Genomic DNA, 144,179 nt, shown 5'->3' with positions numbered 1-144,179 from the left:
TGACTGCCAGCTCAGAGCCTGGAGGCTGTTTCAGTCTGTGACCCCCTCTCTCTCTGACCCTCCCCTGCTCACGCTGTCTCTCTCTCTCTCTCCTAGAAATAAATAAAACATTAAAAAAAAAAAAAAAAAGCATTAGTCCAGGTACAGCAACTGGTGTTGGCCTTAGCTCGGACATCTTGCTCAGCTAAAAGATAATCAAAGGCTATCCTTTGGCCAGAGAGTGTAGCGAATGTTGTTGGGCACCAACAGATTAGTAGCAGATTCGGCAGCATCTTCAAGGGAGAGGTTCTTGACCACAGCGTCATCGCAGTTACTCCTAGTCAGGAGAATAAAGGTCTGACGAAGGAAGTGACTTTGAATCATTGAATGTCTCTTGGTAATTTCTGCTTGGGTCTGTGGTCAGGACTAGAAAGGAGACAGCCATGCAGGCCAATAAAATGTGAGGATCTGTAGACCACACAAGCAGTTTTATTTTGGTTACTCTTGCCTTGTGTCCCTTTCTGTGTAAGAGCCTGGATGCAAGGTTCCCAGGTTTGGGGTTATGAACCAGAGGCAGGGAAATAGACACTCAGGGTGAGGAAGCCTAATATGATGGAGGGGAAGCTGAATCTGTTGTAGAGAAATTGAGGCATTGGAAATCAGGGAGAAGTTTGTGATGGGCAGAAACACAGAATCTTCAGAAGCACAACAAATCCAATGGACATTTGGAAGTTGGATTACCTCCCTTTGCAATGTCTGAAATATGTAAACAATGGCATTTTCTTTCCAGGCCAGAGCAAGCCAGAAAGGTGAACAAAAGAATCATAAAGAACTTTATGGTCTAAGAATTAGAAACAAGGATGGTTAGGGGCACCTGGGTGGCTCAAGTAGTTGAGCATCTGACTCTTGATTTCAGCTCAGGTCATGATCTCACAGTGTGTGGGTTCAAACCCTGAGTTGGGGTCTACGTTGACAGTGTGAAGCCTGCTTGGGATTCTCTCTCTCTGCCCCTCCCCCACTCACATGCATTGCTCTCTCCCTCTCTCTCAAAATGAAAAAAAAAAATAAACTTTAAAAGAAAGAGGAAAAGGATAATTAGATAGGGAAAAAGAAATGGAAAGAAATGGTCTTGATCTGATGATGTCTTGGAAAGAAGCAGTCTACCTCAAAGTCAGCTACTTCCCTTCCTAGGCAATTTAATTTTGAGGTCGCCAGCATTTGCACAGGACCAGATGTCAGGTGGAGCCTTCTTCAGTTGTGAAATATGCACCCAAGGTTCAACACCTTGTATTTTGGCATCAGTGTTGGTAGTAAATAGTACTTGGTATAGTCCTTTCCATGATGCTCACTTTTACGAAAGTGTTGAGATAAAACAATAATTGTCTATAAATGACAAAAGACTTTAAAATATCCATTGCTAAAGATCTGATGAGAGTTCACTACTGAGCAGAAAATTTGGTTATTTCTGTGACATAACATCTTAAGATAATTAGAATTTTTACTAATAACATACCAGGACGTATCAGATTTCTAGAAATTTCAAATAATTTCTGGAACACCTACATGAACAGAAGCATTGCTTCTTACTTAACAATACTTCCCATGTAATTTATTTGTTTTTAATGTTTATTTATTTTTGAGAGAGAGAAAGAGAGAGTACAAACAGGGGAGGGGCAGAGAGAGAGGGCAGAGGATCCAAAGGGGGCTATGTGCTGATAGCAGTGAACTCACAAACCACAAAATCATGACCTGAACCAAAGTCAGACGCTCACCCAACTGAGCCATCTAGGTGCCCCCTCCCCATGTAATTTAATATATCAAATAATCTTAATTAGTATCTCTTTTTTTATAAAAAGAGAGAGAACAAATATTTTTTTAATGTTTATTTATTTATTTTGAGAGAGAGAGCGTGAGTACGAGCAGGAAAAGAACAGAGAAAAGGAGAAAGAAAGAATCCCAAGCAGGTTTCACATCCAGCATAGAACCCAAAACCCAATGTGGGGCTTGATCTCACCTGAGCCAATATCAAGAGCCAGACACTTAACCAACTAAATCACCCAGGTGCCCCAAAAAAAACCTTTTGAGATATTCCTGGGACCCACTGAAAAATCCCAAAATTAGTTGGAGGTTGAAAAAAATATTTTATTTAGAATTTGATTTGGGGAAGTTATTTTAAAATATCAAAAGGTTTTGGGCACTTGACTAAAAAAGGTCACAGAGCATTATGAAACAATACTTATCTATTTAATCAGAGTGACGATAAAAAATTTCAAAGGCAAATACAGAAGGTTACATAGTTCTGAACAAAACAGCCCTTTTAATATTGAGAAGATCAGGTTTACTTAAATAATCAAAGACATGTTGATAAAGATAACATGAAACACAGGAAATTATTATTATTATTATTATCATTATTTTAGGGAGAGAGAGTGCACGCAGCATACAGGGGCAGAGGGAGAGATAAAGGGAGAATCTTAAGCAGACTCCATGCTCAAGGGGCTCAATCCCATGACCCTGGGTTCATGACCTGAGTCAAAATCAAGAATTGGATGCTCAACCAACTGAGCCACTCAAGAGCCCTAAAAATTTTTTTAAATTCTTTATGTTGTTTTTTTATTTATTTTTGAGAAAGAGAACACACAAGTGGGGGAGGGTCAGAGAGAGAGGGAGACACAGAATCCCAAGAGAGGCCTCGGGCTCTGAGCTAGCTGTCAGCACAGAGCCCGATGTGGGGCTTGAACCCACGAACCCTAAGATCATGACCTGAGCTGAAGTTGGATGCTTAACCGACTAAGCCACCCAGGTGCCCCTGAAATTGTTTTGATAAAACAAACTTTTGTCTTTCTAGGCAGATTACTTAAAAGGTAAAAAACAAAAACAAAAACCAAGCAAAAAACCCCAACAACTTTGTTTAAATTTCTTATTGAGAGCAGACCAATAATCTAAGAAAAATTTTGCCTTTTTAACAAAGAGATCCCAAATTCTAATTTTCTTCAGTGTATTTTTGATATTAAAATTAATTAAATTTTTAAAACTTTAATTAAACCCATTTCAATTAAACCCAAAGCCAGTTTGACCACACATAAAATTCCTTTTCCAAGATCCCTTTTCCACAAATCTTCTACAACTTTCCATGTCCATTTAGTTTGTCCTTTGTTCTCTTTCCCATTCTGAAACAACCAACTTCACGTTAGAACAAAATTACTTTCTTTTCCCTCAACAAAAATCCATCTCTATTCCTCATACTTTCCTCACTAAAAATACACTTTTATTTTTCTTGTATACAGAGATGTTTCCCTTATAATTTCTATTACTTTTAATTAACATATTAGAATTTTTAACCCCCAAAGACCTTAATTTCTACATAAGCTTATTTGTCTTTTAGTAAACCTAGATAAAATAAAAGTGTTATACTTAATGCTGATAATTCAAAGGACAAACCTATTTTTTTTGTTTTTTTTCTTTTATAGTTTATTATCAAGTTGGTTTCCATATAACACCCAGTGCTCATCCCAACAAGTGCCCTCCTTCATGCCCATTACCCCTCTTCCCCTCTCCCCCAGCCCCATCAATCCTCAGTTTGTTCTTAGTATAGGACAAATCTATTTTAATTAAACCAACAAACTATAACCAGTTTTTATTTACTAAAGATTTATCCTAGATCATATGAACCTGAAAACCATTGAGGTTAGTTTTACATTTCTGAGAATATACTTAATTTACATGGTGCTTGGTTTTTTTTTAATGTTTTATTTATTTTTGAGAGAGAGAGAGCATGAGCAGGGGAGGGGCAGAGAGAGGAGGGGACATAGGATCTGAAGTGGGCTTTATGCTGACAGCAGTGAGCCTGATGTGGGGATCAAACTCATGAACCATGAGATCATGACCTGAGCTGAAGTCAGACGCTCAACCAACTGAGCCACCCAGGTGTCCCAGTGGTTGTTTGTTTTTAAGTCAATTAAACAGAGCTCTTTACAAATTACCTTTTAGCAACACCATCTGGAGGTAGAAAAATATCATACATCTATAATATGCATACACGGACTGACATAAACATACAGACATCTGCAGAGATCTTATAGGTTTTGTTTTAACATTTCATTCATAAAATGGATACAGTGATGCAAAACTCACTGGTTTATAAAAGAACAGTTGAACCCAAATTATGTTTCTGCAAAAGGCTGGCAAAGATGTGGAAAAAGAGGAACCCTCTTGCACTGTTGGTGGGAATGCAAACTGGTGCCGTCACTCTGGAAGACAGTATAGAGCTTCCTCAAAAAGATAAAAAAATAGAACTGCCCTACAATCCAGCAATTACACTATAGATATTTACCCAAAAAATACAAAAATACTAATTCAAAGGGATACATGCACCCCAATGTATATAGCAGCATTATCTACAATAACCGAATTATGGAAACAGCCCAAGTGTCCATTGACTAATAGACGGAAAAAGAAGATGTGGTGTATATATACAATGGAAGATTACTCAGCCATAAAAGAGAATGAAATCTTGCCATTTGCAGGGACATGGATGGAGCTACAGAGTATTTTCTTTCTAACTTTTTTGAAAAGTCTTATCTTAATTGAGTAGGAAGTGGCTCATTCTATACAGACTAGACCTTCCACTACAGACAGGTATCTTGGCTATTCTTGGCTTTTTGCACTTTCATGTAAATTTAGAATCAGCTAGTCAAGATTTATTAAGAAACATGTTGAATTTAATAAGAATTATGTCTAATTTATAAATCAACTTGAGGAGAATTAACTTTTATAATATTGAGTTTTCTAATCCATGAACATGGTATGTTTCTTAATACTCATACATAGATTAATGACTGCAAAAGAAGATATCAAAAAGGTGAGATTGTGGTTTGCTGGACATCTATGGGAATGACTGGCTGGCACTATCTACCTTCTAGTTGCTGCACTTGCCCCTTCCTTTCTGCTTTCAGGCTGCCTAATTATTATGTGATCTGTCACCTGCCCACAGCTGATTAATTCAAGGTAAGGCCCCTGCCCCAAACTGATCTAATGAAAGAATTCTCATGGATTTTTGGACCAGAGACTGAAAGAGAGTTTAAATACATTTTCTTCTGTGTCTGAAGTTGTAAAAACATACAGATTAGGAGCTCTCAGCAACCATGTTTCAGATCATGTAGACTGGAGGATTGGAAACAGATGTATTGTTTAGAAAAAAGGGTGAAACTTAGAGATGCACAGAGACAAGACAGCTGGTGGTATTTAAGTCTCTGACTCCATATAGTTCTTGAGGCCCAACTGCATTCATGCTTATGGTTCTCAAGAGACCCATGATCCAAGAGATGATACATAGGTTCCACGAGTCCACTGTTTCTTATAATAAATCCATCTTGAGGCCTAAGCTAGTTTGAGTTGAGTTTCTATCACTTGCAACCAAAATCCAACTAACAGAGTTGAGTAGACTTAAAAGAGGTACTCTCAAATAGATTTCAGGTGAGCCAGACTGGGCACGTGACTTTAACAGGCTCACAGTTTGGATTTCACTTCATTCCTCTGATGCCCTTAGAGCCTTCTCTAACACAGGCCAGCATCTGGCAGACAATCTTTATTCCTTTGTTTCTCTGTGGCAATTTTACTGTCTCTTCTTGGAATAGATAATCAGAAGTGGTCTCCCCTATCCTCTTTTTTTTATGCAGGATTTATCTAATGTAAGCACTTGTCTTATTTTTATGTTTGATGCCAAGCTTTGGTTAGAATTTAATGACCATGTTTGTCATTAATATTACCCATATGATCATTTTAGGACTGTTAGAGTACTAACTGGCAAATGTTACATGTCAAGATGTTAAGATTTTCCCAAAATAAAACACAGGCACTGGATGGGACTTCAAGAGAAATACTAAAAATCTGCACCACTTTTGCCTCTCTCGATAATGACCTTATACACCATGAGGAAGAAGGCAAGGTTCTGAATTTTGAGGAACTTGATGTGGGGAAAGGATGTGTCCTATATATACAGATGGTTCTCAATCTTGCCTAAGTTCAATCTTGAAAAGTCTAAACTTTCATACATTTAATGCACTGTGTACAAACAGACCCAACGCACTTTTCAAAGGCCAAATTTGAACTTATATATGCCAGCCAACTCAGGATGATTTCAGGCTAACTCATGAGGGTTCTATGTAGCTGCCGAAATTCCCTCTTTAGCATCATCAATTGTCATCATTATGAGTATAGCAATTGATGTCATTATTTAAATATTTAATTGAATAGGTATTGATTGGTGTTAAAAAAAAAAGAAAGAAAGGTCTCATAAACTTAACATGATTGAGACAAAAGTGGGAATGATTAGGTGGGATAAAATTGGTGAAGCCTTAGCTTCAAGTCAGATGTCCGTCATACTGAAACTAGTTAATTTTGTGTTTATTTGTGAAGGAAAATTTTTGTAGGACAACAGAAGACCTTGTAGACGCTGGGAAAGTGCTTGCTTTTGGACAGGGCCTGAAATGTTCTATGGCCTGCTTCCATGGCCCTGAGAAGCAAAATGAAACCAGTCAAGTTTCCCAAGATTCTCCAAGGCAGCCCATTCTTGGCATTTCCTATGTTACCCTAACAACTCCAAGAAGGTTCTGACCACTAAACTTTAACAGGATTGTAAATGTTTTAGTGCATTCTAAACTTTCTAATTCAAGGTTATATAACTTTATAATAGAAATATTTCTATACTATCTATTTATCTATATCTAACTGATGATATCTATATCTGGGTACAGGTTGATAGATAGATAGATAGATAGATAGATAGATAGATAGATAGATGCTCTAGGGATTTATAGAACATGCTAGTCAGTGGTGTCTGTATATGTTCTCCAGGAGAAAAAAGATCCAGACCTCAAGAACTGAGGATAGGAACTCTAGAATTTCCGAACTGATGAGTTAAAATAGCTTAGGAATGTGCTGTCTGTTGGGGAATAACCACAAGAGGACACATTTTAATCATTAGTGCTGATGCAGGCCAGATTGCTTTCCAAGAAACCCTGCCCTGTCACTTTTTCCAGCCATTCTTGTCTGAGGACAGAGGAAGTTAAGCAAGCCCGGGTATTCTTGGAAGGAAGGCTATGCCTGAGCTTGATGGCCAAAGTTTCAGCAGGGGTGTGTGCGGTGCAGGGTGTGATGACAGAAAGTGCAGCTCCCTGGATCCTCAAGGCAGGAGAGGGGAATTCAGCAACTGAGCTCTTCCAGAGACCACACTCCTCTGGGTTTGGAGACCACAGAAAAAAAATCCACTTCCAGAATCCAAACATGACCCCATTTCCCCTGTGTTTCTGGAATATGGCCAAGGCACACTTCTTATCCAATTACTTTATCTCAAGAAATTTTACAGTTTGAAAAATTAATTTGGTATGATGCAGCTATGGACCCAGTACTGTTAGATTAGAGGGTCTTAACTGGGGACACATCACCTTGAGAGCGTTTCAAAATTCATAGACCCTGAATCCCCATTCTGAACCCATGAAATCAGAAAATCTGAGGTCTAACCCCATATAGTTTGAGAAAGGTCATGGAGATTCCAGTGCAAGGATCAAGTAAGAGCCAGTGCAAAAAACATAGTGCCAATAAGTCTAGGCTGTGGCCTTGATATTTTTTCTTTTTATGTTAAAATGTTTATTTCACCCAAGTCACCAAAGCACATTAGAGGCTACAGGGTGTGTAGGCCAGGCTTCTCATGTTAATGAACATACAAATTACATCTTGTTAAAATGCAGATTCTCATTCCTTGGGTCTAGAGTGGGGCTTGACAATTTGCCTTTCTAACAAGTTCCCGGATGATGCCTCTGGTGCTGGTCCATACTTTGAGTAGCAAGGGCCCAGGTCAGTTGTTTTTAATCTGGGGCAATTTTGTCACCACCAACCCTGGGAGACATGTGGCAGTGAGAAATGTCTACAGATATTTTTGGTTGTCAACTGGAGAAAGGGAAAGTGTCAACCATCTAACTGGTAGAGGTCAGGTGAATGGCTACACAATCCTACAGAGCACAGGAAAGCCCACACGACGAACATTATCCAGCCCAAAATGTCTCTGGCTCTAAGATTGAAAAATGCTGGACTAGACCAAATGCAAAATATATCAGGTTTCTGACAAGTCGTTATTTTAGTCTTAATTCTTTGCCCCAATGTTGGCAATTAGATTTAAAAGGATATATATTTTTTTTTTTGAAGAGAATTTCATAGAAGGAGATGTGCATTTGCCCTATATTCAGTGATTGAGTTCCTCGGAGAATTCCCCAAAGTACCCAAGCATCAAAGAGCTGGGTTTAAATGTTTAACAAATCTGAAGCCAGCTCACAGCAGTAGCATTCAAACAAGAATGTTCTTGCTACCCTTTCCTGTCTTTTTTACCCAAGTGTTCACAAGTTAGCCACCCACAACACGTTCCACGATTTCCCACCTGTGTTCCAGATCACAGTCTTCACCCTGTCTGAGAATCTTCTTACCTAATCTGCCTTCCCATTAGGTTTTAATGTTTATTTATTCTTGAGAGAGACAGAGACAGAGTGCAAACAGGGAAGGGGCAGAGAGAGAGGGAGACACAGAATCTGAAGCAGGCTTCAGGCTCTGAGCTGTCAGCCCTGCTTCCCATTAGGTTTTAAGGCCTCATTGAAACACTCCTCCCTTGATCATCCTTACCTGGAGTAGTCAGGCCCTTTTCCGCTTTCCCTTGATTTTGCTGTCACAGACTGTATGTATGCTCCTATTATCATAGCTCTCTTCTTTTTAAGAACATCTTTACTAAGATAAATTTCATATAGCATACAATTCACCCATACCACTCAGTGGTTTTTAGTATATTCAGGGAGATGGGCAACCATCACTGCAATGTTGTGATTTATAAGAAATTTATGTTTGGTCATTCAGATGACCAAAATATTCTTCTCATATATATTTGGTCATTATCCACAGTTCCTGGCTCACAGCTCCCAAAACCCTTGGAATTTCCTAAGTGCTGAAAGTCGTAAATGTGTCTTTTGTTATGTTAATGACATACCATTTTTGGACCCCACCCAAGGGTAGGTGCTGTTTGCCAGAGGACCAACCATGTGGTTAGAGGGGTAAAAGTTTCAGTCTCCTGCTATGTGTCTCTTCAACTGGCTGTTGATTTGTTTCCTTTATCATATCCTTTAATAAACTGGTAAATTACGTGTTTCCCTGAGTTGTGTGAACTGCTTTAGCAAATTAATTGACCTTGAGATTGTTGGAACCTTCAACCTGTAGTGAGTCAGAAGCACATGTAACAGCCTGGGGCTTGCAACTGGCATCTGTAATGGGGGCTGGGAGGCAACTGTATAGGACTGAGCCCTTAACCTGTTGGAACCTGATGCTATCCTCAGGTAGTGTTAGTCACCAGAGACACCTTGCTGGTGTCCAAGATTGTTAGGTGTTTCCCCCACACACATTGGGTCTGGGAACACTAAAAGAATCATCATATTAATTTTAGAACATTTTCATCCTCTAGAAAAGAAACCTTGAACCTTTTACTCATCACCCCTCATTCCCCATCCCTTCCCAGTCGTAAACAAACACTAATCTATCTCTATAGATTTCTCTATTAGAGACATTTCAAATGAATGAAATAATATAATATATGGTCTTCTGTGACTAGCTTCTCTCAGCACAGTTTTCAAGGTTCACCCACAGGGCAGCATGAATTAGTGCTTTATTCCTTTTTATGACCAAATAATATTTCATCGTATAAATATACTACATTTTGTTTATCCACTTGTCAGCTGACAGACATTGGGTTCTAATGTTGGTTTCCATCTATTGGCCATTGTGAATAATGCTGCTGTGAACAGTTGTGTACAAGTTTTTGTGTGAATATATGTTTTCATTTCTCTTGGGTGTGTACCTAGGGGCGGAATTGCTGGATCATGTGGTGACTCTATGTTTAGGCATGTCAGGACCTGCCAGACTTTTCTAAGTGACTGCCAACTGCAACATCAGGAGATCCCATTGCCCTTTCTCCCACCCCATCCTGCTGCACAGCGAAGAAGTCTCCCATGAGCACAGTTCTTCTCCCGCCTCAGAGCAGAGTGGAATAGACCATCCAAAGTGTTGGGGGAAGCCAAAGCCCCGACACATAGAGGCTTAGAGCACAAGTCTTGTCAAGTGGACACTGAAGACAAGAATTGGACTAGATGCTATATGTGGCTCTCTGCAGATCTAACAACCCAGGAGGGAGGGGGGAAGAAGAGAGAGAGACACCACTCAGATTTTAGTGCATGTCCCAGCTTCACTCTTTGGAAAAATTCAGTCCCTGGAAAGCAACCAGCCTTCCAGCTGTAAATCAGTTTCAGGAGTTCTTCCTTCCTTCCCTCTCTCAATTCTTCTTCCTCTTTCTCTTCTTTCTTCTTTCCTTCTTTCTTTTCCTTCCTTCCTTCCTTCCTTCCTTCCTTCCTCCCTCCCTCCCTCCCTCCCTCTCTTTCCTTCTTTCCTTCCTTCTTTCTTTCCTTCTTTCTTTCTTTCTTTCTTTCTTTTCTTTCTTTCTACTTTTTTCCAATGATAAAAAATACATACTGTTACAAACACTTTAGAACATGCCACAAAATATTAAAATGTAAAGAAAAATACCACTCAGAGATGATCACTGTTAACATTTTGATAGTTCTTTTTGGCTTTATTAATATACAGGGTTTTTTTTAAGTTTTAAAAAATGTTTAACTTTTTAATTTTTTTTTTTTTAATTTATTTCTAGGAGAGAGAGAGAGAGACAGCGTGAGCAGGGGAGGGTCAGAGAGAGAGGGAGTCACAGACTGAAACAGGCTCCAGGCTCTGAGCTGGCAGTCAGCACAGAGCCCGACGCGGGGCTCGAACCCACAAACCGCGAGATCATGACCTAAGGGAAAGTCGGACGCTTAACCGACTAAGCCACCCAGGCGCCCCACTTTTTAAATTTATTTTTGAGAGAGCATGAGTGGGGAAGGGTCAGAGAGAGAGGGAGACACAGAATCCAAAGTAGGTTCCAGGCTCTGAGATGTCAGCACAGAGCCCACGTGAGATCATGACCTGAGCCGAAGTTGGACACTTAACGGACTGAGCCACCCAGGCGCCCCAATATACGGTTTTTAAAAATCACAGATGAGACCTTGTACTACTTGTAGTAGATTCTTACAGTAAAGACCTCCAGCTAGCTCACCTCCTCCCCACCACCCAGCCATGGTGCTTCTGTGCTTGGGAGTCCTGACTTCCTTTGGCCAATGGGACATTAGCAAACGTGAGGCAATCAGAGGCTTGAAAAGTGCTCACACCTTAACGCTTGTTCTTTTGCTGCTCTTTGGGTCCACGAAAGTGCTGGGAGAAGAAGACTGGGCTAGCTTTTTGGAGGATGAGAGATCACATGGAATAAAGATAAACCATTCCACATGAGGCCCCTTTAGACCAATCAGCCTGCCTGCCACCCAATGTGAGAATGAGGCCACCCCAGAGTATCCCGACCCAGCTGCAAAATACCCAGACACACAAAACAAGGCAAATAAAAATGCTTAAGTGACTTAAGTGACTAAATTTGGAGCGGTTTGTTATGTGGCAAGAGCTAACTGGTATACTGATTTATAGAAAATCCTGTGACCTATTTTTTTGCTATTTCCACACAAGCACTTTGTCATATGATTATAAGTCTTCATGAACATCTGTTTTTAATGGCCACATACTGGTCCGTTGAGGGACATACCTAGTTGATAAAATTGTGGCCCTGTTGTTTGACATTTAGGTTGTTGTAATTTTGGCACTCATGATGCTAGTGGGATCGATATTCTTATGGGTAAAGATTTTTCCTATATGTTACATTATTTTCTGAGAATGGGTCATCTGGAGTAGAAGGTCAAGGTGGAAGATCTTTTACTTTCTTTACCTCCTTACTGTGGAAATTTAAGCAAATGAAACAGCAAAGAGTATAATGCATCCCATGGACAGTACCCAGCTTTAATAATTATTAATATTTTGCCATCCTTCTTTTATGTATCTATTCCTCATCCCAGAGTTTTTTTCCCTGAAGTATTTAATCTCTCCTTTAACATAAACAATTTTAGTATGTATTTCTAACTGATAAGGATTTAAAAAATATATAAGCACAATTTTATCATAATTAACAGCATGAATAATAATAATAATAATACATTAATATTGTCCAACAATCAGTCCATGTTAATCTCCCCTGATTGTCTGAAATTATATTGATTTATTGATTTATTCAAATCAATATCCAAAGGAGGTCTTGGTTGACGTATGTGTTACCTTATCGCTCTTGTAAATTCCCCACAAACTGGATTTTTATAACTGCATACTTATGATGACATTTAACACATTTCTCTCGCCTCCATATTTTCGGTTATTCTAGAGACATTTGATTAAGTGAAAAAATTTTTTGGCATGAATACTTCATTGGGAATGGTATGCTTCCTATTATATCACATCAAAAGCTCAGAACATGAGGTTTTCCCTTTGTATGATCTAAAGATTAATCAATGGGTCCAGAGGCTGTCAGTCTGGTCATTTTGTCAAATGTTTTCAAGAGCCATTGATAATCGCTGCCTAAATTTATTACTTCAATAGGGATTGTAAATAGTGATTTTCTAGTCCTATAATTCCTTTTGCTGTAATTCTGTGAAAAGAACTTTCTTTCATCAGATATTTGGGTATCCTAAAATAGAGTTGATAAGGAAAAGCAGAATAAATGCAATTCTTTTCTTCCTTTACCAACTTGCAGAATGAATTGGTATCCTAGAACTTCAAAAAATAATCTTTTACTTTTGTGTTTTAGTAGCAGGAATGTTTAGATTACTATATTCTTGATATGTTTCAATCCATTGCAGGCATTGTTCTTTTGAATACCCAGAATTCTTTTGAATATTTTGCTGTTTTGTTCCAAATAGGGTTATTACATGTAAGTAATGTGTGAAAATATCCATCTATTCCTTCTTTCATTAAGACGATATTCTTATTGAGAAAGAGAGAACAAACAAAAACATATCATATATTTATATATAAATATATATTACATGTAAATCAAATGCTGTCATGGAGAATGGAAATGGAAATCAATATTGTTTCAAATGGCCCCTCAGTGATTTTAAAGTACAGCCAGGGTTGGGAATCACTACACTAATGCTTCTCAATCTACGTTTACAAATCCCCTAGGCATCTTGTTAAAAGGTAAATCAGATTTGGCAGGACTGCAGTAGAGCTGAAAATATATAATATATAATATATATTATATATATATTTATATATATATTTATTATATCCACTTATCATAAATATATATAAATATTTGCTATCAATATATCATAAATATATATATTTGCTATCAATAGTTTACATTTGATCTTACCCCAAAGGCTGAGAAGCAATGCTATCAATATTTTAATGTTTATTTATTTTGAGATAGAAAAAGAGAGGTGAGGAGGGCCAGAGCAAGGAGAGACAGCATCCCAAGCAGGCCCCACACTGTCAGCAGGGAGCCCAATGTGGGGCTCAAGCTCACGAACTGTGAGATCATGATCTGAGCTGAAATTAAGAGTCAGAAGCTTAACCACTGACCCACCCAGACACCCCTGATATCAATAGAATTTTCAAAAAATTATATCTGTGTGCTGATTTGCCTTTTTATTTTCATTCCCAGTGAGGCTGAAAATTTTCTGTATATGTCATCAGCCATTTGTATTTGGCTCTTGGTGAACTGTCTAGATATATCCTTTACTCATTTACCTATTGTAAATGAGTAAGTTAAAAAATTCGCAGTTAAAAAATTAATGTATGTTATTTTTATATATTAAAGATATTAACATGTTGCCTGTTGTATCTATTGCACATTATTTTCAAGTTAATTGTTTCCCTTTGATTTTGTTTAAGTATATAAGTTCTCTGTTTTATAAAGGTAAAGCTGTTTATCTTTTTATTTGTTCCAATATTATTAAAGTTAGAAAATTATTTTCCATCATGAAATTTGACAAGTATTTTCCCCTATTGTATTCTAGTATTTTAATGGGTTAAAAAAAACCAATTTAGGGGCTCCCAGGTGGCACAGTCAGTTAGGCATCCACCTCTTGATTTCAGCTCAGGTCATGATCTCGAGGTTCTTGAGTTGAAGCCCCGCCTCGGGCTCTGTGCTGACAGCTCAGAGTCTGGAGCCTGCTTCAGATTCTGTGTCTCCCTCGTTCTCTGCCCCTCCCCCACTCATGCTAGCTTTCTCTCTCTCTTTCTCTCTCCTCTCAAAAATAAATAAACATTAAAAAAAAGAAAAAAGCAATTTAATTCAAATCTAGTTAATTTTAATATAAAGCATGAGAATAGGGATCCAAGTCTTGATTTATCTATTCTGATTCTAGTATCACACATTATTACAGTTTTACAGTATATTTTTCCATATAAGAGGGGAAGTCTTTATTATTTTTCTTATTCTTCATAGATTTCTCGGCACTTATTATATTTATTCTTTCAAATAACTGTATTGGACATTTGTCATGTTTTGGAGCTTCCTTTTTGGAGCATTTTCTGCCTTATGAATCCTTCCCATTCCCATCCCCCAAGGGAGAAGCCGGGAAACATGATTTCCCAGCCTCCTTTGCAGCTAGGGAATGGGCTTGTGACCTAGGTTCCAGCAATCTAGTATATTCGTGTGAAACTCTGGTGCAGAGATAAAAACATGAGAAAGTGGGCTCTTTGTGGAGTCCATTTGCTGGCGAGGATGACAGCAGGCACCCAGTTTGGGGGGCTGGCAATAACTGCAGTAGAGTTCCAGGCACACACGTAGCATTGGTGCTGGTGGCAGCTGTGGGTGCCATTGGTTTGCATCACTGCCATGAGTGAAGATGGGCTCAGTGCCTGGCAGTGGGAAGACTGGTTTCCTCATTAGGTCAGTTCTGCAACGTGGTCTGGGCACTGTTCCTGGGAGCTCAGCTCCAAGCTCCTCATTGGTTCTGAGAGTTGTCCAGTGCCCACTAAACATGCCTTTTCTGAGCTAGAGTGTGTTCTGATGTTTGTAACCGAGAATCTTGACTAACAAGCAGGCGAAACTAAATCAGGAAAGAAAGGTATTGTATCCAGAATTGTAGCTGTTGTCTAGAGTCTAAACTGACCCTTGATGTTTAAAGTGTGGTCCCTGTGGACCAGCAGCACCTGGGAACTTGTTAGAAATGCTTAGTCTCGGTCCACCCCAGTCCTGCCAAATTTGATTTGTCTTTTAACTAGATGCCCAGAGGATTTGTAAAAACAGAATGAGAAGCACTGCTCTAGTGATTCCCAATGCTGGCTGTATTTTAAAATCCCTTGGAGAGGCGCCTGGGTGACAGTCGGGAAGCGTCCAACTTCGGCTCAGGTCATGATCTCATGATTTGTGGGTTCAAGCCCCGTTGGGCTCTGTGCTGACAGCTAGCTCAGAGCCTGGACTTGCTTCAGATTTTGTACGTCCCTCTCTCTCTGACCCTCCCCTGCTCAGGCTGTCTCTCTCTCTCTCAGAAATAAATAAAACATTAAAAAAAAATTTTTTTTAATCACTTGGAGACCATTCTCCATGATAACAATTGGTTCAGGAAAGAATCATCAAGAGCCTAAAACCACAGGGCAAAAGGTTGTTAGGGAATTGGTTATTCGTACAGGTGAAAGAATTTCCCCACAGATCACTTATTAATTATAAAGGGGGAAAATGACCTTTACAGAAGAGAAATCTGGCTGACTCCACATAAACAAGTGACAAAATGTAACATCACAAATAATTGGGCCAAGTAACATCATAAGCCTCCTGATAAGAACACAACATCACCTATATAGAAGTTCTGCCAAAAATGAAAATGATTAACCTGAATCTAATATTGAGTGACCAAAAACCAGCCAAGTCCAAACAGAGAGACAACCTGCTGAACAGCTGTCCCGACTGGGCTTTTCAAAAGTGTCAGTTTCATGAGAGCTGAAAAAGACTGGGTATTGGTCTAGATCAAAAGCAAATGAAAAGACATGAAAACCAAATGCACTGTATAATCTTTAATTACATCCTGAATTGAGGGTGGAAACGCTATGAAGGACATTTTCAGGCCAATTTGGGGGGATTTTGAATATTAGTTAATGGAATCGTGTTAACGTTAAGTGCTCTGGGTGTGATAACTATGATGGGGATTATGGAGAAGAATAAACCTGTTCTTGGACACACATGCTGAAATATAGACAAAGGGTCGTGAGATCTACACATTGTTTTTTTTGTTTGTTTGTTTGTTTGTTTTACAAATAGTTTATTGTCAAATTAGTTTCCACATAACACTCAGTGCTCATCCCCACGTGCCCTCCTCCATGCCCATCCCCCCTCCCCCCCTCATCCATCAGTCCTCAGTTTTTGTCAGCATTCAAGAGTCTCTCATGGTTTGCCTCTCTCCCTTTCCCCCACCATCTCCGCCCTTCTTCTCCCCCTTGTTCCTCCGTCAAGTTCCTCCTAATCCTCCTATACGTGCAAACATCTGGTATTTGTCCTTCTCTGCCTGACTTATTTCGCTCAGCATAACACCCTCAAGGTCCATCCATGACCTCCACCACAGCAACTTCTTACTTGACACATCCCCAAAAGCAAGGGAATCAAGAGCAAAAATAAACTGTTGGGACCTCATCAAGATTAAAAGCTTCTGCACAGCCAAGGAAACAACCCAGAAAATTAATAGGCAACCAACGGAATGGGAAAAGATAGTTGCAAATGACATATCAGATAAAGGGTTAATATCCAGAATCTATAAGGAACTCACCAAACTACACGCCCGAAAAACAAACAACCCAGTGAAGAAATGGGCAGAAGACACCAACAGACACTTCTCCAAAGAGGACATCCAGATGGCCAACAGACACTTGAAACGATGCTCAGCATCCCTCCTCATCAGGGAAATACAAATCAAAACCACACTGAGATACCACCTCATGCCAGTCAGAGTGGCTAAAATGATTTCTACACATTGTTTTAAATAGTCTAGGGAGAAATAAAAACAAAAGTTGCAAAATGCGAAATGTTAATATTTGGTAGACCCAGGCCAAGGGTCGGCAAATTTTTTCTGTTTAGAGCCAGATAGTTAAGTATATTAGACATTACAGGCTCTGTCACAATACTCAACTCTGCTGTTTCAGTGTGAAAACTGCCATAAACAAAATAGGTCTGGATGTGTTTCAATAAAACTTTATTTGTGGAAAATTATATACTAATTTTATCTCAAAGTTAGAAAACAGCCATTTCGAAAATTTGCTTCTCTGAATAGGCATGAATCAAACTGTTATCAAAGATGACCTCCTGAAGGAGCAGGGAGTTGATGAAAGGGAACTCGGTTTTACTGTCTATACTTGGGAATGGTTTAAATGTTTGAAAGACTGCTTTGGAGTTTTGCTTGTTTTTTCATGAAGTTGCACTTTTTTATTTTTTTATTTTTTATTTTTATGTTTCATTTATTTCTGAGAGAGAGAGACAGCTTGAGCTGGGGAGGGTCAGAGAGAGAGGGAGACACAGAATCTGAAGCAGGCTCCAGGCTCTGAGCTAGCTGTCAGCACAGAGCCCTTTGTGGGGCTCGAACTCACAAACCATGAGAATTTGACCTGAGCCGAAGTTGGACGCTTAACCAACTGAGACACCCAGGTGCCCTGAAGTTGCTTTTTTTTTTTTGTTTTGAAGTTTATTTATTTATTTTGAGAGAGAGGGAGAGAGCACAAGTGGGGGAGGGGCGGGGAGAGACGGAGAGAGAATCCCAAGCAGGCTCTGCACTGTCAGCGCAGAGCCCAGTGTGGGGCTCAAACTCACAAAACCACGAGACCATGACCTGAGTGAAACCAGGAGCCAGTCACTTAACTGACTGAGCCACCCAGGGGCCCCTCCTTAAGTTGCTTCTTAGATTAGTCAGCTTTACTGTAATAACAAACAACCCCAAATCTAAGTGGTTTATAACAAATATCTGTTTCTCATGTTATGTGAGGGCTGAGAACAGGCTGCACTTTGGCTCTCTGTATTTACTCACTCTGGCACCCAGGCTGATGGGACAGACCTATCTGGAACATACTGTTCTCATAACGGAGGGCAGAATTACCCGAGACCAAGCCAAACCATGCAACTGCATTTAAAGCTTCTGCTCAGACATGATATGAGACATGCCTGCTCACATACCAAGGCCAAAGGCAGTCCCACAGCCAAGCCTCTCAACAGAAGGCCTAACAAAGTGAGGTATGTATCATTACCTTGAGGGAAGGGGATGAATGCTTGTGAAACAATGATATACTTGACTACATTTCTGTTGAATTACTTAAGTAAGTCTCATTTGAGAAAACATTTTCTTGTTTTGTTCTTATAATTTTTTTCTACTGTCCCATTTTTTTCTTCTCAGTCTTTCTTTCCCTATGGAAAGGCAGCTTCAGCAGTGCTTTTCAGACTGCAGATGATAACCCATTAGTGAGACATGAAATGAATTTAGTGGAGGCACAATTAGTATTTTTGCTTAAAAAGAGAATACACAATTATGAGAACACTGCACATAACAAAGTTAAGGACTGTTTAATTAAGCCTTTATTTTAGTCATATATATCTGTCCATATACTGAGATAAGCTGTATTATTTGCAATTTCAGTTAAAATTTTTTTAACTTTTTAAATAAATTCTTTAATGTTTTCTTTATTTTTTTGAGGTGGGGGGAGCGGCAGAGAGAGAGGAGGGCAGAGGATCTGAAGCAGGGTCCACGCTGACAGCAGAGAGCCTGATGTGGGGCTCGAACTCACAAACTGCGAGATCATGACGTGAGCTGAAGTGGAACGCTCAACCGACGGATACACCCAGGTGCCCCTCAGTTAAAAAAAATTTTAAAGCCTTGACCTAAAGGACAGGCTAGTTCAATTCCCATCTGAACTCAAGGATGCTGGTACCAAGGAAGAAGAGAAGCTGGTTGTAGAGTCTGATCACCAAGGCACCACTGAACGCCAAGAGTCTGTGATGGATACAGCAGATTGACTGCCTCGCCCTCTCTCCTGTGTCTCACTCTCCTTCTATCTCTGCAGAGACTAGAAATCCTAAAATGACATTTCCCAGGCCCCTGTGCAGCCGGGTTCCTGGTGGGTTTTAGCTTCCACTCATGAACTGCTGTGGTAGATTTAAAAACTGCACACATTCTTTGCTACTTCTCCCATTGAGAGGTAGAATCTAATCCCCCTCCCCAAGAATCTGATCTGGCTTTGGAGACTTGTGTGGCCAAAAGAACGCAGCAGAGATGATGTTCTCAAACTTTGAGTGCAGTTCCTAAGATGCCTCACAGGGTCCACCTTGGCCTCTTGGAATGGGGGAGCCAATTTCTATGTCAGAAGTCTGACTGTCCTCAACAGCCATGCTGTGAAAAACCCAAGTATCTAGAAGTCTTAGAGGATGAGACCAGCATGTGGAGGTGCTCAGTACGGGAGTGAACCAGAAAGCTTGGAAGTAAATCCTCCAGCCCCAGCTGTGCCAGCATGGATCAGTGATGGACCACCCAGGGGCGCCTGGCTGGCTCAGTTGGTTAAGCATCCGACTTCAGCTCAAGTCATGATCTCACAGTTTGTGGGTTCGAGCCCTGTGTCGGACTCTGTGCTGACAGCTAGCTCTGGAGCCTGGAGCCTGCTTCAGATTCTGTGTCTCCCTCTCTCTCTGACCCTCCCCCGCTCACGCTGTCTCTCTCTCTCTCTCAGAAATAAATAAAACATTAAAAAAAATTAAAAAGAAAAAAAAGAGATGGACCACCCAACCAAGCTCTCTTGTGAACTCACAAAATCATGATAAAAACAAAACAGTTCTTTAAGCCACCAAGTTTTGAGGTACTGGGTTACATAACAATAGATTAACAGAAGAGATGCCTTTTCTCAAGACTTCTGTTTGGAACTGAGTCAAGAAGGGAGACACAAGGCTCCTGAGGGATAGAAGGTTGCTTCTTATTTGGGTGTCTTGAAGAAGATGTGTGGCATTCAGGGTACTTTATTTTAGGCCTCTACCCTTAGCAGCACCCAATCTCCAGGACAGGACACTTTGGAACCAAGAGCCACTATGCTGAGAGAATCCAGTGGCTAGCACTAAGGACCACAGGAAAGCCAAGAAGAATGTGGCGTATGGAGCCAGACGTGAAGCCAGATAGAGTGATAAACTCAGACAGCTAACATTTGTTGGGCACTCACTGTGTGCCAAGAACGTATTAGCACTCTATGAACATGATTTTATTTGATTTTCCCCCCAACTATCCCAGGAGGTAGCTACTATTATTCATTCACATTTCCTAGGTCAAGAAATCAAGGCACAAGAAAAGCTAAGTAATTTCAAAGTTCTGCAACCTTTAAATGGATTTATCTGACTGAGAGCTTGTGCTCACCAGCCACTCACACAGGAATGGCTTCCAGGAGCCAGAGCCAAGTCACTCCAAGGAGATTGAAACCATGGTGAGCATTAAAGGGCATGTGAGGTAGGTATATGTTCTTGCACAAAAGTGCATACGGGATTCACAGAGCAGTCCTTTACTCAAGATATCTCAAGAGGGTGTCCCTACCCTCATTCTCTAAGACACTGTTTATAGTCTCCATCACTGCTTCCACACAGTGAGGCCAAGGATGTTCCTGTTGGGATTCTAAGGCCCTTCTCCATTCCTGATAACCAGAGGCTGAGTTAGCCTTAGCATTGCTCAGAACCCCAAGCAGCTCCGACCTCTTATCCTGGTTCAGGTGTGATCCAGGTAGGGGCTGGCCAGGAAAATTGCTGGAAGGAGGACTGGGAATTTTAAGATGGTCCTTATAACCTTCACCACTTGGTGTAATTCCCATGATTATGTTATGTGATATGGCAAAAGGGACAATATCCAAGTGGGCCTAATCTGATCACAAGAACCCACTTAAATGCACAGTTTCTCTGGTAACAGACAGAGTAATGACAAAGATTCCCTTTTTTTTTAAAAAAAATGTATTTTAGAGAGAGAGAGAGAGCATGTGTAAGTGAGGGGGGAGGGGCAGAGGGAAAGAGAATCTCAAGCAAGCTCCACGCTCAGTGCAGAGCTTGACACCGAGCCTGATCCCACAACAATGGGAACATGACTGAGCCGAAATCAAGAGTTGGACATTCAACCAACTGAGCCATCCAGGCACCCCAAAGATTCCCTTTTTGACCAAACTCTGGCCAACTCCTCTGAGCCCTCTTCTTCACTAGGTTTTAGCGCTAGCCTATACACACTTGAACAAACACTAACATACTTTCTACCAGCTCAAGGCCACATCCATAGGATAAACTTAGCCCTTCTTGAAATGTTTGCCTGATAAAGCTCAAAGTTGAGTTCAGTTCAAATTGGACTCTTTTCCCTATTGCAATAGTTGTTACTGATTAAAATCTGTCCTTACCGCTTTAACAATTTCCAGCTTTGCTTGCTTCTGACAGAGGTCAGAGAGATTCCAAGCAAGAAAGATTCAACACACAGTTGCTGGTTTGAAGTTGGAGGGGCCATGTGGCAAGGAATGGGGGAAGCTGGTAGAAGCCCAATGTCAACAAAATGGAAACTGAATTCTGCCACTGAATTTTCTTGGAAGTGGTTTCTTTCTAGAGCCTCCAGATAAGATCCCAGTCAACATCTTTGGTTTACGCTTTGTTATATTTTGAGCAGAGAGCCCAGACGTGCATGCCCAGACTTTTGATCTATAGACCGTGAGTTAATAAATAGGTGTTTTAAGCTACTAAGTGTGTGGTAACTTGTTATACAGCCATAGAAAAGGAATATACCCTTTGTTTGGCCCAACAATCCCACTTCTAAGAATTCCTCCTGAGGATATACTGGCAAAAACACAAATAATACAAACGCATAGGTTACTCATTGCAATGTAATTATTGTAGTGAATACTGCAATATACTGGAAACTACCTAAATGTCCAAGCAGAGGAGATTGGATGAATAGACTCTGGCATATTACAAGAGCTCGTGGCGTAAAGAGAATGAGGAAGACTTCTGTGGACTGAGATACAATGACTTGCAGGAGATAAGTGAAGAGATTTAATTGCAGAAAAGCATATTATGAAGGAAAACCTATGTTTTCCTTTATACTGCATACAATTCTGAATACTTATGTTCTCCATGTATGTGGTAGCTTGTCTCACATTAAGTAATTCTGTGACACTGCCCAGGTGGCCTTTAACTCAATTTTTACATTATCTGCCTGGAGAGAGGATCAGACCCCTCCCCCACCTTAGTCCCACCCAACTGCCCCACTTCAGACGCCAATCACAAATCCAGGTTTTTACCTGTGCTTCTGATGGGCTATAAATTGGAGTTTCTCATAAATTCCCCTTTATATTTCATTTATCCACCAGAGTAGCTCACAGAACTCAGAGAAACATTTATTTATGCTTATCAGTTTATTTTAAAGGATACAGATGAACAGCTGGATGAAGAGGTATGTAGGTTGGGGTCTGGAAGGGTCCTGAGAGCAAGGGCTCTGTCCCCATAGAAGTGGGAGGTGACACCCTTCTGGCGTGTGGATGTATTCACCAGCCAGAAGCCCATCGAATCTTCTTGTTCAAGAGAGAGTGGATGAGGCTGAAGGCTCCAACTCTCTAATCACTTGGTCTTTCTGGTGACCAGCCCCATCCTAAGGCTAGATCTAGGGGCCACACACTGTCATCTCATTAGCTTAAAATCAGGTGTGCCCAAAAAGGAGCTCCTTAGCAGTAACTAAAAATGCTCTCATCACTCAGAAAATTCTAAGAATTTCAGGAACTCTGTGCCAGGAACCAGGAACAAAGACCAAATATATTTCTTGTACTACACATATGTAGTATGCTATGTTTTGCATGAGAAAGAAGGGAAAATAAGAAAATATACACATATCTGCTTATTACAAAATAAACCACAAGAAGGACAAACAAGAAAACAATGGAGTTGGTTACATACAAGGGCTGGAGGGGAATAGGTGGAAATTATATTTTTCTGAGCATATCTTTTTGTATAGTTTTGACTTTTGAAAGCATGCCAATATCCCATATATTCAAAAATAAAACTAAGTCGATAAAAAATGGAAAGGAAGTAAATGAAAACTGAAAGCAAACTAAAACAGGTAAACTACTATTTCAAATAAGTTACCATAATCACACTGAAAGGAGGAAAAGAACTAATTTGAAGTAATATAACACAGTATTGGACTATATTCCCTCAGTTGGGGACAAGGAGTATAGTGGGGAAGGGAAGAATTGCAGACAAATCCTGAACTGTTTTTACTAGGTCTGCTGTTTGTAATGGTGTGGGAAAAGCAATTCAGAAACCATTATAGATGTAATAAACTATTTCAAAGCATTTTTAAAAAATGTTTATTTTATTTATTTTTGAGGGACAGAGAGAGAGAGAGGCAGAGAGAAAGGGAGACAGAGAATCCCAAGCACTCTGCACTGACAGTGCAGAGCCAGATATGGGGCTCAAACTCACGAACCATAAGATCATGACCTGAGCCAAAACCAAGAGTCGGATGCTTAACCAACTGAGCCATCCAGGCACTCCAATATAATAAATTATTTTAGATGTAACATAGGATTGAGCAAATGGGAGCCAGGATTCTCACTAAGGGAGAAGGGATATACAAATAAAGAATGGGGAAGGCAAGAAATAACCTTGTTGAGGGGATATCAGTGTAAATTCATGATTTCTAAGATCTGTATATGTATGTTTATGTCACACATGTATGAGTGTGTAAACATGTGTACATATGTACATACAGGTATACCTGCATATATTTCCTGGCTCTGTCCATTGAGAGAGCCAAGAAGAAAAGACACTCCGGTAGCACTGAGGACACCAAATTCTCTGACCTTGATCTCTAAGACCTTCACCATTAAATGAATCAGGCTCCTCAGAGAAAGGGCTGAGTTCCAGGCTGGCCTAAGAAATGCTTGAAATCCTTGGTTATACAAGAAAGTAAGGAAATGCGTTTTTAAAAAGTGGGTATATGTCACATGCACCTATGGGCTGGGACACTTTGAACACCAAAAAAACTACGAATTAAATTATAAATCCCTAAAAAGAAAGAACTCAAGAGTGTATACCATGAGTCTACAAATACATAAATTGAGAGAAGGAAGGTCTCTTGTTTACCGGAAAATGCTGTCGGCAGAATGGAAAATGTGGAAGGAGTATGGGATCACTGTTTTGCAACCATCAAGGTAAAGGCTGGATTAGGCAAGAATCATCAGTGGATGCTAAATCTAGGGGGCAACTTTGATAAAGAACACGATATTTACATGACATCCCCAAACTGTTTATTGGTTGCAAGGGAGAAACAAAAAAAACAGCAATAATTATATTGTGAAATACTTAGGGGTAAAGGGCCTTGTATATTTAACTCACTTTAAGATGGTTCCGTGAAAAGTATTTTTATATTGTTCTGCTTTTATTTTTCTGGACGGTTAAAAACAAGAAAACAAAACAAAACAAAACCAAAAACCCTGCATGGAAAGTCTCTTAGAGCAAAGGTCTTGTAGAATGCAGTTTTCGTCCAAAAAGAGGGTTGGGCCCTGAGTGATCACAGCAGATGAGTACTGGGCTAGGTGACTACAGCTAATAGGACACAGAGGCCGAGACCCAGAAAACTGAGGTGGGTATGGGCCAGAGAGGTCCATAGGAGAGGTGAACATTCAGCACAAAGTCTGATCCAACAGGCTACCCGTGAGTAATGCACGCCTCTTGGCTTGTGCATCCCCAGCCTAGGCCACTCTACCAGGCCTAGGCCATTGTCAGCCCTGAGAACAAGCATCCATCACTGGAGATCTCCAGACACAGGTTCAAGATCTCCTAGAACAGCCCCACGTGATCCTTACCTGCTGAAGCTATTTTAGGTTCCAACCCTGACTGCATACCCTCCTGTGACCTCGCCTGTATCTGGTGAGTTCTCCCTCCTCCCAGCATTCAGACCATGGCTTTCCTCCAGATTTTCTGGCTCAGCATGTCTTATCCTGGCCCTGACTCCTTGGTCACCCTATGACTCAGGGCTCTGGCTCCCTGTCCCAGGACCCCACCCTGCCTATGTTCTGGTCCTCCCAGCTAAGGTCCCACAAGAGCCTAAAGAATGGGGATGTTTAACCCAGAATCTGCCAGGTTACTAAGACACCCCTGCCCCCACCCCCTGTCATGTGAAAGGACAACTTGAGGCTTCTGGTTCTGTCAACCCAGCTACTGAGCCCACCATACAGATACACTGCAGATACATAGTGAGCCATGAAGCTGCAAACAGTGGATGGAATTGGCACCTGACTGCTGAACACACCCAGCATGTCACAGTCCTTGGCCCGGAAGCATGCCTGCCCTACACTATCTCTAGGTCAGGCAGTGTTTGGGAAACACAAGAAAGGAGCATCAGAAACAGGCTTGTTCAACAGACCTGATGCCTGGAGTTCCCTACTATTTTCAGCTAATGCTTGCTTCCCCAGCTCTAGAACATGAACTCTAGCTCCTGGAGTCTCCTCTCATTTCTGCTGCTTATTAACTGTGTGTCCTTGGCCACTGTTTCACCCCTTCGGCTTCAATGACATCTGTCACATAAGGATAATGTACATGAAGCAGCCAGGGCAGTATCTGGGGCATGGTTGGTGGCTCAAAATTAGTAGTCATTGATTCAAGAAAGATTCATCAACAGATGACAACGACGGAAAGTTTGATGAGGAAGAGGCTCTTCATATAATCTTAAAGTAGCTCTCCACAAATTACTAATTAATTAAAAAAGGGAAGATCATCAAAGGACGCTATCAAGAGAGTGAGAAGACAACCCACAAATGGGAGTAAATATTTGCAAATCTTGTATCTGATAAGAGATCGATATCCAGAATCTATGAAGAACTCCTGCAACAATAAACATAATTCAAAGGACTTGAGTTGACATTTCTCCAAAGAAGTTTTTTTTTAATTTCTTAAATGTTTTATTTATTTTTGAGAGATAGATAGAGATAGCATGAGCAGGGGAGGGTCAAAGAGAGAGGGAGACACAGAATCCAAAGACAGGCTCCAGGCTCTGAGCTAGCTGTCAGCACAGAGCCCGACGTGGGGCTCAAACCCACGAACTGTGAGAGCATGACCGGAGCCGAAATCGGACGCTTAACCAGTGCCACCCAGGCGCCCCTCCAAAGAAGATTTTTCAATAAGCACATGAAAAGATATTCATCATTAATCACTAGAGAAATACAAATCAAAACCACAACGAGATACCACCTCAACCCCAGTAGGATGGCTATGATTAAAACAAAAACAAAATGGAGGAAAAGGAATGTTGGCGGGTGTGCAGAGAAACGGAACCCATGCGTATTGCTGGTGGGGATATAAAATGGTGCAGCTGCTATGGAAAAATGGAAAAGCCACCGTGACAGTTCTTCATAAAGTTGAAAACTGAATTACCATATAATCTAACAATTCTGCTCTTAGATATATATCAAAAGAATTGAAAGTAGGGGCTCAAATAGATACTTGTACACCAATATTCATGGCATATTCAGCAATACTCATTGTTCCTTCCCAATAGCCAAAAGATGAAAACAATCCAAGGGCCCATCAACAGATGAATGAATAAATAAAATGTGATATATACATACAGTGGAATATTATTTAGCTATAAAAAGGAGAGAAGTTCAGATAATGGTACAAAATGGATGATATTGAAAACATTATGCTTAGGAGAATGAGACAGACACAGAAGGACACATATGTATGATTCCACTTACCTGAGGACCCAGAATAGATAAATTCATAGGGACAGAAAGTAGATTAAAATTTACCAGGAACTAGGGGAAGGGGGAGGGGTTGAAGAGTTATTGCTAAATGGGTTCAGAATTTCAGTTTGAGATAATTAAAAAGTTCTGGAAATACATGGTTGGTGAAGGTTGCACAATATTGTGAATATACTTAATGTCACTGAACTGTTAACCTAAAAAATGTTTACAATGATAGATTTTATGTTATATATATATACATATATATATGTGTATATGTGTATATATATATATATATATATATATAGCCATAGTTTTTAAAATGAGAGCAAGGGGTGCTAAGGTCTGAGGCAGTGTACTTCCCTGCGAACTCTCCAAACTGACTGATAGAGGCTTGCTTCTAGGACAGGGCCCCACATTGAGAAGACACTGCTGGGAGTCAAATCAAAACTGAGCAGAACAGAGGCAATAGAGATAAAGAAAGAAAAGGTCTAAATCAGGAGCTAGGTAACAGGCATTTTTGGTTTGCAGGCATTAGGGTTCATGTTGCAACTCCTCAGATTTGCTGATTTGGCCTGAGAGCAGCTGTAAACAATATGTAAAAAATGGGCAGGACTGAGTTTCAATAAAACTTTATTTATAAAAACAGGTGGCCTTTGCCAGTCCTTAATCTGGAAAGGGAACAGAGTTGGCAAGCCATCATATTTTTTAATATTATATATAAGCAAAAGAGGGGGGCGCCTGGGTGGCTCAGTCAGTTGTGTGTCCGATTTCGGCTCAGGTCATGATCTCACAGTTCGTGACTTTGAGCCCCACATCAGGCTCTGTGCTGACAGCACCTGCAGGGCCCCATGCAGGGCTCAATCCAAAGATGCTGGAATCATGACCTGAGCCAAAATCAAGAGCTGGATCAACTGAGACACCCAGGTGCCCCACCCTCACTGCATTTTTTTTCCTAAGATTTTATTTTTAAGTAATCTCCACACCCAACATGGGGCTCAAACTCACAATCCAAGATCAGGAGCTTCATGCTACACTGACTGAACCAGCCAGATGCCCTGGGAGAAAAACATTTTTAATTGTAAAGAAGTCTGATAGAAAAGAACAAAATGGTTTGAGTGAAAATGACAAGTACGTAGGATAGGCAAAGAAGAGCCAATACAGAACATTAGAACTGAAGTAAATAGGACAAATGTAAAAATCAAGAAAAATACAAAAAATCAAGATATATATCTACAATTTAAAAAAACATTTTTAATGTTTGTTTTTGAGACAGAAAGACAGACAGAGTGTGAGCAGGGGAGGGGCAGAGACAGGGAGACACAGACTCCAAAGCAGGCTCCCCACTCCGAACTGTCAGCCCAGAGCCTGACACGGGGCTTGAACCCATGAACCATAAATTCATGACATGAGCCAAAGTCGGATGCTTAACCGACTAAGCCACCTGTGTGCCCCTGTGATTTCTTAAAAATGTCTATTTATTTTTATTTAGAGAGAGAGGGAGTGAGTGGGGGAGGGTCACTCAACTGACTGAGCCACCCAGGTGCCCCAGAACTAGGAATTTAAATACAAAATGTGTTATAAAGGGGAGGTAAAATACACAAAATACATACATACATGAATATATACATGCTAGGATGATATATACATGTATTTTATATGTATATATGTACATCTTAAAAGATAACTTCTGAGTTGATCTTGATGCTACTTCCACTTCAAATTCAGAGTTTTTACTTAAACTCTTCTATAGGATAGAATTAGAATATCTTATAATTATTTGCTTTATGTACCTTACATATATAACAATCTCAGAATAACAAAACTAGTACTACCATTACCAATATGATTACTGAAAATACTTAAAAATATTTTTTGTGTATGCTTTCCCTTTTTCCCTGCATTATAATCATTCTATACACACGTGGCCAGAAATATAACCATTACTTCTTCTTTTAACCTTTATTTAGTCTTAGGTCCACAGCTGACTGTACATATCTATAATGCTCCTCACCACACCTTATGGTAATACCTCTCTAGTTTTGGTTATGCTATATTCACACCTCTCATTTTGATTATCTGAAACTTGTTCTTTGGTAGATTCTTCAGTAAGAGTTCATGGAAACAATATCTTGAATGTTGATGAGAGTAGGTGCTCTTTATATTTAAAAGTGAGTTTTTTGCTGGGGTGCCTGGGTGGCTCAGTCAATAAAGCTTCCAATATTAGCTCAGGTCATGATCTCATGGTCTATGGGTTTGAGCCCCATGTCGGGCTCTGTGCTGACAGCTCAGAGCCTGGAGCCTGCTTCAGATTCTGTGTCTAACTCTCTCTGCCCCTCAAAATAAAAATACATAAATAAACACACAAACAAATAAATAAATCCCTAGCTCCATTGACTGAAAAGGGCTAGAAGCGAGGTAGACACAATGACCATCCAGCAGCAATGCACATATGATCTTGAAATACCGTTTTGCACTAGAAGAAACCAGGGCTTTTGGAAGAAATAAATGATTCAAGGGTAGGAAAGGTACAAGATGAGCCTGGGAACCCTTCGCATAGCAGATCACAAGGAAGCTCTCAGAGAAACTCAGGAGCCAACTTTGAAGAGGCTCCCGTGGACCAGAGGACTATTTGAGCTGCACTCAAAGGATGATGATTGCGTAGATTAAAACCTATCAATAATGGGTTAAGTCCCTGGGTTAATAATGGTGCTTAAAACAAACAAAAATAACTGGTCACCTTTGGAGGATACTTAGGAGCCAAGTCATTCTTTTGAAAATAGGTAAATAAAAGGAAAGGTTCAAACATGTATTTTGCTTTCCTTAACCTAGTGTAGGGTAAATAAAAATCTAAAAAAAATTTTTTTAATATCCCTGGTGCTTAAAGGAAAAGAGAACGTTCCCCCCTTCTTCTTTCTTTTCAACATTTCTTTTAGAAAACCTGAAATTATAAATGTTTTCTCTGTCTCTCTGAGATATATGTAAATCTTTAAAAAAAGTTAGAGACCTCATACCGGGAATGCCTTTCTTGTAGGCCATCTGCTTGAAATATGAACTTGTCTCTTTGGAATTTTAAGCCTAGGTGCTTGGCTCTGTAATGTAACATCTTGATTGTCATATAGAAGTTTCATTTTTCCTGTTGATAAAGACAGTTAACATCCATGTAATGGATTTTATTTGCTTGGCTATATAGAAGGGAATTTATGTTTCTTTGCAGTTTCCTTGATGGATTGCTATTATGTGCATCGCAGTCTGGTTTAATGCTTATTCAATAATGAAACCATTTCCTTTCTTGCCTATATTTTGTGGAAGGAAATTTCTGTGTTGGCAGGAGATCTGATTTGTAATTACATTTCCCCAAAAATGGTTAGTAACCAATAGAAGATGAGGAAAAATATCTCATTATAAAAATACTCCATTTCATAAACTTAAAAAAGGTGATAGAATTAGAATACCACCATCGTGCACCCCCCAGTGAGTTAATAGATCCGGGCACTGAGCATCAACAGCTGTTAATATCACAAACAGACAATACAGACACTATAATGCCTCTTGTCGAAAGAACACAATTCCACTGATAGTCTTGCCAGAGGGATCAAACCTGAATCTAACCAAGCCTCTGGCCCCAATTGCTAAATGGCTGGAAAAACAGAAGACAGAGGCACAAGTTCAAGTGCACCACGGCTATGCCACTAGCAAAATCCGGGACTGTGGGAAACTCTGTGTAGGTCAAACAAACTGGGATGTTTGTCATGAAGTCGTAAGAAAAAGAAAGGCATTGTGAGTGATCCTGAAGATTAAGAGGCTTAAAAGGTAGGTTTAAAAAAAAAACAACAAAAGGAGTGCCTGGGTTGGCTCAGTCCGTTAAGCATCGACTTTGGCTCAGGTCATGATCTCACGGTTCGTGGGTTCAAGTCCCGCATCAGGCTCTGTGCTGACAGCTAGCTCAAAGCCAGGAGCCTGCTTTGGATACTGTGTCTCCCTCTCTCTCTGACCCTCCCCTGCTCATGCTGTCTCTCTCTCTCTCAGAAATAAATAAAACATTAAAAAAAATTTTTTTAAGTGCAAGAGAAAACTATTGTGGTAGGGGATGCACTATAAGGAAACTATAGGAAACTATACGGAAAGCCAGTGAAGTGGCTGCCATAAAGTTCAGGATTGTGGACACTATACAGGAGGAAGGCAATTGTATTTGGGACAGGGTGAAAGAAGGGTTTCTGAGTGCCTGGCAAAGTTCCATTTCTTGATCTGAGTGGTAGTTATAAGGGTGTTCTCCTTAGAATTCATTAACCTATTAATGATAAGTTCTCTTCACAATGTATCTCCTTGTAATTCACATGATTTATATGGGGGTTTTTTAGTTGCTGTGTTTTACTTTACAATAAAGAAGTTACGATTATTTAAACCAACTCCTCTACTCATTGTCTTCACAGAAAATTCTGCATGGAATTAAAACAGAAGTGACTTGCTAGTGAACTGCATGGAGGCAGGAATCAAGGGCGACTTCTCAATTTATATAACAGGCCAAGGCAAGAATTGTGAAAATAGCACAAAGCCATGCATGGCTTATAGCTAATAACCAATAAACTTGTCCAGTGTATAGCAAGGAGAGAATACTTCAGCATAAGATGATCAGAACAGGCTTTCTGGAGAAGGGAGGATATGAGCCAAATTTTGAGTTAGAATTTGGATTCTTCAGGAAGGCATGCAGTACAAGCAGATGGCACCATACGCAGAAACACACAGAGATGAGAAAACACAAACATCTCTTCTCATCCTTCAAGTCCAAACATTACTTTCTCCAAGAACCTTCCCTGATTCTCCCAGATTGGGTCAGGTCCTCTGTCATATGCTCCCTTTCCAATTCTTACTACAACAGCGATAATTAAATGGTGAGTTGCGAAATCAGTCATTTAGCATCTCTCACCCCAGAACATAAAAATTCCTGAAGACAGTGACTCTGGATGACAGAGTCACGTTATACCTCACTGTCCAGCTCTAAGCCTTGCGTGGTAGACACTCAAAAGCTTGCTGAGTAAATAAGTGAGTGAAGCCATTCAGCTGGAATGAAGGGCTGTGCATGAGACTAATAAAGTTGGAAATTTTATTGAGAGACAGATTGTGGAATGACGTAGAATGCTACGGTTAAATGCTGGGATTTTTATCCTTTGTGTTAAAAAAAAAATTAACAAGTTTATTGTCTCACAGTTCTGGAGGCTAGAGGTTCCAAATCAATTACATTCACCAATTTACAGATGTCAAGGAGGTTTGTTTCTTCTAGGAGCTCTCTCCTGGCAGTCCATGGCTGTCTTCCACATGTTTCTTCACGTGATCTTCTCTCTACATGTATCTGTGTTCAAATTTTCCTTTTTACAAAGATTCAGCATATTGGATTAGCATCCATCCTGATGACTCAGTTTTAACTGGATTACCTATGTCCAAAATAAGGTCACATTCTGAGGTACCAGTGTTAGAAGGCCAAAATATCTTTTTTTGTAGGAGACACAATTCAACCCATAATACGTGGCTAACTTCCCTCAACATTTGAGATAGTGCAAAGGTTTTTATTTATTCTACATAAATTTCTGTGCTACTCCCTTTCCTGGAGAAATCTCCATGCTACACACCCCTCCCAATGCGCTTCCAGTATGCTTGCTTTCCTTTCTCTTGGTATTCATTAAGCAGTATTAGAAGGGCCAGCACATTATCTCTCAGTAGACTATGAGTGCCTTTAAAAACAGAGATACTCTAAAAAAAAAAAAAAAAAAAACCAGAGATACTCTAAATTATGTTTGTATTTCATATGCCTAGAACCATTTTTGGAACGAACAATACTACAAACTATAATTTTCTAAATCTTAATTTACTTTAGTCACAGTACCAAAATAAAATACCTTTTATGTTTTTCAAAGACATGCATGTATTACATGTTTATAAATATACAGTGTTACTTTTTAATATTATCTAGGCAAACAGTATACCTAATATTCTAAAAACAGACAGAATATTGAGCTTTATATTCCTAATTAATAAGATTTCAATCCTAATTCAAGGATATATTCTCTGTAAGTGGTTTTCAGTGTGTAACCACAGCAGTATGACCCTATCCTGGAGGAAATCTGAAGCATGATTGGTCTGATTGTATTGGAAAGGGGGCCTATTACAGACCTACCCTTTTGTCTGGTCTTGAGATCCATGAATGGGCTTCTAAAGTTCTTAGTAATTTAAGGGTTGCATAGAATATAGTGTAAAAATCACTAATCCATAGGACAGAAAATGAAGATTCTGAACACATTTTTTTTTTAGTGTTTTATTTATGTCTGAGAGAGAGACAGCGTGAGCAGGGGAGGGAGAGAGAGAGGGAGACACAGAATCTGAAGCAGGCTCCAGGCTCTGAGCTAGCTGTCAGCACAAAGCCCGATGTGGGGCCCGAACCCACGAACTGTGAGATCATGACCTGAGCTGAAGTCGGACGCTTAACTGACTGAGCCACCCAGGCGCTCCACATATTGTTTTCTAAAAATCCTTGTTTCCTCTATTAACCAAAGAATCATAATCTCTGAATTTTGGTCTATATATTTTTGTATTCAATATTTAAGTTTCTACTGTCATGATCTAATTATGCATGTATATAGTTCAGAATTTTAGCTGCTATAACTTGAATGAATGCAATAGTTTCTATTAAACTACTGAATCATTCAACATGTTCTTGGCATTTTGAGAAGAATACATCTTTTCTCTTGGTTCCAGGAGGCTCAGAGCTACAGTGGTGCTCAGTTTTAACTACACCATTATTTCTGGTTGACACATCTGTTTCTTCTGTCTTCCATACCTTGGTTTTCTAAGAATTTTGTTGGGGTAAAATATACATAACATGATTTTACCATTTTCATCATCATTCTTAAATGAACAGTTCAGAGGCATTAAGTACATTCACCACCATCCATCTCCAGAACTTTTTCATCTTCTCAAACTAAAATTCTGTACTCATGAAAGTTAACTCCCCATTTCCCTCTCTGCCCAGCCCCTGGCACCCACCATTCTACTTTCTACCTCTACAAATGTTGCTGTTCAGGTATCTTGTATGAGTTGAATGATATGACAGCTGTCCTTTTGTTGTCTGGCTTATTTCACTTAGCATAATGTATTTTTAAGGATTTTATTTAAGTATTTTTATTTTGAGAGGGAGATAGAGAATGAGTGGCAGAGGGGCAGAGAGAGGAGAAAAACCCATGCAGGCTCCAAGCTGTCAGCACAGAGCCCCATGTGGGGCTCAACACTATAAACCGTGAGATCATGACCTAAGCTGAAATCAGAACCTTAACCAACTGAGCCACCCAGGCGCCCCAACCAATTGGTTTTTAAAGAGCGTGTTATTTAATTTCTACATAATTGTGAATTTTTCAGTTCTCCTTCTGTTGATTTCTAATTGCATTCCATTGTAATAGGACAACATACTTTATATAATTTCAATAGTTTTTAAATGTATTAAGACTTGTGGCCTAACCTATAGTTTTTGCCAGAGAAGGCTCCATGTGCACTTGAAGAAATTATGTATTCCACTCCTGTTGGGTAGAGTGTCTATATGTCTGCTAGGTTCAACTGGCTTATAGTATTGTTCAGGTCCTTTATTTTCTTATTGATTCTGTCTGGTGTTCTATCATTATTGAAAGTGGTACTGAAAACACCTACTATTACTCGTGAGCTATCCATTTCTCTCTTCAATTCTGTCAATTTTGCTTCAAATGTTTTGATGGTTTGTTATTGAGTACATATATGTTTTTAACGGTTATATCTTCTTGCTGTATTGAATCTTTTATTAATATATCTTTGCCTCTTACAATTTTAATTTTTTTAATGTTTTTATTTATTTCTGAGAGAGAGAGAGCAACAGTGTGAGCAGGGGAGGGTTAGAGACAGAGGGAGACACAGAATCTGAAGTAGGCTCCAGGTTCTGAGCTAGCTGTCAGCACAGAGCCTATGAGGGGCTCAAACCCACAAACTGTGAGATCATGACCTGAGCCAAAGCCAGAGGCTTAACCCACTGAGCCACCCAGGTGCCCCTGCCTCTTATAATCTTTTAAAAATTTAAAGTTTATTTTGTCTTATATTAGTATGTTCACTACTGCTCTCGTTTGGTTACTATTTGCATGAAACGGCTTTTCCTATCCTTTCATTTTTAATCTATTTGTGTCCTGAGATCTAAAGTGAGTCACTTGGAAACAGCACTGAATAGTTTAATCATGTTTTAAAAATCTGTTCTGTCAAACTGTGCCTTTAAGTCAAGGAGTTTAATCTATTTACATTTAAAGTAATTGCTGATAACTGCTGTTGGGAATGCAAACTGGTGCAGCCACTCTGGAAAACCCTATGTCAAAAAATTAAACTTAAAACTAAACTACCCTATGACCCAGCAATTGCACTACTAGGTCATTTACCCAAGGGATACAGGTGTGTTGTTTTGAAGGGGCACATGCACCCCAATGTTTATAGCAGCGCTGACAACAACCAAAGTATGGAAAGAACCCAAATGTCCGTCGATGGATGAATGGATAGAGAAGATGTGGTGTGTATATATATATACATATACACACACACACAATAGAGTATTATTCAGCAATCAAAAAGAATGAAATTTTGCCATCTGCAACTATGTGGATGGAACTGGAGGGTATTACCCAAAGCAAAATTAGTCAGAGAAAGACAAATATCATATGACTTCATTCATATGAGGAATTTAAGACACTAAACAGATGAACATTAAGGGAAGGGAAGCTAATATGAAAACAGGGAAGGGGACAAAAACAGAAGAGATTCCTAAATATGGAGAACAAACAGAGGGTTACTGGAGGGGTTGTGAGAGAGGGAATGGGCTACATGGATAAGGAGCATTAAGGAATCTACTCCTGAAATCACTATATGCTAACTTGGATTAAACAATAAATTAATAAAAAATAAAGTAACTGCTGATAGGGAAGGACTTACTTTTGCCTTTTTGTTATTTGTTACTGTAGGTCTAATAGCTTTTTTTGCCCCTCGTTTCTTTTATTGCCTTTTGGTTTACTTGATTTTTGTTTTTGACATTTTAATTCCCTTATTTCCTTTTGTGTTAGTTTTGTAGTTTTGAATATTTTACTTGTGGTTATCTTGGGGATTATATATAACATCCAATGTTATAAGAATCTATTTTCATTGATACAAACTTAAATCACAAGCAACTGCTTCGGATCCTATATCTCCCTTTCTTTCTGTGCCCTCTCTAGGTCTTGCCCTGTCTCTCTCTCTCTCAAAAATAAGAAAGAAGAAAGACAAGACAAGACAAGAAAGAAAGAAAAAGAAAGAAAGGAGGGAAGGAAGGGGAGGAAGGGGAGGAAGGGGAGGAAGGGAGGAAGAGAGAGAGAGAGAGAGAGAGAAAGAAGAAAGAAAGAAAGAAAGAAAGAAAGAAAGAAAGAAAGAGAGAGAGAGAGAGAGAGAGAGAGAGAAAGAAAGAAAGAAAGAAAGAAAGAAAGAAAGAAAGAAAGAAAGAAAGAAAGAAAGAGAGAAAGAGAGAAAGAGAGAAAGAGAGAAAGAGAGAAAGAGAGAAAGAGAGAAAGAGAGAAAGAGAGAAAGAAAGAAAGAGGCACCTGGGTGGCTCGGTCAGTTAAGCTCAGGACATGATCTCGCAATTTGTGAGTTCAAGCCTTGTCAGCACAGAGCCCTATGTGGGGTTTGAACCCATGAGCTGTGAGCTGTTTTGTTGGGAGTTTTACAGCTTTGTATTTCACATTTAGGTCTGATTTGTTTAGAGTGAAGTTTTGCAAAAGATGTGAGGTATCTTTTTTTCTTTTTGGCATGTGAATATCCAGTTGCTCCAACACCATTTAACAGACTGTCCTTTTCTCCATCCAATTGCTTTCGAGCCTTTGTCAAAGATCAGTTAACTCTCTTTGTATGGTCTTTTCTGGCCTCTGTTCTATTTGTGTACTCTTTCACCAGTGTCACACTGTCTTGATTATTGTAGTTTTGTATTAAGTCCTGAAGTCATGTAGTGTCAGTCCTTTAGAAGAACTTCACCCATTTAAAAAATTTTTTTTTCTAATCTTTATTTATTTATTTTAAATGTTTTATTTATTTCTAGGAGAGAGAGAAAGAGACAGCGTGAGCAGGGGAGGGTCAGAGAGAGAGGGAGTCACAGACTGAAACAGGCTCCAGGCTCTGAGCTGGCAGTCAGCACAGAGCCCGACGCGGGGCTCGAACCCATGAACCGCGAGATCATGACCTAAGCGAAAGTCGGACGCTTAACCGACTAAGCCACCCAGGCGCCCCTAATCTTTATTTATTTTTGAGAGAGAGAGTGTGAGCAAGGGAGAGGCAGACACAGAATCTGAAACAGGCTCCAGGCTCCGAGCTGTCAGCAGAGCCTGACGTGGGGCTCAAACCCACAAACTGTGAGATCATGACCTGAGCTGAAGTCAGACACTTAACCGACTGAGCTACCTAGGTGCCCCGAACTTCACACATTTTTTAAATTGAGTTGTCTTTATTGTTGAATTGCAAAATTTCTTTATATATTTTGGATACTAAACCATTTCAGATAAATATAATTATTTTCTCTCCACAACATAACATTGGAGAAAATCTAGGTGACTTCATGATGATGACCTAGGCTTCATGATAACATTTTAGGTACAACATCAAAACCATGATTCATGAAAGAAAAAAAGGACAGGTTGTAGGTTGTATTTGTGTATTAATTCATTAAAATTAAAAACTTTTGTTCTCTAAAAGACTATTAAGAGAATAAAAAGACAAGCATGGGATGGAAGAAAATATTTGCAAAACATTTATCTGGTAAAGGTCTAGTATACAAAAAATATTTTAAAAACCACTTAAATCTCAACAGAAAGAAAATAACCTAAGTTAAAAATGGGCAAGAGATCACCTGGGTGGCTCAGTCAGCTAAGTGTCCGACTCTGACTCATGTCATGATCTCACAGCTCATGGGTTTAAGCCCCACACAGGGCTCTGTGCTGACAGCTCAGAGCCTGAAGCCTGCTTCAGATTGTGCCTCCCTCTCTCTCTCTGCCCCATCACTACTTGTGCTCTCTCAAAAATAAATAAACATTAAAAAAAACAGGCAAGAGATCTGGACACCTCAAAAAAAACATACATACATGACAAATAAGCATATAAAAATATGAATATTATATGCCTTTAGGGAACTGCAATTTAAAACAATGTGATACCACTACAGATTAGAATGGCCAAAACCTAAAACACTGATACCACCAAATTCTGGTGAGGACATGAAGAAAAAGAACTCTCATTCACTGTTGCAAAATGGTATAGTCACTTTGTAAGATGGTATGGCAGTTTCTTACAAAACTAAACATACTCTTACCCTATGACCTAGCTATTATGTTCTTTGGTATTTACAAAAATGAGCTGAAAACTTCTGCCAACTAAATGTGGACACAAATGTTTAGAGCAGCTTTTTCTGATAATTACCAAAACCCAGAAGAAATTAAGATGACTTTTTTTTAAGTTTATTTATGGAGAGTGAGCAAATATGAGCAGGAGACGGGTAGGGAGAGAGACAGAGAACATCCCAAGCTGGCTCTGCACTGTTAGCACAGAGCCTGACACAGGGCTCGATCTTATGAACCACAAAGTCACAACCTGTGCCAAAATCAAGAGTCAGACACTTACCAAGTGAGCCACCAGGCACCCCAGGATGACCTTCAGTAGGGGAAAGGGTTAACAAACTGTACACCTGGACAATGGAATATTATTCAATAATAAAAAGAAATGAGCTATCATGCTATGAGATGACACAGAGTAACCTTAAACACCTATTGCTAAGTGAAAAATAGAATCTGTAAAGGCCACATACCGTATGGTTCCAACGATATGACATTCTGAAAAAGGCAAAACTATGGGGGACAGTAAAAATACCAGTGATTGTACAGGACCTGGGGGAAAGTGAGGAGATGAACAGGTGGGGCACAAAGTGTTTTCAGGGCACTGAAAATATTCTGATGATAGCAGAACAACAGAATTATGTACTTGTCAAAACCCAGTTTTTGTGTGCACTACTGCACTATTGTACAACATGAAGAATGAACCCTTCTGTAAACTATGGACTTTATGTAGTAAAAGTAGATCAACGTTGGCTCATCAATTGTAATGAACATACCATACTAATGCAAGACAACAGGGGAAGCTGTGTGGGGAGGGCAAGAGCCTCTATGGGAATTCTTTGTACTTTCTGCTCCATTTCTCTGTAAATCTAAAACACCTTGAAAAAAATGGTTTTTTTTTAAGTGCAAAGGCTTTCAATAGGCATTTCTTCAGAGAACATATAAAAATTCGCAAGTAAGGACATGAAAAGATACTCAACTTTAATAGCCATTAGGGAATTACAGATCAAAACCAAAATGAGATAGCACTTCACAACCACTAGGATGGTTATAACCAAATAAGAAGGACAATAACAAAAGAGAGACTGGATTCCATCATGCACCACTGGTAGAAACACAGTGTGGTGCAGGTGTTCTGGAAAACAGTGTGGCAGTTCATCAAACAGTTAAACAGTTATCACATGACTTAACAATCCCACTTTAAGGTATATGTAAGAGAAAGGGGAACAGAAGTCACAAAAATTTTGCACATGAACGTTCATAACAGCATATTTATAACAGCCAGGCTAGAAACAATCCAAACGTCTGCCAACTGATGAATGGATAAAAAGTGGTACATCCATTCGATGAACCATTATTCCACCATAAAAAGGAATGGTATCACATATCTGAACCTTGAAAATATGCTAAATGAAAGAAGTCAGATTTAATATATATGGAATGACCAGAATAGACAAATACATAGTAGAAATTAATTAGTGGTTGTCAGGGGCTATGGGAAAATGTGAATGAAGACTGACTGCTAATGGGTATGGGGCTTCTTTTGGGGATGATGAAAGATTCTGGAATTAGGCAGGAGTGATGGTTGTATAATCTTGTGATATACTCAAAACCCCTGAGTTAAAAAAAATATATATATATAAAACATCTCTAGGCAGTTTTACTTCCTTTTGTCCCCTTTATTCACTGTATAATTAAATAAGACTGATGATTCTTTTCAGAGTATGTGATGTGTTTTATAGTTTACTGAGAAATGATCCATTTATACAAGTGGGTGTTAAATTGGGTTTCAAGGGAGAAAATGATTTAGCAAAGAATACTCTGGAGCATGAATTTACTCACCTCTCACTAGGCTATAAGCTCTTGAGAAATGGTATAGTTACACAATGATTACTTAGGGAAATGGTACCCCTTACTTTACGAACAGGCCCTGAATAAATGGGAAGTCCTCTGAGGGGGCAGTGCATCATACCGTAACAAGCATAAGGGGGCAAGAGAAATATTTGGGTAAATCTCTAACTGGGAGTCAATTTTTCAAAAGCTTAGTAGTATCTTCTTGAAGATAACTCAAGGGTGACAGGGCTGAGTTTCAGTCTCTGTTTGGGACATAATTCAACTATCGAGTACACATTAAGAAACTTCCACAGAGGCCAAAGACAACAAACAAATGGACATACTTTCTTTGTTTTAAAGAATCAAACAGTCACATGGTCAAAAACTAAAACCACACAGAAGGATATCAAAGGCAAAGTAAAATTCCCAGACTCTCCAGCTCTCATTCCCAGATGTGATCCTGGTTAATTATGTAAATTAGCTTATGTAAATTATCTTTTTGGGGGGGCACGGGGGTGGGAGGGAAACGGTCAGATGCCTTTTATTGGTCTAACCAGTGTAACTAGTAGTAGGTTTGGGCAGAGCTCCCCTCTGTCCTGGCTCCCATCTCCCCTCTCCTGGGAGATGGTGACTCACGCCCAGGGGAGAAGACTGTCCTGGGCAGGGGTGGCAGACAGAGCCAGGAAAGGGGATCAGGGAGAAGTAGAAAACATAGGGCTACAGATCATTCAAATAAAAAGTCCATCAGGACAGAAGAGAGGATGTTTCCCTACACGGGCCCCTCTGACCCTGCCAGGAATGGAAGAAGGCAGGAAGTCTCCACTAGAAGTTTCCTACTGTGCCCTTCCTGCCATCAGCATCTCTGGATGGTGTCCTCTGGTTCCTTCACACTCCACTCCAGGTAGGATTTTTTTCTGTTCCAATTCTTTAATTTTTTTCTCCTGCTATTTTCTGTTTCTCTAACAGTTGACTGTGAATTACCTCGTTGGACTGTAGAATAAACATTCCTCCAACACCTTCATACATGTTAGTGTCATCTATCAAAGTCATAATCTCTCTATCTGTAAGATGTGCATGCTTTTGTGTTCTGTTTAGCTGTTCAATCCGTACATCTGCAAGCTTCACCTTCTGCTGAGTGTCAACAACTTTGGCTTGAAACTCTGTGAAGGCCTTCTTCAATTCCAGATCCACAGGAGCCACCATCTTGGCTCACGCCGTATATTATCTTATTTCTTAAATGTTGTTAATGTGACAGGACTATTATACAGAGTATGTTTCCTATAAAGGTTATCCCATCAGAGCTTGCCAGGCTTTATCATAAACTGAGGTTAAATTCAGGCCTCAAATCCAGAAATGTATAATTTTGCTGCAATCTAAAATATAGACCTAAATAGATTTTTTTAATGAAAAAATCACATTTTGGCTTTCAAGTCAGATTTCACTTTCTTTGTTTCTACCCATGGCAAAACAAACTCTTCAGAAATTTATAAAAATAACAAAAATTGCCAGTCACTTGGAAACAATTTATTAATTAAATTAATCCATTAAGAAAATACATCAAACACACTCACAGTTAAAATGAAACAGTGACAGTTACCCGTGTGATGCCTTGACAAGAAAAATCAACAATTCCTGGCAAAATTTCCAATACAGAAGAGAGATTTAAAAATAAAAGCCCTGTGAATTCCAGTTTTGCCTGTAAACACATCTCAGGTGATCCTCAGAGGTTAGGAATGACAGGGGTGCAACTGGCAGGGATGGTAGGGAGGCTGAGATAACCTGGGAGTTTCAACGGGGTGGGGAGTCATCCAACAGCAGCGCTGAAAATATGTGATCTTATAACGAAATGAGTACCAATTTGGAAAATTAGTGTCTGTGGGCATTTTCTTCCCCAAGTCGGGAGCACAGCGAATGCAGGAAATTAATTTTCAGCAATATTCCCAGGACTAGGGCAACCACACATCTGGAGCTACTGAACTCTCCAAAGCCTCAGTATCAACAAGCTCTTCACATGGTAATTATCCTAATATTTTAAATTAAAAAACAGATGCAACCTTGCAACAGCCAACAAATTCAAATTCTTATTCATCAACCTCCAGTTCTCCATATTCTATCCATGAAGAACTCTATAACTGTCCCCTTTCAAAAGATGCAAACAATTTGCCCATCATGCAAATGAAGCTCACCTGGACTCGACACACGGCGTCTACTCAGGGCTCCTGTCTCAGGGCAGGAAGCTGAAGGTCATGAGAAAGGCACCCAACATTGCTCTTCTGTTGCACAGTCATTCGGTCTGGAGTGCCGCTTTTCAACTGGAATGGGCTGGTACCCAAACATTTAAGACTGAACAGCGAGCTGGTAAACACCACCACTGCCAGCAAAGGATACGTGTCTTCAGACCCGATGAAGGGTTAGCAAGGCTGTTCTTCTCTTATCTCTGACGTTCTCAGGAAAAGATTCCCCTAAGGTGAGCCAAGATCAGTGGCTCATTTTAACCAAAAGCAACTATCTGCTGCTCTGGGAGTTCCTAGTCATCTAACAGGATTCTCCTAACTCTGCTTTCATCCCAACAGTGCTCAGAGCCCCCGCTTGGGAAGCTCCTAGGGAAGCAGATGAAACTAATTAGGACACAGCCCATCAAAGGCAACACAAGTACTTTACCAGCTGTGTAGAGGGCCTTCCCACAACTGTGGCAAAGGCCACAGAAGAAATATTTTGACCACAGAGGGTTACACAGTCATTGTCCTCTTTGACTCTGTCCTCCTCTCTTTAGCTCTCTGGCCTGACCACCTCAGCCTGTCTTTGCCATGTTTCATTTCCCAGAAGCACAAGTACTTCTTCTTAGCTTATTTTTGTGATTTATCCCAACTAATCATGAAATCAGGCTGTGGGGATAGAGGGTACCATCAAATGAACAACCCTCTGAATGTCTGGGAAAGGGCTGCTGGGCCTTTCAGCTTCATGAGGCGGATGGTCCAGCTGTGCTCCCCTATGCTGGGTCCTCTTCGTCCATTGTCACATCATCTGTATTTTTCTTCTGTTCAGCTTCTGGCCCCGCAGGCAGAATGCTTGTGACCGTGTGGAGGAGGGCTTCGATCTGCTCCTCTGTGAGCCGTTCTTCACTCTCTTCTACTATCTGCAGAAGAAAAGAAAACATCCAGGGGTTATTTATGGAGGAGCCGCACAGGCAGGGTCCACCCCTGCCCTCCTCCGCCCATGTTGTTCCTAGTCTGCTGGCCTCTGGCACACACAGCTCTAGGCCTGGCTCCTGAGCCCCCTCAGGTCTCTAGGTTCTCTCCACCCTGGCTCCAACAGGAGGGAGAAGCCAGATCCAATTCCTATACAATGGCTCAAAGTGGGTCAATGCAAAAATCAAGTTGCAGGTTAGCATTTTTCTTCAAAGAAACAGAAAACTCTTAACAGTTCTCTACCCATCCATACACATACACAAATATGTTGTATGTGCAAAGAAAACTCACCCCTGGGGAGTGATATGGCACATAAATTTATATAGTTTTGTATTTCACAATAAGCACAGCTGTGACTTATGAATTGTATCAACAACTCATTTGATGACTGCCCACTGTGTGCCAAAAGGTTTATCTATTTTTTTCTCATCCCCACTCCCACTGCCACTAACAGCTCTTTAGGGAGCTCATGTGCCTGGCGCTGCACATAGCACTTCATAACTGTTATTTCTTTTAACCCTCACAATAATCTGGCAAAGGGAAGAATGAGAACCCCAAGCTGGGCCTGTCCAACACTAACACCTACAATTAATCAAACACACACCACGTGGCCCTGGTCATCTCCTGGGAAAGTGGAGCAAGAGTCTAATGAGTGATGGCTGGGAAACAATCTCCCGCTGCTCCACTAAAGGTCCAATGAAAGCCCGGTTTGACGTGTCCTGGAAATCTACACACAGATGGTCCACAATTCTGAGCCAGTTTTATTAGCCTCACCTCTAATTCTCAATCTATTAATGAATACAAACATAGTCAAGAAAGTTTTTAAGAGCAATATATAGGCAGTCTTAGCCACGTTCACTTAGTGACACTAGCTGTCAATCACAGCTAAAGGTGTCCAGGATTCTGTTCTGTGGCATTTCCCCAGAGCAATCTCTGAAATTTGGCAACTAAGACCAAGAATAATTCAAAAAGAAATCCTAGCAGATTTAAGTAAAGCAAGATGACAGGCAGGGCTTACAATCCTGAAAAGGATTTCAGTCTTTACAGACAACAGTACAGAAGCTAATAAAGCCAGGTGATGTGTCCAAGATGGTACTACAAACTCCTGGCAAAACATTGTTTTGTTTCTATAATGCTTATATAACCAGAGAATAATCCTGGGTATTCTAGGGCGGAGAAGATCCTGAGTGAACCAACGGGCTACTTCCTATCATGCTGTGAAATAAAATGACCATTTCCTAAAGATTAAAAGGCTCTGTAAAATGTAACCTCTACTGAATAAGAAAGAATCCTCAAAATCTCATTTTTTAAACCATATATGCAAAATTAGGATGTGTTCAAGGAAATAACCTCACAGAGACTGCCTCCAAAATACAAAGGAGGAAGAAAAAGGATATATCCAATTTGATTATTTAATCCTAAGAAAAGATGACCTCCATCTGAGAAAGGAATGTCTCCAAATATATAAATTAGTGTATTTGGTTGGTTATGAACTGATTCCTGACTCAGGAGAATGGGAAAGAGTAAGATTTAGACTAGTCTCAGAAGAGGGACAACCTCCTACCACTACCTGTGCAGGGCCTTTCCCAAAATCACTGCCACCAGAGCTTCTCAAACATGTGGTCCGTAAAGTCGGGACAATTTACAGATGAGTAGTAAGTGGAGGCTCAGCATTATAAAGAAACCCTGATCTGGGCCTCACAATAAGTAGTGCAAAGTCTTTTGACTTTAATTCCACCTCTTTCTGGAACACCATGCCCTCCAGTAGGAGGTTTCTATCATTTCCTCTCTCAGAGATGCAAACTAGAATCCACTGGTTTGATAGAGTTTAGTTATATGACCTCTGAGAGGCCTTCATGTTTAGAAAACCTTCTTGTGGCCCTATCTCTGGGTTTGGCAGATGCAACAATGATCAGGTGTCAACTAGGTGTGTTCAGGACAGTAATGCTCATAAGCTTTCAAATGTTGCCAAGTTTGTCAAGGGCAGAAGCTTTTATCAGCACACAAACCCTGAGGGTCAGGAACTTTCGTTTTCAAACCATGATTCCTAGTCACAGGAAGAAAACCTAAATTTCATTAAGCAAAGTGAAATACATGTACACAAAAAAGAAACTTGCAGAAACCAAAAACTTACTAAGCCTTCTTGGATCACTAAGGTAAAAATGTTATTAACTGTATCCTCACCTTTTCTTCCCAACCAGATGAAACTGAGCCCAAATAAATACAAAGCACAATCTCAATATTCTCAAACACTAAAGGTTTCAAATTGTTCAGAATATAAAGGCAAATGAAATGTCAAAAACCAAAGTATTTGCAGATGGGTCAGCATTAAATTTTTATCATATGCAAAGACCATGTCAATTCTGAGGGGCTGTCAAACTGGGCTGATATACTTCAAAAATGGTAGTTTCTCATTGTAAGCTGCCAAGCCTAATTTTCTACTTTACCCAAAATAACTAAAATCTAGTAACTACAGATACTTCTAGCTCTTTGACCCAGAAAAGTTCACTTAGCCTTTGTAAATTTCTATTTTCTCTAATGTGAAATGAAAGTAACAGCAATAGTAAGGACCAAAAGAGAACATATATTAGTGTTTCGTAAGCCATAAAACTCTATGTAATCCAAGACATTTTATAATCACTACCTTATACAGACATATATGACAGTGCTGTTAGGATAGTGCCCTGTGAGGTCATGGGGTTCACTGTCCTGTCTTCAGGCCACAGAGCTCACAAACTGTCCCAAATGAATGTACACCAGGGCATGGCAGAAATCACAGAAGCTGATGGCTTCCTTGTTTCCTCACAGACAGCAGGTCCGTGGATCTGAGGATCACAACAAACCATGGCTGAGGTGTAACTAAAAGAAGCTTGAGACTCCAACACTGAGTACTAACAAATAGTGGATGCTGACATTACTCCTAGACGCAAGGAGAATAAGTGGCTGTAAGGTTAACACAGAGAAATTCTCAAGTCCTTTGCACTTTCCATTTGGTGTGAAAACCTCATTTCTTATCTCATTTCTCTTGTGAGGAGAGATATTGCTACAAGCCTTGGTAAATGTTTTCGTAACCTTTGTAGCCAAATTCCAGGCTGAGGAAAATCTGGCTATAAAATGGTCCAATCTCTGGGAAACATAGTTTTTTTCAAGACCTACTACAAGACCTCCTACCTACCTGGTAAAAGAGAATAAACATTTGAGGGGATGCCATACATACCTTTCTTCTCACCATGTAAAAACATATGGCTTGTAGGAAACGGTAAGGCTTCAGAGTCAGACTCAATTAGCCACTCGCTAGCCAAGACTATGGTGAGGGCATTAAAGGTGACATATACAAAGCCTATGGCATGCAGCAGGCGCTCTTAATAGCAGCTAATCGTCCCAAGTAATGATAGGGCTTTCTACTGGCTCTGGGATGAGGTCACGCTAACCTTCCTCATCTTCTTTCTCAATCTGTCATTAAGCCATGAATAACATATGTTGCTGATTAAAGTTGGAGGAGACACAACATGGGATCTTTAACCCAGAGAGACACGATTATTTTCTTGCTGATTTGTTTGTTTTTTCTTTTCTAAGCTGAATCTCCAACACAGTGAAAAGCACCAGAATAGGGTACCAAAAAAAGGATCTCTATTTAGCCTAAAGGCCAGTTCCCCCAGAAAGTCACGCTTTATGGAAGGAATTTTTCTAATTTAATTTTGGGTGCATTTTCAAGGACAGAAAGAATACTGGGAAGACAATAAAAGTTTTAGTCCAAAATTAAATACCCCATGACCCTTTAAAAATAGGTTCTTTTAAAAAGCAATCTAAACATCATAGGTATTTTTGGCTACTTTCTTCCACACTTTTCTGAAGGAAATTTGACAAAGGTAAGTACTTCTAAAGCTGAGTCTGCAAACTCCTTTGTTCTCATGTTGTTAATTCTCCAATCAGTTTTGTTTTGTTTTACTGGCAGTTAAACGGCTTAATATTTATAGTTTAATGGTGCTCTCTGCTGTCTACAGGGGAGGGCAACTGCCCCCCTGCACACCAACATAGCAACCACGTGCTCTCACTGGGCTTCATTTTACATTCTCCTTACAGCATGTGTGGCTTCTACTCTGGCTGCCTTGCATAATTCTCGAGCTTGATGCTGTGATTGCCATGTAGACCATACAGGTGATGAGGCTCCACTGAATGGTCTTATGCAGGGAATCGGGTGTGTGGTTTTAATAGTAATGTAGAAGGTGGGCGGGAGGGGCCAAGCTGAGGCAGGGATGATGAGAGAAGAGCCCCAAGGGCCACGGAGAGAAAGGACAGAAATTAACACAGTGCCGCAGGGAGAGAAGAGAGAACAACAGAAGACAGGAACAACAGAACCTGGGGACAAAGCGCATATGGGATCAAAGGGAGAGAATGACTTCCAGGCTTCTGGCTTGGGAGACTGGGCCAGGAGGCTGAGAGAGAAAGACAGCATGTGGGGAAGGTACACATGTGCTGAACCAAGAACAGAAACAGAAGAGTGGGGTCGAAGGGCGGGAGTCAGGGAAGAGAACTTCTGCCAGAGTCACGGGGAGTCTCTGGTTTTATGCAGCATCTGGCTGGCAATAACTCCTACAGGGAAGCCGTGGTCAGATGGGGTAGGACATCAAGGGAGACCAAGAGCTGCCAAGTCACAGGCCCAAACCCTAAGGAAGGAACTAAATTCGTCTAGTTTTCTACTTTGACTAAGTCCATACTAACTAGGACCACACTGGTGGGGTCTCCTTTCACTTATAAAATAGGGTATTTGGGCAGTCTTTTCAAGAACTGGCAGTTCCAGCCTTGTCTATTCTCGGCCTTTATCACCGTTCCTCCCTCTCAGACCCAGAAACCAGCCTCTCACGTTCAGGCCTCCTTCACTCACCAGCTGGATCTCAACAGCAGTCACAGGCCTGTGGTTCAGCAGCTGAAGCTTTTCAGCTCTGTCAAAAGAAAAGTACGATGCATTAAAACTCTTATTCCCCTCAGAATCTTGAGTCCTGACCAAGCTGTTTAGAGAACACTGTGTCATATAACAAATGGGAGACGCACTTGGAACATGGCCCTCAGTTTCTTCAACTGTAAAATCAGAGAATGGGAATAGGAGAGCCTATGTCGGAGACTCTTGGGAGGGTACAAATGTGTACTTGAATCCTAAAGATCATAGAGCCGTGGACTGAAAGAAATGTAACAAATAGTAGCAGCGCAGTTTTAATAAATTTTATCTGGGAAATGTGAAGAAAATAACATTTTCTTAATCCAGATGATAGAAAGTAAAGAAAGATTAAAATAATCTTGGTTGGTTGGTATCACTTAGAAATGCCTGAGAATTCCTTTTTGAGATTAATATTAAATGTCAGACTTTACTTGTTATCTTAGAAACAAAAAACTAGGGCTAGGACAGGGCAGGGGTTAATGCATAGTAAAAGGTACAGTCTTGTGCCCACAAGGAGTTTAAAATTCAGTTGAGGAAAGAAGACAAATACAAGCCAATTTTAACAAAAAATGTAAGTTAACAGTTGATGGTAAAAATTATCACCTGTCACAAAGCAACAGCTGGCTCAGGGCTTAAGAGGTGGTTGAAACGTGTGGACTCTCAAAGGTGATAGGACTTAAAATAAAAAAGAACAGCTTCAATTACCACCCCTCTGGCAGGTAACAATTTCTAGATTTCCCTCTCAATCTGACCCAGGAGCTCCAGATTATCTTTCAAGTCAACTCAGTAAATATTTATTGAGCTTAAAGACACTGCGAAATAAACAGATGAATGAGCCACATGCCTGCGGCTGCGTTTGAGGAAGCACCATATTACCCAGCCTCCCTATGCCTTGGTCTCACCATCTGTAAAACAGGAACGATAATAGTCCTTAATATCTCACCAGGGGGTTAGGAGGGATGAACATCTTTCCGTTTATAGTGCCAGCAGCTACCATTTATTGCTCACTTCTCATATGGCAAGCACATTGAACCCTCAGACTTCATCGATGCTGAGATGGTAAATAACTTGCCCAAGGTTACACAGCTAGTGAATGGCAGGGCTGGGGCTCTGCCATCAAAGTTCGTGTTCTTAACCATCTGCTTCTAGTATTCAGTATTCAAAACGATGACTGTCACACAGCGATTTCCCCACAAATGGCAGTCATCATTAAGGCACTTGTAGTTCTACTCCTCATAATCCCTCAACATTCATTCTATACTCGAAGAAGACTTCACAAGGGAGAAAACCTTTACTCTGGGCCCTAAAAGGTTTTCTAGGCAAAATGATGACAGAAATGGCCAGGCAGACCAGGAATGGCATAAGTAAATGGCCAGAAGAACAAAAATTATGGTTTTAGGAAATGGTGGCTTGAGAAGCTATGGGACACAAAGCTGAGTCATCCAGGACAAGAGGACACGGGGCTTCAACTACAACGGGTTGGATATGACTCAGTGGACATTGGAAAGCAACCAAGGAAAGAAGTGATATGCTCCCAGGTGAGAATAAAAGAGGCCATGAACTTGGGTAGCAGCAGCAGGGCTGGCAAGGAGAGGCTGGGCATGTGAGATGCTCTAGTCACCCCAAAGTAAGTCAACAGGACCCGACCACTGCCTCAGCTGGGTGAGAGCAGGGTGAAGGAAAGAGAAGAGGCAGGGTTCACTGTCATGTTCTTAGCCTGTCTGGCAAAAATGTACTACTTGAAACCTGAATTGAGTTTGTGTGGTTTTGGAACAGCGAAGAGGTCTCTGTCCAGCTGTTTGTCTAGTTCTAGTTCTTAGTGTGATCTAGAACTAAAGAAAAAGACCCAAGCTGGACATGCTAGCAAGGAGTCATACAAAACCATGGGAGTGGGTATCACAACCGGAAACCAACTAACTACAGATTAAGTGACAACTCAAGACAGGGCACCATAAAGCATCTCTGTTCAAGGGTTTGTGCAAGAAGGTAGGGAAGGAGGGGGAGGAGGGGGATAAAGAAGACGGGAGGGAGGAGGGGAGACAAAGAAAACCGAGGAGAGTGGTGTTAGGGAAACCAAGAGAGGAAAAGTTCAGGAAGAGGGTAGTAGCAACAATGTCACATATTGAAGACGGGGAAAGTAGGCTGATTGTATACAAGCTACTGGATTTGCCAAAAGAAGGGCACTGATGGCCTGTGCAAGGTGACAACTGGATTACGGGGACTGAGGAGTTAACAGTGAAGATAAACTTTTTTTAATGCAGTGTCATCACTTTATTAAAATCTTCAAACAGTTTTTATCTTACATTTTTAGTATAAAAAATCCACAAGTAAAGCACACCATGCTGAGAATTTCCATAATAATCAATGGTACAAATATCACATGTACAGAACACAAAAAAATTTAGATGGGCTGAAATTGTTAAGATAAAATAAAACCCAATCTCAGGAAACAGAAATCATAGGATTAACAATCCAAACATTTTTAATCCTAATGAGATTTCACCAGAATCAAATAATTTGGAAGAGAGGGATTTACAGTATGACCCCATTACCAAAGCTTAGACATTCTTGGGAGCCATGAGTGGCAGCATCAGGCAATATGACAACAAATGAAAACCAAATTTTGATCTGAAAACTCCTCTATATTTGGCATTAACATTATTAGGCTTTTGAAAGGCATCCTCTCTACTGCCCCTCAGATTTTAAACAAACTGTTGTTTTCACTACAATACAAACTATACTGTATTCTTTGTTGAAATGAACCTCAGCTCTTCTGGCACCAAAGCAAATTTAGATTTGGTCCATATCTGTGAGGAGGGTCCAAGGGGCAGATGCAAAAGAAGAGGCCATGGAGTCTGTGCCTGGGGCACAGAGGGGGTTTCAGAGGAACCTTGTGAAAGACTAGTTAAAAGATGGCAAGTGGGGAGACGTGCAAGAGAGAAGGAAGTTAGCCCAACTGGCTCTCTGTCCTGCAACACTGATTCAATGGAGATGGGCAGGAGGGAATCAAAGACTAGGTTTGACGGTGGGACGTGGGGCAAAGGATGGAAAGGCAAAGCTAGACAACTAACACGTTTCATTTATAACATGTAGTAGAATCAAAGACTTATAAAGACCAATCAGAGTAATTTGGCACCTTTAATTCTTAGGAAGATGAATGTTCCCTCCAAACCTAATTTGATATTTCATTACTAAAAACAAAGACCAGCATGATACCGTATAACTCAGGAGAAATGTAAGATCCTTAGGGCTGCTTTAACTACGTTATCTTATGAATGGCTACCTCCTCTACATCAAAATGCTTCAGGGAGGTACTGCTACCATTAAGTGCTCTCTGATTGAATTTGAAAAGTGCCCAAAAGTTAGAGCACCAAAAAGATACCCAACATGTGTCTGAAGTGAAAACATGAGGTTCGGATGATCTGTGCTATCTTTCCTGGCACACCAGTGGGTTGGTTCCTCACCAGACGCTGGAACCACCATCCAAGCCACCATGAAGTCTGAGCAGCAATGGGAAGGCATCTTGGGGTAGAGAAGGAATGCTGCCAGCAGCAGCCCCAGCTCTGAATCTGGTGCCTGCAAAATACCCTCCTTCCACTGGCACTGTTGAACCAGGCAGACAGATGGGACCAAGCAGATAATAAGCCATAGGGGCTGTGGAACCTAAAGGGCCAAGAGCCACAGTGTGGTCAGGAAAAGCAGTTGATGTGGTGGGGACTGCAGCAGCCCCTGGACGCACAAAGCTCAAACAACAGAGCTCTGAGTAGGCAGATGAAGCATCACTACAGGTAGAGCCTGAGAAGGACTCAAGGTGGCCTCAGGGCCACGCTGGATTCCCACGAGGCTGCACAGATGTGCCGGCTGTTAGAGACCGACCTCTGCTGTTCACAACGGCCACGGGTCTGGTTCTGCTCCATATCCCAGACCAAAATAACCTCTTGACAGAAGGAAGAGAGCAGTTACAGCCAGAGAAGGGTAGGTTCTGGGGGGCCCCAGAACATATTTGCCAGCTAAGGAGAGACCAAAATTACAGGAGCAAAAAGGAAAAAGACCCTCAGAAAAACAAAGTCCAAAGTTTCAGCAAAGGGGCTCATGTTCCACTGACACCACAGCAATGTGGAAAGAAAAAGCAAATTTGAGGGGATCTGAAGGGAAAGGAGTTCATTTTGGATAATTTTCTCAGTGAAGCAGAAGTGGAATTCAACCAAGTGAGCTCTCTGCTCCTACAACCAAAGAGCTGAACACCGCAGGAGCGAAATCACAGACCCACACTCACTACAGGCTCCAGTGTGAAGGGGTGGGGGTTAAAGCATTTCCCTCACATCATCACCAAGCCTGTTTTTATGGTCTCCACTTTCTCCCCTTCACTTTTCAACTCACTACACTTTAGCTCCTGCCCCAACCGATCACCAAAACTGTTGTTGCTGAAGGGCCTGGTGCCGTCTATATTGACAACTCTAGTGAATGGTTCTCCAACCTCGTCTCTGCCGTATCTGACACTGTTGATCACTCCCTCCTTAAAACTATCTACCCCTGCAGCTTCCACAACTCCATTCTTTCCTGATTCTCCTGACTATACCTTCTTTATCTCTTTCTAGGTTTTTTCTTCTGTAGCATTCACTCGTGCCATTTTTCACCTTCTGACTCCTTAATGAGTTTCTCATCCAAACCTCATAATCGCATCCCCTACTATAGGTTTTAGCCAAGAAGTCCATGTTTTCACATTATGTGATCTGAGCTCCAGATCTCTGTAACCAAATGCCACCTAGACGTCTCCACCTATAATACCTCAGACACATTTCAAGCTCAACACTTCCCGACAAATCAGCTCCATTGTCTGTACTTCTCATTTTGGTAAAGAAGCAAACACCCAGGCCAGAAACCTGAGGGTCATCCCTACTATACCTTACATTACATTCATCTTTGTATCTCCCAAAACAGAGACAAAGCTGCCATGAGATCAATGTAATGTGGAGGATAATTAAAGAGCTAAAGCAGGAATGACTTTCAGAAGATGTGCCAAGAAGAGAAAACTGTTGAACGCTGGGAAGATGTGGGGGAGGATTCCATGCTTTGAAAGCAGACAAGCTAACTCCAGATACTAGGGAAACCTGACAACCCATCCATCTACTCTGAGCTTGGCTGGCTCCAGAAGTACATGTCCCAAATACACTGCCAAACCCTAAGAGTAATCGTGTACAGAAGTTATAATCGTGTACAAAGTTATTTACAAACCTACCTAAGCTGAGTCTCAAAGGCAAGTTCTTCTTCTATTCCTGGCAGACATAGCTGTACATCTTAGGGAGAAGATCTCAGGATGAGACCTGGGGCTGCAAGCCAGGCTATGCCTTGGGGGGCCTGGGTGCCTTAGTCAGTTAAGCATCCACTTTGGCTCAGGTCATGATCTCGTGGTTTGTGAGTTCAAATTTCGCGTCGGGCTCTGTGCTGACAGCTCAGAGCCTGGAGCCTGCTTCAGATTCTGTGTCTTCCTCTCTGACCCTCCCCTTTTTTCTCTCTCTCTCAAAAATAAACATTAAAGAAAAATTTTTTAAATAAAAATTTTTTTGAAAGAACTAAATGCCTCAAGCAAAAATTAAATGCTTAAGGAACCAAATGCTTTGGTGGGTGAACATGCTTTAGAAAATAACATAGGACTTGGGGCACCTGGGTGGCTCAGTCTGTTAAGCGTCCAACTTCAGCTCAGGTCATGATCTCATGGTTCATGGGTTCTAGTCCAGCCTCTGTGCTGACAACTTGGAGCCTGGAGCCTGCTTCGGATTCTGTGTCTCCCTGTCTCTCTTCCCTTCCCCTATGCACACTCTGTCTCTCTCTCTCTCAAAAATAAGTAAACACTAAAAAAGAAAAAAGAAAATAACATAGAACTTGGTCTTAAAGTGACTTTAAGTTGAGTCTCAATACTACCATTTTGCTAAATAAAGCTATGCAGTAAAATAAAACATGGACTCTTAGTAGTGGAGGTATTTAAACAAATTAGTAGAGTTCAGTTTTAAACTATGAGAACTGGACAATTCAAGGCTATTATCTTGAATCTCCTCTCCCTGAGAGAACGGTAAAGAAAAAGTCTACTAGAAGATAATCAGATGTAAAGATTAAAAAGCACTTAAACAGTTTCTGTAATAAATGTGATTTTCTTGTCTTAACCCGCACTGGTTAGCACAAGATTGTCCAGGTCTCTATGGCATATGGCAAGCAACCCCCTGGGTCATAAGTACTAAGGCCAATGAAAGCCAATGGGCTGCAATGGTTGGCTACGCCTCCAGGAGTCAGGCCCCAGCTACAAAGAAAAAAGCCTGCCAGCCCCCTCTACTGGTTGTTTGTAGAACAACACTGCCTACAGCTTTTGCTTCTTGCAGTCATTTGATAACCTATGTAAAAACACAGGCACATGATCTGTCCCAGAAATCAACCATTTAATGAAAGGCAGGCACCAAAAGGTCACAAAGGAATTTACAAATTCAATTTAGGATTACAAATGGAAAAAGGGCACTTCTCTGAATATTACAATCTGTTTTAAATTTACATAGACTATGTCCAATCATGAATCAACTTCCAAGACAATCCCCATTTGTGCATCTTTTTTTTTTTTAAAGTAAACTCTATGCCCAACTCTTGCACTCATGACCCTGAGATCAAGAGGCACACACTCTACTGGGCCAGCGAGGCACTCCATTTAGGGGTTTCTCAAATGGTAGCCAGGTGCATTTTTGTAGCAGAAAAGATACAGAGATTGGGAAGCAACACACCAGACCAGACAAACAGTTAAGAGATCTGAAAAATCGACCATCAGGACTTGTCTTATAGACAAGATAGAGTGAGACCAGTAAGCCAATCTTTCTGCTGATCATAACAAAAAAATGAAAAAGAAAAAAAAACCAAAACAAAACAGGACAGGCTACAAAAGGAATAACCTAAGGACTCTGAAAAATATACAAAAGTGGGAGGACTGGGGACAGAAACAAAACTTAAAGGACTAGCTCGTGTGGGGGATAGCCGTGAGTTTCTTCTGCTTCATTTTCTCTTTTCCCTAATAGCCTTGATCCTCAAACCTATGACAGTAGCTCCACAAGCAGCTGAAACTCCAAGAGAAATTCCATCTTTCCTGCCATAAGATTGGGAAAAGGGGCCCCTGCAACCTAGAAATCTGAAATTCACAAAGGCAGCTCCTCAGGGAGTCCTGGGGGGGGGGGGTCCAGGAAGAGAGTCCCAGTGGTCCAGAGTGCCAACTAATACCTTTTTTCCCCCTTTTCTCTTTCTCTCTCCCTGCTTTGCTCCAAGGGTGACACCAGTAACAAGTGCACATGTGGGCAGCTAAAACTTTGAGAGAAATCCAGTACTTGTAGCCAGAGAACCAAAAACGGGGACTCAAGTAGGTCAGAGAGTATGGAGCAAAACCAGAGAGGTGACCTAGAGAAGGGGATTCCCCTACATTTGAACATTCATCAGCACAAACCCTAGGTTCAGCCAGAGCTATTCATGTGCAGAATAGCCCCAAAACAGCAAAAAGCAAACAGACCCAGCACAGCAAACACAATGTGGAATGAAGACGTTTAACCACCACTCCAGTCTCACTTGCAAAAAAGATTCAAAACAGCAGATCAAAGGTTTTAAAAACTAAACTGACACTGAAATCCTCACCCATGGAAGGCAAGAGACTTGAGTATGAACCTAACTGGGTTGATGGACTGCTAAAAGAAACAAGAACAAAAAAGCAACATTAACCAGAGGCTTTTAACAGAATCCAGAGGGTCCAGAGGGGCCGCCTCGGTGGCTCAGTCGGTTAAGTGTCTGACTTTGGCTCAGGTCACAATCTCACGGTGTGTGGGTTTGAGCCCCACGTCAGGCTTTGTGCTGAACACCTGCTCAGAGCCTGGGGCCTGCTTCAGATTCTGTGTCTTCTTCTCTCTCTGCCCCTTCCCACACATGTTCTTTCTCACTCTAGCTCTCAAAAATAAATAAATGTAAAAAAAATTTTTTAATAAAAAAAATAACAGGATCCAGAGTCTAAACATACGATATTGAAAAAGTCCAGGATATGAACATTGGGGTACATGTGCTCCTATGCATCAGCATTTCTGTATCCCTTGGGTATATTCCTAGCAGTGCTATTGCTGGGTCATAGGGGAGTTCTATTGTTAAAATATGGAAAGAGCCTAAATGTCCATCTACGGACGAATGGATCAAGAAGATGTGGTTTATCTATAAAATGGAATACTACATGGCAATGAGAAAGAATGAAATCTGGCCATGTGTAGCAACATGGATGGACCTTGAGGGTGTTATGCTGAGCAAAATAAGTCAGGCAGAAAAGGACAAATATCATATGATTGCACGTATAGGAGGATTAGGAGGAACTTAACGGAGGACCATGGAGGAGAAGAAGGGGAGAAATGGTGGGGGAAAGGGAGAGAGGCAAACCATGAGAGACTCTTGAATGCTGAGAACAAATTGAGGACTGTTAGGGGGGGGGGGGGGAGAGGGGAGATGGGCATGGAGGAGGGCACTTGTGGGGATGAGCACTGGGTGTTATATGGAAACCAACTTGACAATAAACTATTTGTAAAAAAAAAAAAAGAAAAGAAAAGAAAAAGAAAAAGTCCAGGGTATAATAAAAACTTACCTCAATGAGAAGACAATACAACTCATTCTCAAGGGAAATGATAATCAACAGATATCAAACCTATAATAACCCATACACTGGAACTATCAAAGACTTTAAAGTAGCTATTATAACAATACTCTTGAAATGATGGAATATTAGAAGTTCTCAGGAAAGAGAAACTGTAAACAATAAACAAATGGAAATTTTAGAACTAAAAAACATAATTCATGAAATTAAAAATTCGCTGACTAGGCTTAGTAACAAAATGGAGATTACACAAGTGTCTGTGAACTTAGATCAGTATAAACTATCTTGTTTGAACAAAGGTTGTTCAAATGGCAGTGTGGGAGGACCAGGAATCTGCATCTTCACCAGCTAGACAAAAACAACAAGATCTAAATGTAAAACACAAAACTATAAAAAGTCCTAGAAAATAACACAGCAGAAAACCTAGATGATCTTGAATTTGGTGATGACTTTTCAGCTAAAACCAAAGGCACAATCCATGAAAGAAATAATTGATAAACTGGACTTCATTAAAATTAAATAAAAACATCTGCTCTATGAAACACAACATCGGAAAAATGAGAAAACAAACCACAGACTGGGAGAAAATATTTACAAAAGACAGGATAAAGGACTGATATCTAAAACATACTACAAATTCTAAAACCTAACAGTAAGAAAACCCAACTGAAAAATGGCTAAGACCTGAGCAAACACCTCATCAAAAAGAAGATTCAGACATGGCAACGAAGCATGCAGAAAGATGCTCCACATTATATGTCATTAAAGAAACGCAAGTTAAAACAAGACATTACACACCTATTAGAATGGCCAAAATCCAGAATGCTACCACCACCAAATGTTGGTGAGGATTGGAGCCAACAGAAACTCTCATTCATTGATGGAGAGGATGAAAATAATACAGCCATTTTGGAAGCCGGTCTTGGTTAGATATACTCTTATCATCAATCTACTGTACTCCTTGGTATTTATCCAAAAGAGCTGAAAACTTACATCAGCAAAAAAACCCAAAACAAAACAAAAGAAAAAAATCCCGCACGCAAATGTTTATACTGGGTTTTCTGGATAACTGCCCAAACTTGGAAGCAACCAAGATGTCCTTTAGTGGGTAATGGACACACAAACTGTGGTACACTCAGACAATGGAATATTATTTAGTGCTAAAAAGAAATAAACTATGAAACCATAAAAAGACATGGAGGAAGTTTAAAATGCATATTACTAAGTGAAAGAAGACAATCTGAAAAAGACTATATACTGCATGATCCCAACTATATGACACTTGGAAGACAAAATGGAGACAGTAAAAAGATTAGTGGTTGCCAGGGGTTATGTGTGGGGAGGGAGGGATTAATAGGTGCAGCACAGAGGATTTCTAGGTCAGTGAAAACACTCTGTATGATACTGCAACAGTGGACACACGTCATTATACATTTGTTCAAACCCACAGAATCACTCAGCAAAGGACTTGTAAAAACCAAGGAATGTTGTCTATGACTGTGAGATGAAGTCAATTAAAAGGAGGTATTATAAAATGGCACTGCCCAACATGCTGCGGTAGGGTCCCCTCCCTAAGGAAAGAAAGAAAAAAAACCTCAAGGCAACCTGGCTATATGCATATGTGACAACATCCCTCACGACCTTGTAACATCAGACTACTTAATCAGACCGCATGCTTGTGTGTCACCATATATGGGAGACAAAGAAGTAAAACATATATAAAAAACTACACCATGTGGTGTTCAGGGCTCAGTTCTTTAGGTACAAACGCAACTGAGCAGCACTGGCAGGAATAAAGTTTCTTTCCTGGAAAGAAAAGCCTTGGTGCAAATAAAGTTTCTTTCCTGCAAAGAAATGACTCTCTGTGCAAGGTCCTGCTATAATGCCAGCTACTGCCTACACACAGCTACTCATACCTACATTTAATTAAAATTAAATTAAACTAAAAATGCAGTTCCTCCTTTGCACAAGCCACATTTCCAATGAGCAACAGCTACATATGACTAGAAGCTACTATGTAGGACAGACCAGAGGTATATTTCTATCACTGCACAAGGTTCCCCTGCATGGGACTGCCCATGGTCTTTACTGATCAACAGCCATGGATTAGAAGAAAATACAGTCACTTGACAAGGTGCAGTGTAGCTGAATCCACAAGTGACAATCAAAGTAGATCTAGAGGAAAAGCAATACATCATTTTCTTTCTCCCCAGTCCCTCCCCCAAGTCCTGATCCCCTACTTGAATTTTGTTGTCCAAAGCTTTTTGTGTCAGCAGAGTTGGACATACTCCAGTTAAGGAGCTAAGAGTAACAAGCATATAGAATATTTGGAAAATGTTAATAAAAAGGAAGGGGGGGAGGAGCAAGGAAGGAAGAGAGAGAGACAGAGAGAAAACAGAGCCTTGGGGACCTATTATAGAAACATTATTAAAGTTCTAATAGTTGTCTTTGGAGTTCCAGAAAGAAAAAAAAAAGAGACTGGGCCAGAAAACAATATTTCAAAATAATGGTTCAAAGCCTCACAAATCTGGTAAGAAACAAAAATTTACATAATCAAGAAGCTCGGCAAAGATTAACTTAAAAAAAAAAATCTAAATCAGATTTTTGAAGACTGGAGAGAAGAGAAACTATTGAAAGCAGCTAGAGGAAAATAACACACTATTACACTGCATGACCACGGATTACTCATCAGAAACCGTGACAGTTAGAAGACACTGAAATAACATCTTTAAAGTGCTAAAAGACCAATTAACCTATGACACTATCCTTCAGGAATGAAAGAAAATAACATTCTCAGTTGAAAGAAAACTAAGAATATTCACAGCCTGTTCTAAAAGAAACGTTAATGCAAGTTCTTCAGGCTAAAGTAAATGATGAGAAATAAACATGGAACTTTAGAAATGAATGAAGAATGGGGCATCTGGGTGGCTCAGTCGGTTAAGCGTCTGACTTGGGCTCAGGTCACGATCTCACAGTTTGTGAAATGGAGCCTCATGCCAGGCTCTGTGTTGACAGCTCAGCACAGAGCCTGCTTTCAGATTCTCTGTCCACCCCACCCCACCCCCGCCTCCTCCCCTGCTCACGTGCTCTCTCTCTCTCAAAAAAAATAGACATTAAAAAAAAAGAATAAACAGCAAAATAAATGTTAAAATTCTGGGTAAATATAAAAGACTATTTTATCCTCCTAAATTCTTTAAAATATGTAAGAGTATATAAAGTAAATGTTGAAACACAGCTAAATACTAATTTCAATGATGTAGATACAATAAATACAACTATAACATAAAAGAGAGAAGTTAAGGGATTTACATATAGTTTACTGACAGTGGTAAAATATTAACTTTATCCTGACTATAAACAATTAGGTATGTAAATTGCTATCCCTACAGCAAAATATATGAAAAAATATAGCCAAAAAACTAAAAGATACATTTTTAAAGACTAAGGAATAAGAACCACATGAACACCTCAACACACAGAAAAAGCAACTGACAAAATTCAATATCCAGTCATGATAAAAATCTCAGCAAACTGAACTTCCTAAACCTGGTAGAAGACATCCATGAAAAACCTAAGCTAACGTACTCACTGGTAAATAGCTGAAAGCCTTCCCATAACATCAGGAACAAGGCAAGAATGGCTGCTCTTATCACTCCTATCCAACATCGTACATCAACATCATGGTCCTAGCCAGAGCATAAGACAGGGAAAAGAACTAAAGGCAAGAAGATTTGAAAAAAATTAAAGTCTGTATCCACAAATACCATGATTGTCTACATAGAACAATCACAAGGAACGTACTAAAAAAGCTCCTGGTATTAGTAAACGGATTTAGCAAGGTTGTACAGCATAAGATCAACACAGACAAATCAAGTGGATTTCTCTACGTTAGCAATGAATATCTGGAAATCAGTGTTATTTAAAATAGCACCAAAAATTATTAAATATATAGGTATAAATCTAATAAATTGTACAGAACCTGTATGCTAAACCACAGAAACAGTGATGAAAGAAATTAAAGTCCTAAATTAATGGAGAGATACACTATTTTCATGGATTGGAAGACTCAACAGTCGTATCCATTCTCCCCCAAAACTGATATACACATGTAATGCAATCCCAATCGGAATCCCAGCAGCATCTGTGCTAGGTATCAACAAACTGATGTGAAAATTTATATAAAAAGGCAAAAGAACCAGAAAAGCCAAAACAATTTTGAAAAAGAACAATAGTTGAAGAACTTAAACCATTTGATTTCAACACTTTGCTTCAGTGATTAAGACAGTGTGGTACTGGCAAAAGAACAGACACACAGATCAATGGAACAGATTACAGAATGTAGTAACGGAATCAACAGATTTCTTACAACACTGCAAAGGCAATTCAACAAAGAAAAGGGTGGTCTTTTCAACAAATGGCACTGAAACACTTCAAAATCTGTGCACACGGCGCGCACATGCACACACTCCAAATCTCAACCCTTATCTCACAACATACCCTCAAAATCAACTCAAAATGGATCATTTCTAGAAGAAAACATAAGAGAAAAATCTTTGTAACCCTGGATATGGCAGTTTTTACATCCATCAAAACCTTCTGCTCTGAGACCGTGTTAAGAGAATGAAAAGACAAACCACAAATTAGAGATAATATCTGCAAGTTACATAATGAACTAAAGACTTATATCTAGAATATACAAAGAAAATTCTCAAAACTATGTAATAAAAACAAAATAATGGGCAAAATATTTAAACAGGCATTTCATCCAAGAAGGTAAGTAAAATAAAAATAAGAAAATGGTCATTCATTACCAGGGAAGTGTAATTAAAACCACAATGAGATACCCCTTCAAACCAATATAAACAGCTATAATAAAAATTACTAAAAACACCAAGTACTAGTGAGGATATGGAGTAAATGGAGCTCTCTTACTTTGGCTAGAGAGCATGCAAAATAGTGCACTTTAGAAAAGAGCTTGGCATTTTCTTAAGCTATGCTCACATAAAAACAGGTATGGTATGTGTACAGTAGCTGCGTAATTGCCAAAAACTGGAATCATCTCAAATGTCTTTTCAACTGATGAGTGAATAAACAAACTGCAAGATATCCACACAGTGGAATACTACTTAGCAATAAAAAGGAACAAATGCACAATAATGTGGATAAATCACAAATTCAGTATGCGAATGGAAAGACACACTCAAAAGGCTATATACTGTATTATTTCATTTACAGGATTTCTGGAAAGGGCATACTCATAAGAAAACAGATCAGTTGCCAGGCACTGGGCATAGGAAAAGGGATTAATTACAAAAGATAAAATGAGATAATTTCTGGGGGTGATAAAACTGTTCTGCAAGACACATGAATTGCTTGTATATTAAGGACAAGATAAATCGTTTGAAGAGAAATATTTGTAGCAATCCAACGTTACTCTAAAATTTCTGGGAGTGAAAAATTTTCTTGCCCAGCTGTTATTTTTCCCCAGGAGAAAAAGTTCCTTCTCAACGCCCAAGCAAGGACAGCCACAGGGCTCACTGGGTCCACTATCTTGAAACACACACTTACCAGCTTTCTCAGAAAAACAACATGGAACTTTGGGTAAGCTGTACCGCTCACTCTGGGCCTCATCTGGGGCACATATGCAACTTATCTGAGCCTCAGCTCACTCCTCTGTAAAACACTGCTTTGGCTGTCGGGATTAAATGAGGCAGTTTATATAAAACAGCCAAAGCCTTACTTCTCCTACCCTTACACTTTCTCTTCTCACCTTCCCTTTCCTTAATATTCTATAGAAACATTTCCATTGGTTAAGTTAGTCTATTCTCAGAGCTAAAATCCAATTTCTGAACCATCTGGTTATGCACACTTTTTTTTAAAGTTTATTTTGAGAGAGCATGAGCGGGAGGAATCACAAGCAGGCTACGCACTATCAGCACAAAGCCCAATGTGGGGCTCGAACTCACAAACCATGAGATCATGACCCAAGCCAAGACCAAGAACTGGCCAATCAACTGACTGGGCCATCTAGGACCCCTGATTTTGTTATATTTCTTAAAAGGATTTTCAGCTACCAAAAAAGGCCAGGCACCACCAACTACTTCAAACACCACAAATACTGGCCATAAAGGTTGTACCAAAGGTAGGCAACAAAGCCATAACAGTCAGGATTCAGCTTCTGTTCTTTTCACTGTAAATGCAACCTGCTTCAAATCTGTTTTATCAATGTTAATGGTTGTAATGGCCCCAAAGCATTTAGACTAAAGGAACAGTTTCAACTGACTACAACATTAGGTGCTCTCACAAAGTCTTCTTTCTTGCATTTTGGCCTACCGCACTAAAAGTGTTTGGAGAAAACTCAAAGAGGTGACATGCTGATTTACTTGGATCAGTCAGAATGAAGTGATTTCATCCTAACAGGCAGAATAACAACAGTGCTTTATCATTCAGGAATCAAAAGCAAGGATAGCGAAAAAGGACAAAGTTAAACTAGAAACCTGAAATAACAAACAAATATCCCCATCTGCAGTAGAGTCTATATAGTAACAGCAGTCCATTGGGCTGCTATGAGAATTACAATTAGAGTGTCAAATGCACAAACACTAAATGGATTCAATAAATGGAATGTGTAAATGTGTAAATGGAATGTAAGATAGAGATATAAAACTTCCCTGGTTCATCTGATATAACTTACACTGGCTTTTAATAAGGAAGACCTTCTGTGACCCACCCCAATAACATAAGCTTCTAAGTTTAAAGCTTCTAATACACCAAAGAACAAGAATGACTTTGGGTAACAAGTGAATAATCTTCCCTCAAAAATACATACATATGGTCCTAGACACAACTTACCAAGACTGGATGATGAAGAAATAAAAAATCTGAACAGACCTAGAAGTAGTAGGGAGATTTAATGAGTAATCTAAAACCTCAAAGAAAAGTCCAGGACCGGATGGTTTCAAAGGTGAATTCTAGCAAACATTTAACCAAGAATTAACGCCAAATCTTCTCAGGGGCACCTGGCTGGCTCAGCTGGTAGAGCATGCAACCTTGATCTCAGGGTCATGAATTCAAGGCCCACATTGGGTGGTGAACCTACTTAAAGAATGCAGTGTGTCAAATATTCAAAAAATAAACAAACAAACAAAAAAAACCACCAAATCTTCTAACTCCTCTAAAATATTAAAGCAGGGGAAACACTTTCAAACTCATTTTATGAAGCCAAGACTGCCCTGAGACTAAAGCCAGATAAAGGCATCACAAGAAAATACAAACCAGTATCTCTTATGTTGCTGTAAAATCCTCAATAGCACATCAACCCAACCAGCATATTAAGGAATTACACACAATGACCAAATGGGATTAATTCATGGAATGCAAGAACTGTTCAACACATGAAAATCAATGTAATATACATCATATTAAAAACTGAAGGGAAAAAACCCACCTAATTATCTGCATTGTTGCAGAAAAAGCATGTGGCACAATTCAATACCTTGCATTATAAAAATAAACTTGGAATAGAAGGAAACTACATTAACATTAACAAAGACGATATATGAAAATCCCACAGGTAACATCTATTCAATGGTGCAGGGGTTGAAAGCTTTTTCTCTAAGGTTAGGAACATGACAAGGATGCCTGCTTTCACATCTTTTTTTTAAATTTACTTATTTTGAGAGAGAGAAAGGGAGAAAGAGAAAGAGAGGGAGGGAGGAAGAGAGAGAATCCCAAGCAGGCTTCATGCAGTCAGTGCAGAGTATGAAATGGAACTTAATCTCACAAACCATGATATCGTGACTGGAACTGAAATCGAGAGTCAGACACTTAACCAACTGAGCCACCCAGGCATCCCTGATTTTACCGCTTCTATTCAACATAGTACTGGAAGTCCTAGCCAAAAGAATTAAACAAGAAAAAGACAAAAAAGCATGCAAACTGAAGAAGTAGTAAAATCATCCCTGTTCACAAACAACGTTATGTTATGGTGGAAAAGCCTAAAGATTCCACACAAAAAACTGTTAGAACTGATAAACAATGTCGGCAAAGTTACAGGATACAAAATCAGCACACGAAAACCAGATTGTGTTTCTATACACTAATAATGAACAATATGAAAAATTAAGAAAACAATTCATTTACATCACTGAAAAAAATTAAATACTTAGGAATAAATTTGACCAAAGAGGTAAAAGACTTGTACACTGCAGACTAAAAGATATTGCTGAAAGAATTAAAGAAGACATAAACAGAAAGATATCCATGTGTGGGGGCTGCAAAACTTTACATGTTAAGATGTCAATACTATCCAAAACAACCTACAGATTCAACATAATCCCTATCAAAATCTCAATAACATTTTTTGCAGAAATAGAAAAGACCATATGGAAATCCCAAGGGACCCTAAATAATCCAAACAATCTTGAAAAAGAATACAAACAAAATGGAACAGTAGTTGTCAGGGGTTGGGGTGAGGAGGAAATGAGAGTTATTTAATTGGTAGAGTTTCAGTTTTGCAAGGTTAAAAATTCCTGGATACTGGCTGCACAACATGTAAATATATTTAATGCTAATGAACTATACACTTAAAAGTGGTTAAGATGATAAATTTTACCACAGGTAAAAAGACAAAGTATATACACAAACACACATCTGAAAGATGACTGCCTTCGGAGTTCATCTGGAGAGGCAAGAGAAGTCAGTCTATTGTTAGTGCATCCCTCCGTGCGCCTGAAATAATAGCAATGTTTCCTTCAAAAGAAACTGATTAATAATCCTGAATGAATGACAACAGCTTTTGGGATTTATCAGCTCTGGTATTAATTCTAAAAGACTAGGGCTAGTGTTCTTCTCATATGAACTAATCTTAATCCAATTTTTAATGATGTTTATAATTCCTATTCCAAAAAAAAGCCACAAGGAAAATTAATCGAGCCCTAGGAGACAGTATTATCAGGCCATTTTTGCCCCAAGTAAACACAATGCCAAATGACTTAAGTGATCAACTTTATAAAGAGTACTTTAATTTGTGAACTCCATTTCTAACCAATTTGACCTGAGTGCTAGAAAGGGGTTATGGGACAGCTCACAGAACTGCGAATCAAACAACAACAACAAAAAAGACTTTGAGATTAAAAAGTCCATTCTGTTTCTGGCTCTAGAAGGACCTTTGTGTCTAAATCTTAGCTGTCTGATCTATGATACCATGATCCTATTATAAAAGAGAACTGTGTGTTAAGTATAATTCCAAACACACTAAATAGAAATACGCCAATGCTAAGGATGGTTTTTGTAAGCTATCATTTTCATTATGTGTCACACTTTACCTACTTAAAATAATTTTTACTTACTTGGTCAACTTGTGGCTTTTCATTGCTGTGAGAAATTCTCTGACAATCTCAGGACTCTGGTGCCTGCATGGTGTTTTTGATATATATTTTAATGTCTACGAAAAAAATAAAAGAAAAAGAAAAAGCATGACCAAAAAAACCTGAATGAGACAAAGGGAAGACATGGCTATAATTTAGTATTGTAAAATTTTGTTTAAAAAATCTTTAAACCTGGGTGGCTCAGTCAGTTAAGTGTCCAACTTCAGCTCAGGTCATGATCTCATGGTCTCTGAGTTCAAGCCCTACGTCGGTCTCTGTGCTGACAGCTCAGAGCCTGGAACCTGCTTCAGATTCTGTGTCTTTCTCTCTGCCCCTCCCCTGCTCTTACTGTGTCTCTCTCAAAAATAAACATAAAAAAATTTTTTTTAATCTTCTATAAAATAAATGCCTTCAGGAGAGTCAATCTTCATATTATGGTAATTCCCCAAAAAGAAAATCAGTAGCTAGAACAGGAATAATGAATGACATTCTAGAAGAAAGCTTTTCTGATCTTTAAAAAAGAAAAAGAAAAAACTCAATCTGACAGTTTTGTCATATTTCAATTTTTTTTACTGTTTATTTTTAAGGGACAGTGCAAGTTTATTTTTAAGAGAGGAGCAGAGAGAGAGAAGAGGACAGAGGATCCAAAGCAGGCTCCATGCTGAGCAGCGAGCCCAACATGGGGCTTGAACTCATGAACCGTGAGATCACAACCTGAGCCAAAGTCAGCCACTCAACAGACTGAACCACTCAGGAGCCCCTTCAGACAATTTTTTTAAAGACAAGAACACCAAAGAATAGATTAGTCACAAATCCCTATCGATATAAGTAAATAAATAAATGAATGAGAAGGAACAATTATTTCTTACAGAAGAATTCTGTGTTAAATATGGAAGGAATGAGGGAAATAATCACCATTAGGCAATTGAACCACAGTAATAATTACTGCAGGAAAGACCTACCAAAGAATACTAAAATTAATGGGCAAAAGCTTAATAAGGATAAGTATGATATTTGCATAGCCTCAAAGCATCTTCCCCAAATATTTATTAACACTGTGATGGTTTTAATATATGTCCTCAAATTCTTTGATCTCCTTCCCTTCAAGAGGTGAAGCCTAATCCCCATGCTGTTAAATGGGCTGGACTGGGTGACTCCTTTCTAAGAATACAAAGTGGAAACAGAAAAACAGTAACTTTACAGTGGGGAAACCAGGCAGATACCACCGTAATCAAGTGATCAAAGTTAACAGTATCAGTGAGAAGACACTGATATCATGTACCCTGTATCACACAATGAGAAGGGCAAATCGCTTCCGTGGCATTCTTCCCCAAAAGCTGTTACTTCAGTTTGGTCGTAAGGAAACATCAAACAAACCAAAACTGAGGGACACTCTATCAAATACTTGCATTGGTACTCTTCAAAAGTGTCAAAGTCATACATGGAAGATGAGGAAGGACTGAGGATCCGTTACAGACTGGAGGATATTAAGGAGACATGTTAACATTTAACATGTTAAATACAAAACGGCATCTCAGATCAGATCCTTGAACAGAAAAAGAGCAATGATGGAAAAACTGAGAAAATTTTAATAAAATCTTTGTATAATTTTCTTAGTTTTGATCACTGTACCATGGTTATATAAGATGTTAACATCAAGGAAACCTGGGGGAAGAGCATTTGGAAACTCTCAGCACCATCTTTATAAACTTTTCTGTAAAAGTAAAATTATCTCAAATTAAAAGGCTCTTACTTTTTTTTAAAAAGAGGAAATCCCACCTGGACATAACCTGAAAGGAATTTCAAGCCTGAAAAGTAAACAGTAACCTCAGACATCTAAGTTAAGAGTTCCTCCCAACTTCAAAAATCTGTTTGGTCTCAGACTCCTCCACAACAAACAATTAAGAGACCAAATAGTACCTACAGAGCCTTGCAGAATGGAGGCTGAACCCAAGAACTCCATGTTCAGATGAGGGGTCATTCACATTAAAAACACGAGAAATATATTCTCAGGTATAAAAAGTCTCAAAACACTTACCACCACAATAATTTTCCTTAAGGTACCACAAATGAAAAGAACTTAGCAAATATGTACCAGAGTGGCAGCGAGCTTAGATTGATTTAAGCATGCAGTAAGATCACCTGACAGCTTTAAATTTGGCTGTAAAACTAATTACAAACATTTCATTTTCTTTTATTGATTTTTTTAATGTTTTATTTATTTTTGAGACAGAGAGAGACACAGCATTAGAGGGGGAGGGGCAGAGAGACAGGGAGATACAGAATCCAAAGCAGGCTCTAGGCCTGAACAGTCAGCACAGAGCCCAATGCAGGGCCTGAACACACGAACCTGAGCCTAAGTCGGAGACTTAACCAACTGAGCCACCCAGGTGCCCCTCATTTTCTTTCTTTTTTTTTTTTTTAAAGGGATGAAGGATACAATGTAAAAGAACATGAGTGAATAAATGAATGATGGGATTTTAAAAACATGATTAGATGAACAAAACCAGGCAGGGAGGAATGGTGACAAACATGCTAAAAAACCCTCTTAAATTCCTTAAAAAGAATTATAGTAACTGAATCCAGGTTTAATTATGTCTTTGAAAAGATAAAGATAATTTAAACTAAATCCTGGGGTGGCTGGTTGGCTCAGCTGGTTAAGCATACGACTGATCTCAGCTCAGGTCATGATCCCAGGGTCCTGAGATCAAGCCCCTGAGCATGGAGTCTGCTTGGGCTATTCATTCATTCATTCATTCTCTCTCTCTCTCTCTCTTTCTCTCTCTCTCAGGCAGCTCACTTAGTTAAGCATCCTTAACTAGTGGATTTCAGCTCAGGTCATAATCTCACACTTCATGAGTTCGAGTCATCACACATCAGTCATCACACATCAGGCTCTGTGCTGATGATGTGGAGCCTGCTTAGAATTCTCTCTCTGCCCCCTCCTCTGTTCTCTCACCCTTCCTCAAAATAAATAAACTTTAAAAAGAATAATAAAATGTTAAAAAAAAAAAGTTAAAAAAATAAAAACTAAGTCCTTTATGGAGATACAATCAGATTTGAAAGGAAATAGCTGAAAACATAAATTAAAATGACAGATACAAAATCAAACGTCACAGGGGCACCTGAGGGGCTCAGCCAGTTAAGCGTCAATTCTTGACTTTGGCTCAGGTCATGATTTCACTCTTCATGAGTTCATTAAGTTTGAGCCCCCTATCAGACAGAGCCTGCTTGGGATTCTGTCTCCCTCTCTCTCTGCTCCTCCCCAGCTTGTTCTCTCTCAAAATAAATAAAAGTAAACTTAAAAAAATATATACTTAAAAAATCAAACATCATTTATAACAAATATAATGGTTTCAACTTTCCTCTTTTTAAGAATAAAGCATAACGTTGGAAGAAAACTTAGCAAAATGTCAACTAGTTAGATTATGAATTACTTTAGCTTTCTTCTTTATACTTTTTGGTACTAAGTTTTTACAATAAAAATCATCACTTTTTGTGCAATAAAGAATTTAGCTTTGCCCAAAGAGACAGTATAGCCTTTGCCTTCAGCTTCTGAGAGGCAATCTCCAGAGTCTTGGAATGTTATCCTTAGTAGGACTACCTTTGTCTGGAAGCCTTAGGTCATACTGAAAGGTCTTAACAATGTGACTTAGGGTAGGGGCTTTGGGTCATGCAGTATCAGTGCACCTGGAGGCTGAGATGAACTACATGGGCAACTCATCATTCAATCACACCTATACAACAGAGCACAATTAAAAATTCAGGCCACTGGGGGCGCCTGGGTGGCTCAGTTGGTTAAGCGTCCGACTTCGGCTCAGGTCATGATCTCGCGGTCTGTGGGTTCAGGCCCCACATCGGGCTCTGTGCTGACAGCTCAAAGCCTGGAATCTGTTTCAGATTCTGTGTCTCCCTCTCTCTCTGCCCCTCTGCTGCTCGTGCTCTGTTTCTGTCTCGAAAATAAATAAACGTTAAAAAAAATTCGGGACACTGAAGTTCAGCTGAGCTTCCCTGGTTAAAAATATTTTGTATGTACTATCACACACGATTTCAAGAGAAACATGTTCTGACTCCACCCACATTAGAGGACAATAGAAGCTCTGTGTTGGCATTTCTCCGAGAATCTGCTGCATATTCTTCTTCCCTCGGCCAATTTTAATCTGTATCCTTTTCATGTAATGAACTATAACTGTGAATATAATAGCTTTCAGTAAGTTCTGAATACTTCCAGTAAATTACTGAACCCGAGGGTGGTCTTAGGGATCCCTGGCTCACAAATGGTGTTAGAATTGAGGACGGTTTTTTTTTTTTAACTATTCCCTCCAACTTTGTCATTGGCTAGCCCTCACCATTGGCCAAATTCCCTCCACTTGCATGAACAGAATAAAAACTGGGTTAGAGTAAAACTACTCAAATCAAGTAAGAATTAGTCATGATTTGGTGGCCGGTCATCCCTGGAATAAACCCACCCCCCTCAATGGTAGTTTGGGTAGCCCCTCGCCAAGCCTAGGCTTACTTCATAGGTGATAGTATTCAAGTTCTGTTGCCCAGAACTGTGTTTGTTCTTTCCACTTTCTTTCCGTTGCTCTTTCAGATCAGTCAGTAACTGGAACACCTGAGAAGTGATAAAAAATTTTTCTGAATAAATGTGAGAAATGTACGTATTTCATGAGCAATGATTTTTTTTAAGATAGATTTGTTGATTGATGGATTGACTGATTGCTGTCAAAGCAGAGTCCAACTAAGGGCTTGAACTCACGAATCATGAGATCATGACCCAAGCCAAAACCAACAACAGTCAGAAGCTTAACAGACTGAGCCACCCAGACGCCCCAAAGTCAATGATTCTGAACGATAAATAGAATACCTCTTTTCTTTTACAAACCCCTAACTCTTCCATTAGAGCAAATATGAGTCAAGAAGTATATGACATCTTTTTTTTTTAATATTTTTATTTATTTCTAGGAGAGAGAGAGGCAGCATGAACAGGGGAGGGTCAGAGAGAGAGAGAGAGACACAGACTCTGAAACAGGCTCCAGGCTCTGTGCTGGCAGTCAGCACAGAGCCCGACGCAGGGCTTGAACCCATGAACCGTGAGATCATGACCTAAGCGAAAGTCAGACGCTTAACCGACTAAGCCACCCAGGCGCCCCAAGAAGCATATGACATCTTAAAAATGCTTTTATCTAAGTCAAATAATCCAAATTCATTAGTTTACTGAAAATATTTCAAATATCTCCTTATTAATATACACCATATCACTGATTTCCTCTGATCTCAAAAATATATGAATATTTGAAAGTAAATTTCCCTAAAATATTATATCACAATAGATGCAGACAAAGAATTTTCTAAAATTCAACATCAGGGGCACCTCCGTTACTCGGTCAGTTGAGCATCTGACTTCGACTCACGTCATGCCCCACATTGGGCTCACTGCTGTTAGCACAGAGCCCACTCTGGATCCTCTATTTGCCTCTTGCTCTGCCTCTCACCCACTCACACTCTCTCTAAAAACTAAAAATAAAACATTAAAAATGTTTTAAATTTAATATCCATTTATGATAAAAACTCTCAAAAAAGTGGGTAGAGAGGGAACGTACTCAATGTGTAAAGGTCAGATGTGACAAGCCCTCAGTTAACATCATACTGAACAGTGAAAAGCTGAAAGCTTTTCCCATAAGATCAGGAAGTCAAAGATGCCACTCTTGCCCCTTTTGTTTTTTTAATGTTTATTTATTTTTTTGGGGGGGGGGGAGGGAAGCAGAAACAGATTTTAAGAGGGTGAGAGGCAGAGAGAGGAAGACACAGAATCCGAAGCAGGCTCCAGGTTCCAAGCTGTCAGCACAGAGCCCGATGTGGGGCTTGAACTCACCAACTGCAAGATTATGACCTGAACCAAAGTTGGATGCTGAAATGACTGCGCCACCCAGACGCCCCACTCTTGCCCCTTTTATTCAACACAGTACTGAAAGTCCTTTCGAGAACAATTAAGCAAGAAAAGAAATAAAAGGCAGCCAAATTGGAAAGTGGTAAATACTGTCACTATTTGCAGATCATATGATACTATATATTGAAAACCCTAAAAACTCTACCAAAAAACTGAACTAAAAATAAATAAATTCAGTAAAGTTACAGGATACAAAATCAATATATAGAAAACTACTGCGTGTCTACATGATAATAATGAATACCAGAAAGAAAAATTAGGAAAACCCCTTTTACAATTGCATTGAAAAGAATAAAATACCTACGAATAAACTTAACCAAGGAATGAAATATCTGTACATTAAACACTATTAAGACGTTGATGAAAGAAACTGAAGATGACACAAATAAATGGAATGATATTCCATGTTCATGGGTCAGAAGAATACATCCATACTACACAAAGCAATCTACAAATTTGGGGTAATCTCCATCAAAATTCCAATAGCATTTTTCCCAGAAATGGAACAAACAACCCTAAAATTTCATGGAACCACAGAAGACCCTAAATAGTCAAAGCAATCTTGAGAAAGAAAAGCTAAGCTGGAGGCATCATGCTTCCTGATTTCAAATTATATACAAAGCCATGTATATCAAAACAATATCGTTACTGGCATTAAAGACACATAAATCAAAGGAACAGAACAGAGTGTCCAGAAATAAACTCACACATATGTGGTTAGTTAATTTTTTAAAATGTATTTATTTTGAGAGAGAGAGAGAAGAGAGCACGTGCATAAGAGGGAGAAGCAGAGAGAGAGGAAGAGAATTTCAAGCAGACTCTACATTGTCAGCTCAGAGCCTGAGAGGGGGCTCAAACTCACAAACCACGAGATCATGACCTGGGCTGAAAATGAGAGCCAGGCACTCAACCGACTGAGCCACCCAGGCACTCCTGTGGTGAATTAATTTTAATTATTCTTTGCCAAGAATATACGATGGGGAAAAGGCAGTCTTTTCAATAAATGGTGATGGGATGGGGTGCTGGGGTGGCTCAGCCAGTTAAGTGTCAGACTCTTTCTTGGTTTCATCTCAGATCATGATCTCATGGTTCATGAGTTCAAGCTCCACACAGGGCTCTGCACTGACATCATGGTGCCTCCTTGGTATTCTGTCTCCCTCTCTCTGGCCCTCCCCCTCTTGCTCTCTATCTCTCAAAATAAATAAAAATAAACTTAAAAAATATATATTATTTTAAAGATTAAATGGTATCCGTTCATATTTTAAAAAATAAATGGTGCTGGAAAAACTGGACAGTCAAAAGGGAGAGAATGAAAGTGGACCACTACCGTACACCACACAGAAAAATTAACTCAAAATGACTGAAGAATTGAATGTAAGACCTGAAACCATAAAGCTCCTAGAAGAAAACAGAGGTAAGCTCCCTGACATCCGTCTTGGTGATGATTTTTTTTTATTTAACACCAAAAGCAAAGAAAACCAAAGCAAAAATAAAAAACTGGAGGACTATATCAAACGAAAAGGCACAGCAAAGGAAACCATCAGCAAAATGAATAGACAACTTACTAGATGAGAAAATATCTGCAAATCATTTATCTGATAAAGAGTTAATATCCAAAATACATAAAGAACATATACAACTAAATACCAAAAAGACAATCTGATTAAAAAATGGGCAGAGGACCAGAATAGACATTTTTCAGAACAGAAGACCAACAGACACATAAAAAGATGCAAAATCACTAATCATCAGGGAAATGCAAATCAAAACTGCAATAAGCCATCACTTAACATCTGTTAAAACGGCTAATACCAGAGACCAGAAAGAATAAGGGTTGGCAAGGATGTGAAAAGGAAACCCTTGTGCACTGTTGGTGGGAATATAAATTTGTTCAGCCACTATAGAAAACAATACGGAGGTTCCTCAAAAAGTTAAAAATAGGGGTGCCTGGGTAGCTCAGTTGGTTAAGCATCCAATGCTTGATTTTGGCTCAAGTCATGATCTCTTGGTTTGTGAGATGGAGCCCCGGAACAGGCTCCATGCTAACAGTGTAGAGACTGCTTGGGATTCTCTTGTTCTACCTCCGCCCTTCCCCCAAACCCCAAAATAAATAAATAAACCTAACAAAATTTTTTGGCACTAAAATAAGTGTTTTTAAAAAAAGGATCCTGCTTCAATATGAAAATCTAGCAAATTTATATCTGAAAAAGAAAAATTATGAGGCAAGTGTTAAATACAAATTTTACCCAAAAAAAAAAGAAGGAAAAATGCTGTAGAACTTTGGAAGTAAACTTTTCTGACAAGGGAAAAACGTGTTAGCACTAAGGAGCATGGGAGGAAGATATAGCTTCCCTGTTTTAGAAAACTGAGGGAAGTACAGGCTCATAGACCATTACTACATACAATGCAACCTCTCCCCTGACTGTCATTACTTTTTCAGAAATAGTGTCATGAGATCCAGTTAATGCAATGTTTCCCCAATAGATAAAACACCCAAACACCCAGCAGAATCCAAACTATACACGGAGGTTCCTAAAAGCCAATGGCTTGACTCACAACCATCTCCTTCCTGTTATTAGTAGCAACAATTTAAAGAAGGAGTATGGCCAACTGTGTTAATTCCACTATCTTCTATATCATACAATGGAGACTCAAATCTCCTAAAGTCTTCATGAATTCAGATTCTAGAAAATGAAAAATTGACCATGAATATATAAACAGTTCTTTCTACATCTAGCGTTAACCTATCAGATGGCTTTGCTAGTACCAAAAAGACACAGGCAAAATAGAAGGCAAAAATAAATAATATTATCTTCTCTGTCACCAACTTCCTTCCTTTTTTACTCCCTTTCTCCAGCAACCCAACCCTCAAGCCCCCAAATTCCAAATCTTTTAGTTCGTACTAAATTATCCTTAATGGCGAATCAACTAAGCTCTCATGTTCAATATGAAGGTCTTAATACTTATGAGACTATTATGGGGATCAAAATAATAACATAAAGCATTTGATAGGTAAAAGTGGTAATTAGGAAAAGACATTAAGTATTTTAATGGAAAACGTTCACAGACAGAAACAGTTCCAAATAGATGCTTCCATCCCAGAAAGGCATGTCAAATGAAGATCTAAAATCTTTGGGATTTGGGGAAGATTGCCGACTATAAACTAAAGTCTTCCCAGCTTCCCTGATTTACTATGTTTAATTTGCCAAGCTTATAATAATTCTGAGGTCCATCAGATGGTGCCATCTGTCCTATTTTAAAGTGAAAACTCCAAATGAATTCAGTCATTTTTAATTAAAACTAATTCAATAATCTTCAGGGGCAAAGGACAAACTACCAGAAAGGAAAATACAATAGTTCATTTCAAAGCTATTTACCTCATAATTACTGAGCAGCGCAGAATTGGCATCCTTCCTGGAAAATAAAGTACATTGTTGTCAGTCTGGGCTCACATCCTTTTGTGGGAATTAAATATGTGTAAAATACCTGGAGTCAAGATTCAGGAGTCCAGTTCAGGAAATTTAGGGACTGTAATCTAAAATTGAGAAATGTCCTCTAAGTCCCACTGCTTTAGCTGGCAATGAACAATTTCAGAGCAAACTTCCCTCTTTACAGCCATAGTATATCACACTTCCATTACTAAGTAGGTGATCAAAACACAATACTTATCCTTATTCTGCGTCGGCAGAAGTTAAGTCAGTCATCTGGGAGAAGTTAATTGCAGGAAGAACACAGGGCAAAACCAGAGGGTTGGAAAAGGGTGTCAATGAACAGTGAGGGTACTAGAATTAAGTGGAGAAACAGTGCTGTCTCATCCCACAGCCATGTCCTTTCCCCGGTTCCATCTGACTCCCACCAGTTATCGACATCTTGGGCAGGCAAGTCCTCCCGCTGAATCACCAGAAATGGGATCATTAACACTAACATCACTACTGGGAATCCCAGCAACATCAGGAATCCTGCTAGCTATCCACAAAGGTGTTCATCTTCTATATCAATTCAACAGGTAGAGTTCATGTGTCAAGCAGTGGTCAAAAGCGTGGTACCCTATGATCAAGGCAAAATGTCACCTTTCATGTATGAGTGAGCACAGCAATCTGATCTGTATTCAGTTATAATCAAGCCATTCTACAATACCACATCAGAAGTATTTACTGTATAGTAAATAGTCCAGAGGCAGAATAGTGTGATAATTAAGAACACAGTTATGCGGGGCGCCTGGGTGGCTTAGTCGGTTAAGCGTCCGACTTTCGCTTAGGTCATGATCTCGCGGTTCGTGGGTTCGAGCCCCGCGTCGGGCTCTGTGCTGACAGCCAGCTCAGAGCCTGGAGCCTGTTTCAGTCTGTNCCAGCTCAGAGCCTGGAGCCTGTTTCAGTCTGTGACTTCCTCTCTCTCTGACCCTCCCCTGCTCACGCTGTCTCTCTCTCTCCTAGAAATAAATAAAAATATTAAAAAAAAAAAAAGAACACAGTTATGAAATCCAAAAAATCTGGGTTCACATTCTAGCCTTGCCACTTGTAAAGTATGGGGGTTTTAGGGAGTTTATTAACTCTAAGTTCCCCTATTTAAAATAAAAAATGGAGATAAACTGGTACCTAGAAGTATAGCCTGGATGCTAAACCCAGCTCCACCAAACATTAGAGCTCTGTGAATTTAGGCAAGTTATGTAACCTCTTTGTACTTAAATTTCCTCACCCATAAAATGACAATTATAGTACTAACCATGTAAAATTACTTACAGGATTAAACTGAAAGATGTAAAGTACTAGAACACAGTAAGTACTCAATAAATGCCATCTATTATCACTGCGTGTGTTACTACCATAAATTCTTCCTACCTCACAGAGGATGAAATTAGACAACAAATTTTTTAATTTTTTTTTAATGTTTTATTCATTTCTAGGAGAGAGAGAGAGAGACAGCGTGAGCAGGGGAGGGTGAGAGAGAGAGAGGGAGTCACAGACTCTGAAACAGGCTCCAGGCTCTGAGCCGGCAGTCAGCACAGAGCCCGATGCGAGGCCGGAACCCACGAACCACAAGATCATGACCTAAGTGAAAGTCGGACGCTTAACTGACTAAGCCACCCAGGCGCCCCGAGACAACAAATTTTTAAAGTGTAGCCTAATTCCTGGTATTTATTAAGATCTTCCTTATGGAAGTTATTAATTTTTTTTTTAAAGTTTCAGCAACAAGTTTCTTTTTTTTTTTAATGTTTTATTTTTTTCTGAGAGAGAGAGAGAGAGAGAGAGCGCGTGAGCAGGGGAGGGTCAGAGAGAGAGGGAGACACAGAATCGGAAACAGGCTCCAGGCTCTGAGCTGGCTGTCAGCACAGAGCCCAACGGGGGGCTCGAACGCACGAACCGTGAGATCATGACCTGAGCCGAAGCCGGACGCTTAACTGACTGAGCCACCCAGGCGCCCCGGAAGTTATTAATTTTTAAAGATACTACTTCACTGAATTCTCATTAAAAACCCTGTGATATAGGAACTATTAGGATTCCTTCTTTACTGATGATGAAACTGAAGCTCAGAGATTTCTAAATTTGCTTAAGGTACGCAGTAAGAACCCTAACTGAGGAAGAAGGTAACCAATGGAATTGTGAAAAAAATGAGACTGAATTGGACAAACAGAAATCGGTAATACAGAATCCTAAAAATTCAGCAAGATGTCTGGACTTGACATAATGTGTAATAAAGACTACTGTTTGTTTCTAAACCAGGAGCAGGGCTGTATGATGAAAATGCTGACATAAAATTTCAAAACTGTAGGCCAAATAGGTGGGTAATTTCCCCAATCAATAATGCAAAACGAGCACATGGCTAACTAACATAAGGGTCCAACCTGGGACTTTGGTCAGAACACAGTGACGTCAGCTCTAATCAAGTCAACATGTGAACCTTACCAAATGCTACTGGTCATTCAACAAATAGCTGAGATTTCACAAAAGTGTTGCTTTGCCCAAATGACCACAATTGCACTCAGATCAACAAAGAATATCATATTTAAAAGTAATCTAACACAGGAAGGGCAATGCATAATTAGTGTATATGATATGCTGCATTTAAAATTGAAAATGACAAATCAAACCACATGTCTTCTTTGCCTACTTAATCAGGAAGTCAGCCCACTAGGCTTCTTCCTATCTTTGCTTGAAATTGAGTTAAAACTCCCTGTGTGTCCACACTGTAACTAAGAGATCCCTTCCTGGAACAGACTAGAAAATAATATAAATGTTATTTTCCCTCAAGGCTAAAGGGTCCATCCCAGGTGTCACTGTTATAAATTCATTTCCAAATCATGGCCTCTCCTCTGTTGTGGAGAATATTCCATGCCTTGGGAAATCTGTCCTTGGCTATCCCAAGCTATTGCCTCACTGCCTGGGCCAATACTGTTAATGAAAGAAGGCAAAGAACATCATCTGTCTTTACTAAAACCAATATACAAAGGAGAGACACTCTCTTATACACGTGTTTTAATGAACCTGTGTCTTGGGGCCAGGAGAACAACGGATGTTTAAACAAGTACCACATCTCAGAGATTCTGGCTTGCAGAAGCTGACTTATTAATTTATTCTTGTATTAGGAAGATAAATAATTTTTTTACTCAGCAAATACTTATAGAGTAAATGCCAATACATGCTAGGCTTTCCTTTATTCAATTAAAATGTCAATGGGCATGATAATATCTACATTTTATTCAGTTTCTGAATGAATTGTGTATATTGATAAAAGTTTTAAAGACAGTTTTTATCCTACTATAACCACCACTAAGTGGCAGGTTGCTGGGAACAGTATATGGTGAGACTGGACAGACATCAACTAAATCAAATGATCTAATTTAACAGCACCAATGATGATGTGATGCACTGAGAAAGACACATCCCTTAGGGTAATCCTGTCAAAGAGTGTTTAATTTGAATCTAGTCATGAGGATATCATCAGACAAAGCCAAGTTAAAGAAAGGAACATACTTTAAAACACATGGTTTAGACTCTGCAAATATCAATGTCATTTGTAACAATGTCAATGTCAGAAAAACAGGCTAGGAAGCTGTTCTTAAAGGAGATTAAAGAACTATGACCACTACAAGTTGTAGGACAATTAAAAATGTATGATTCTTGACTAGATCTTGAATTGGTGGTTAAAAAAAAAAATCCAGCTAAAATAACATTGTTGGGACAACTGGAGAAATTTTAATATAGGCTGTAGTTTAATGATATTGCCACATTACTGCTAAATTCCCTGGTGTGTCAACGGTATTGCAGTTAAATAAAATACATTTTTATGACTGGATAAAATGACATATCTCCAACTTTGAAATGATTCAGTATGAGTGTGTGTGCGCATGCGTGTGTGTTAGAGAGAATGCATACATGTGTAAGAGAGAGAAGGCAAATATGTCAGAATGTTAACAGTGACTCTAGATAGAGAGTATAAACAGATAGACGGTATCTGTGGTATTCTTTTTTGCAACTGTTCTATGGGTTTTGAATTTTTCAAGCTAAAAAGTTGAGAAAAATGGAAATGTAAAACTAAAGATTTCTATAATGTTAGAAAAGACATTAGTATAACTTACAAAAGAACATAAAACGCACTTTCCTCCAATGTTTTTTAGGGTGACTATAATCTGTCAATTATATATTTATAAGCTGTTGTTCCTACTGGGCAGGAATTGTCTGCTCTCTATATAGCTTACACTTCAGTATTATGTAATACATTCACAAGCATTCAGACTTCCAGAAACTCCCCACCTACATAAAATTTCATATTCTCCTACAGGATTTGACTAGTACTGATTTATTTACAGCTGTTTAAACCAAATATTCTGACTTAGACTAGTACTGATTTTATTTACGGATGTTCAAAGCAAATATTCCAAGTGAATTTTAAAGATTGTTTGAAACAGTATTTACATGTAGGAGTCATTTAATTTCCTTAAGTAATAAATTAGTTAATGGAAGTTGCCTTGCTATTTGAAACGTAATGTGTAAATTCTGCTTAACTTGCCGAGTCAACGTAATGGATGCAAGCAACTACTTTGGAAAACCAAATTCTGAAGAAACAGAACAAAATGATCTACTGGCAGACCTTTCTTTAGAAACACACATACACATGCAAACAGCACCTTTTAACTGCCACACAGTTAACTTACGTGTGTAATGATGAACAGAACTGCTCAAATTCAATTTTATTGATTCACGTCACATTCTGAAAAACTAAAGTACAAGAAAACTGGGCACCCTTCAAAGTCAATGAACTTTTTATTTATTTATTTTTAAATGCTTATTCATTTTTGAAAGAGAGACAGAGCATTAGCAGGGGAGGGACAGAGAGAGAGGGAGACACAAAATCTGAATCAGACTCCAGGCTGTGAGCAGGGCTCGAACCCACAAACTGTGAGATCATGACCTGAGCTGAAGTCAGACCCTTAACCAACTGAGCCACCCAGGTGCCTCATAAAGTCAATGAACTTTTTAATCTGTAGTATTCTGTTGGGAGCTAGCAAAAAACTATCCTCTTACTAGTGCTGTTACTGAACTGTTATAGGGCCTATTAGCTAACTTCTCTAAATCTCAGTATTTCCAGCTGTAAAATGAAGAAAATTCTTGCATGATCTCAAAAAGATGATAACTTTCCCCTAACTATGTATATTAAGTTCAAGAATAAAAGAATGAACACAAAGTTTTCCAGGTATATAAATAAACCCAAGGCATTAGACAAAGTTAGCCAAATAGCAAATACCTCATATATACAAATATTTAATTTTCCTATGAATATTTTGTAACCTTTTACCTGAGAAAAATATATCCAAATGATGGTCAACAAGTTTTTGGTTTTTTTAATTCTTTTTTTTTTTTTTAAATGTTTTATTTATTTCTAGGAGAGAGAGACAGCGTGAGCAGGGGAGGGTCAGAGAGAGAGGGAGTCACAGACTGAAACAGGCTCCAGGCTCTGAGCTGGCAGTCAGCACAGAGCCCGACGCGGGGCTCGAACCCACAAACCGTGAGATCATGACCTAAGCGAAAGTCGGACGCTTAACCGACTAAGCCACCCAGGCGCCCCTGGTTTTTTTAATTCTATCACTCAATCAAATAAAGTATAAATATTCACCACCTTAAAAAAAAACTTCTGGTATATGTCTATATGTATTACTCACTCAGTAGTATTTACACAGCGACTGACGGAAAAAAAGTAGTAAAAACTCAGAGTTGTCCTTTCATGCCGCCTCCCCCTAGGTCCTAGGAATGCCTGAAAGAGGTACAATATGTTTGCCCTCTCAGAGACTCAGGCTTCTGCTAAAGATGCTATATAAGGACCACACTGCCAGAGATCATACCTCATGTTAGAGGCCAGGCAGGAACTAAAGTTAGGCCTCCAGACCTTTCCATTCCAGGGGTCCTTCCACTCTCTGGAAACATCACTTTCCCATAAATTGCTCACTGCAAGATTCTTGACTGGTGTTAAAGTCACTGAGTCCTCAGGAGAAATGGACAGGTTGCTATAGGAGAAAAAACTCTTGATCAAACCATTTCACTTAAGAAAACCAGAAAATCTATAGGTTCAGCAATTAGGAAACTAGCTAACTCAATTATGTTAATTTTTAACTAAATTATTAGATTAATGAAGTTCATTCAACAACTATCTGCTGAATGCCTAATGCATGCCAAATGCAGTGCTGAGCACTAGGTGAAAAGACATTGAGTCCCTGCCTTCATGGAACTTTCTCAGGAGGCAGGAAAGCCCTAAACAAGTAATCATACATCTATTATTACAAATTGTAATTATTCAAAAGAAAAATAAACTACGGTGCAGTAAGAGACAAAAGGAGGACTTATTTTAGACTGGCTGAAGAGGAAAAGCAACACACAACTTAAACTATCAAAAAGATAAAGAGGAGCAGGACAGAGAGAAAAGTATACCAGGCAGAGGGAACAGTAATGCAAAGGTCCTGAGGAAGTAAAGGGCGTGGAAGATTATAGAAACTACATAACTGCCAGTGGAAAGTGTGTGTTTGGGGGTGGGGACAGTAGCACAAAAGAGGGTTGGTGAGTAGGTAAGGTTATACAGGGTCATATAGGTCCTGGTAAGGAATGTAGATTTCCTCTTAGTACAACAGGAAGTAAATGAAGAGTTTTAATAGGGGATGTTTGACCCAATTAATATTTTAAGATTACTCTGTCTGCTGACTAGAAAACAGAATAGAGGGGGGACAAGAGTGGAAGCCAAAGGCTAACTGCTTAATTCAGACCAGAGAGATGGTGAAAAGTAACTGCATACAAAATATATCGAAGGTGGACATGACATGTCTCGTTGATGGACTGGATTTAGGGGTGAAAAAGGAGGGCTAGATTTTTGGACTAAGCAATTGGATGAATGATGAGAGAAAAGGGTTAGAAATATATTTTTGGGAGTCATCAGCATATAGATGGGTAAAATGACCAAGACAGAGGGTGCGGAGAGAAAGGGGTCCAAGGCCTGAGCCATAAGATACCTCAACATTTAGAAGCCAAGCAAGGGAGGAAGGATAAACCAGGAAAGGAGACAGAGAAGCAGTCCCTGATGTAGCAGGAAATGCAGACGGCATGTCACAAGGCCAAAGAGTTTCTGGAGTGTTTTGTTTTGTTTTGTTTTGAAAGTACAATTGACAAGAGTTTCTGTATCAACTCCTGCTAAGAGATCAAGAGGACTGAGAACAGAAAATCAACTTTTGAATTTGACAAGATGGAGGGCTCAGATAATCATCACAAAACCATTTCTGCAGATTGGTGTGGATGAAAGCCCAGCTGACTGGTTGAGAATGAGGAATAAAAACACTTCTAAGCAGTTTTGTTCTGAGGGGAAACAAAAACGGAGCAATACGTGGATACGAATATGGGGACAAGGAATTTTTTAAGATGGATAAATTAAAGCGGGATTGTTTAAGGAAACACTCTGGTAAACAGGGGACATTTGTAATAGCTTGGGCTACAGTAATATATACCTGAATGTTTTTCAAAATGCAGATTAAGCCCCATTAACGGACTGCAAAATCAATTTAGTGGATCAGCATTCTTTTTTTAATAAAAAAAAAAAAACCAGTATCATAGTGTACCGAATACAGTAAAAGTATTGTTTCACGAAGCTTTCATTTCGGTTACATACACATATTCGTGTTTTTTAAAAATCTGAAAAAATACATGACCATTAAACATGTGGCAAAAGAACACAAAGAAAAATGTGAGTATTAAATAACCAGTGCCAAAGAGAACACGATACAGGTATGCCTACAAGCTAATGTGAACCGTGGAAAAACCCACATGCGGAGCAGCAGCAAAAATTTCCATCTGCACGCGTACAGTAGGCAAACATACAGTTTCTGAGATCCCAATCCTGGCTCCAGTACTTTCTTCTTCCCAGAAAACCCGCCCCTTCCCTAGCAAGACGTACCGCTCGGTAAACTCGGAGAGACCTTCTTCCCAGTTAGGGCTTCCCAGTTAGGGTTCCCCAGGGTAAGCCCCAAGCTCGAATCTAGCACTTCTCCATCTCTCCTGTAGGTATCTCCAAGACGGACTCTGGGCTTTACACCATCCAAGTCCCCACCGGGACACCGGGCCGAGCTCCCCAAAGGGAACAAGGACATAGTAAGATATGAGCGATGGAGGGAAGAGGCACACTGAAAGCCAGCCAGGCCAAGCCGCGCTGGGCCCCACGTCCCAAGCACAGGACGCACGGTCGCAGGTTCCAAGGGTCCCTTTCTTCCCCGCTGCCCCCCCCAAGCCTGCCCTCCCCCTCGCCCCCCACGCTGGTACAAGGTGCGCTCCATGCCTGCGTCCCTCGGCTCCCCTCGGCCCAGCCACCCCCGGCTGTGGACACTTCCGCGAGCCCGGGAACGCGCCCTGGGTCACTCACACTTCCATGTCGACCCCGCGTCGTCGCTTCTGGCCGCCAGCAAGCGCGCAGCCTCACGCTACGCCGCGGCCGCCCCCGCGGTCCTCGCAGTGCACCGAGCCGCCGGTTACGCGCGCCGCGGGGCACGTCGGGATCGCCGCGCTGCACGCCGGGAACGCCGCGCTGCGCGTCGGGAGCCTGGCTGACCCGGGCGGAGACTTCGGCGCAGCCAGACTTCCCTGAACGTTTCGCGTTGCGGGACCTAAGACTGTTACATGTTTGCAGGCAAGACGTAACTCGTATTTTCGTGGTCTAGGTGATAGCTAAGTATTAATAAACTAAGTTTCCAGAGACATAATGGGGTTGGTAGGCCTGTGGCGTTAAAATCCCACCCGTCGGAAAGTAGTGCTGGCGAGAAGCAAGACGGCCCCGGGCTGCTGGAAAGGTTCTGTTTCCTGGTCTTGATGTTGGGTGCGCAGTGTGTTCTGTTTCTGAAAATTCAGTGAGTTGTACGCTTTTGTGCACGTTTCTGTATGTTGTAATTGAATAAAACGACTTAAAGGCCGGGGGGGGGGGTCCCTCAGCCTCCCTTCTTGTGCTCGCTCTTCTTTGGGAGCTATTTGGCAAACAGACACAGATGTAAGGGTAGGGGCGCCTGGATGGCTCAGTCCCTAAGCGTGGACTTTGGCTAGGGTCGTGGTCTCACAGTTACTGAGTTCGAGCCCTGCTTCAGGCTCTCTGCAGTCAGCGCGGGCCTCCTTCGGATTCTCTTAACACCTCTCTCCCTCTGCCCCTCCCAGTGCATGCTCGCGCTCTCGCGCTCTCGCGCTCTCTCACAAAAATAAATAAGCATTTTTTTAAGAAGCTGTCAAGGGTAAGACTCTGACCTCCCGGCCTTTCTACGAATTTATCTAAAAAGAATTATCAGATGCTTGAAGGTAGATGGTTGCGTAGTGACATTTTTTCGCAGGGAGATAGCCTGAATATCCATCAATGAGGAATTGATAAAGCATGTTTCAGCCGTGCAGTATTATGTATACGGCCGTGAGAAATCATGTAGCATATTTGTTATGCTAGGGGAAATGCTTAAGATAGGATCTGTAATCAAAAGATAGAAAATGATATGGTGTTACTCTAATAATCTAAAGAAAAATAATGCACAGGGGTAAAAATACCTAAAGTAGAGCCACCTAATCTATATTTTAGGTCTTAAAAAACCAGACATGGAAGGTCCATTTCCTTCTAAACTTCGGTATGTCTGAAATATTTCTTAACGGGCTAGAAGGAAAGAGCCAGAATATGAACAGTAGCAAGTGTCTTTAAATGATATGTCAATTGCAGGGCACATGGGTGGCTCAGTCAGTTAAGTGTCCAAATCTTTATTTCAGCTCAGGTCATGATCTCATGGTCTGTGGGATTAAGCCCCATGTTCCGCCCTGTGCTAACAGCCCAGAGCCTGCTTGGGATTCTCTCTCTGCTCCTCCCCTGCGTGCGCTCTCTCTGTCTCAAAAATGAATAAATAAACATCTTAAAAAAAAAAAAAAAAAAGATACGTATGGGGCGCCTGGGTGGCTCAGTTGGTTAAACCTCCAACTTTGGCTCAGGTCACCAACCTCCCTGTTGGTGAGTTCCAGCCCCACATCTGTGCTGACAGCTCAGAGCCTGGAGCCTGTTTCAGATTCTGTGTCTCCCTCTTTTCTCGCCCCTCCCCTGCTCGTGCTCTGTCTGTCTCTCTCTCAAAAATAAACATTAAAAAAAAATTTTTAATGATATGTCAATTGCTAATTTTTTATGCTTTTTTATAGTTGTATCAGTTATCATTTGCTAAATTCATTCTCTTTGCAAGACCCTTACTAAGCACTTTGTTGTTCCATTACATTAACAGTTAATGGTGCAGGCTTTGCAGTCAGATGGCCTGTGATTCTCTTTACCTCCATCACTTTCTTAGAGGCTATTGGACCTTGGGAGATTACTTAACCTCTCCTAACCCCAGTTTCCTAATATGTAAATCATAGGTCTGTGTGGCATTCTTTATAAAGTACTTGACACGTAGTAAATGCTCAGCAAATATTAATTACTGTGACAGTACAACTATGACACTCGGGTAGTTCTTTTGTTATTCAAATTTTAATATAGAGGAAACTGAGGCAGGCTTGGAGAGATTATGATTTACCCAAGGTCAGTCATCTAAGAACTTATCCAGAAGGGACTTAAACTCAGGCCATCTGAACAACTGTAGGGAGTGTATTATATTGTTAATAGTGACTGATTGGTTAATAAAATATATTATAGCCAAAAAATAAAAGGAATTGAGTACAGATACCTGCTACAACATGGATGGCCCTCAAAACCATGCCAAGTGGAAGAAGCCAGACACAAAAGAACGCATCCAAATGATTCCATTTATATGAAGTCTCCAGGATAGGCAAATCTATACAGACACAGAGTAGATTAGTGGTTGCTTAGGGATGGAGAGTGACAATTAATGGACACAGAACTTCTTTCCCATTTTAGTATTTGTGCTACCAAAGCAAGGACGTGGACACTGAATTTCTTTTGGGGAAAATAAAAATGTCCCAAAATTATGTTGTAATGGCTGTCCATCCCTGTGAATATATCAAAGAACACTGCATATATAATTTTAAATAAGCAAATTGTATGGTATCTAAATTATGTATCCATGAAGCTGTTAAAAAATTGTTACTGGTATTTGCTTGTGGGGGTTAGTTTGGAAGAAAATAAGAGGAATTTTTAACCTTTAACTTTACACATTCAGAACTTTAAAAACGTTTTTCAGGGGTGCCTGGGTGGCTCAGTCGGTTAAGTGTCTGACTTCAGGTCAGGTCATGATCTCACGGTTTGCGGGTTTGAGCCCCGCGTCGAGCTCTGTGCTGACAGCCAGCTCAGAGCCTGGAGCCTGTTTTGGATTCTGTATCTCCCTCTTTCTCTGACCCTCCCCTGCTCACGCTGTCTCTGTCTCTCTCCCTCTCTCTTTCCCTCTCTCTCTCTCTCAGAAATAAATAAATAAATAAAACATTTTTTTAAATTAAATTTTCAGTGCACATTGTTTTTAAATCACAAAAAATATTATTTTAAAAACAACTAATTTACTTTAAAAAAATCAGCAAGTATGTAAAATACCCCCCAGACCCAGTTGGCTTCATTTGTATAGAAGGTCCCCTGTACCTTCTTTAAGGACAGTGGGCCCCACAAAGCACTAAAGATGCTTGTGTTTTCACTTAGCGAATATGGAGTGATGGCCCATTTGGTGGTGATGATACAAATGTGAATAATCTGCACCTCCCGCCCTGGCTAGCTGACAGCCTAGCTGGGGAACCAGCTCTAGACATCAATAACTGCAATACAGTGTTTAGACGCGATGAAGCAGAGGAGAGAATGACTAATAAGGTCAGAGGCGTCTCAAAGCCAGGAGTGTTTGAGCTGGCTGTGGGGAGGAGCACCCAAAGCCAAAGCTTCAGGGATGGGCTTCCACAGAAGAGAGGTTAGTACCTCTGAGGGCCTCATGATAAAGTAGGTAAGCTCCAGGTTCTCCAAGGGAGGCCACCACAGTAAGACTTTGGGGACCATATGGAGTCACTCTGCCTATCCCCTAAGGGCAGCCAAGTAATCAGGAGTGAGATCCTTTCTCCCAAGGGAAGCCTGCCCCAAAGGACCCTTTGCAATGAAATAATCCAGCCAACAAAGCTGGGCTACTCAATGGCTGAAACTCCTCCCTAGCCTGTCCCCCACTCAGGGCCTCCCTGTAGCTCTCCTAACCTGAGGTTGCTTAAGGAGTCTCTGTTCTTTGCCACCCAAGGTATACAAACCCAGAAAATGGCTTTTTTTTTTCCCCTAACAACTGGCTTTTTAGGCAGTGGTATGTATTGTATACAAAGGCCCAGAGCATGAGCAAACGTTGTGTGTCTTCCATGGGGAAATGTCCTGTTGAACACAGAACTGTTAGGTCTAGAGCTCAGAAGGAAACTGGCAAAAACTTTTGAAGGTGTAAGTAGAAGTTGAAGGCTTTGAAGTTAAGTCACCTAGGGAGAGTCCAGAACAGTAAGACTTACTTGGTGCTTACAAGGTGCCAGCGAGTTGATCTCAGCTCTTCACAGGGGTGTGCTTATTTAATCCCCACAAGATTCCATGAGAATGTGTGCCGGGCACGGCGTTAGTATGCTCTCATTTAACTTCTCTCAGGAGTTCTCAGAGTTAAGTACAATGATCAGTCCATTTCACACAGAGGAAAGTGAAGCTCAGAAAGGAGCTACAAAGCGTCAGAGCCAGGGTGCTCCCTCTGCTCTGGCCAACTCCCAACACCTGTATGCACCAGCACTACCCTAACCTTACCTCTCAGTTTTAGGGCCTCCCTGTTCTGCACTAAACCTTTTAGGTGCACCAAAGTGGAATACGTAGGGGAGAGAGGCCAGGCAAAGCTTTCATTCTTCTGAGACAGATAAATCCCATACAACATTCAGCCAGCCCTCTGCTGAAATGGCTGTTGTCCATTGTCTGAACTGCCCTAGACGCTCAAGCTGGCAATGAGGATGAGCACAGGTTTGCCTATGGTCACAGCCTTGAAGGAACCACTGGCAAAGTCCGGCGAGGTTGCGATCATTTTTAGCATCCTAGGAGCAGGAATTGTAGACCCTTGGTGACTTCTAATCATGGGTTGTATTCTGGGGGACACAGGAATAATCAGTCACATGTGGTAGTTACAGATGTGGGCTCTGTGGCCACACAGACCGAGTTAAGTCAAGTACCTACCTTACAGAGTTGTGTTTAGAATAGCGCCTGGCAAATGGCAAGCATGGAAGAGAAAAAAAATACTACCTATTATCTCCAAAAATCCAAAGCAAGGAAAGATTTTGAATGATGAAAGCTTTAAGTATATGATGATGTATGGATGTCATCTACTTCTCCTTACTGTGGATATACTGTCCATCTTCTTGGAAAAATCATGAAGCCTTTCACTACCCACCTTACCTTGGAACAGTTGACATGAGTTGAGTTAAAGGCTTCTAGTGAGTAAGAAAATGTGTCCCATGGAGTGCAGGACTTGGAGCGTGGGATGGGATCGTTGGCCCCATTCAAGGGCATTTTCCTGGAGTCTCTCCATATGCGAGGCAGAATAATGGCTCCCACAAGATGTCCACACCCTCATCCTCTGGAACCTGTGGATATGTTACCACATATGCCCAAAGGGACTTTACAGATGTGATTAAGGTTATAGATCTTATGATGGGGAGATCATCCAGAATCATTTGGATGGGCCCAACCTAATCACATGGGTCCTTTAAAGAGGAGAATCCCAGTTGACAGAGTCAAAGGAAGGTGTAACTACGGAAGAAGAATCCAGGAGATGCTACTTGCCTGTTTCTGAAGCTGGAGGAAGGAGCCATGAGCCAAGGACTATAGACTGCCTTTAGAAACCAGAGAAGGCAAGGAAACAGATTCTCCACTGAGCCTCCAGAAAGGATTGTAGCCCTGCCAACACCTTAATTTTAGCCTAGTAAGAGCCACGTACAGCTTCTAGCCTACAGAATTATGAGATGATAAATCTGCGGGAGTAGTGTGGGAATTTGTTATAGCAGCAATGGAAAACAAATGAACTCCCATACAATTCCTGAATTCCATGCAGACTGTCCTGCTTATTCACTGTCCACTGTCACAAAAGGCTGCTTGTCTACTTTTGTCCAGAAAGCTGAGTACCCTTCAAACGACTCCTAGATAGATCCAGGTCCAGGTGACTCACAGTATCGTGTGTGTGCATGTGAGCACATGCAGAGCTCTGGGACCCCCTATTGTGGCTGCCGTTGACCACATTGTAGTGATGGCAGCAGGGCAGGGTGCAGTTGTCCGCAGGCCCTGAAGCCTAGCCTCCTACCTGACACCATTACTGCAGATGCCTTAGGCTACTTTAGTTTATTTTCATTCTCCGGCTGCTGAAGTGTGTGGGGCCAGGTGCAGGGATAGTCAGCATGTAAGGCATATTTAAGAGTCTCGTGTTTTGCCCCCCACCTCCCTGTTTTTATATTATTTTGCTTCCCTTTCCCTATGTTCAGTTGTTCCGTATCTTAAATTCCACATATGAGTGAAGTCATGATATGTCTTTCTCTGACTAATTTCACTTAGCATCATACACTCTAGTTCCATCCACATTGTTGCAAATGGCAAGATTTCATTCTTTTTGATTGCCAAGTAATACTCCATTGTGTACCAGAACAAACTTAGGGTCACTGCAGGGGTTGTGGGTGGAGGGATGGGCTAAATGGGCAAAGGGCATTAAGGAGGACACTTGTTGGGACAGGCCCTGGGTGAACCACTGGATTCTACTCCTGAAATCATTATTGCTCTTTACGCTAACTATCTTGGATGTAAGTTTTTAAAATATATTAATGAATGGATCAATTAATTTTTAAAATGTAAGGCGTAGTTCTCTGCCTTTCAACCAAGCAGGGGCCTTCACTCTGCAATCTTGGAAGGGAGCGTTTTTCTGGAGGCTTCTTGGTGTCAGTGAGCCTGCTCCCCCATTCCCAGCCCAGGAAACCTAAGCCTAACACCTGGGGCCTCTACCATGTGCTTACATAGTTTTCTGTTACTTACATAGTTCCCTGAAAAGTGCTTGGAACAGTGACTGGTATTCACTAAGTACTACATAAGAGAGCTTATGAACAAATACCCTACATATTTTCTGTCTTCTGTCTAGTGTAATTGTATAGCATAGGGACTAAGAGCACAGATGCTAGAGGCACCTAGGTGGCTCGGTTGAGCATCCCACTTCAGCTCAGGTCATGATCTCATGGTTTGTGAGTGCAAGCCCCACTTCAGGCTCACTGCTGTCAGCACACGGGGGAAAAAAAAGAAAGAAAGAACACAGATTCTAGGATCAGACTGCTGGCTTTAGTTTGGATCCTGTCTGCACCACCTAGTAACTTTATGAGCTGGGGCAAGTCACTTAAATCTTCTAAGCATCTAATCTTCTAAATTTCTCTACCTGTAAAATAGTGAAAAATGTGTTTACCTTCTAAGAAGATTAAATATGATGATAAACATGCAGCGGTTTTAAAGCATGTCTGCAAATTGTTTTGACATTCTTCCTTCATGGACTGGAGACTAATTCCCCCGACCTTGAATGTGGCCTGGACTTACGACTCATTTGTAATGAATAGAAGGCAGTGGAAAGGGGGGTGGCACCTGCGTGGTGCTCTGGTCAAGCATCCAACTCTTGATTTCTGCTCAGGTCATGATCTCACACTTCCTGAGTTCAAGCCCCACATCGGGCTCTGCGCTGACAGTGCAGAACCTGCTTGGGATTCTCTCTCTCCCTCTCTCTCTGCCCCTCTGCTTGCAAGCACGTGTGCACTTTCTCTCCTTCTCTCTCAAAATAAATTAATTTAAAAAAAAAGGCAGTGAAAGTGACACTACATGCCTTCTGAGGCTGGGGCAGAAAAAGCCATGCAGCTCCCATCTGGCTGTCTCTCAGGACGTGGGTTTTAGAGTCCTGAGTCACCTTCAAACCACTAGGCTGGAGGCACCCCGTGGAGAGATCACACCCTTATGCAGGTGTTGCAGTCCCCAACTATTTGAATCCTCCCAGTCCAGGCATCAAACCTGTGACTAATGAAGAAGGTTTTGAAATGACCCCAGGTCCGCGCAACTGCATGAGAAACCCTTAGCCAGAACCTCTTAGCTGAGCCCATTCAACCTCCAGAATGATCAAAAGTAGTAATAATCATCACAGTTGTTGTTTTACGGTTTAGGATGTTTTGTTACACAGCGATAGATAACTGATATTCACATAAAGCACCTTGAACATGAAAAGCACTGAATAAATAGTTGATTTCAAACTAGCATCATCCTAGCCCACTAGGATCCTTTATTAATAATGGCAACTACCATTCACTGAGTACTTAGTATAAATCAGGCCTTATACGTATATGATATCTTCACTCAGTCTTCAATGCATGGGTATCATTATTCCCTTTTTACTGAAACTCCAAGGGAATAAGTACTTACCTGAGGCTACACCCAAGGAGCACTGTGGCTTAGATTCAACCCTGGCTCCTCTGACTCTCAGAGCCTGTCATAAAGTGTACTCCAGTATACTTAACTGCCACTTGAGTCTTTCTAAAGTGCTGCCAGGGATGAGTTGGCCACCCAGGCTGGGCCACCAACAGCTGTCTCCACGAAGAGCTAGCAGGATTGGGGCTCTTGTCATGCCCCACACCATTCTTTGAGGCTGTCTCCTGCACACTCAACACCAGGTATGTATGGTCAATCTTAACTCAGCAAATGAAGAGTACAGCAACCCACGGGCTTCAAGACTCCTTGTCCAACTTTTGTATTCACCACAGTGACTGGAAAGATAGTTCACTGTCACTTAAGATTTAGTGGTGTTCCGGGGTACTTGGGTGGCTCAGTCGATGGTATGTCCGACTCTTGGTTTCAGCTGAGGTCATGATCTCACGGTTTCATGAGTTCAAGCCCCACATTGGGCTCTGTGCTGGCACAGAGCCAGCTTGGGATTTTCTCTCTCTCTGTCTCTCTTTCTCTCTCTCTGTCTGCCCCTCCCTGTCTCTTTCAAAATAAATAAATAACCTTAAAAATTAACAACAACAAAAAAAAGATTTAGTGGTGTTCCTAAGGGCCAATACTTGTTAACTTGATCCCTCGAGTAATTAATTTCTGATGAATCAACCTGTTGGCATGCTCCCCAGACCGATCCTGCCACCCTTGTGTTGCCACCCTGCACATAACACAAGCTTTACCACACTACCCGGGATTCATTCATCTGCTCAAAAAGCTAAGTTGTCAAGTCCTTGCCAATGTCAAGTTGTCATTGTCTCTCCACTTCAAAGAATGAAGAGCTAGACACAAAATGAGCAGCAGGCAAAAGTTTATTAGATGAGATTAGAAAGGAAGAATAGTAGAAAAGCTCACTTTACAGAGAGGAGGCATTCGAAAGTAAATGCCCAAGGACTATAGGCAAGGGTCCTTGTTTTACAAGGTTCTGGTTGATGTGGGAAACAAAAGCAGAAGGAAATGGCGGATACAATTAAATTTCCTTATATAACCTGCAGCCCCTTGACAAACACTTGAGGCTGGCAGAGGTTTCTCCAGGAATTCCCTACTGTTTTAATGCTAATACTTTGCTAGAGGAAAAAACAACCTTAGCTTGACAAGAGCTAGGCCTCCAGTACCCTGGGAGTCTTCTTCAGCATATGAAAATCTCATTGGAAACTTCACCTTGACTTTACCTTCCCCAACTCCACAGTAGATAACCAGTTTCTCTTCATGGACTTGTTTTTTCTATTCTTTTTTTTTGTTCCTTTTCTTTTTTTTTATTATTTTTTTTTATTATTTTTGTTTTTATTTTTTCTTTTTTTTTTGTTCTTTTCTTTTTTTACCTTTCTATCATTTCTTTTTTTTTTATTTTTTTTTTTTACTTCTTCTTTTATTTTTTTTTCTTTTCTTTTTTTTTTTTTCTTTTTTTTTTTTTTTTTTTTTGTTATTTTGTTTTTTTGTTTTTTTTTTCTTATTTTCTCTTTTTTTTTTTATTTGGTGTTTTTTTTTTTTTTTTTTTTTTTTTCTTTTTTCTTTTTTGTTTTTTTTTATTTTTTTTTTTTGGTTTCTTTTTTTTTCTTTTTTTGTATCTTTTTTTTTTTTTTGTGTGATGTTTTTTTTTTCTTTTATTTTTTTTTTTTTATTGTTTTTTTTTTTTTTTCATTTTCTTTTTGTTTTTTTTTTTTTTTTTTTCTATTTTTTCCTATATTTTCTTATTTTTTTTTTTTTTATTTTTTTAGTTTTTTTTTTTTTTTTTAATAATTTTTTTTTTTTTTTGGTTTTTTTAGTTTTTTATAGTTAATACTTTGTTTCCTTTTTGTGTTTTTTTTTTTGTTCTTTTTGTATTTATTTTTTTTTTTTTTTTTTTTTTATTATCTTTTTTTTTTTGTCTTTTTCTTATTTTGTTCTTCTATCTTGTGTTTTATTGTTTTTTTATACATATTTATTTTTTTAGTTTGTTGTTTTAGTTTAGTTATTCTTTTTGTTTTTTTTTGTTTTCTGTTTTTTTTTTTTTTTTTTTTTTCAGTTTTCATTTTTTTTCTATTTGTTTTTCTTTTCTTTTTCTTCTTTCTTTTTTTTTTTTTTTGTTTTTATTATCTTTTTTTCTCTTGTTTGTTGTTCTTTTTTTGTTTTTGTCTTTATTTTTTTGTTTTTTTTTTTAATTTTTTTTTTTTTTTTTTTTCTTTTAGTTCTTTTTTTTTTTCTCTTTTTGGTTTCTTTGTTTTTTCTTTTTTTTTCTTTTTTTTCCATTTATTTTTTTTTTTTTTTTTTTTTTTTTATTTTATCTTTTTTTTTTTTTTTTTTTATTATTTGATATTTTTGGTTTTTTTTGTTTTTTTTTTTTTTTTTTTCTTTATGTTTTTGTTTTTTTTTTTTTATCTTTTTTTTTTTTTTTTTTTTAGTTTTTTTTTACATCACTCTTTTTTTTTTTTTTGTTTCTTTTTATGTTTTTATTTGATTCCTTTTTTTTTTTTTTTATTTTTTCTTTTTTGTATTTTGTTTTTTTTTTATTTATTATATTTTTCTCCTTTTTTATTTTTTTTGTGTTAATTTGTATTTTTTATCTTTTTTTCTTTTTATCTTTTTTATATTTTTTTTATTTGTTATTTTATTTTTGTTTTGTTTTTTTTTTTTTTGTTGTTGTTTTTTTTTTTTTTTTTTTTTTTTGTTATGTTTGTTTGGTTTTTTTTGTTTTGTTCTTTTTTTTAAGAATTTTTTTTTTCATTTTTTTTTTTTTATTTTTTTTTTTTTTTTGTATAGGTTCTTTTTTTTTGTTTTGTTTTTTCTTGTCCATGAAGAGATACTGGTTATCTACTGTGGAGTTGGGGAAGGTAAAGTCAAGGTGAAGTTTCCAATGAGATTTTCATATGCTGAAGAAGACTCCCAGGGTACTGGAGGCCTAGCTCTTGTCAAGCTAAGGTTGTTTTTTCCTCTAGCAAAGTATTAGCATTAAGACTGTAGGGAATTCCTGGAGAAACCTCTGCCAGCCTCAAGTGTTTGTCAAGGGGCTGCAGGTTATATAAGGAAATTTAATTGTATCCGCCATTTCCTTCTGCCTTTGTTTCCCACATCATGTGTACGTTCACTTCCCCATCAATGTTGTTATTCAGGAGAATGTTATTCAAGAATGGTTCACTTGTTGAAATCTGAAATTTCTTGGGCAAAAAATACATCTGCTTGCTGAGTTCAAATGAGGCCAGGCATTGCCTGTTCAGTCTCTCAAGCCCAGAAAGATGAGTTACTTCTTGAAGGAAATGACATTGAACTTCTATCAAATTCAGCTGCTTTGATTCTGCAACCCATAAGAGTTTTTTTTTTTATGTTTTATTTATTTCTGAGAGAGATTGAGAGAGAGAGAGACAGCATGGGCAGGGGAGGCTCAGAGAGAGAGGGAGGCACAAAATCCGAAAGAGGCTCCAGGCTCTGAGCTAGCTGTCAGCACAGAGCCCGACGTGGGGCTTGAACCCACAAACCATGAGATCATGACCTGAGCCGAAGTCGGATGCTAACCAACTGAGCCACCCAGGTGCCCTAACCCACAAGAGTTAAAAATAAGGATATCGAAAAATTTTTAGATGGTATTGTTATGCCCAGAGACACAGAGACCAACCAAGATCACTGAAGCCGAATTAAGGAGTCTTTATTACCGGCTAGGACCACAGAGAGTTAACATAGAACTCTAAATGTGTGGCCCCAAATCCAAGGATTTAGGACTTTTTATAATGACCAAGCAGGCAAGCAGGCAGTACAGAAGCAGAATTGAGCGGTTATTGTAAAAAGATTACAAAGTGATAAAGAGAGCAGCCTTTATCCTGGTATGTAGGAAAACATTTGTTATTTTGAAGGCATGACTTAGGGTTTTGGGGAGTTTCAAGGGAATACCCATTATCTCAAGGACAAAGTATGCAAACTGTCATAAACAACCATTAACAGGGAATATTAGCCCTTATCTTCTTCTTTTTTTTTTTCCTTGCACTTGAGGATAGTCACGTAGCCCTGAGTCTGAGTGCAGACCCAGAAGGTTAACTGGGTCAAGATGGAAGGGCTGAGGCTAAATTCATGTGCAACATATCAGCATCTGTTTCTGAGAAAGGAAAAGTTCAGCAGGCTAATGAATAAGACCTACGTTAGTTCAGCTACAGAAACAGCAAGATGCCAGATTTTTCAGACTTCTTTGTGATATTTTAAAGACGCACTAACAGCTGTGTGTTAAAAAAAGAAAAGGAAAGAAAACGACAAGCTTTGAGATACTAGATTGGATAGAGAGCAGATTAGATATTATAGAGGGAAAGATTGGTGAATTAAGGGCATAAAAATAGGCACCATCCAAAATGAAGCACAGAAAGAAAGAAAATCACCAAAAATAAAAGAGCATCAATGAGTGTGGGGCACTACACACTTATGTACAAATAATTGGAGTCTCTAAAAAAGAGGAGAAACAAGAGGGTGGAAAGATATTTTAATATTAAAAATTATAAACCCACAGACATAGATGCTCAACAATCTCCAGCAGAAGAAAAGTGCACCACAGTGCATCAAAATCTATTGTTCAAAACCAGTGATACAGAAAAAAGAATCTTTTTTTTTTAATGTTTTATTTATTTCTGAGAGAGACACAGTGTGAGCAGGGGAGGGTCGGAGAGAGAGGGAGACACAGAATGCGAAACAGGCTCCAGGCTCTGAGCTAGCTGTCAGCACAGAGTCCAACGCTGGGCTTGAACCCACGAACTGTGAGATCATGACCTGAGCCGAAGTCAGACAGTTAACCGCTGAGCCACCCAGGCGCCCCCAGAAAAAAATCTTAAAAGCAGCTAGAGGGAAGGATGTGTGGGTGGTTCAGTCAGTTGAGCTTCCCACGCTTGATTTCTGCCCAGGCAATGAATGTTCCCAGAGTTGTGGAATAGAGCCCCATGTGCTGAGCATGGAGCTTGCTTAGGATTCTCTCTCTCACTCTCGCTCTTGCTCTCGCTCTCACTCTCTCCCTAAGCCCCTCTCCCCCACTTGCACTCTCTCTCTAAAAATTATATTATTTATATATAAATATATATTATTTATATATAAATATATTTATTATATTAAATATTATATTTAAAAGGCAGCTAGGGGGGAAAAAAGACATGTAACATACAGAGATACAAAGATAAGGCTGACATGGGGCGCCTGGGTGGCTTAGTCAGTTAAGCATCCGACTTTCACTTAGGTCATGATTTCGCGGTTTGTGGGTTCGAGCCCCGCGTCGGGCTCTGTGCTGACTGCCAGCTCAGAGCCTGGAGCCTGTTTCAGAGTCTGTGACTCCCTCTCTGTCTGACCCTCCCCTGCTCACGCTGTCTCTCTCTCTCTGCTAGAAATAAATAAAAAACATTTAAAAAAAAAAAGATAAGGCTGACAGATTTGTCATCGGAAACAATGCAAACGAGAAGACAGTAGAGCAACATCTTTAAAATACTGGGGGGAAGGTCCACTCAGAATTCCGTATATGGGAAAAATATTTCTCAAAACAGCAGGGTAACATAAAGACATTTTCAGATACACAAAAGCTGAAAGAATTCATCACTGGTACTACAGAAAAATAAAGGAAATGCTTCAGACAAAAGGAAAATGATAGCAGATAGAAATTTGGATCCATACAAAGGAATAAAAACCACAGGAAATGCTAACAACATAAGTAAATATATAAGATTTTTTTTCTTACTATTTTAATCCCTATAAACATAATTGATAATGGAACACCTGGGTGGCTCAGTCAACTAAGCATTGACTTCAGCTCAGGTCATGATCTCATGGTTCATGGGTCCAGCCCCACATCAGACTGTGCTGACCGATCAGAGCCTGGAGCCTGCTTCGGATTCTGTGTCTCCTTCTCTCTCTGCCCCTCCCCAACTCGTGCTCTATCCCTCACTCTTTCTCAAAAATAAATATTTTTTTAAAACTGATGGTTTAAAGAAAAATAACAATAAAGTAGAAATAGGAGGGAACGTTCTGAACCTGAGAAAAAGGGATCTGTGGAAACCTGACTGTAGGGAACTGAATTATGCCACCACCACCCATCCCCCTGGAAAAATATATTCAAGTCCCAATTCCCTAGGATTTGTGAATATGACCTTATTTGGAAATAGGATCTTTGCATTGTACTGAAGTTAAAATGAGGTCATAATGGATTAGGGTGAGCCCTAAATCCAATGACTGGTATCTTTCAAAGTTAAAAGGAGAGGGAGATTTGGATGCAGACATAGAAGAGACACTAGAAAGAAGGGCGTGTAAAGATAAAAGGCAGAGAACAGAATGATGCAACTACAACTTAAAGAATGCCAAGGATTGTCTGGAGTCACCAGAAGCTAGGAAGAGGCAAGGAAGGCTTCTTCCCTAGAGCCTTTAGCAGCATGGCCATGCCGGTACCTTCATTCCAAACTTCTGGCCTTCAGAACTGTGAGAGAATAAACTTTTGTGGCTTTAAGCCATTACAATTTGTGGTACTTTGTTATGACCATTCTAGGAAACTAATATACTTACATCTAACACCATACTTAGTGGTAGAAGACTGGATGCTTTCCTCCTAAGATCAGGAACAAAATGAAGATGGCCATTCTCACCACTTCTATTCAAAATTGTACTGGAGGGGGCCACCCCGGGTGGCTCAGTTAGTTAAGCTTCTGACTTTGGCTCAGGTCATGAACTCATGGTTCTTGGGTTCGAGCCCCGCGTCGGGCTCTGTGCTGACAGCTCAGAGCCTGGAACCTGCTTCGGATTCTGTGTCTCCCTCTTTCTCTGCCACTCCCCCACTCACACTCTGTCTTTCTGTCTCTGTCTCTCTCAAAAATAAATAAACATAAAAAAAATTGTGCTGGAGGTCTAGTCAGAGCAATTAGGCCAAAAAATAACAAAAAAAAAAAAGCATTCAGATTGGAAAGGAAAAAGCAAAACTATGCTAGCAGATGACATGGCATTGTAGAAAATCATAAGGAATCCACTAAAAAACTGCTGGGTCAACAAATTTGATAGATTTTAAGATACAAGTTCAATATATAGAAATCAATTGCATTTCTATACAATGTAGAGTGTTTCTTCTATACAATAGAAGAGTGAACAGTTGGGAAATGAAATCAAGAGGGGCACCTGTGTGGCTCAGTTGGTTGGGCATCCGACTTCGGCTCAGGTCATGATCTCATGGTTTGTGGGTTTGGGCCCCGTGTCGGGCTCTGTGCTGACAGGCCAGAGCCTGGAGGCTGTTTCAGATTCTGTGTCACCCTCTCTCTCTGATCCTTCCCTGCTCACACTGTCTCTCTCAGAAATAAACAAAACATTTAAAAAAATTTTTTTAAAGGAAATTAAATCAAGAAAAACAATTCCATTTATAATTCATCAAAAAGAATAAAACAGTTGGGAATGAATTTATCAAAACTAGTGCCCTGAAAATTACAAAATATTATTGAAGGAAATTAAATAAGATCTTATTAAATTAGAAACATCCCATGTTCATGACTGGAAGACTTAATATTGTTAAAATATCAGTACTCTCCAAATTGATCTACAGACTCAATACATCATTATCAAAATCCCTACTGTCTTTTTTTTTTTTTGCAGAAATTGGCAAGTTAATTATAAAATTCATATGAGGATACAAGGGACCCAGAATGGCCAAAACAATCTTGAAAAGAAAAAAAAGGTTACTGAACTCAATTTCCAATTGCCACAGTGCTACATTAATAAAGGGAATATAGTACTGGAATAAAGTAGACATACAGGTCAATGGGGTAGAATAGAGTATCCAGAAATAAAGTCTTACATTTAGGTCAATTGATTTAAAAAAAATTTTTTAACATTTATTCATTTTTGAGAAACAGACAGATGTGTGTAGGGGAGGGACCTAGAGAGAGGGAGACACAGAATTCGAACAGGGTCCAGGCTCTGAGCTGTTAGCACAGAGCCCAACACAGGGCTCAAACTCACAGACTGCAAGATTATGACCTGAGCTGAAGTCGGACACTTAACCAACTGAGCCACCCAGGCAACCCAAGCCGATTGATTTTTGACAAGAGTGCCAAGATAATTCAATGAGAGAATAAAAATAGTTTTTTCAACAAATGGTACTAAACTGCATATTCACCTGCAAAATAATAAAATTGGATGCCCAACTCACACCATACAGAAAAATTAACTGAAAATTAACATAGTAAATCTTCATGACTTTGGGTTAGGTAATATTTTCTAAGATATAACACCAAAAGTACAAGCAACCAACAAAAAGTAATGGAAAAATTGGACTTCATCAAGATTAAGAACATTTGTGCTACACACAATACAAACAAGAAAATGAAATGACAATTTATTATTATTTTTTTTAATTTTTGATGTTTTTATTTATTTGTGTGAGAGAGAGACAGCGTGAGCAAGGGAGGTTGAGAGAGAGAGGGAGATAGAGAATCTGAAGCAGGCCTCAGGCCCTGAGCTATCAGCACGGAGCCCGACACGGGGCTCGAACCCACGAACTGTGCGATCATGACCTGAGCTGAAGTCAGATGTTTAACCGGCTGAGCCACCCAGGTGCCCCTGAAATGACAATTTAAAGAATAGGAAGAAAATATTTGCAGATCATATATCATACATCTGATAAAGGACTTGTATCATCAAAATTAAAAACTTTTGCTCTAAGAAAAATGCTGTTAAGACAAAGAAAAAACAAGATGATACCTCACCAAAGAAGATAATACATGGATGTCAAATAACCACATGAAAAGATGCTCAGCATTAGTCATTAGGGAAATGCAAATTAAAGTATTAATGAAACATACTATGCACCTGTAAGAGTGACTGAAGTTAAAAAGACTGACCATTCTAAGTGTTGACAAGGATGTTCAGAACTGAAACTCTCATATACTGCTGGTGGGAAAAGCACATCTGTACACTTTGCAAATCTATTTGGTAAGTCCCTAAAAATGAAACATACGTCTACAGTATGGTCCAGACATCCCATTCATAGGTATTTATCTAAAGGAAATTAAAGCATATGTACATAGAAAGACTTGTCATGCATTTTTTAAAAGTTTTATTTTATTTTATTTTATTTTTAATGTTTTATTTATTTCTAGGAGAGAGAGAGAGAGAGAGACAGAGTAAGCAGGGGAGGGTCAGAGAGAGAGGGAGTCACAGACTGACACAGGCTCCAGGCTCTGAGCTGGAAGTCAGCACAGAGCCCGACGCGGGGCTCGAACCCACGAACAGTGAGATCATGACCTAAGCGAAAGTTGGACGCTTAACCAGCTAAGCCACCCAGGCGCCCCTTAAAAGTTTTATTTTAAAAGAGAGAGTGGGGAAAGGTAGAGAGAGGGAGAGAGAGGATCCCAAGTAGGTAGACTCTGAACTATCAGCACAGAGCCCAATTCAGGGCTTGAACTCACAAACCTCAGGATCGTGACCTGAGCCAAAATGAAGAGTCAGGCACTTAACCAGCTGAGCCACCCAGGTGCCCCTGTACAAGCATGTCTTATTTATAATAGCTAAAAATTGGAAGCAACTCAAATATCCACCAAAAGGCATTGGATATACCAACTGGGGCATACCCATACAATGGAATAAAAAGACTTGAACTATTGATACATGTAATAACATGGATAAATCTCAAAATAATTATGCTGAGTGAGAAAAGCCAAACAAAAACAGATTAGATGGATAGATAGATCTGGAAAATTCTAACTAATCTATGATTACAAAAAGCAGATCAGTGGTTTCTCAGGTATGAATGGGGAGAGGCAGGAGGAAGGGGTTATAAAGAGGTATAAGGATCCTTTTAGGTATGATGGATATATTCACTACCTTGATTATGGTTAATTTCATGGGTATATGTTAAAACATATCAAATTGTACACTTTAAATATTTGTGTGTTATTTATATCAATTACATCTCAATATATATGATGTATATATATGTATCCACCTACATATGTGTATATCCAGGTTCATTAGGATTTTAAGAGTAGGATTGTGAACATTGTTTAACACTTTTAAACATTTTAAACAAGTTTTGTTTTGTTTTGGGAGAGAGCAAGGACGCAAGTGAGCGAGGGAAAGAGAAAGAGAATCCCACGAGGGGCGGAGAGAGAGAGAGAGAAGCAGGGCTCACCCGAAGCAAGGCTCATGTTTTATCTGAAGCAGGCCTGGTGCTTACCCAATGTGGGGGCTTGAGCTTACCTGATGTGGGACCCGAACTCATGAACCTGTGAGATCATGACCTGAGCTGAAGTCAGATGTTTTATGACTGAGACACCCAGGTGCCCAACACTTGGAAATTTTAAAAAATACTCACTTCAACAACTACTGACATTTTGCAAATCTTCTATCTTACCAACCTCACTACTTTTTATTGTTGGAGCATTTAAAAATAACCCCCCGATATCATATCATTTCACCTGGCAATTTTTCAGTATGTATCTCTAAAAGATTAGAATTTTTTTAAAGTTTTTATTTATCTTGAGAGACAGAGAGAGCACAAGTGGGGGAGGGACAGAGAGAGAGGAAGAATCCCAAACAGAATTCATGCTGTCAGCTCAGAGCCTTATGTGGGGCTCAACTCAGGAACTGTGTCCTGAGGTGTTTTTTTTTTAATTTTTTTAATGTTTCATTTATTTTAGAGAGAGGAGAGAGAGAGAGACAGTGTGAGCAGGGGAAGGTCAGAGAGAGAGGGATACAGAATCTGAAACAGGCTCCAGGCTCTGAGCTAGCTGTCAGCACAGAGCCCGATGTGAGGCTCAAATCCACGAACCATGAGATCGTGACCTGAGCCGAAGCCGGATGCTTAACCTGCTGAGCCACCCAGGCGCCCCCCCTGAGGCTGTTTTTAAAACGTTCTTATATTTTAGGGGTGCCTGGGTGACTCAGTCAGATAAGCATCAGACTCTTGATTTCAGCTCAGGTCATGATCTCACCATGTAAGATCAAGCCCGACATCAGGCACTGCGCTGAACATGGAGCCTGCTTGGGGTTCTCTCTCTCCCTCTCTCTGCCCCTCCTCCTGATCATTCTCTCACTCTCAAAATAAATAAATAAACATTAAAAAACCCATAACCTCATGTCATTATCTATTGTATTTTCTAAAGCGAATGTGAATGGATTTTGTAATATATTTTTATTGAAAATTTTCTTAAGATAATTTTAGATTCATAAACAGTTGTAAGAAATGATTAGAGACATCCCTTTACACTCTGTTCAGTTTCCTCTGGTGGTAACATTTTGCAAAACTAGAATATATCACAACCAGGATCTTGACATTGTTATAGTCTAATGATCTTGTTCAGATTTTCCTATTTTACTTGTACTCTTTTTATGTGTGTGTCTATATAAGTTCCACACAATTTAATCACCTGTGTAGGCTCATGTACCCATCATAAAGTTCCAGCACCACAATTTTTCTTCATGTTGTCCTTATATAACCACCTCCCCACCACCCGTGACCCCTGGCAACCACTACTCTGTCCTCCATTTTAAAAATTTTGTCATTTCAGGGGTGCCTGGTTGTCTCAGTCGGTTAAGTGCCAACTTCGGCTCAGGTCACAATCTCACAGTTTGTGAGTTTAAGCCCCACATCAGGCTCTGTGCTGACAGCTCGGAGTCTGGAGCCTGCTTCAGATTCTATGTCCCCGCTCTCTCTGACCCCCAACCCCCGCTCATGCTCTGTTTCTCTGTCTCAATAATACATTTTAAAAAACATTAAAATTTTTCTTAATTTTGTCATTTCAATAATGCTGTATCAGTAGAATCATACAATGTGTAACCTTCTAGGAGTGATTTTTTTCCTCCACTAAGCATAATATCTTGGAGATTCAGCAAAGTCATTGCATATATCAATAGTTCATTTATTTTTAAATTTTGAGTTATATTCCATAGTATAAATTTATACTGTAATATATTTTAAGGGTCATTTTTTACATACAAAAATTATCATCATCATCATGGTGCTTGCAAACGGCAGCAATAATTTATTTTGCCATTGTTGGGTGGCATGCTCTATAAATATCAATTAGGTAATGTTAGTTGATAATTTTGTTTAGGTCACTTATATCTTTCCTGATTTTTTTGTATACTGGTTCTGTCAATTATAGACATAGGGATGTTGGGGTGCCTGAATGGCTCAGTCAGTTAAACTTCTGACTTCTGCTCAGGTCATGCTCTCACAGTTCGTGGGTTCGAGCCCCGCGTCAAGCTCTGTACTGACAGCTAGCTCAGAGCTCAGAGCCTAGAGCCGGCTTCAGATTCTGTGTCTCCCTCTCTCTCTGACCCTCCCCTGCTCACGCTGTCTCTCTCTCTCTCAGAAATAAATAAAAACATAAACAAAAAGACATAGGGATGTTAACATCTCTCACAATTTTGGAGTTATTTATTTATCCCTTTACTTCTTTTAATCTTTGCTTCATATAATTTGAAGTGTGTTTTTAGGAACATATTCATTTAGGATTGTTAGTTCTTAATATGATTAATTGACATTATTATAACGATCCTCTTTATCTCTGGTAGTATTTCTTGCCTTAAAGTTTTCTGTGTCTACTATGGATACAGCCATTCCAGATTTATTATGATTAGTGCTTATGTGGTATATCTTTTCTATCTCTTTACTTTTATGTCTTTATGTCTATGTCTTTATGTTTTAAGTGAATTTTTTGGTAGGCAGCATATAGTTGGATCTTACTTTTTTAATGCATTCTGCCTTTTATCTCTGCCTTTAATTGAAGTGTTTAACCCATTTACACTTAAGGTAATTATTAATACAGTTGTTTAAGTCTATTAACTTATTTTTTTTCTCTCTGTACCTGTGTCCTTTATCCTTGACTTCCTTTAGATCAAGAATATTTTAATATTCCATTTTATCTCATCTTTTGGGTTTTTAGATGTATCTTCTTTTAGTGGTTGCTCTAAGGATTACATTATGAATCCTTAACTTATTCCAGTTTTCTCTGAATTAATATTAGTATATCTCTTCATGTATAACATAACCACTTTACAACAGTATAATTCCATTAGTATCCTCTTCCACTTTGCTATAAAACTAACAATACATCGTTATTATTTTTAGTTTAAATAGTCATTTGTCTTAACTTTTTTAAGATTTTATTTTTAAGTAATCTAACTCACACCCTGACATCATGAGTTGCATGCTCTGCCAACTGAGCCAACCAGGCTCCCCATGTCATTTGTCTTTAAGGAAATTAAGAGGAGAGAATAAAGTCTTCACCATACATAGTTGCTCTTTCTGGTGTTTGTTTTCTTTCTTTCTTTTTTTTTTAACGTTCATTTATTTTTGAGACAGAGAGAGAGAGAGCATGAACTGGGGAGGGGCAGAGAGAGAGGGAGACACAGAATCTGAAACAGGCTCCAGGTTCTGAGCTATCAGCACAGAGCCTGATGCAGGGCTCAAACCCACAGACCGTGAGATCACAACCTGAGCCAAAGTCGGACACTTAACCAACTGAGCCACCCAGGTGTCCCTGTTTGTTTTCTAAGTAGATCCAATGTGGGGCTATCCTGAGATGAAGACAGAGCTGAGATCAAGAGTCGGATGCTTAACTCACTGAACCATGCAGGCACCCCTTCTGGTGCTTTTTATTCCTTCCTGTAGGCCAAAGCTTTCATCTTAAGTCATTTCCCTTCAGCATAAGGAACTTCCTTAGCCTTTCTTGTAGTCTGGGTCTTTGGGCAGTGAATTTGTGTACCTTTATTTATTAAGGCTTGAGAATTTGATCCAATCTCAGTTACCATTTCTGTTGCATTATGGGATTCTAGCACCCTAACAATTCCCTTGGAATGGACTCACCTGGTCCCCAAATCCTATCAGCCACACTCTGGAAGTTTGAAGGGAAACTGATTCTGCTGGTCATCAAAGAAGTCCCCGAGAATAAGGCCCTTGCAACTGCTTTCCACCATGGCCCAACGTCCAGTCTTCTTCCAGTCATACTCCTACGCCAACCTTAGGGTCCCCTAAACAGCCTACTTAGGGCAGGAGTGGCTAGACTGCTGTACGGATTGAGTGTTGCCTCTCAAAAGCCTGAGATAGTCACCCTTCAAATCCCTGTCTGACCTCTCTATGGGCTACAGGTAGCAGATAGTGGCCTCCTGTTCTTCCTAACCATCTTCTCTGTGCTGATTATAGACTGGCCACTGGCAGGCACATTTCTCCAAGCCTCTCTCAGTCTCCCCGAGATTTTGCTCAGGGATCTCAACTTTTTCTTTTCTTTTCTTTTTTTTTTTAATGTTTTCTTTATTTCTGAGAGAGAAAGAGAGAGAGATAGTGTGAGCAGGGGAGGGTCAGAGAGAGAGGGAGACACAGAATCCGAAACAGGCTCTAGGCTCTGAGCCGGCTGTCAGCACAGAGCCCGACGCGGGGCTCGAACCCATGAACTGCGAGATCATGACCTGAGCTGAAGCCGGACACTTAGCCAACTGAGTCACCCAGGCGCCCTGGATCTCAGCATTTTCTGAGAGAACCTGGCTGCTCTGCTCCCATGAGTCCTAAGTGCCAAGGACATTTTTTCAAGATCAAGGGTCATGTCCACTTTAGTGTCTGCTGTCAGGGCCTTAGCTGCAGACTCTTGATTTGTCTGGGTTTTTTTCTTCACAAGCCTTCATGCTCCCTCCTTGTGTTCTTCCTTCTCCTGAGTTCTTTTCCCCAACCCCGCAGCGACCTCCACACAGGATAAGCTTGCTATTTGCTGCAAGCAAATCTGGGGTCACAGTCTCTCTTCTGTCATGTGGTACAATGCGGGCAGCCAGACTGTCTCCTTCTAACTGGTTGCCATGGGGCATGTCCACTAACCCTTAGCCCTTTGCAGCTTCAGCCTCTCCATCTATAAACAGGACTGTTGTGAAGATGAAATAAGATCAATTGTGTAAAGGCTTTAGTCTGGCACCTGTTGAGCCACTGTGTGAGGTGTTATATTACAGCCCTACCTGTATTATGCATCGTGTTTTTAGTCTTGCTCTCATATTTCTTCCCTGACTCCTTTCTAGCCTCAATTCATTTCCCAGAGTGTTGGCCCCTGCATGTTGCCCGGTATTCAGGGATGTGAGCTCATGTTTGCAGAGTACTGCTGGCTTTCACCTTTGGCCTCCCAGGAAGGGATGTCAGGCCTCAGAGCCTAGCAGGTGGGTCCCAGGGATTTGCCACAATGCTCTTTCAGTTGAGAGGACCACATGGCTTAGAACTGGTCTCATGGGCTTCCACATCTCTTTCCACCTGTGGCCTGATGCAGCCCAGTTATGGGGCTTCTATGGGAGAAGACAGGAAATAGCTGGAGATCACAGGGAGAAAGTGGATGAGGTCTTGCTTCCAAGGAGCTCACAGTTGGGTAGGGAAGAAGACCCAGAAGACACAACTACAGTGCTCTCAATTCAGGGAAAGACTACTAGATGCTCTTATACGATCCAGTGGGACCCCAGAGATGGACATCAGGGTCATCTGGGAATCTCCCTGACATTGATGATGCTTGGCTAGGATATCAATGAACAAGTGGGAAACAGTGAGACAGTGAAGGAAGGGCATTCCAAGCACAGGGAAGAGGATTTAAGAAGGCTTGAAATGTACCCTATGACCTAGCAATTGCACTACTAGGTATTTACCCAAGGGAGACAGGTATTCTGTTTAGCAGGACACCTGCACCCCAATGTTTATAACAACACTATCCACAATAGCCAAAGTATGGAAAGAGCCCAAATGCCAGTCAATGGATGAATGGATAAAGAAGATGTGGTATGTATATACAATGGAGTATTACTCGGCAATCAAAAAGAATGAAATCTTGCCATTTGCAGGTATGTGGATGGAACTAGAGGGTATTATGCTCAGTGAAATTAGTCAGAGAAAGACAAATATCATATGACTTCACTCATATAAGGACTTTAAGATACAAAACAAATGAATATAAGAGAAGGGAAGCAAAAATAATATAAAAACAGGGAGGGAGACAAAGCATAAGACTCTTTATATAGAGAACAAACAAAGGGTTGCTGGACGGGTTGTGGGGGGTGCTAAATGGGTAAGGGGCATTAAGGAGTCTATTCTTTTTTTTTTTTAATGTTTTATTTATTTCTAGGAGAGAGAGAGAGNTTTACTCTGTGGGTCTGCGAATGCTGAAAAATGTTTCTGTGTAAGTTTTTTCTTTCTTTATGTTATTTCAGTTCATAAAAGGTTTCATATGAACATTCCATTTTTGGGAGGATTATGTGACTTATTTATTTATTATTTTTTAATTTTTTAATGTTTTATTTATTTCTAGGAGAGAGAGAGAGAGAGAGACAGCTTGAGCAGGGGAGGGTCAGAGAGAGAGGGAGACACAGGCTCTGAAATAGGCTCCAGGCTCTGAGCTGGCAGTCAGCACAGAGCCCGACGCGGGGCTCGAACCCACGAACTGCGAGATCATGACCTGAGCGAAAGTCGAACGCTTAACCGACTAAGCCACCCGGGCACCCCATGGAGTCTACTCTTGAAATCATTGTTACACCATATGATAAATAACTGAAATGTAAATTATAAAAAATAAATACATTATTAGATTAAAAAAAGAAAAATATCAATAATCCTACAAAGAAAAGAAGAAGAAGAAGAAGAAGAAGAAGAAGAAGAAGAAGAAGAAGAAGAAGACGACGACAACGACGGAGGCTTGAAACAGCCTGATACATTCTAGGAACTGCAAATGATTCCAGTCTGTTGGTTCCTATGATCTACAGGACCAAGACCGAACTGTCTCTCTTGACATTCAAAGCCTTTCATAATCTTGCCCCAACCTACTTCCCACCGCCCTTGCCGACCAGACTCCTGTCCCTTTGTTGTGGCCACTCTGACCTGTTTCTGTTCTCCAAGCAGGCTATTCACAGTCTGGCCTCCCAGCCTTTGCCCAGGTGGCTCCCGTTGCAGGGAAAATTCTAACCCTCTTCTTTGAGGGGCTAACTCCCATCTTTCAAGACCCAACTTAGGGGACATCTCCACCAGAAGCCATTTCAAGGCAGAAGTCGGATGCTGTGCCACCAAGCACCTAGAACCCAGCTTGTCATTTCTGTTGAATAATCAGATCAAGGAAATCTTCCCTGAGAACCCCGAGATAGACACCCCTTCCGTGCTGCCTTAAATGCTCCCAGAACAACCTGTCCACGTTTCGTCAGGGTTTCTTGAGGCAGGTATCATTTCTTTTTCTTCAGTGTCTAACTCTACCTGGCACAAACGAAGGGGTGCCAGGCGCATGTTTGTTGAATGAATGAATGATCGGGCAGGCCTTTTCACCTTCTGTATCCTGTGAGCCCGCTGGGCCTGGCCGAGTGTCCAGTGCCCGCCACAGTTTGTTGCCTTCAGCGCGGTCGCTCTGGCACCACCCTCACTGCGCCTACTCCGCCCTGGGGCCGCTGGACCCAACGCCGCTCCGGAGACGGCACCGCCCACAGCCGGGGTTGGAGGGTGGAGGCAACGCCCACCTGGCCAGGGCGCCTGGGATTGGTGCGGGGCCGCCAGGAGGCGGGCACAGGGCCGGGCTGGGGCTGAAGCCCCTTGGACCAGAAAAACCCCGCCAGGTGGCTGGCTGGAGGGTGACTCGGCGGCCAGGAGCTGGTGAGTGCCGGCCAGGCGCGACGGTAGGGACGCGCGCGGCGGGCGGAGCGGAGGACGCGGAGGACGCACGTCCGCCTCCCCACGGACTGCGCTGGGCCAAGCGCCCGAGCCGGAGCCCGGAGCCGGCCCCTCCCGAGGGACCCCGCCCGGGGTCGAAGGAGGTCGTCAGTCCCGGCTTGTCTTCCAGACCCGGACGACCGAGGCTCCTGAACGACGAGGAACCGCCCAACATGGCATCGGAGGTGAGTGGGACCTCGGGGATCCAGGTCCTCCGAGTCTCCAAATGAGGGGGAGGGGCGCTCTGGGAGCCAGCCAGGGCCGTGACCTGCACTCGGGATCTCCCCATGCCGGACGTGCGGCCGGCCACCCTTCTGGTAATTGTCCCCTCGGGCCCCCGGCGGTGGGTTCCTCCTGGAGCGCTTGCCAGAACCTGGGAAAGATCTTCGCGCGGACTTCTACCCTCCCCCTCCCCGCTCCCGAGGGGCCTGTGTGGCACTTACCAACCCACACTGCTAGGGAAGGTGGCCTTGCCCTGACGCTTCCGGCTGGGGGCAAGAAAGGAGCTGCCCGCTCATTCAGCCTCCTCCCCTCTTCATTCCTGCTTCCCCGATGTCCCGTCAGTCGCCACCCTTCCGCCCCTTCTGCTATAGCAATTGTCATTATGAGGCAGGGTTCCACATGACTCTGGTTTCTGGCAAGACCCCGGAGGTAGGGGACCATGACCTGTGGCCCTTGTGGCCCCAGTGTCTGGTGGCTTCCTATCTCATTGGCCTCTCTTCATTAAAGAGAGGTTCTCTTTAAAGGTCAGGTTCTCTTCCTGACCACTGAGTGACAGGAGCCCTAGGCACAGGTTCTTTTCCTTGGGCCTCAGTTGATTTATCTGGCAAATGGGCATGATAATAGATTTCTGCCTCCCCCTATAAAGTACTGGATCATGCGGTCCTTGTTTTGAACTTTTCAGGTAAAAGGGAATGTTTACTTGATCCCAATGAAGGAACCTGGAGCCTGGGAAACAAGAGATCTAGGTTCCAATCCTTTTTGGTCCTCATTAGCTAGCAAGTCACTTCCTCTCTCTAGGCCTCAGTTTTTCCTTTTGAATAAACTAGATGAGAATGCCTGCCCTGCTATTTCTGGATCAGGGTTTGGACTTTGGAGGCAAACAAATCTGGTTTCTGAAGCAGTCACTGATCTCCCAGGGTAACGGCGCCTACCTCATTGGAGGGTATGATAGCATGTAGGATGCTTAGCACAGGGCCAAGTTGTTGAACCATAGTAGGTGCTCAATAAATGGTGGCTAATGATACAGTAACTACAGGTTATTTCCCTTGTGCGTTCTTTTTTTTTTAATGTTTTATTTTATTTTTTGAGAGACAGAGTGTGAGCAGGGGAGGGGCAGAGAGAGACAGAGACACAAAATCCAAAGCAGGCTCCAGGCTCTGAGCTGTCCATACAGAGCCCGATGCTGAGCTCGAACCCATGAACACGAGATCATGATCTGAGCAGAAGCTCAATCAGGTGGCCCTCCCTTGTGCATTCTAAATTGGCTGTTGCTCATTCATTCCAACCCCAAGCAGTGCTCCTGCCCCCTGCCCCAAAGGGATCACTCTGGCCCTAGTGTGCCCTAGCTTAGAGGAGACCTCTCTCCCCCCATATAAGGCACCCCCCTCTTCAGAGCCCAAATGGTGACACCTCATTCTGACCTCCTTCTGGGGGTCTTTTTAAGCCTGCCCGTGGGGTGGGAGCTTGGCCCCAATACAGAGTAGGCTGCCTTCAGGAGACCAGAGCTTCAGGTGACTGCTTGCCGCAGGCCGTCCTGTGGGTTGGTACTAATTGGTTTGGCTGCAGCCCGGCTTGTTAAGCAGTTGTTATTACTAACAACCCAGGCAGGGAGTCCAGAGGCCTGCTGGAAGAGGCAGTGCCAGGGTCCCGGCTGAAGGGCGGGCTGGCTCTCAACCCGGCTGGTTGACCCTGGCCCGCTGGCCCCAGTAGTCAGGACCAGGGACCCACGTGGTGCTTTGCGGAGATTTAGGCTTGGAGGGTAAGGGGTGGATCTAGCTCAAAAGGTTGAGCGGGGTGGAGGCTGCTTCTGCAGGTCAGAGTCCTCTGGTGGCCAAGGCTGCTGGGCAGTGGGGGGTCAGCTCACAGTCTGGGGGCAGGGCACAGTGGAGGCCCCCGTGGTGCACGCAGAACCAAGAGTGGCGCTAAGGCGCAGCCTGGCTCTGGCAGCCCTGGGCCCTTCCCTTACTAGGAGAGTTTACTGAGTGCCAGGCACTGTGCTATGAGTGCACCTAGTACCTTTTACCTCATTAAATACTCACAACAAGTCTATCAGATAGGTACTACTTTTTTTAAAAAATTTTTAAATGTTTTATTTATTTTTGAGAGAGAGAGAGAGAGACACAGCGTGAGCAGGGGAGGGTCAGAGAGAGAGGGAGACACAGACTCTGAAACAGGTTCCAGGCTCTGAGCTGTCAGCACAAAGTCTGATGCGAGGCTCGAACCCACAAACCATGAGATCATGACCTGAGCTGAAGTCGGAAGCTTAACTGACTGAGCCACCCAGGCGCCCCAGATAGGTACTACTCTTGACCTTATATTATGGAGCAGCAGCCCTGAGGCTTAGAGAGGTTGTATAACATGCCCACAATCAGGTGGCTGGGAGAGGTCCAGGACGTTGCAGGGGCATAGAGGAGAATCCATGCTCTACACCCCACATTATAAGTGGGTCCCCAGCAGCCACTATAAACTCCCCCTCCACAGGAAAGTTGGCAGAGAAGCGACATGCCCACCCTCACCCAGGGAACACTCTCCTAATCCTTGGCATTTTGGGAGCTAAGACAGCTCCGTGATGTGTTCTGTACCCCTCCCCCATCTGTCATATGCCATGGCCTATGCCCTCTTTCAAAACAGAGGTGTCCCCGTCCCATCCCTCTGCCCTTGGCTCCTAGGGGGCAGAGGGTCAGCTAGTGACCTTCGAGAAAGCCAATGATAACAGATGTGAAGAGGTGCTCTCCCAGGGAGTGGTGGAGGTTGGGATCTTGGGCCCCACCCCAAGCTGTAGGAGAGAGATGCTGGTCATTATGAGTCTGATGGGGCCCCTCCGGTGCTGCTTCTTTTTCTTTTTTTTTTTTTTAATATTTTATTTATTTTTGAGAAAGAGATAGAGACAGCATGAGCAGGGGAGGATCAGAGAGAGAGGGAGGCACAGAATCCGAAACAGGCTCCAGGCTCTGAGCTGTCAGCACAGAGCCCGACGCGGGGCTCGAACCCATGAACCGCGAGACCATGACCTGAGCCGAAGTCGGACGCTCATCCGACTAAGCCACCCAGGCGCCCCCCCTCCGGTGCTTCTTGCCTGTCCCTGCCACAAAAGTTGAGGGTACTAGGGCCAGCAGAGCAGCCCTGGTGGAATGTGGGGTTTAGAGCATGGATTCTGCTGCAGATAGCTGGGCCACAGTCCTGGCTCTACCGCCCCTAGCAAGGGCACGCCGAGTCACTGCTCTGCGCCTTGCTTTTCCCCTCTCTGTAGCAGGATACACTGGGCACCTGCTTCAGAGAGTTTCTGTCAGTGTGTGCCAAGCCATTAGAGCCATGCCTGGCACACAGTGAGAATGCACTATGTGTTAGCCAGGGTTCTCATGGTTAGCGCTGGAATATCAGAGCTGGATTCAGACTCTGGACTCCAGAGTGATGTCTCCCATTGGTCAGTGGCAGGAAAGGTTCCAGAAGCTCTGCTGTGGTCTCAGGGGTATCTTGTACCCTGCCATCATTTCCTTAGCGAAGTGTCACGTGGTGGGAAAGAACCCTAACTTCAGTGTCCAGCCACATTCCCACACTGACTCCCTGAGTGACTTTGAGCCTCTCTGAGCCTCAGTTTCCTTGTCTGTCCATCGAGAATAACCCTGCTTACTGGTTCCCACTGCCATCAGACTTGATAACTCTCCCATGGGCCCTTTGTGAGAGGCACTGTTTTCAAGGGTGGGGAGCACACTAATTGCTCCTGCTGTCCTGGCCAGAGCGGGAAGCTATGGGGTGGCCGGTTTGTGGGCGCCGTGGACCCCATCATGGAGAAGTTCAACTCATCCATTGCCTACGACCGGCACCTGTGGGAGGTGGATGTGCAGGGCAGCAAGGCCTACAGCCGGGGCCTGGAAAAGGCGGGGCTCCTCACCAAGGCTGAGATGGACCAGATACTCCAAGGACTGGACAAGGTACTCTCTACACCCTAAGGACCACCCTGGAGCCTCTAACCTGTGCCATCCATGCATGTCATTTCCCCTGTGGTTAAATGTCAAGGTGCCCTTTAAACTGTGTGCTGTGCTCACTGTCTCTCTTCATCCTTTAAGGCCCATGGTTCATAGGGGAAGGAGGGCTGGGCCTGAGATGATCCCTTGAGGGTGGGAACCACACCTGCCTGTGGAGCACTCACTGTTTCTGTGGAGCACCCCCAGGACTCAGCTCCTATACAGAGATAGTCAGTGATCACAATGGGGGTGCGTCCAGGGATGGGGCCCCTTGACTGTGGATGCCTGGCCCCTGGGATCATTGTCATCTGCTACAGGTGGCTGAGGAGTGGGCTCAGGGCACCTTCAAACTCAGCCCCAATGATGAAGATATTCACACGGCCAATGAACGGCGTCTGAAGGTACGACCCCTTCCTGTCCCCTGGCCTCCCCTCTCCACCTGGCCCTTGGTCATTTGGAGCATAATTGCTATCATTCTAGCAGAATGCAGGCCAGACCCCAGAACAGGTGGCCAGGAGTAGGGAGGGAGGAACCAGGGCGTGCCTGGGCTGACCCAGCATGGGCCACTAGGCCACTGGGCTACGAGCAGGCAGACCCTGACCGCCTGCCTCCCTCCACCCCAGGAGCTCATCGGTGAGACCGCAGGGAAGCTGCACACGGGACGAAGTCGGAATGACCAGGTGCTGCTAGCTCTTCTGCCCACACCTTGTGCCTTCCCAATCATGGGGGGCTTGGGAGGCAGATTTGGGGTTCGGCAGTGGTCTGGTTCCCCAGCGAAGCAACACATCTGTCTCCCTGAGTGCCGCCTTCTCCTCCCCACAGGTGGTCACAGACCTCAGGCTGTGGATGCGACAGAACTGCTCTAAACTTTCTGCCCTCCTCTGGGAGCTCATCAAAACTATGGTGGATCGCGCAGAGGCGTGAGTCTCCCGTGGACACCCAGGTGGCAGAGTGGGACATGGGGGCAGCCAGGGTCTCCTCTCCCGTAAGACAGGCAGATCTACGTGGCAGAGGTGAAGAGGGTCGGGGAGCCAGGCCTGGAGTTCATGGGCGTCCTGGAAATCCTAGACTAAGGGAGGCAAGCATCCAGGGATGGGAGCAGTTCTTGCTGTTTGCTCCTGCCATGCCAGCCAATGGCAGCAGGCAGGGCGAGCTCACCCTCTGAGGCTTCATAAGCAGAAGGCTAAGGCTAGGCAGATGCCCTGAAGCCCGGGGAAACGAGCTGGCTGCACCTGGGGCAGCCACGGTCACTCTTCAGCCTGCCTATGCCCTATGTCCCCATTGCAGCCCCAGCCCCACCCAGCATGGCTGGAACAGGGCAGCCAAAGCTGCTTCCCAAGGCTCTGGCTTCTGTGGCTCGTATCTTTGGCATTGGCTTTGTTGCCTGCAGACCTGGCCAATTTGCTGCTGAGAAGTCCCAACCTGGTATCTGAGATAAGGTTGACCCTTCCTCTTTCCCAGCATCCTGTGACCTCTTCTTCACAGAGGTCTGGGGGTGCTGGGGGCAATAAGGAGTGGCTGCTAACGACGACAAGGTTTCTTCTTTGGGAAGATGAAAATGTTGTAAAATTGATGGCTGCACACTGAAACGTACAGTTTAAATGGGTGAATCGTATGTGGATTATATATTTATGTCACTAAAGCTGTTTATTAAAATAAAACAAGCCAGAACCATCACCGTCACCTCTAACACCTCTCCCCCTGCCTTCCGCACTTGAAGTGCCCCCCGCTCTCCTGGAGTCCTTGGGAGCTTCTCGGGTGCTCACATACATGACTCCCCCTGGCAGGTAGTACCCACCATGTGTCTCCTCCTTGGCTTTCACCTCTGCTCAGAGCTGAAGACTTAATCACCTTTGGTCCCAGCCAAAGTCCTACTCCCAGGGGGCCCCGTGGCGCTGGCCTAGCCCTGGGATCACACGGCCCCACTTCTGGCCTCTTCTTTTATGACGTATTTGTCCCCGGGAGATCACTTGGTTTCCTGTGCAGGCAGATCCTTGGTAGGCTTGCGCTGCTTTTCCCCATAGGGGCCGGGCCTGCGGCATCCCAGGTGGCACAGGCTGCCCTTGCCTGAACTTCCGGAACCCCTCAGGCCCCTGCCTCTAATCTTCCCCCACAGGGAACGTGACGTCCTCTTCCCAGGATATACACACCTGCAGAGGGCTCAGCCCATTCTCTGGAGCCACTGGATCCTGAGGTGGGTAGGGGGGCATAGTGCCGGGACATCATGGAGAGGCTGTGACAGGAGGGAGGGCTCAGGATGCCCTGACCCTCTAGCCCCCTGGCTTCCTACAGCCATGCTGTGGCGCTGACCAGAGACTCTGAGAGGCTGCTGGAGGTACAGAAGCGGATCAATGTCCTGCCCCTGGGGAGGTGAGTGAGGCCCCAGGGCTCTAAGAGCCTAGTTGGGGGTGGGCGTTGCTGTCACCTAGGTAGCATGTCCCTGGGGATCCACAGAAGAGGAGGGGCCAGGAAAGGCAGAGAAGAACAGAAAGCCAGGTAACTGGCTTCCCTGTCCAGGGTTCTCCCCCCATGGAAGGGAGGGAACCCTGTGTGGACACCCCCCGCTCAGCTCTCTCTAAGATGAAGACAACCAGGCTAGCGAGTATGTCAGAGTTGAGCCTCCAGAGAGCCGGCCAGCAGCCCACAGCCCTCCACTTCCCCTCCGTGGGGACAGGCGTTCTGCCCCCCACACTGACTGCGTGGCAGCCCTGACAGTCAGGGCTGGGCTCTGGGTGTGCTTGTGTGCATGTGCCAGGGCCTGCCTGCCAGGAGCCCTGGTCACCGGGAATCCCCTGTCCCTGCAGTGGGGCCATTGCAGGCAACCCTCTGGGTGTGGACCGTGAGCTGCTCCGAGCAGGTGAGGCGCCCTGCCCCTCCTCCCCAGGGAGATCTGCCTCAGCACCTGCCAGGTGCCACACACATGTGGAGGGGGCAGGGGGCTGGTTGAAAAGCCCATTTATTCCCTATGGACAGAGGCAGGAGAAGGCTTGTGGCCGGGGTGCACGGTGCTTCCTTCCTGGCACCGTACAAGAGACCCGGCCCCCACCTCCTGCCCCTCCCTACTCTCCTCCCTGAAAGGGTCTTAGGGAGGGGGTGGCTGGGCAACCTGGTTTGGAGTGGAGGCCCCTCCTTGCCCTCCAGCCCTGCCCGATTGCCTTGCCCATTTTCCTGTCCTCCAGAACTGAACTTTGGGGCCATCACTCTCAACAGCATGGATGCCACCAGTGAGCGAGACTTTGTGGGTGAGTCCTGGGGGCCAGCCTGCTTGTCCCCTGGGGCTACTCCCGTACACTGTGCTCTGATTTGTCCTCTCGCCACCTCCCACCCCAAGTCCGGTCCCACTGGGAGATTCGCCAGACCGAGTGGGGTACAAGAGAGGCCTGGTGACCAGAAGGCCCGCTCTCCCTTTCCTCCCACAAGCCGAGTTCCTGTTCTGGGCTTCGCTGTGCATGACCCACCTCAGCAGGATGGCTGAGGATCTCATCCTCTATGGCACCAAGGAGTTCAGCTTTGTGCAGCTCTCAGATGCCTATAGGTAAGGCCGGGCCCCGCCCTGCCCCAGCTCTGCACCCGCCACGTGGCTCCCCTCCTCCCCATGCCACCCTCTGGGCACGCCCGGACTGCGTGCTGCTGGACCTCCCCTGATCCAGCCAGCAGACCAGCCAGGAGGCAGGGGAGCCCTTTCAGCTTTGGCATCTCTGTCCCCAGCACTGGAAGCAGCCTGATGCCCCAGAAGAAAAACCCAGACAGCCTGGAGCTGATCCGGAGCAAGGCGGGGCGCGTGTTTGGGCGGGTGAGTGGGGCAGGGAATGGGGGCAGGGCCCTGGGCTGACCTAGAGGGTCCTAAGGTCCAGCCTCCTGCTTCTCCCTCTTCCCTCAGTGTGCTGGGCTCCTGATGACACTCAAGGGACTTCCAAGCACCTACAACAAGGACTTACAGGTGCGAGGCTGGGGCTGTGGGTGAGGGACCCACCTGCACATACACCACATCCGGTTCCCAGGGCCCTGGCATACCCAGGATTGCCACCTTCTAGTCTATGTACCCAGCCCTTGACTGCCCTTGAGAGCCCTCCCCTCCCTGCTGGTGTGGGTTGTACTAGGGGCTGAGTGTGTTCACTGGAAGGCAGTGGACACGCCTCAGTGGGGGACAAGGCTGCTGGGCTCTCACTTTCTGCCACACGCCTCCCAGGAGGACAAAGAAGCCGTATTTGAAGTGTCAGACACCATGAGTGCCGTCCTCCAAGTGGCCACTGGCGTCATCTCTACGCTGCAGGCAAGCCCCCCCCCACCGCCCCTACACTCTGGGATGGCATGCCAGGAGGCCATCTTGAGAGGAGGGGAAGGTTGATATGTCCAGAAGATCTGGGGCAGGGGGAGGTGGGAATGTGTTTGTTCCCGCCCCTGGGAACACTGAAGTGACAAAAGATGCTAGCTACAGTAGAATGGAATTGAGTTAGACTCAAGCGGTCCCACCAACTGTCCTGACCAGATTTCTTTTTTCGTCACTTAATGTGGGGAATTTCAGGATGCACAGTTGAGAGAACGTATAACGAACCCCTGTGGACTAACACACAGCTTCAACAATAACCAACTCATGGCCTTTTTTGCTTTGACTCTTTACCCACTACCCGCTGCCTCGTTATTTTTAAGCAAATCCCCATTGTATCATTTCATTCTTAAATAGTTCAGGATGTGTCTCAGAGTCACATTTCTCGAACTGTGGCCCTGGGATCAGCAGCATCAGCAGCACCCGAGAATGTAATAGAAATGCAATCCTAGGTCCCGCTCCAGACCTCCTGGATTTGAGACTCTGGGGGTAGGACCCAGCGATTTAGAACACATCATCCCTATGGTTCTGATCCATGCTGAAGCTAAGGACTCTGAAAAGGGGCCAGCCACCCCTGACAGCACACCTAAACATTATCAATAGTGATGACAAAATGGCTCAAGCAGAGAGGGCACAGAAGGGTGGGTCAGAGTGGATCTGCCCAAGGCTGGGGACATCCTGGCTAAGGGTGGCAGTGGTAGGCCTTGGGCCTGGGGCTGGCGGCTTCACCACCCAGGGTCCCCAGGACTCACACCGCCACCACTGGCGTCCCCCAGATTCACCGTGAGAACATGGCCCAGGCTCTTAGTCCTGACATGCTGGCCACTGACCTCGCCTACTACCTGGTCCGCAAAGGGGTAAGTGTGGGGTGGCGGGGGCGGATAGGGTAGGGGATGGGGGTGTCACTCAGGTTGGGACTGGGGGTCGTGGGGGAGGACACAGGAAGAACAGGGAGCAGAGGAGGGCTGAGTCAGTACCTCCCTCACCCTGGCTTCCCCAGATGCCATTCCGCCAGGCCCACGAGGCCTCTGGGAAAGCTGTGTTCATGGCGGAGACCAAGGGGGTGGCCCTCAACCAGCTGTCGCTGAAGGAGCTACAGACCATCAGGTGCAGCCCCCTCCCCTCCCTCTGCTGCCTCCCAGGAGGTGACCCCAGGGCCCCTGAGGCCCCCGGTGGCCCAGTTGGGCCCTAGCTCATCTCCCCTTCCTTCCCTCAGCCCCCTGTTTTCAGGCGACGTGAGCCACGTGTGGGACTACGGCCACAGCGTGGAACAGTATGCTGCCCTGGGTGGCACGGCGCGCGCCAGTGTCGACTGGCAGATCAGCCAGGTGCGAGCGCTGCTGCGGGCCCAGCAGGCCTAGAGCCCTCCCCACCCTGCTCCCAAATAAAGTGGGCCCGAGAGGAGGCTGCCGCTCGTGTCCTGCCTAGCCTGCCTCCCTCAGCGGTGGGCTTCCGGGGTCTGCTGAGCGTGCAGCGGGGGCCATCAGGGAAGTGGAGTAAATGGGCAGGGATGACAGAGTCACAGGTGGGGAAGGAGGAGAGCCCCTACCCGGTTCGGGCAACACAGTGACCCCCCCCGTCTAGGGTGTCTTGGGAGGCTTGGCCCCCTTGGAACTTTGGTGGCACCTGATGGGCTACCTCAGTCCTTGTTCATTGTCCTTCCGTCCAGCGCCCCCCAGGCCCCCCTGCTCACGTTCTCCCCATGCTTAACCCACCCTTCCCTGAACAGTCAGCCACCATTACAGGGTGTCGTGTGCCCTCGTGAGGGGAATGGTATATTTGGTGGTAAAGTCAGTCACCCAGCTAGCGTGTGATGCCACGTACTAGGCGAGCCTCACACACAGGTGAAGATGGCTCCTTCACCCTGGAGACTAATGTACAGATAAACTCCCAGCACTGACCATGAGGTGAGGGCCACAGAGAGCCAGTGCCTGGGGGAGCCTACCCTGTGCGGCAGTCAAAGATTTACATTTGGTCTGCAAAGGGCCTGAGGCCAGGCCTGGCACACCGTAGATGTCCAATAGCAGTGAGTCCCCAGAGGCAGCAGAGACTCCCCCCCCCCCCCGCCACCAAAATCCTGACAAGAAATGCCTGAAATGTATGTTTTATTGACAACAAAGCTAAACTCAAGGAAGAATGAATAACCCCTCCCACGGGTTTCCAGGAGCAATGAAAAGACTGTAAACTAAAGAACCAAAACTCCAGCAGCGGGGACACAACACCAAATTCTGTAAAGAGCCAAAGCCATGGGTCACAGAATGTTCTAGAGTAGTAGCTCTCAAAGTGTGGTTCCTCCTCCTCACCTCCTCATCATTGAATTTGTTTAAAAATGCAGGCTTTCAGGGGCGCCTGGGTGGCTCAGTTGTTTGAGCATCAGTTCAGGTCATGATCTTGTAGTTTGTGAGTTCAAGTCCTGAGTCAGGCTCTGTGCTGTCAGCTCAGAGCCTGGAACCTGCTTCAGATTGTGTCTCCCTCTCTCTCTGCCCTTCCCCCCCCCCCAAAAAAAAAACATTAAAAAGCTTTTTAGATGCAGACTTTCAGGCCTTAATAGGACCTACTAAATCGGATTCTGAGTGGGGCCCAGCTATCTGGTTTCATAAGGCCTTCAGGCGATTCTGATGTGCGTCCAAGTTTGAAAATCACTGGTCTCTAGAATCTTGTTACCCAGAGTTGCTACAGACCAGCATCTCACCTGGGTCCCAGGTGACCTGATTCAGAATCTACATTTTATTTTTTATATGTTTATTTATTTTTGAGAGAGAGAGAAAATCTCAAGCAGCCTCCACACCGTTAGTGCAGAGTGCAGAGCCCGATGTGGGGCTCCATCTCACAAACCCTGAGATCATGACCTGAGCCGAAATCAAGAGTCAGCCACTTGGGGAGCCTGGGTGGCTCAGTCAGTTAGGCATCCAATTCCAGCCCAGGTCATGATCTCGAGGTCCATGGGTTCGAGCCCCGCAGCAGGCTCTGTGCTGACAGCTCGGAGCCTGGAGCCTGCTTCCGATTCTGTGTCTCCCTCTCTCTCTGCCCCTCCCTGGCTTGCACTCTGTCTCTCTTCCTCTCAAAAATAAATACATCAGAAAAGAATTTAAAAACAAAGAGTTAGCCGCTTAACTGACTGAGCCACCCAGGCACCCCAGAATCTGGCGTTTAACAAACTCCCCAGATGCTTGTTGCCCATGCTCAAGTCAGAGTGCTGATCCAGAGAATACCTAAAATCTAGTCTCAGACATGAAGGGACTTGTGTCCATCAAACAGCAGATAGGATTGAAGTAGTGATTGTAATACATACCGTGACACCCGTGACACCAAGACCACTTCCTGTCATTCCACCCCCATCAGTGGGGCACACCCCAATCTCAGTGGGAGCTTTGTGTCTGTATAAACCAAAATTTTCCCTTGTAGAATTCATCCAATTAAAGTTGGCTTGGTTCTCTGACTCCCGCAAGTTTGATCAGGATTTTATCTATTTTTGTCCTCTGAAATCACCAATAAAATGATAAAGAAAGTAATGCAGGTGGCTGAAGCCCTATGGCATATAATCTGAGAACTTTTTGCAGCTTACCTTTTTTTTTTTCTAATGTTTATTTATTTTTGAGAGACAGAGAGAGAAAGAGTTCAAGCAGGGGAGGGGCAAAGACAGAGGGAGAGAGAATCCCAAGCAGGCTCTGAGCCATCAGCTGTGAGATCAGTAATGCTGTCATCTCTTGTACATTTTTCAAATATTTTGCCTAAATCCAGATAGTCCTTGTTAGGTATTTCCTCACCCAGATCTTAAAGGGATCAAGGATGTTATCTAAAGTCCTGATAAAAAACTTTATCAAAAAGGGAGATGAAGTTTGTTTTATAAGATTTGTATTTAGGACCCAACTGTATTTGGGTCCCAGTATCTACCAACCTTTTTCTTTTTTATAAAAATTTTTTTAATGTTTATTTTTGAGAGAGAGACAGACAGACAGAATCTGAAGCAGGCTCCAGCTCTGAGCTGTTAGCACAGAGCCCAATCCAGGGCTTGAACTCACAAGCTGTTAGATCATGACCTGAGCTCAACACTTAACCAACTGAACCACCCAGGGGCCCCTATCAATTCTTTTTCTCAATGCACATTTTCCACTCGTTTTACTCATTCATCCTTTATTTTTTTAAAATAATAGCTTTATTGAGATATAATTCACATGCCATAAAACATGCTTTTATTATTTATTTATTTTTCATAAGACACACTTTAAAATGTTCAGTTTAATGGCTTTTAGTATGTTGGTAGAGTTATGCAATCATTACCACAATCAATTTTAGAACATTTCATCACCCCAAAATGAAGCCCACAGGAAACTTTTATGCTTCAGAAGAAATGAAAAGACATTCATAGAATGGGAGAAAATATTTGTAAATCATATGCCTGATAAGGGTCTAGTATCCAGAATATAAAATGAATGTTTACAATTCAACAATAAATTGAATTTTATTTTAAATTTTATTTATTTTAATTAAAAATGTGCAAAGTATCTGAATAGATATTTCTCCAAAGGAGATATAAAAATGACCAATAAACACTAAACAATGTTCAACATCATTAATCATTAGGGTAATACAAATCAAAACCAAAATGAAATATCACTTGATAAGCACTAGGATGTGAATTAATTTTTGTATTTAGTATTAAGGAAAAGGTTCAACTTCATTCTTTCCCCTATGGAAATCTGTCTCAGTACCATTTGTTGAAAAGACAACTCATACCCAGTTGAATTATCTTGGCACCTGGTCAAAAAATAGTTGACCAGGGGGTGGCTGGGTGGCTCAGTCAGTTAAACGTCTGATGCAGGTGATGATCTCATGGTTTGTGGGATCAAGCCCTTTGCCAGGCTCTGTGCTGATGGCGCAGATAGCGCAGAGCCTACTTGGGATTCTCTCTTCCCCTCCCCCATTCACATGCACTCTCCCTCTCTCTCTCTCAAAAATAAATAAAAATTTTTTTAAAAGACAGTTGACCAATACAGGGAATGGGTTGTATGATATGTGAATTATACCTCAAAAAAACCTGATACCCCTCTAAAATAATCAACTATTATTTCAAACAAATAAGTATTTTCTACATGGACCAGATATTGCACCGAGTGGTTTAAGTTTATTTAGAGTTTGTGGAACTCATCTTCTTTCCTTTCTTGAAAATCTTCTGTTTCTTCCAGCCTCACCCATAGGCTCACCAGCATCTTGCCCACTATCAGCCACCACATCACCCACAGAAATTCTACAAACTTACCATGTCCTCAGTAACATCAATCTCTTACCAACTTCTGTGGCCATCTGAATGTGCAAGATTGGGCCCATAAGCTTAGCCAGACGTTCAGTTTTTCACTTATTTTTGCTCAGCTTTCCCTCCCCTCCCCATGGCACCTAGACCAAAACGTTCACACCTTCTTCAACCTCCCAACCTGATCTGAACATCTTCCCCAAGCCCCTGGAAACCATTAATCTACTTTCTGTCTTTATGGGCTTGTCTACTTAATATTTCATACACATGGAATCATGTAACATATGGCTTTTTGTGCCTGTCTTCTTTCACTTAGCATATTTTCAAAGTTCATCCACATTGTAGCATCTATCAGAATTTCATTCCTTTTGATGGCTGAATAATACTCAATGTTATGTAGATACCACATTTTGTTTAACTATTTATTATAAGGTTTGGGTTGTTTACACTTTTTGGCTCTTATGAATAGTACCACTAAGAGCATTCAAACACAGGGGTGCCTAGGTGGCTCAGCTGGTTAAGCATCCAACTTCAGTCAGGTCATGATCACATGGTTCATGGGTTCAAGCCCCACATTGGACACTGTGCTGACAACTCAGAGCCTGCTTTCAGGCAGGAAAAAGAAATAAAAAGCTTCCAAATTGGAAAAGAAGACATAAAATTATTTCTGTTCACAGACGATATGGTCATATATGCAGAAAATCATAAAGATTTCCCTAAAAAAACTATCAGAACTAATAAATGCAGCAAATTAGCAAGAGACAAGGCAAAGCACAATTATCAACTGCATTCCTACACACTAACACTAACCCATCCAGAAAAGAAATTAAGAAAATTTTATTTACAATACATCAAAAAGAATAAAGTACATATGAATTAACCAAAGATGTGAAAGATTTGTACAATTAAAACTACAAAACAATGCTGAAAGAAATTGAAGAAGACATTAAAAAAATGGAATAACATCCCAAGTTCATGGGCACTGAGTGATCTACACGTTTAATGCAATTTTTAAATCCAAATCCAAATCGTGTTTTTAGATAGAAAAATAGAAAAACTCATGCTAAAATTCATATAGAATCATAAGGGACCCCAAATAACCAAGACAATTGTGGGGGGAAAAAAGTTGGAGATCTCATATTTCCTGATTTAAAAAACCTACAGCAAAGCTATAGTAATCAAAACACTATAGGGGTGCCTGGGTGGCTCATTCAGTTAAGCGTCCAACTTCAACTCCTGATCTCACCGTTGTGGATTTGAGTCCCACGTTGGGCTCTGTGCTGACAGTTTGGAGCCTGGATCCTGCTTCCGATTCTGTGTCCCCCTCTCTCTCTGCTCCTCTCCTGCTCCCACTCTGTCTCTCAGAAATAAAAAAGCAATGGGGCACCTGAGTGGCTCAGTCAGTTAAGCGTCCCACTTCAGCTCAGGTCACGATCTCACGGTTCGTGGGTTCGAGCCCCGCATCAGGCTCTGTGCTGACAGCTAACTCAAAGCCTGGAGCCTGTTTCAGATTCTATATCTCCCTCTCTCTCTGACCCTCCCCTGCTCATGCTGTCTCTCTCTCTGTCTGTCTCTCTCTCAGAAATAAGTAAAACATAAACCAAAAAAGAAATTAAAAAAAAAAAAAGAAAGAAACCAAAGAGCATAGAGTTACCTTTTGAGGTGATGAAAATGCTCCAAACTTGATTGCAATTGTGGTCACACACATCTGTGAATATACTAAAAATTATTGAAGTGTACACTGTAAATGAATGAATTGTGTGGGGTTTGAATTCTATTTCAATAAAGCTGTTAAATAAATAAACATTAGGGGGTGCATGGGTGGTTCGGTTGAGACTCTTGATTTCAGCTCAGGTCATGATCTCATGGCTTGTGAGATCAAGTTCCACACTGGGATCTGTGCTGATAGCTCTCTTTGCTGCATCCACTGTGAGAATGGGAAGCATTTATCAGTAACTAGACGGTCCACATTCCAGAAATGTAAACACTCTGAAGGGCCCCGTATTTGAAAGCCCAGAAGAATCCTGAGGAGGGACTTCATCACTTTAGAAATCAGCCTCCTTGGAAAGAAAGAAAAGGAAGAGACTCTGGGTTGACAAACAGAGGAACTGGTGACAGTTCACACAGTCTGTAGTCAAATATAGCACATGATCAAGGGTGTTCCGCTGAGTTTCCATTAGGATGAGGTCTGCGTGTGCTCACTTCCCCATTTATGTCTGTATTCAGGAGGGTGGGTCTCTTGTTGAAATCTGAAATTTCTTGAATGAAAAACATCAATCTGCTGGTTTAAGTGAGGCCAGGTATTACTTGTTCAGTATCTCAAGCCCAGAAAGTTACTGGCATTGAACTTGTATTAAACTCAGCTTCTTTGATTCAGCAACCTACTACAGTTAATCAATCACAAGGCTATCAGAACATTTTTAGATGTTATCTGTCTCTCAGAAAGGATCCGATTGGCAGGCTGATGAAAAAGATCTGAGGTTGTCCAGCTACAGAAACAAGAAGATGCCGGGGCGCCTGGGTGGCTTAGTCGGTTAAGCATCCGGCTTTCGCTTAGGTCATGATCTCGCAGTTCGTGGGTTCGAGCCCCGCATCGGGCTCTGTGCTGACTGCCAGATCAGAGCCTGGAGCCTGTTTCAGATTCTGTGTCTCCCTCTCTCTCTGACCCTCCCCTGCTCATGCTGTCTCTCTCTCTCTCTCTCTCCTAGAAATAAATAAAACATTAAAAAAAAAAAGTTTAAAAAAAAATTTAAAAAAAAATTAAAAAAAAAAAAAAAGAAACAAGAAGATGCCAAATGAGTCCCAAGACCTATTTGAGATCGTGTTAAAATGCAATAAAATTTATTTTTGGGAAAAAAAATAGGAAGTCTCAAACTTGTGCTCTGATCAGCTGAGTATCCTGTGACTTGCTTGTTATATTCAAAGCCGTGACCATACAATCTTTGCGAGGACATTTTGTGTTGCCGCACTCCACCATGAAAGGAGAAACATCCTGTATTAGTATTTTCTGTCCTAATTAGACATCAGAAAGTCCTTTGGCTGTGGGGTAATTTGGGAAAAGGATGAATGTGCCATCAAAAATGGTAAATGTAGTTTTGGATGTATTGCCTTGAGTAAGTCATTTTACCTCTCTGAGCCTTAATTTCCTCATCTGTGATAGAGACAGAATAACCATTTCACAGTCTTTCAGAGACATAAGGATCCCTTAGCAGAATGCCTGCTCACAGGCTTGCTATCATTATTGTCATCAAGTGATAGGAATCCAGCGGGCACCCACACACACTTCACCTTTGCCCCAGTGATGCTCTGTAGGCTCTCGCTTGGGGGTCAGGGACCATATGACAGTGGTCATGGAACAAGGAGAGTCAGTTGTCAGAAAGTCACAGTCTGGCTAAAGCCAGACAGCCAGGACTCCAGTGCAGGCCCCTGAGTACAAATCTGCTGACAGCTCCCGTCCCAGGGAGAAGGAAAAGGGAGAGGAAACAAAAGAGTTGTTATCTGAACAACACTTAGAAAGATGGCCCGGCGATCAGCCCACACAATGCTACAGCCTCCAAGACGAGCCTGGGAAAGTACTTCTGGGCCCAAGAGGCAAGTATGTATAGAAGTAGAAGCGCACTGACAGATGGGAGAAATGCCCAGAAAAGTAGCTGAAGACAGACTTACAGTCAAATAGCAAAATGACTCCATGTTTCAGATACAAAATCCCCGTGAATAAAGCACAAAAAGAAACAGATCCAGAAAGATCTAGTCAAGATTAAAGTAAGCGAGGCCTCTTTGTGAAACAGACACAAGCAGAAGTGGTGAATGAGGAGCCATGGACCTGCCTTGGATCAAGGGCAGAGCTGGTGGCCAAGCACTCCCTTCTGTGGGCCAGCGGGAAATGAAAGCACCCATGTGTACAAGTCCCATGGAGGGCACTCAAGATGCCCCATAAGGGGGAAGGTGAGCAGACCCCTCACGCTGAAGCTCCATTCCTAGAAGACAGCTGGGCAGTCTTGCACGGGAGCACAGGATCAGGAGCCGCCTGAGGAATGGACGTGGCGGTGTTGGTCGTGAAAGTGTGAAATGGAAACAGCCTAATTTGCTGAATAGGAAAGTGGTTCAGTCGGTTAAGTGTCTGACTCTTGGTTTCGGCTCAGGTCTTGATCTCGAGGTTCACGGGATCAAAGCCCTTGATGGACTTTGTGCTGACAATGCAGGGTCCTGCTTAGGAACCTGCTCTCCTCACTCTGCCCCACCCCCGCTCATGGTCTCTGTCTCTTTCAAAATAAACAGGCCTTAAAAAAAAAAAAAGGGAAAAGGGCAAAATCAGTGGTGGTGTATGTGCACAGTGGAATTTTCTCTAGCAATTAAAATGGGTGAACTAAGGCTGTGTGTATTAGCGTGGACAGTTCTGGCCAAAGCACGTCATGTGGCTTTGTGTGCCTTCCTGGGGGTGGGAAAGTAGACCTGTGCCCCTCAGGGAAGGATGCTGCTGTCAGTGAACGGCTCTATTCAGTCTACTACAGGTATTCAGAGAAGAGAGGAGCAAGGTCACTTCAGACTATGACCAGTGTCCGGGATAAATCAGGGAGATGTGAGAAGGTGACTGGAGAGGTTGTTAATTTATATTCGGTGTGTCAGAGAAGAACCTGCCCCTTATTTCTCTTGTTTAAAATTATCTTCTGGGGGCGCCTAACTGGCTCAGTCAGCTAAGCGTCTGACTCTTGATTTCGTTTCAGATCATGATCTCACGACTCACGTATCAGTTCGAGCCCTGATATATGCTCAAGCATGTAGTTATTGAGATGGAGATATTTCCCAGAGTAGAAAGTGGGTAGCGGTGGGGTTTTCTGACTTTTGGTTTTCCCTTGTTAATTTTGAGATGCTTTTGGGTATTTCAGGGTTGATATCAGGTATGCTTTGATATATGAATTTGGAGATATGCGGAGTGGACAAGGCTGGAGATGTGAACTTAGGGATTGTATTAGTTATCTACTGATGCATAACAAATTACCCCCCAACCTAGTAGCCTAAAGCAACAAATATTTATTACCTCACGGTTTCTGTTGGTCAGGAATTTGGGAGTGGGTTAGCTGGGTAATTCTGGCTCTGGGGCTCTCATAAAGCTGAGGTCAAGGTGTCCGCTGGGACTGCAGTCACAGCTTGATGAGGCTGGAGGATCCACTTCCAAGTTGGTGAACCCACAAGGCTATTGGCAGGAGGCCTGAGTTCCTTGCCGGCTATTGGCAAGAAGCAGATGCCACTCCATAGGGGGCTTAAACATCCTCAGGACTTGGCAGCTAGCTTCCCCCAAAGCAAGAGGGGAAGAGCTCCAAGATAGGGCAAGGGGCAGAAGCCACACTATGGCATAGTCTTGGAAGCAACATTTCATCACTTCTGCTGCCTTTACTTGATCTCACAGACCAACCCTGATGTGATATTGGAGGAGGTCACAGAAGGACATGAATCTCAGGGGATTTTATCATCATATTAATAGTATATAAAACCATGAGAATGGATGAGATAATTTGGTGGGGTGAGATGATACATAAAAGAACCCCGGGACACTCCAACATTTGAAGATCAGAAGAAAAGGAGCCAGCAGGGGAGGCTGAGAAGAAGTGGATAGTGAGGCAGGAGGCAAACCAAGAACATGTACCTTCATGGAAGCCTAATGTTGACTTGAACAACCAAGTCAAAGGTTACCCAGAGTAAGAAAGAGGATTGCAAAGTAGTTTGGATCTTACAACACAGAAGTAATTGGTGATCATGCCAAGAACAGCTTCCCATGGATTGTAAAACCTGATTGGAGTAGGTTGAGAGTGAAGAGAAAGGAAATAACTGGCAACACGGAGCATAGAAAATTCTTCTCATAAATTTTGTGGTGGAGAGGAATTCGGGACTGAGAGAGAACACTTTTCATGATGGGAGACACTAGAACATGTTTGAATGCTACACAGAAATGATCCAAAACCAGTACAAACACTGTCAATGCCAGAGAAGGAGAGGTCACAGAGAGGAAGTCCTTGAGAAGGCACGAGGAGATGGGATTCTAAGCCCACACAGAGGGGCTAGACTTTGATGGGAACAGAGACAATTCATCCAGGGTAATAGGAGGGCATGTGGGGGCAGCTGCAAGTGGGTGGGTAGACGTGGTGATGGCAGGAAGGTGATAGGGTTCCCATCTTAGAAAGGTTCTGTTTTATTTTATTTATTTTATTTTATTTTTTATTTTATTTTATTTTTATTTTATTTTATTTTATTTTATCTCTTCTTTTCCCTTTCCACTTCCCATCCATGCTTTCATGGAGGCTAAGTGCGCTTTCATGGTGTTGAGAAGGTGCTGTGTGCACATTTTAGTTCTGGGACACTGTCAGTTCAAGTCATCTGAATTTTATGGATTTGCCCCTCACAGCTGAAACTGAAATCAAAGGAGGGCCAAGGGGATGTGACGGGGGGTAGCAAAGATGTCAGTTTTAGTCTAACCCTTTGACTCTCAGAGCCACTTGTGGCCCACATGTAAGCCACCCCGGAATTGAACCTTCAACGTGATACCATCTGCAGTCTGTAAAATCACTAAGTACAGGAGGGTTAGTGGAGAAAACAAAGATCTCTGTTGCTATGGCTGCTACTGAGCCCCATACCTATGTTCGTTGTTACCTTTCTCCACCATCCATTCTAGATTCCTTTCATTCTTTTTTTTTTTAAATGTTTTATTTATTTCTAGGAGAGAGAGAGAGAGACAGCGTGAGCAGGGGAGGGTCAGACAGAGAGGGAGTCACAGACTGAAACAGGCTCCAGGCTCTGACCTGGCAGTCAGCACAGAGCCCGACGCGGGGCCCGAACCCACGAACCGCGAGATCATGACCTAAGCGAAAGTCGGACGCTCAACCGACTAAGCCACCCAGGTGCCCCTAGATTCCTTTCATTCTTGGTCAGCACTTCCACTGGTCTAGGGTGCTTGCTTGTTCTCAGTCCTTGTTTCTCGTGCCTTTGTCAGGCCATGGTTGCTATAACTGCCTTCTCACTATCACTGGAAGCACCTACCAGGTCCCCTGAGTTCCAGACGTGCTTCCCCACTGCCTCTATCATCAACTTCATGATAAATAGGATTGATTGTTCTGGCTAGTATAGAAACTCTTTCGGGGGGAGGAGGGGATGGGCATGGAGGCGGGAACTTGTGGGGATGAGCACTGGGTGTTACGTGGAAACCAATCTGATAATAAACTATTTGTGAAAAAAAAAAAGAAAAGAAAAAGAAACCCTTTCTTTGCCTGATGGCCCATTGGCTGAGGAGCCCAAGGTTGTAGTTCATTGATCTCTTCATGTGTTCATGTGTCTTTTGGTGAAAGCATTCACCTTCTCCTGATCCTGGGAACCAGGACCTCTAAATCCATGAGCCCTTGATGTTATGAAGACGGGAAACACAAAATCTGAAAATGGGTCACTGGAAGAGGTGATGAGAGGGGCCATTCCCATTCTCCTCCTTTTGATCCTGGACTGTGAAATCCCATTACTAGGGAATACCACGTATTAGCATATATCATACTCTGGAAGGCAGTATCCCAAATCTGCAGAGTGTTGTCCTCAAGCTGGTGCCTTTGCTGAAGCTCTGAGGCTATTCCATCTTCCTAAGAGGCTGGCCACTTCTGGCTGATGCTGTGTGTGTGGGGACAAATGGTCATGTGCCTGTTGTCACATGTCTTTCATTGTAAAACGGGTCCTTTGAACTGAGGAGATACAATGCTAGGTATTATTTTGGTAAATCAGACTCAGAAAGCCCTTCGTAAGTGATGTTGGTAGAGGTCCTGTAGGCAGAGAAGCAATCCCATGTCTGGGGTAGCTATCGGTAATGGAATTACTGTTCCATCCTGGGTGAAAGAAGTAGGGTTCCCAGTGTGAAATATGCTGATTCCAGAATCTAAAGAGTCATGCCAAGTCTGTGGGGTTTTTTCTTAGTGGTGGGAAAGACAATAATAACTTGCCCTTTACCTTAGACGGAACACACTGGCATGGCCTGGACCATTGCACCTCTGGAAACTTTGTTGATTTGGGGACCCCCTGAAGTTTTGTGGGATTTGACACTTTTCGGCATGCTTATACCTTATTGGGGCATCCACAGTACTTGCTACTTCCTGCCCACTGGGTCCAATTAGCATGATATTAGCATTAATACAGTGGGCCAGTATGATATTTTGTGGAATGTCAAAGTCTCTATAGATTATATCATGAGAGTATAAGAGAGTTAGCAGAGCCATAGCGCTAGACACTGAACGTGTTAGTGCCGTCTTTCTCAGGTGACCATGTCCTGCTTTTGATCTTATTTGTTGATGGGGATTGAAAAGAATACATTTGCCACATCAGTAGCCACAGATCAAGTGCATGAGGCTGTATTGATCTATTCCAGCAAACGTATAGCTTCTGAGCTTTGGCTGACAATTGGTGATGTTTACGGTAGCCCACCTTTATCCTCCATGATCTATCCAGTAGTTGTAGGGGCCATAGAGGTGAACTGGATAAAAAGGGACCGCCATTCTGGCACACTTTGTCTTAGAGAGTGGCTCCGTTCTGCAGTTCCACCAGAGTGAAGTATTGCTTCTGTTTCACTATCTCAGCAGGTGGCCTGGGGTAGAGGGGACTTTCCAAGCTTCCTCAATACTCCATCAAATTAATTCCAATATCCTTACCTCATTTACAGTTAGCCACTGTTGTGTTCAAGATCTGAATAACCTTGCCATGAGTATGATAAGGTTGACTTCGGATATCCTTTCCAAGACATGAAATCCCAAGTCACAGAAAAGTTGCCCTGCCCTAGGCTAGTAAGTCTTCCCTATCCAGGGCGAGCAGGGGAGGGGCAGAGAGAGAAGGAGACCAAGAGAATACTAAGCAGGCTCTGTGCTGTCAGAGTGGAGCCCTGACATGGGCCTTGGTCCCATAAACAATGAGGTCATGACCTGAGCCAATAACAAGAATCGGATGTTTAATCAACTGAGCCACCCAGGCGCCCCGGAATGCTACTAAATTTTAAGAAGGACATGTTCAAGTGTCAATTGCCTCACTGAAATATACTAGGACGAAGACAAAAATGGCTAGATTTAGCAATTTGCAGATGGGAAAAAAATGCCTTGTGGCTTGTGCCTGGGGCTTATTCCAGGTCAGGTAGGAATTAGCCCCTCAAAGCCACTTCAGATTTTCAAACTGTTCACTGGAGGTTGAGGGGCTACCTCATCTGGTGGCCAGTTCAGACAAGTCCTCTGACAGACAGTCAGAGGAAGGGCTCAGAAATAAGAGCAGGAACTAGAAACGAGAGCCCAAGAGAGCTGAAACTCAGGAACTTGCCTACATTTTTGAGTTTGGCTTACGTTCTCCTTCTGGCAGATGAGTCCTTAGAATAGAAAGAGTTTGTGCACCTGTATTTGGGAACATCAAAGAGGAAGCTGGTCTCATCCCCAGATTCCCAGGCTTGGGGGCTGGGGAGGAGAAGATTTCCCGAGGGTAAGGTGGGTGGGAGAAGCAAGTGAGGAAGACAAAAGGGAAAGCAGGGGTAGAGATGCTCTGAAAGAAAAGCTATGGAGTGGTGGGTGACGCCAGGGGGAGGCAGAGCGTTAGTGGAAGAATGGCTTCCAGAAAAAATGAGATGAGGACTGCTAGATCCAGAAAAATGGGGAGGGCAGAATAGATAGATCTTCAATGTGGGAAGCAAGTTTATAGTAAATGGGGATGGTGAAAGTAGGAGAAGATTGTGATCTGGGAGGAACCTCAGAGGCAGAGGGGTTTCAGAAAATAAAGAATCTAGAGTGTGGTCCAGTATATGAGCAAAGATGGGAAGAGAAAGGACTAAAGTCACGTAGATCACAGAACTGAGGCCCAGGATGGGCAGGCTGCTCACAGGGACAAGAAGTAGGATGGAGAAGGGGCCTGAGCCGCGGGGCCAAATTGCACAGTGGGTTTGTGTGTGCGGGGAGAGTCTTGGAGACCAAAGGGATGTAAGGATAAAGCTGTCTGAATGGAGTATCAAAGAATGAGAGGGGCGCCTGGATGGCTCAGTCGGTTAAGTGTCCAACTTCAACTTAGGTCATGATCTCACGGTTCATGGGTTTGAGCCCTGCATTGGGCTCTGTGCTGACAGCTCAGAACCTGGAACCTTCTTCAGATTCTGGGTCTCCCTTTCTCTCTGCCCTTCCTCCCACCTCTGTCCCTCCCCTGCTCACACTCTTTCTCTCCTTCAAAAATAAAATTCAAAAATCCACAAAAACAAAAGAACAAACAAAAGAATGAGAATGAAGGGCTTCCAGGCAGAGGGAAGGGCATAAGCGAAGGCACAGAGTCGTACAACAAGGTGGTGTGTGCAGGAATTGGGGGCCAGGAACAGGTCATATGGTTGACAAACCGAGCTGTGGGGTTTGGATTTATCCTGAAAGAGACAAGGACCTGCTCATTTCTCCTACTCCTATACTCATAATGTTGGGATGTCTCCAGACTCATCTTTGCATCCGCTCTCTACCTGCCTTCATTCCTTTGGTGACCACATAAATTCTCAAAGCTGACAACTTCCAAGTCCAATCTCCAGGCCCATATGTTTGGAAAATTTAGGGGTAGAGGTGGGGTGGGGAAAGGAAACTGGCCAATGGGCTTTACCCACCAGGGTCTGTTTTTCAGGTTCACATTTCATTAGTTTTCTGTCCTCTTCCCCACTAGAAGGTAGAAAATCAATTTGTATTAAAGCTGAAGGGTAAACAAAAAATCTATTAATTTCAGGAGCCAATAGACCTTTAATTATTTATTTTTTGCCTGTTTTTTAAAAATATGGTTTTGAAAATTCATTTATTTTAAGTGTTTATTGATTTGTTTTAAAGTTTATTTATGTATTTTGAGAGAGAGAGAGAGAGAGCTGGGGAGGGGCAGAGAGTTGAGAGAGAGAGAGAAAAAAAATTTCAAGCAGGCTCCCCACTGGCAGCACAGAGCCTGATGTGGGGCTCGAACCCACTAACCATGAGATCATGACCTGATGAAGAGGCAGCCACTTAACCAACTGAGCCACCCAGGCACCCCTATTTATTGATTTTTGAGAGAGAGAGAGCACAAACAAGGGAGGGGCAGAGAGAGAGACAGTAACTGAAGCAGGCTCCAGGCTCTGAACAGTCAGCCCAGAGCGGGATGTGGGGCTGGAATGCACGAACCATGAGATCATGACCTGAGCCAAAGTCCCACACTTAAGCAACTGAGCCACCCAGGCGCCCCTATTTATTTGTTTTGAGAGAGAGAACATGGAGGAGGGGCAGACAGAGAGGGAAGGAGAGAATCCCAAGCAGGCTCGGCACTGGCGCTGGCAACCCAAAGTCTGATGCAGGACTCAAATTCACCAAATCAGATTATGACCTAAACTGAAGTCTGACACTTAAGTGAGCCACCTAGGCACCTCTGCCTGTTTTTAAGAAGCATTTTTTTAATTTTTTTTAATGTTTTATTTATTTCTAGGAGAGAGAGAGAGAGAGAGAGAGAGAGAGAGACAGCTTGAGGAGGAAAGGGTCAGAGAGAGAGGGAGTCACAGACTGAAACAGGCTCCAGGCTCTGAGCTGGCAGCACAGAGCGCGACGCGGGGCTCGAACCCACGAACCGCGAGATCATGACCTAAGTGAAAGTCGGACGCTTAACTGACTAAGCCACCCAGGCGCCCCAAGAAGCATTTTTAAAAATTACAAAGAATGCCTTTAAAAGGGAGGGGAGCCTTCCTCTGAGCTCTTGGAGCTGCCAGCCGGGAGGAGGTTAAAGCCAGACGGCCTTGGTTTGATTATAGGAATAATGTTATGTTCATTACAGAAAATTTCAAAAAATCAAGAAAGTATGACAAACAAAATGGAAACCATCTATATATAACACCAGTGACACTTCTTTCACATCTATCTACATTTCTGTGGATATAGTTTAACAATACTGCAATCATAGTGTATGTATTTTTGTATCCTACTTTTCTTGTTTTTATATTATACGCATTTGAGGAAAAAACCTTTAAATCTTGTCAGCTCCTAAAATATATTTTATTTTTACTATCCTGGGGGCTCTGTTGGCAGTATGAAGGCCCATTACCAGGATGCTTTGGTCAGTATAAAAATCAGAAAATTTAAAAATAATAATTTTAAAACTCAGATAACCATACGAACAATTTTATCCAGACCAGGTTACCGGGGCCCTAAGCCCCCTCTCCTTGCGTCTTTATGATCCCACAACGCCACCTGGGAGCCCCGAGCCCCTGGCTAGAGGTTTGGGGCTCAGGTGAACGTCTATGGAGGCCCAAGGTCAAGGCTACGGCCGCGGGGCGTACGCCACTAGGCGCCGCCTTGTCTTCTCCTGGGCTCACGGGCAGTCCGACTGTTTCCCTGGGTCCCGCTCTGGACGTAGCCCCGCACCAGCCGCCTCGGGCGGGAGGGCAGTCGGACCGGGGAGGGCAGGGCGTCGGGGCGGGCGCGGAGCCGGGGCCCTCGGCCTTTCAGGATTGGGGCTGGCGGCTCGGGGTCCCTCTCCCCCAGAGGCCTCACCTCAGGCCCCCCGCCGGCCCTCCCCCGCCGCAGCCCCGCAGCCAGCGGGCAGTAGCATCCCACCGACCGCACAGCTCCCCCAGACCGGGCACTCGCCCCCAACCAAAATGGCGCGGGAGGCCTCGGGCGGGGCACGTGACTTCGCGCGCCGCCCCGTCCGCCCCCAGCGCCGCTCCGAGCCCGGCGGCGAGCGGCTGGCGGCGAGCGGCTGCGCGCGAGGCATGCTCCGGGGGCCGGCGGCGGTATGGGCCACGCTCGGCCCGCTGCTTTGGGCCTGCGGGCTGGCGCTGCAGGGCGGGATGCTCTACCCCCGGGAGAGCCCGTCGCGGGAGCGCAAGGAGCTCGACGGCCTGTGGAGCTTCCGCGCCGACTTCTCCGAGAACCGGCGCCAGGGCTTCGAGCAGCAGTGGTACCGGGCGCCGCTGCGCGAGGTGCGGCCCCAGCGGGGAAGGTGGGCGGGGAGCCTTCCTCTGAGCCCTCGGAGCTGCCGGCCGGGAGGAGCTTAAAGCCGGACGGCCTTGGAGGCGTGGGGTCGCACGGCGGGGAGAGGGACTGCGAGGGAGGAAACGGGTGGAGGGCCGGCCCGGACGTCCGGGGGGCGGCGGGACAGGCCTCTGCGCCAGCCCGGTTCGGTGAGACAGGCTGAACCCGAGCAGTGTTCGCGGCGCTGGCACCGAGCTGGGGCGGGGGGGGGGGGGGGGGGGGGGGCAGGGCGGGAGGAGGGGAAGTGTAGGCGTCTTGGCACCAGCTCTGCCCTGGCGCGAAAGACCTGGGCTTCCAAGGTTCAGAGAGAGGACGGGGGCTTGGCACCCACCCGGCCAAGGACTCCTCCCCAGGTGTCCCCTCTGACTTGGGTGGGGTCGGCGGGAAGTGGTGCTGGGCCTGTGTGCCCACTGGCCCTCTCCCTTCTCCTAGATCCGCTTTTCTCTTTACCATCCGTTCCCCAGAGAAGGAGGATCCGGAGGCTGGATGAAAGGCTTGTGCCCCACTCCCAGTTTCCCCAGCCGAGCGGCCCCTGCCCCCACTAGCTGCCTCTTAGGGTCTGGTCTGCACGGATGCTCTTGCCTCTGCCCGGCTTGTGGCCCTGGGCTCGCCCCTCTCCACCGACTGCCCTGAGACGGGCCTGGCCACCCCCCCGGCCCCGGCCATAAGCCACGCTCGCAGTGGATCGCTTACCAAGCTATGCAAACGTTCACCCAGTGTTTATTGAGTCTCTGTTACATGGCAGGGCTGTGCAGGGACAGCCATGAGGGACAGAGTGAGGGACAGAGGAAAGCCCTCAGACAGGATGTCAGGAAGCTCTTCCCTAGGCCGCTTCTAGGCTGACTGAGCGGCCCTGCTCGCGCATAGCCTTCCCTGTCAGGCTCACCCAGTTCTGCCAGGTTGCGGTGAGGCAGTACCCCGCGGGCCCCTAAGGGCCTTCCCTGACCCTTGACCCCTGCCACCCTGCACACTTTCCTCATAGGGCTGATCACCTGACAGCAGAGACCTTGCTCACGGTTTTATTCCTAGCACCCAGAACAGCGCTGTAGGTATTCACTGTGCACTGCTGATTGAGTGGGTGACCGCTGTCCGCTTCGTGGAATCGTGTGAATTAAATGAGCTCCATAAACGGCATCAGTCAGATGCTGCCAAAGAATAAGGATAGTGTGGTGGCCTGGAATCCCAGGGCCCCGGAGAAGTCATCTTATCCAGCCTTCTTCCTGCAGGCCGGGTGGCTGGGGGACCTGGCCTCTGGGGCAGGGGACCTGGCCTGGTCTCGGATTCCTCAGTGGTCTGCACCTGATCCCAGCCTTTCTTTCCTCAGTCGGGCCCCACCCTGGACATGCCGGTTCCCTCCAGCTTCAATGACGTGGGCCAGGACCAGCAGCTGCGAAGCTTTGTCGGCTGGGTGTGGTACGAGCGGGAGGCGACCCTGCCCCAGCGATGGACCCAGGACCTGGGCACCAGGGTGGTGCTGAGGATTGGCAGCGCCCACTACTATGCCATTGTGGTCAGTACAGCAAGCGTCGGGCGGGGCGAGTGCTCAGGTGCAGCTGCTGAGCGGCCTGGGGCTGCCTTGGGGTGTGTGGTTCTCAGGGGTCACCCGACAGCCTGCCTCCTGGGGCGGACTGGGGGGCGGGGCACGCTCCTGTCCCACACTGGGGCTGGCGCGCTGGGTCAGGGGAAGGTTGCCTGATCTGTTGAGCTGGAGCTTCATTCCTCCATCCCTGAGGCAGGTGGCCGCCCTCAGCCCCCACACACCACGCTTCTGTGTGAGGGAGTGTCTGCGACGGCCGGCCCTGACTTGCTGTTCCCTCCCCGCATCTCTCCGTCCGCAGTGGGTGAATGGGGTCCATGTGGCAGAGCACGAGGGGGGCCATCTCCCCTTCGAGGCTGACATCAGCAAGCTGGTCCAGAGCGGGCCCCTGTTCTCTTGCCGCATTACCATTGCCATCAACAACACGCTCACCCCCTACACTCTGCCGCCAGGGACCATCCTCTACAAGACGGATACCTCCAAGTGAGCGGCACCCTGCTCCCCCCTGCACCCACTCCCCACCCTGCCCACGGGTCTTCCCACTAGGGGCAGGGTGGCCTTAACAGCGGTCAGGCCCGGGCTCCGGGAGGCCAGGGAGACATGGGAGCTGAGGTCGAAGTACAGAGCAGGGTTCCAGCTGGCCATTGTCCTCGTCTCCTAGGTACCCCAAGGGTTACTTTGTCCAGAACATAAACTTTGACTTCTTCAACTACGCGGGACTGCATCGGCCCGTGCTCCTCTACACCACACCTACCGCCTACATTGATGACATCACCGTCAACACTGGCGTGGACCAATTCACTGGTAAGGGCTCCCGGCAGGAACTTTCCTGAGCCAGGCCCCAAGCGGCTCTGCTCCCTGTTTGGAAAGATGCTCCAGGAGAAAGGCTCTGCCGGCATCTCTTCCCCCTTGGGCTTCCCATCCACCTAAATAGAGCTGAAACCCGGCCTGTCTGAACTGGCACGGGTAGCAGAACCCCCCCACCTGGTCTGACCCCATTTTGTGAGGAAGTGAAGCCCAAAGAGAAGCAGGGGTGCGTGGAAAATCATAGCTCAGGGTGAATCGCTCAGGATTCACGAGACCCACTGTGCTGCCCTCACTTCATCTCCCCTCACTGCAGACTGAGCCCCAGAAATAAACGGTTGTTGGCTGAGGACTCCTCAGAGTGGTGGCTGCAGGGAGCTCTCTGTGTGACCCAGATTGTGTCTCTCCGTCTTTTGCCTGATCTTTCTGATCTCTTGCAGGGCTGGTGGATTACCAGATTTTTGTTCAGGGCAGTGAACACTTCCAACTGGAAGTGCGTCTTCTGGATGAGGAAGGCAAAGTCGTGGCCCAGGGGACAGGGGGTCGGGGCCAGCTGCAGGTGCCCAATGCCCACCTCTGGTGGCCATACCTGATGCATGAGCACCCTGCCTACCTGTACTCATTGGAGGTAATGTGACCTTTTGCCCTCACCCAGCAGCCTTGGCTTCCAAGGGAGTGCGGGACAGGTAGTCAGGTACACATGGTCCTCTGAGCTTCCAGCCTCATCTTCTCACTGCTTGGTAGGGAGGCCCAGTTTTGAAGAGCAGGCACCAGGGCCAGGGTGGGTGAACGTTCCTCCTCGTTAATGGCAGAAGCTGGGAATTTCTGCATCTCTCTGCGTGCAGTCCCAGATGTTGGCTGTGGTGGTTTCTGAGGGCCCTTCCTGCTAGAGGGCGGGCTGTGTGGGGCTCAGGGCAGCAAGGATGCCTCACGCCAGGGCTTGGCTTTCACAGGTGAGGCTGACCGCGCAGATGGCAGCTGGGCCTGTGTCCGACTTCTACACTCTCCCCGTGGGGATTCGCACAGTGGCTGTCACAGAGCACCAGTTCCTCATCAATGGGAAACCTTTCTATTTCCACGGGGTCAACAAGCACGAGGATGCAGATGTGAGTTGTGGCTTCTGGGTTCCTGTGACATGTGTTGCTCATCACCGCCTTCCCCATGACCCCTGGGGTGAGTCCTGAGGGTGACTCAGAGCAGTGAAGCAAACCGCTGGAAACTGCTGCCCGATGGGGCCTAATGGGGCCTGTCCTTGGGCCAGATTGAGGGCTATTGGGGTGACCCTTCAGGGGCCTGGCTCCGGAAAGAAGTGCGTGAGGGATGGGGATTGGGGAGTCACTCTACTTTGCTCTCCCCTAGATCCGAGGGAAGGGCTTTGACTGGCCACTGCTGGTGAAGGACTTCAACTTGCTTCGCTGGCTCGGTGCCAACGCCTTCCGCACCAGCCACTACCCCTACGCGGAGGAGGTGATGCAGCTCTGTGACCGCTACGGGATTGTGGTCATCGATGAGAGTCCCGGTGTGGGCATCGTGCTGGTGTGAGTGCCCACCGCCCCCCCTGCCCAGCCTGCCCGGGCCGCAGGCGCTGATGGCTCCTTTTCCTCCCTGTGTGCAGCGAGAGCTACAGCAACGTGTCTCTGCAGCACCACCTAGAGGTGATGGAGGAGCTGGTGCGCAGGGACAAGAACCACCCGGCTGTTGTGATGTGGTCAGTGGCCAATGAGCCCACTTCCTTCCTGAAACCTGCTGGTTACTACTTCAAGTGAGTGCTCCCTCTGCCCTGGGTGAGGTCAGGGGTGAGACCTCAGCCCTTTGGTCTGGATCAGCCTTGGGTGGCAGCTGAGGGAGCGCTGAGGTCGGCCCTGGGGCAGGCATGTGCTGTGAGAGGCAGGGTCCACTCCCAGCCCGGGCGTGGGGGTGCCTCCGTGCATGGTCACCGCAGGGGACCCAGTACACACCCACCACTTGTGATATTTCAACCTGGTGAGTCCCAGTGGCCCTTTTCCACATCCGAAAGGAAATCTAGGGTTAACTTCTTTTTTTTTTTTAAGCTTGTTTATTTTAAGAGAGAGAGTGTATGCACATGTGGGCAAGTGGGGGAGGGGTGAGGAGAGGGAGAGAGAGAGAATCCCAAGAAAGCTCTGCACTGTCACCACAGAGGCTGACTTATGGGGCTTAAACTCACAAACCGTGAGATCATGACCTGAGCCGAAACCAAGAGTCACACACTTAACCGACTGAGCCACCCTGGGCACCCCTGGACTTAACTTCTACACAGAGTGACTTATACATATAACTTCAGGTTATGAAAAGAACGGTGGCCTGGCCTAACTGTGATATAGAGGAGGGTCATTTATATAGTTTTACGTGGGTGCGTGGGCCGACTTCCCCGAAGAGCCAGGGAAGGGGTCAGATGCTTGCACCTAGATGTGGAATCGCCTGAGAACACAGCTACAGCTGCTGACGGGGTTGGGGGGGGGGCATCCTGTTGGTGACTGATGCCACCAGCGGTGTTGCCTTCGCTGCTGTGCATTTATGAAGCAGTGACTCACTCTAGGTAAAGTTCCAAGCAAAACCAAGTATAGTCTTCTTTCAGTTTTTATGTTCTCTGCATTCCTGGGAACTTTAGCGCATTTCACAGCTGCAAAAAGCCACTGGTGATGCTTTGGGTTCATCCCTGTAGAGTGGAGGTAGCCTTTGTGAAACTGGATTGTCTCGGCACATAATTATAAACGGGTTTTTCAATGACATGCATATTCTGACTGTCTTAAGTTACATTGTTGGACAGGATCAGTCCATCTAGAGTTCACGGTCCCATTCACTCAATGCCAGTAGGCTCCCCCCCCAGCCCTGGCATCGCAGTGGACAGAAACCACACCTAGGGGTGGTCTCCAGCAGCGGGAGGGCTTACTGCCTCAGGGTGGGGGGTAGTCCTTGGTTCCTTGTCTTACAGTCATGCAGCCCACACTTGGCCCACAGAGGGGAATCACTTCACTTGGCCCTAGGGGCAGCAGAGGCCATCCAGTGACGTGGAGTGCTGTGAGCTGAGCCGTGGGTACAAGATGCGGGGCTCTGAGCAGTAGGCCCCCTGAGCAAAGGACAGCTCTGAACGTGCAGCCCGGAGCCTTGGGGCACAGGCGTGTGTGAGCCAGGGCTGGGGGACAGAAGTTTGTTGTGGGGCAGAAAGCGCAGGTGTCCGGGAACAGTTGCGTGAGGTTCCTGCACGCTTTTCTGGGAGGTGGGGAGCGGGTGATGTGTGATTGCTGGGGCAGCGGGGAGGCGGCCAGGGAATGGCTGGAGCTGCCTGGGCGTGAGGAGCTCAGCGAGGCTTCAGAGCTTCCTGGAGACACACAGGTTGTTTCAGTGTGGCTTTGGGACCGAGGTGAGGGGTGCTGCTCTGGGTTGAGGAAACCACAGTCCTCGTATGAGCAGAGCAGTGTGGGGAGAGTGTCACGGAGAAGGAAGCCAGCTCTGGGGACAGGGAGCAAAGGAGCAGGCTTGACCAGTGAAGTGAGTGACCTGCACCAAATGGCCTGTGACAGGTCCCCAGGCTGAGCCCCGCGCACAGGCTGGGTCCTCTGTTGGGAGCCTCTTCCTGCAGCCCCTCCTTGGTCAATGAGACGAAATGCTATTTCTTCTGAGTATGGGGGTGACTCACCAGTGTCCGTTAAGTGCCCTGCTGTCGTCACCCAGAGCTCTGCGCCTCCTGCTTGTAATGACAGCATAGCGTTTCCCTTTGCAAACGCCTGCTCCCACTGCTCCCATTCCAGTCTCCAGTGAGCGCCCAGCCCACCTCCTCGCACTCCCCCCCCCCCCGACTCACTTGTTAAATAACATCCATTTTGGTCCATGCCCCACCTGGACCTGTTTTCAAGAGCTTTTTCAGAGATTCAGAATCCAGCTGCTAGCAGCATCCAGCCCAAGGACCCCAGCTGCCAGGGTGGCCTTCCCTCTGTGGGGGTGGGGCTTGGGGAATGAGAAGGAAAGATGCCGAGGAACATGCTCTGAGGCTAGAAGATCGCATTTGCCTACCTAAAGGAGTCTTCAAGGTCGGGAGGGGAGCAGGGGTTTGTCTTTAGTTTTGGCTGTAAGACAGGATGGAGAGAGAGAGAGAGAGCTGTGCGAGGGCCCTTCCCAGACTGACGAGCCTGTGTCTTCTGCCCTCCGTGGACAGGACGCTGATTGCGCACACCAAAGCCTTGGACCCCTCCCGGCCCGTGACCTTTGTGACCAACTCCAACTACGAAGCAGACCTGGGGGTGAGCCTGGGGGTCTCCGCTTCTCTTCCCTGCCTGTCTTCTCGTCTGGCCCTGACGCTTGCTAACACAGGCTGCTGGGAAGAGCCTTGAGCAGCCAGTCTGAATGCGTCCCTGGATGGTCCTCAGGTTAAAGATAACTAGCTGCTTATTTGCCCGGCAGTATGGCTTCTCAACCCCAGGATGCTGGGCACAGGGAGGCTTCGTGCATTCTCAGGTCAGAGCCAGGGTGATGCTCTGCAGTTTAACATGCTTGTAAAGTGGCACAAGTTTAAGGGAGCTTAAAGTTGTCACTGTCCAGTGCATCTCAAACCCAGCTGGCTGTCAGAACCACCCGGGGAAGCTCTTTGAAAGTACAGATGCCCGGATTCTGAGATTCTGATCTAGTGAGTCCAGGCTGGCAGTCTGAGTTTTTAAAAAGGGAACCACTGACTGGAATCGAAGGGTCAGACAGGCTCACCTGGCTGCTGGACCACACGCGTCCCTCCCCACTCCCTGGTACAGCAGCCCCTCGGAAACTACACGCGGTGTTGCGCTGAGGCTGTAGCACGTGGCAGCAAGAGCACGTGTTTTCAGAGAACCAAAGGCCAGTACTTACGAGGAAAGCGCTACAGAAAGAGACAACATCTGCGGAAAGAATGGAGAGAAAATGCAATGTACACAATGAACTGGGAACAGTCATTTTAACACGAATGACCAAAGGTTGTAGGCCTGGTGTTGCCCTTCCCCATCTCTCGAGAACACCCCCTTCAGAGAAGCATAAAGACTGTGGCCAAACACCGGCGTGGCACAGGCAGGCGTGGACGTCCTCAGAGCCGAAGTGGCATCTCCTCGTTCTGGTCTTCTGTGTGGATGGGGAAGCCAGTGCCTGGGCCACAGGGTTGCCACATCCGGCGGGATGTGTGATTCGTGTGCAAGTGTCCACCCACGGGCACTTCCCTAGCTCCCTCTTCCTGCCTGCTGCTTTCCGCCGCCACAGTTTGGAAAGGGGCTCGGTCACTTGGGAGAGTCGGACCACTTCGGCCCCGGTGCAGGCTTTCGAGACTGGCATCTGTTGTTCCGGTGATAGGAGAGGCCGGACAGTTGGCTGCCGAGTCCTTGCTGCTCCGTCCTGAGCTCCGCACTGTGTAGACACAAGGCGGTCCCACCCATCATCTCTGCTGCCCTCTGAGGAGGGGAGTTTTCAGCTACTCTGTGGCCCCAGCACCAGCTCATGAACAGTATGGTTCAC

At 43.0% G+C, this 144,179-nt stretch overlaps 3 protein-coding genes and 1 pseudogene across 10 annotated transcripts in view; 2 read left to right on the top strand and 2 right to left on the bottom strand.

Annotated features, from left to right (window-relative positions):
• Positions 1-39,086: 39,086 nt before the first annotated feature.
• On the bottom strand, positions 39,087-41,350 carry LOC120235680 (annotated as a pseudogene).
• Positions 41,351-41,432: 82 nt separating this feature from the next.
• LOC120235679 (CGRP receptor component) lies at positions 41,433-83,989 on the bottom strand. 6 transcript variants are annotated; one of them, XM_039238090.1, is made up of 6 exons: positions 83,902-83,989; positions 75,390-75,426; positions 70,579-70,677; positions 66,045-66,139; positions 47,997-48,054; positions 41,433-43,059 (listed from the first exon to the last, which is right to left on the bottom strand). In XM_039238090.1, the coding sequence occupies exons 1-6, from the start codon at positions 83,907-83,909 to the stop codon at positions 42,913-42,915; spliced, it is 444 nt and encodes a 147-aa protein (XP_039094021.1). In that variant the 5' UTR covers positions 83,910-83,989; the 3' UTR covers positions 41,433-42,912. The 6 variants fall into 6 exon arrangements, with proteins under 6 accessions (XP_039094021.1, XP_039094022.1, XP_039094023.1 ...); XM_039238091.1 differs by lacking the exon at positions 83,902-83,989 and adding an exon at positions 81,350-81,369; XM_039238092.1 differs by lacking the exon at positions 83,902-83,989 and adding an exon at positions 75,642-75,649.
• Positions 83,990-109,452: 25,463 nt separating this feature from the next.
• Positions 109,453-119,501, top strand: ASL (argininosuccinate lyase). Of its 2 annotated transcripts, XM_039238086.1 has the most exons (17): positions 109,453-109,525; positions 109,713-109,767; positions 113,542-113,736; positions 114,087-114,170; positions 114,393-114,449; positions 114,592-114,689; positions 115,886-115,963; positions 116,062-116,139; positions 116,574-116,626; positions 116,949-117,011; positions 117,190-117,304; positions 117,478-117,562; positions 117,650-117,709; positions 117,959-118,042; positions 118,873-118,953; positions 119,097-119,203; positions 119,313-119,501. In XM_039238086.1, the coding sequence occupies exons 2-17, from the start codon at positions 109,756-109,758 to the stop codon at positions 119,455-119,457; spliced, it is 1,395 nt and encodes a 464-aa protein (XP_039094017.1). In that variant the 5' UTR covers positions 109,453-109,525; positions 109,713-109,755; the 3' UTR covers positions 119,458-119,501. The 2 variants fall into 2 exon arrangements, with proteins under 2 accessions (XP_039094017.1, XP_039094020.1); XM_039238089.1 differs by lacking the exon at positions 109,453-109,525 and having other exon boundaries at positions 109,599-109,767.
• Positions 119,502-136,048: 16,547 nt separating this feature from the next.
• GUSB (glucuronidase beta) overlaps positions 136,049-144,179 on the top strand; it is a 14,085-nt gene continuing 5,954 nt past the window's right edge. Inside the window, exons 1-9 of one of the 2 annotated variants that reach the window (XM_039238097.1) lie at positions 136,049-136,299; positions 137,676-137,861; positions 138,190-138,371; positions 138,550-138,692; positions 139,133-139,320; positions 139,646-139,798; positions 140,052-140,230; positions 140,308-140,454; positions 142,867-142,951. In XM_039238097.1, the coding sequence (XP_039094028.1) occupies positions 136,090-136,299; positions 137,676-137,861; positions 138,190-138,371; positions 138,550-138,692; positions 139,133-139,320; positions 139,646-139,798; positions 140,052-140,230; positions 140,308-140,454; positions 142,867-142,951 (1,473 nt within the window). In that variant the 5' untranslated portion in view covers positions 136,049-136,089. Of the gene's footprint in view, positions 136,300-137,675; positions 137,862-138,189; positions 138,372-138,549; positions 138,693-139,132; positions 139,321-139,645; positions 139,799-140,051; positions 140,231-140,307; positions 140,455-142,866; positions 142,952-144,179 lie in introns of those variants that run through there. The other variant, XM_039238098.1, reaches the window with a different exon arrangement.

This window comes from Hyaena hyaena, unplaced genomic scaffold (genome assembly GCF_003009895.1).
Source record: "Hyaena hyaena isolate Hyena2069 unplaced genomic scaffold, ASM300989v1 scaffold_135, whole genome shotgun sequence".
Taxonomy (NCBI): domain Eukaryota; kingdom Metazoa; phylum Chordata; class Mammalia; order Carnivora; family Hyaenidae; genus Hyaena; species Hyaena hyaena.
The sequence above is the reverse complement of the archived record's forward strand: the minus strand, read 5'-3'. Positions and strand labels throughout refer to the sequence as shown.

Coding starts and splice junctions, on each gene's coding strand:
- ASL (XM_039238086.1), top strand. Junction 115,964..116,061: donor TGGAGCCACTGGATCCTGAG/GTGGGTAGGGGG, acceptor GGCTTCCTACAG/CCATGCTGTGGCGCTGACCA. Junction 117,012..117,189: donor CAGTGAGCGAGACTTTGTGG/GTGAGTCCTGGG, acceptor TCCTCCCACAAG/CCGAGTTCCTGTTCTGGGCT.
- LOC120235679 (XM_039238090.1), bottom strand. Junction 66,140..70,578: donor TGAATACTATCACCTATGAA/GTAAGCCTAGGC, acceptor TTTTTTTCGTAG/ACATTAAAATATATATCAAA. Junction 43,060..47,996: donor CTGCTGTTGAGATCCAGCTG/GTGAGTGAAGGA, acceptor TTTCTTCTGCAG/ATAGTAGAAGAGAGTGAAGA.